The sequence below is a fragment of the Rhamphochromis longiceps genome, linkage group LG13 (genome assembly GCF_057381845.1).
Source record: "Rhamphochromis longiceps isolate RC_006_pf linkage group LG13, R_longiceps_female_GT1.1, whole genome shotgun sequence".
In the NCBI taxonomy this organism is placed as follows: Eukaryota; Metazoa; Chordata; class Actinopteri; order Cichliformes; family Cichlidae; genus Rhamphochromis; species Rhamphochromis longiceps.
Genome location: NC_140569.1, coordinates 24,506,786 through 24,627,462, shown reverse-complemented (window position 1 = coordinate 24,627,462; position 120,677 = coordinate 24,506,786). Strand labels below are relative to the sequence as shown.

General features: G+C 43.0%; 3 protein-coding genes across 9 annotated transcripts; 1 reads left to right on the top strand and 2 right to left on the bottom strand.

Moving 5' to 3' along the window:
• Positions 1-14,625: 14,625 nt before the first annotated feature.
• ntpcr (nucleoside-triphosphatase, cancer-related) lies at positions 14,626-17,581 on the bottom strand. The gene is made up of 5 exons (XM_085427593.1): positions 17,499-17,581; positions 16,933-17,095; positions 16,741-16,846; positions 15,887-16,102; positions 14,626-15,389 (listed from the first exon to the last, which is right to left on the bottom strand). The coding sequence occupies exons 1-5, from the start codon at positions 17,530-17,532 to the stop codon at positions 15,312-15,314; spliced, it is 597 nt and encodes a 198-aa protein (XP_085283719.1). The 5' UTR covers positions 17,533-17,581; the 3' UTR covers positions 14,626-15,311.
• Positions 17,582-18,755: 1,174 nt separating this feature from the next.
• On the bottom strand, positions 18,756-21,832 carry map10 (microtubule associated protein 10). Its single transcript, XM_085428629.1, has one exon. It carries the CDS (start codon positions 21,347-21,349, stop codon positions 18,875-18,877), a length of 2,475 nt encoding a protein of 824 aa, XP_085284755.1. The 5' UTR covers positions 21,350-21,832; the 3' UTR covers positions 18,756-18,874.
• Positions 21,833-21,930: 98 nt separating this feature from the next.
• sipa1l2a (signal-induced proliferation-associated 1like 2, genome duplicate a) lies at positions 21,931-103,960 on the top strand. Of its 7 annotated transcripts, none has more exons than XM_085428624.1 (22): positions 21,937-22,127; positions 41,001-41,082; positions 52,734-54,505; positions 58,777-58,910; positions 60,883-61,071; positions 65,248-65,422; positions 65,644-65,747; positions 68,189-68,346; positions 68,977-69,553; positions 74,772-75,046; positions 80,393-80,644; positions 83,422-83,568; positions 85,082-85,185; positions 85,361-85,449; positions 86,612-86,985; positions 91,005-91,274; positions 94,520-94,658; positions 97,690-97,909; positions 99,209-99,340; positions 101,524-101,641; positions 101,775-101,850; positions 102,297-103,960. In XM_085428624.1, the coding sequence occupies exons 3-22, from the start codon at positions 52,996-52,998 to the stop codon at positions 102,441-102,443; spliced, it is 5,190 nt and encodes a 1,729-aa protein (XP_085284750.1). In that variant the 5' UTR covers positions 21,937-22,127; positions 41,001-41,082; positions 52,734-52,995; the 3' UTR covers positions 102,444-103,960. The 7 variants fall into 7 exon arrangements, with proteins under 7 accessions (XP_085284753.1, XP_085284754.1, XP_085284750.1 ...); XM_085428625.1 differs by lacking the exon at positions 21,937-22,127 and adding an exon at positions 39,275-39,617; XM_085428621.1 differs by lacking the exon at positions 41,001-41,082.
• The last annotated feature ends 16,717 nt before the right edge of the window (positions 103,961-120,677 follow it).

Genomic DNA, 120,677 nt, shown 5'->3' with positions numbered 1-120,677 from the left:
ACTGTTAATTCAAGTGGAAGAGACTACCATGGCTGAACTGTTTTTGGGAGCAGTTTAAGCTGTGGAAACATTAGCTGAGCTGAGCTTGAAGTCTCTGTCCTTGATAACTTTCAACATCCACTAGTTACATGCAGACCTTCATAACATACTATGATTGTACCATTAGGCCTGCACATACACATTAAACTATATCATTTTACCCTGCAACCACTAAATAAAATTTGTGTTGAGTAACACTATCACTGACTTTAAACCCCCCCCCCCAAAACAAAACAGTTGTGAACTTTTAAGTCAGACCATGCTGCCAAAAGTCACACTGTGGTCTTGGCACATACCTATACATACACACATGCACAGAGCAGCTACAGTAGCGTGTGCAATGGAAAAAAGTTTGAACAGTTTTGCATTTGTGGTGTAAATTTGTCAGAAGCACCCAACAGAGGCATTAATCACAGCAGGTCGACAATCTGTGAATCATTATCCACACGCTGTAGAGATGAATACCTCTTGACTCGACCCTTTCAATATCCTGCAAAGCTCTCCATATATTTGTTCAGTTTATGTAACGCTGCGATAATCTATATGTCATTAGAGCACTCTGCGGTGGAGGAGTTAATGATCCACAGTGACATTCTTGATATGGCATAAAGCTGCTGCATGTACATATGGCAGCTATTTTCTTGATGTACACTGAGTAGAAACGTTTGAGGGTTTTACTCTCTCTATATATTTTTTCTCTTTTGTAAAGTTTTGGAATGACGGACACATCAGCTCAGCGGCCCTGAGGGGAGCAGTACCAGCCAATCAATGGCTCACCATAACCCAGATCATTGTGTCCTCTTTGCCCTCTGACCTTACGTATCATCCACTGACAGCTCCTGCTCCTTCCTCCACAGCTCCTAGGGGCTATTTTAACCCTCCTCTGAAGACACAGTGATGCTTCTGGAGGCTTTGAGTTTAGGATCATGTAGCGGAGCAATGGACACCAACTCACACGCATGCACCTCCGCTCTTTGTTTGATACGTTTCCTCTATCTAACCACTAGATACTGACCACAAGATATATCCAGCCCAAGGTGAAGCCAGCTGATGCAAAACTGACCATGTTCCTCTTACAGGATGTATGACTCCTCACACATGACACATTCCCACAGGAAATAGGTTAGTGGTTTCTCTTGAACAACACAGAACTGTTACATTGAAATAAATATACAGCTGTGCAACCCATTGTATGAATAGTAAAGGGGAAAATGTGCATTTCTGAGATCGTGGAAGGATTTATTTATGCCATTATTTCATGTTTTCTTTTATATTTGTCTTTCATTCTGTAAAGTGAGCTTTTGCAGGAAAGGTATGCTGGCAGCTCAGGCACAGGCTTTGAAATCCAAAACTGTCTGCCTCCAGCAGCCCCGGGGAGCCCATGAAGGTGAGGTAATGGGAAGAATGGTTTAGGAGCTATCTGCGGTGGGCAGCAGGGTGGAATAATGGTTAGGAGCCCGGATCAAACAGCATAATTTCCACTGGCTTTGGATCCTTTCTGACATTAACTGCCCACCTGTCAGGATCCGCAGACTTTTGCCATACTTATTAGCACAGTGAGGTGTGGACTGACTCAGGATTTTTTTTTTTTTTACCACTATGTGGTGTGGGGACAGTGGACTTGGATTACCCATTGTGACTTGGATTACTGCTGGGTTTAAGGCATTATACACAGACACGATAGCTTTTTGGTATTATCCATCCTGTCACAATACAAGGCTGTGGAGATGGATAGAACAGTAGCAGTAGTAGTAAAGTAGTTTCAGTGGTTAGTGTGTGTGGATTTTTACACAAATCTCTAATCAGTCTAATGATAATCCCCATGCAGCTGAGTTATAGCACCTAAGGCTCCTCACTCGTGGCAGAAGTAGAAACTAATTTTAAAGAAGTCCACTTCTGCTATCTGTGCACAGAGCCTTTCAGGTTTATTTGGGTAAACAACCGACTGAGTGAACTGCATGGCACAGATATTTGTGGAGCCTGTTTGGCCGTTGCTATGTGAATATTTGGCTTGTTAATGAGCACGCTGCCAGAAGGCTTTCTGCAAGGTGAATTAAAGCTCAGATAGCTTTCTGGGAATATATCTGAAATTGCAAAGTCTGGTTGTAATACTCTGGGGGGGCCAGGTGAAACCTAGTGGCAAAAAAACCCAGTGAAAAATATTAAAGCTCACATACCCAGGCTACACTGACAAATGACCTTGATTTAAGGGGAGTATTGCTAAGTACTTACCATGTGCAGGCTTTGGCACAGAGAAATCTGACATCACAGATGTTAAGAAGCTTTATATATATTTAACCAGCTTAAAAATATTTAACCAGCTTAAAAAACTACAGGCAGATGTTGTTTTATTACAAGAAACTCACAAACCTGTCACAGGTTTAAATGAACTTAAAACACCTGAGTTTCCTAACGTGTTTGCAGCCGGTTATAATTCTAGACAACGGGGAGTAGCAATTTTAATACATAAAAATGTTAATTTTACAGTACTCGATACAGTTATAGATCCAGAGGGTAGATTTCTAATTATTAAACTATCAATATTGAACAAAAAGCTATGTATTGTTAGTATATATGGTCCAAATGTTGATGAACCCTCATTCTTCCACGGTTTTTTTAGTGCACTCTCTGAACACCTTGATTGCACACTCATTCTTGGCGGTGACCTCAACCTTGGACTAAATGAAGAAATGGATAGGCTCAACACAACAGGAACTCAGCGTAATTGGCAGTCCACAAATATAATCAAACAGTATATGAACGACTTTGGTCTTTGCGATGCATGGCGCTCTCTTCACCCCACCAGTAAGGAATATACTTTTTTCTCGCATGTTCATCACTCTTACTCTCGTCTGGATTATTTTTTGGTCAGCAGCTCACTGCTGTGTGACATTTCAGACACTGAGATTCATCCTATAGCTGTCAGCGATCATGCTCCTGTATCTTTAACACTAATGCACAAGAATAATACTACGCCAAGTAAAAACTGGAGATTTAATATATCACTACTTAAAGATGAAGACTTTATTAAATACTTTAAAAAGGAATGGACTTCATATTTAGACTTTAATGACACTCCCGGAATATCTGCTTCTGTTCTATGGGAAGCAGGGAAAGCTGTGATGAGAGGTAAAATAATTTCTTTCTCATCACACAAAAAGAAAGAAGAAAACAAAAATATTCAGGAATTAGAAAAAAACATCAAATCACTAGAAGAAGCCTACGCGTCCCACCAAGATCAGGAAACATTGAACAAAATATGCAAAACAAAACTAGAATTAAATGAAACTATTAATAAAAAAACACAATTCCTTATACAAAGACTTCGCTTGCAGAATTTTGAACACAGTAACAAATCAGGTCGATTTCTAGCTAACCAGCTAAAAATAAATAAAGAAAAAATAACTATATGTGCTGCTAAAGATTTATCGGGGAACACAATATATGATCCTGGAAGAATAAACAACATTTTTAGGGATTTCTATGAAACTTTATACTCACCACAAATAAACCCATCTAAAAATGAAATTGATCTGTTTCTTGACAACGTAACTCTTCCAAAATTACTAGACAGTCAAGCAATGGAACTGGATTCGCCACTGACGCCAAGTGAACTCCAGGAAGCCCTGATAAGTATGCCCAATAATAAGGCTCCAGGTCCAGACGGCTTCCCTGCAGAATTCTACAAAGAATTCTGGACAATTTTGGCACCAGTATTCCACAGCATGTTGCAGGAAATCGAGGAAAAGGGCAGACTACCACCAAATATGAATTCTGCCAACATTAGTCTCCTGCTAAAACCAGGCAAAGACCCTTTATTTCCCTCAAGCTATCGTCCAATTTCTCTTTTAAATGTAGACCTTAAAATAATCTGCAAAGCTCTCTCAAAGAGATTAGAGAAAATGACCCCCCTCTTAATTCATCCTGACCAAACTGGTTTCATAAAAGGTCGGCACTCCTCAACAAACACTCGTAGATTACTTAATTTAATAGACTACTCATACGATAAAAACATCGAAACCATAATATTATCTCTAGATGCAGAAAAAGCATTTGACAGAGTTAATTGGAAATTTTTATTCGCAACTTTACACAAATTTGGTTTTGGAAACTCTTTCATAAACTGGATAAGAATATTATGCAATTCCCCAACGGCTCGTATCAGAACAAATGACCAGACATCCTCCAGCTTCTGTCTCCTGAGGGGCACCAGACAGGGATGCCCACTCTCCCCTTCACTATTTGCAATTTTTATCGAACCTCTAGCAGCAGCATTTAGACAGGCTACAACAATTAAGGGCATAAAATGTAAGAACATAGAACATAAAATCAGTCTCTATGCGGATGATGTGTTGCTTTTTCTGCAAAACACACAAACCAACCTCTCTGAGGTAACTACTTTAATAAACTGGTTTTCAAGAGTTTCAGATTATTCAATTAACTGGCCAAAATCTACAGTTCTCCCCATTAACTGCTCCTTCCATAATTCTTCCTCTGCCCCACTGCAATCCGGAAATATTAAATATTTAGGTATTAATGTCTCTCCTAAGCTTTCAGACTTAACTAAACTAAACCACATCCCACTTCTAAAGAAAGTAGAAGGCGATCTGACTAGATGGAAATCTTTACCCATATCACTCATGGGAAGGGTCGCCACTATAAAAATGATGATCTTGCCAAAAATAAATTACTTATTTTTGATGATCCCTAACAAACCATCACAAGATTGGTTCAGATCTCTGGATTCATATATTTCCAAATTCCTTTGGAAAGATAAACCCCCGCGTATTAGCTTAAAAACGCTACAAAGAACCAAGGATAGAGGAGGATTAGATCTGCCTAATTTTCACCAATACTTCTTAGCCAACAGGCTTCAGTTCATCTCAGAATGGTTAAAACATACCTTCTTAGTTGAGCCCTGGCTAGATGTTGAACAGGCACTATGCAAGGATCTAGAGATTTCAGACCTACCATTTATTAGCTCAAACATCAAAAGACATGAATGCTTTAAAAGTATCAACATCAGCTTTTCTCTAACAGCATGGTGGGAGTTTCTAAAAATAACGGAGTCTTCATTAATCCCATGCAAACGTACACCTATCTGGAATAACCCTGACATATTACAAAACAATAATATGATTAATTTCCCAGAATGGAGTTGTAAAGGAATTAAATACTTAGAACATATATTAGAGGGAACAGAATTTATTCCATTTGACAGACTAGTTGAACAATATGGGATCAACAAGACAAGGTTTTTAGAATATCAACAAATTAAATCCATAGTAAAAAAGAAATTTAACCTCAGTCAAGTTGAATTACAAACACCACTAAGTGCGGCACATTTTTTTACTCTTAAATCCCCCAAATTATTATCTAAAATATACAGAACACTTTCTAAATTAGATGAATCAATATCCCTTCCTACTGCAAAGTGGGAAGCAGATTTATCAGTCAACCTAGACCAAAACTTCTGGTCTCAGATTTGCTTAAAAACTTTCAAATTAATTAAAAATCCCAGTCTGCAATTAATACAATACAAAATACTTCATAGAGTGCACTATACAGGTCATCGGATGTTCAAGATGGGCTTTACATCTTCCAACAACTGCTCACACTGTCAAGGCAATACACCAGACAATTACATCCACGCTCTTTGGTTCTGTCCACCAGTGCAAAAGTTTTGGCGCGAGATATGTGAAGACTTATCAAAGTGTCTGAAATGTAACATTCCAACTTCCCCCTTAGTGTGTCTACTGGGCAGCTTAGATAATGTCACTTCAGAAAAGAATATAGCCCATATGATCTTCACTGCCCTATGCATAGCCAAGAAAACAGTCCTCATGAACTGGAAAAATAAAAATAATCTTAATTCTAACCAATATAGAAATTATCTATTAGATTACATTAGTCTTGACACAGCCTCTGCCACCACATCAGATCAATTGCTCTGGGCCCCTTTTATCAGCTCCATCACCTAGTGGGGGTGGGGGGTCATAGTTTGGTCCCGCCTTCACTGTTGTGATTGGTGAGGGGGTAGGGACAGGCTTAGGGCGTCGGGGGGTTCCCCGGAGGCATCTTCCTTGGGGGGCTCAAACCGGGGTAGCGGTCACGTCCGGTTGGGGGCTCTGTTGGCTCTCAGGTGACTGTTTCCTCGTGGCTGCGTGCAGCGGGGCTAGGGGAGGGTCTGTGCTGACGGACGTGGGTTACTGACCTGGCAACCTGACTGCCCCTGGGTGGGTCCGGGATGGGCGTGAGGTTCTGGGGGCGCTCCGTCTCTGGGCTGGGGCCCGGGCCGGGCCTCGGGGGCTTGGGTCCTGGTTGGTGTGTTGCCGGGGTTGTGGGCGGGTGGGTGCATGGGGGCCCGGCCCTGGAGCAGGGTGCCGCCGGTGCGTCGAGCCGCCTGGGGGGCTCTTCATCTGGTGGGGGGGATGGTCACATCTTGCAGGAGCTTTCTTCTCTTCAGGAACTCTCTGCGGGAGGGGGAGATACAGGAGAGGTGGAGGAAGATCTCAGCCTGGGCGTTTACCGTCTTATGTAGTCTGGAAGATGTGTGGATGGTGGGGTGGGTGCAGTTTTCTCTGTGGTGGGGTTGGGTGGACTGTCCAGGGCTCTGTGGAGCCGGAGGGCGCTACTGCACTGGGCCCCGGTCTGATGGGCCTGGGCCCCCCTTCCCTGGCGGGTCGCGGAGGGTGGGAGTGCCTACTGGGGTCAGCGGGGGAGCTGGCCCCAGGGAGGGGTTACCTGCCCCTCCCTTCCTTCCCTCCCCATCTCCAGCTGCCTCCCTCTTCCCGCTCCTCCACAACCACCCACACATGCAGGGCCTTGGAGTGGGGGTATGTCACCAGGGTGCAGGGGAGGCTACCCCCCCCGTCCCCTTCTGGCTGCCTCTGCCTCAATTTTATCCCACAACTTAGACATTCACATTATTCACACTCTCATTACACATACATATAGGATCTTGGGGGTGGGCACAATCACGGAGTCCAAATTACCATCAGGGTGTATACCTCACCCCTGACGTCGTTGCCCACCTCTCAATTTTAAATACACTTAGTCATTGAGGGCTAGCAGGAGGGACTATGCGCTTACCTGCTGCTCCTTGGCAGGTAGCTCCATGCCCTCCTGGGTTTTAATTGCACCTTAGAACACATATGCATCAACACTACAATGAGCGGGTGGAGGGAGGTTTGGAGTCTTCTCCCACCCCCATTCTCTGCGGCCTGCTGGAGCGGGAGGGCTAGTAGGAGGAGTTGGCCGTCCGACTGCGGTCTGGGGTGTGGGGCCTCCCTGCTGCTGCGGAGTCGGGGTGGTCTGCCTCTCCCCACCGCAGGGAAAAGGGTAACACCACCTGGGTCTGGGTGCAGTCCCCCCCTCCAGGGGCAAGGGTACCTAGACCCGGTTTGTAGAGTACGCTTGGGGAGTGTGATTGTGTGTACAGCGTCTCTTTATGTCTGTCTCCACGTTGGTTGAGTGTGGAGTGAGTGCATATGAGAGCATGAGGGTGGGAATGGATGTTTGTGTCTGTGTGTGCCTGTATGTCTGTGTCTATATGTCAGGTTGGGTATCAGACGCCACCTCTCTGGGGACACCTCAGGCCCTCCAAGGTTTGGAGGCCTATCTCCACCCACCACCACTTCCCCTGCCGGTGGCGGACTCCCTCAGGTGTCGGTGTGTTGGTGGTTCTTTGTGTCTGGGGGTGGGCGTCCGGGTACACACCGGCTCACTCCTTGGCGGCCGCTTGGCGGGGCCTGGGGCCTGGGGCTCGCTCGGGCCCCTTTGGAGGTGGGGTGCCCCCGGCCTCTCGGCCTGGGGCTCGGTCACTCAGGCGCAGCTGGGGGCCGGCGGAGCTCACGGGCGCGTCACTGCAACTCCCCCTGACTTCTGCTCCGCGGCTGCTGGGCGAGCCCTCATCTGGGACTCTCCTCAGCTCTTACTGGAACAGTGGCGCGGCTGCCCCTCTGTTGGTCTTCCATGGTCTCTTGTGTTCTGGGGGCCTCTGGATATCTGGAGTTTTGATCTCCTCCATACCCGCTTCACACCCTGGAGGACGGGGCTGTGGCCCCCCCACACTCCCTAGCAGATCATTACATGGAGAAACCTTTGGAATGCAAGCATGCTGATCCACACAGGTATGCACACATGGGTATTCACAGACGCGGACTAAAGCTTTCTTGGCTGCTGCCTCAAAGCACACTGTGCGCTGTCTATCTTGCGTGCTGCACAATATCGTTTATTATTTAGTAAATATTGATATCTATGGCTAGCTAGTTTATTGTGATGGTGCTTTGTTTTCTCTATTATTATGTTGCTCTTTGTTGTTTGCTGTCTCCTCTGTTTGTTTTTTTTGTTTGTTTGTTTTTTTTTCTCCATACAGGTGACCCAGGAGTTCTTTTTTTTTTTTTTTCTCTCTCTCTTCCCCCCCCCTTCTCACCGTCTCTTCTCCCCTTTGGTTTTCTTTCTTTCTCTCCCCCTCTTTCTCTCATTCATTCCCCCTGCCCTATTTATTAAAAAAAAAAAAAAAAAAAAAAAAATGACAAAGGATGAACTGAAGCTCTGCCATCACGTAATGTCGCATACTGCTGTTTCTGATGTCATTTAGAAAAAAAAAAAAAAAAAAAGAAGCTTTAGCCTCACATCTTACAATAAATCATAGTCATCTTGGGAAATAAATAGTGAATTTGAGATCTGTTTTTTGTTTTCTTTTTTTGGGAGAAAGTTGGACTTGTTGTTTATCTCCCACATGGTCTTTGAACAATATGTTAGATTCTTATCAGTAGTGCTTGGCCTTTTGGCCAAGGGCTTCTCGGACAATACATCATACACTCCCCGCCTCTACAGCTGTCAATGTGCCTCCTGGGCTGGTGCCACATAGTGCAATAAGTGGGGAGAAATTTCCTCATCTAAGCCCCCAGCTCCCCCACTCTCACTCACACAGCCCCAACCCTTCCCTCCAACCAGAAAGCTCCCTTTTGTCCTGGATTGTTTGTAAGCTCTTTGCATTTCTGTGCCCTCCATGTGCTGGATAAAGGGTGGAGGGTGTCACACAGACATCTGTCACAGAGATATGGTGAGAATGCATCTCTGCGATATGGATTATGGATTAGTTCACTTCATATTCATTCAAATTGTTCTACAGTGTGGGCCATTTATATGGATACACCGTAATAACATGGGAATGGTTGGTGATATTAAAGTCCTGTTTGTGGCACATTAGTATATGTGAGGGGGCAAACTCCTCAAGATGGGTGGTGACCATGGTGGCCATTTAGACGTCGGCCATCTTGGATACAACAGAGGGCCATGTGACACATCAAACTTATTGGTAATGTCACAAGAAAAACAATGGTGTGCTTGGTTTCAACATAACTTTATTCTTTCATGAGTTATTTACAAGTTTCTCTTTGTTCACAGCCATTGACATGTCGAAGAGGTTAACACGGAGCGGATCAAAATTGTGTTGATATCTGGTGAATGCAGTAACCGGGTCATTGCAGCAGATTTCAATGCAAGACACCCTACGAGACCACCCATCTCCCATGCTACAGTTAGCAAACTGCTTGCTAAGTTTTGTGAAACTGGTTCAGTGTTGGATTTGCCAAAATGTGGACGCAAGAAAACTGTCACTAACGAAGAAACATCAGTGGCTGTCCTAGCTTCATTCAGCAAGAGCCCACAGCAACGCACTCGCCGCATGACACTGGAGAGTGGCATCAGTCGAACATCCCTTCGGCGGATATTAGCTATTCACAAACGGCACCCTTACAAACTTCAGCTACTGCAGCATCTCACCGCGGACGACCCAGATCGGCGCACAGAATTTGCAGAATGGGCAAAACAAAAATTGGAACAGGACCCTCAGTTCACGCAGAAGATTTAGTTCAGTGATGAGGCAAACTTTTATGTGAAAGGTGAAGTTAACAAACAAAACCACCGCTATTGGTCTGACACTAACCCACATTGGATGGATCCCTCCAAGACTGTTGGAACAAAAAAGTAATGGTTTGGTGTGGTATATGGGGTACAACGATAGTGGGTCCATTCTTCATCATTGGAAACCTCAAGGCCACTGGATATTTGAAATTGCTACATGATGATGTGTTTCCCTCTTTATGCACTGAAGCTGGCATGTTCCCTGAGTTTTTCCAGCAAGATGGTGCACCACCACATTATGGGTGCCAGGTCCGAGCATTCCTAGATGAACAGTTTCCTGGAAAGTGGATTGGTCATCGTGGGCCAGTTGAATGGCCCCCAAGGTCTCCCGATCTCACCCCCTTAGACTTTTATCTTTGGGGTCATCTGAAGGCAATTGTCTATGGTGTGAAGATACGAGATGTGCAGCACCTGAAACTACGGATACTGGATGCCTGTGCTGGCATTTCTCCTGCGGTGTTGCTATCAGTGTGTGAAGAGTGGGAGAAGAGGGTTGCATTGACAATCCAACACAATGGGCAGCACATTGAACACATTTTATAAGTGGTCAGAAACTTGTAAATAACTCATGAAAGAATAAAGTTACGTTGAAACCAAGCACACCATTGTTTTTCTTGTGACATTACCAATAAGTTTGATGTGTCACATGGCCCTCTTCCTATTGAAAAAACAAAAGTTGTATCCAAGATGGCCGACTTCTAAATGGCCACCATGGTCACCACCCATCTTGAGGAGTTTGCCCCCTCACATATACTAATGTGCCACAAACAAGACTTTAATATCACCAACCATTCCCATGTTATTACCGTGTATCCATATAAATGGCCCACCCTGTATATTGCCTTTGATGGAACAATCCTCACAGTACACATTAATACAGTACCTTCAAGCCCCCTGGCAATATGTCTATTGTTCCAGTTGCACAGTGGTTGTATATGAACAAAATCATGGTGTTTACAGAAAACCACAATAACCATATATCATAACATTACCATAAGACTGGGAACAAAACATAGTTGGTTTGTGTGTGTGTATTTTGACACATTTTTACCCTTATACATAGTCATACATTGGAGTTACATTCACACAGAACATATTAATCCTGTTATTGGGTGATTTGCGTTCTTTATTGTCGAGTACTAAAAGGTGCGTATACATCTGTGGCTGGCCCCGCCCTCGGATCCTCGGATCACAACACGGTGCATCTTCTGCCAGTCTATAAGACTGTACTGAGAAGAGAGAAAGTGAGGAAACACCGCATAAAGGTTTGGAGTGATGATGCCTCTTTAGCCCTGCAGGGCTGCTTTGACTGTACAGACTGGTCGGTGTTTACCGAATCATGTAGAGACATTAATGAACTCACTGACGTTGTCTGCGGATATATATCCTTTTGTAGAGACATGATTATTCCCTCAAAGGTTGTGAATTCTTTCCCTAATAACAAACCATGGTCCTCTAAAGTTCTTACGAGGCTGATTTACGAAAGGAATAAAGCTTTTACGGAAGGGAATACCTTGAAAGTCAGAGAAATTAGGAAGGAGATTAGATCAGAAATTAAAAAAGCTAAAATAAAATACAAGGATAAGGTAGAGGCGGAGATGGGTAGCAATAACTTAAGGGTGGCTTGGGCTGGCATGAAACACATGACTGGTCACTGTCTCAGTGACTGTAATAAGATAAGTCTCCCTGGTTTTAGTTCAGATTTTCAGTTAGCCAATGAGCTGAACAGATTTTATTCGAGATTTAATGATAACTATATTCCAAGGAATACACTTGATTCCTTAATAGAGAGCACCAGAGGCCCCCCAGTTTTGTTCTTTGATGAAAGAAGGGTGGGAAATCTTTTTAAAATGAGTAAGACTAATAAAAGTCCAGGTCCTGATAATATATGTGGCCAGGTGCTTAGAACATGTGCTGAGCAATTATGTGGTATTTTTTATCACATCTTTCTTTTATCTCTTCAGCAACAGAAGGTTCCAGAGGTATGGAAAAAATCAATTATTTCTCCAGTTGCTAAGACCACAAAACCTACATCATTAAATGATTTTAGGCCTGTCGCTCTAACATCTTTAGTGATGAAGTCCTTCGAAAAACTTGTCAGGAAGGAGATCCTGCAGCAAGTAGAGAAGCTGATAGATCCACTACAATTTGCATACAGGCCTTGTAGAGGTGTTGATGATGCAGTGGTCACTCTGTTGAACTTCCTTTATCGCCATCTTGATGGCGCCAAAGCTCATGCTCGGCTTTTATTTATTGATTTTTCTTCTGCTTTTAATACTATCCAGCCACATCTTTTAGTGGACAAGCTTCTTAACCAATTTAAACTTAATTTTAATCTCGTTGGTTGGATCTTAGACTTCTTAACTGATAGATCACAGTGTGTGAGAATAAACGGCTGTTTTTCCAAACAGCTGAACTCTTCCACTGGCTCACCACAAGGTTGTTGTCTCTCTCCTCTTTTGTATATTTTGTACACTAATGACTGTCGCAGCACACAGGCCAATAGGCATTTCATCAAATACGCAGATGACACAGTCATTGTAAGCCTCCTTCATGGTGAAGAGGATTCCCATGGGCCTGTTGTGGAGGAGTTTGTTTCATGGTGTGATCAGTCCTTCTTAATGATTAACACCTTGAAAACCAAGGACATGGTTATAGATTTCAGGAAGTCATCCCCTCATCCTGCGCTTACAGTGGTAAATGGTGCAGCCATTGAAATGGCGGATAGTTACAAGTACTTGGGGGTTGTTCTTGATAAGACCCTGTCCTTTGAGTCACATCTTGCTGCTACAGTGAAAAAGGCCCAACAAAGACTGTACTTTTTAAGGAGGTTGAGAGGTTTTAATGTTTCATCTGAAATGATGACTCTCTTTTATAAAAGTTTTATTGAATCTGTTTTAACTTTCTGTATCATTGCTTGGTACGGTAGTATGTCCATGGATAATAAGACCAGACTTAACAATCTGGTTAAAGTGGCGGGCAAGATTTCAGGGAGGTCTCAGGTCCAGCTTGTGGACTTTTATAACAGGCAGGTGCTGAGGAAGGCAACTTCTGTCCTGTTGTGTTCAGATCATCCTCTCTTTAACGATTTTCAACTGCTTCCATCAGGTCGTCGTTATAAAATGACTGCAGTGAAGACAAAGCGACACAAATTGTCATTTGTACCAAGTGCTATTATCTTAATTAACAACACTAAATTGTAAGTGTTGTTGCCATTGCACATTGCACTTTTTTCGATGGAATATCTAGGTTGTTTTATCAGGCTTATATTATATTATAGTATTTTTTTAATGAGTGTACGTGATGTGTTGGTTGTATGTTTGTTGTTTGTTTTGACATACTGCGAATCAATTTCCCATCAGGGACAATAAAGTTACCATTGACCATTGACCATTTCAGCTCTTTCAACCATTCCATCATTATTTTAAAAAACCAACCTTACCAAACTATCTATTTTACCATTTATTCGCTGCTTTAACCGAGTTATCACTACTGTGCCTTGCATTCACTTCATTGTTTGCACTGCTTATCCATTTTTAGCTCTGTATTCATGCTCTTGTGCTCTCAGCACATGGTGTTCAGGTGTTACAGCTGAGCTTTGTTAAAGTAACCCACAGTCTTTCTGTGCTTTCCCTGCCAGCAAGTGCCCCCGGCTGGGAATCACTTCTGTCAATGATATGCCCACAACATGACAGTTTGGACAGCATGGTTGCTAATTACATCATAACGCATCGAATGCATCCACACACACCCTTGATTTGGTACAACTGGCAAGGCCTTGGCTACTGTTACATAATCCATCTGCTGTCTTGCTGCAGGGTGCTGACAATCACCTTCCAGTCAGGAGAGCCGCCTCCCTCGGCGCTACACTATGCTTTGCCTTGCCCTGCCCTGAACCGCACCGTCCACTCTGCAGCAGCTACAGCAACATCATGTTGCCATGTTTGCTGAAAGATGCGACCAGTGAAATGTTGACTTTGAAGCAGTTTCAGCGACTGCTGCTGGTGCCAGCGGATCCAGCCGTACGTCAGCGGAGCCCACAAAACAGATGCTGGCGCAGCAGCGTGTCTGACGCACATCACAGCTGGCAGCTCTTTCTGCAGCCAGCCTGACAGGTTACATCAGTTATACAAGCGTTGTTTTTATTTATTTATTTTTTTAAAGGGGGGGAAAAAAGTATTTTCACTTTGAAACGACCCAAAGATGCTTTGGTTTTGAGACAAACAGCTTTGCCAGAGGGTTTCTATTAAAAACCTTTATGCGACTGCCAGACTGTGGAGCTCACGCAGAGAGAGGGAGAGATTCCACTTGCAGCGAGCTGATGCAAACAATCAGCAAACTCGGGAACTTTGAATGTACTTGAGCTACTTCACCTCACTCATAGCCACTGGCACAGCTCACCAAATTCTTTTAATATCTGTTTACTTGTAATCAAAATATGCATTTTACCTTTGCAAGCCTTCATAAACCACTTTGAAGCTTTTTTGTGAAAGCATGCCAACATCTCAAAAACCTTAAATCCACTGATGCTGTTTATCCTTCACTTTAATCTGACTACGCACTGATATTGATGAATATCGCATGACCGAGTGTGGAATCCACGCAAAGTGCAACATATTTATTTGCGCCGGAGAACACGAAAACACTTGCCAGTAAAGAAAATGAACAATAAATACCCGAGAAAAACAAACTGTTTATTTTTAAATTATTTTCTGTTCACATTAGACGATGAATAAACCATGAAAGGATGGGCTGCATCGTTAAATATTGATCGACTTTCAATGAGAACAGCCTCAGGTTGATGAGACAAACGGAGGCTCGCATAGCAAAGAGCTAAATGAGTCAACAGGGGCACGGCTTCGTTCGCCCCTTTATTAAAAACGGCAGCACCACCTGACTTTGTGGGGAAAATAAAATGATATTTTATACTAACAGAAGAAAAATGCCTTCTGATGTCTCTATAAATCAGTTAAACAATAAAGACCTGTTTTTGAGGCTTTGACGTATTCACCCAGAAACTGAACTATTTCCCCGCTGTCTTCCATCTCTCAATCAATTATTCAGCATGCACACCAGTCTGAGGCTGTATGAGAAAGGGGGGAAAAAAATTAATTGTTAACATAAATAAATGCATGCGACACACCAACTCCCCCAGCAGCCAGGGATGCCTCTAAGCTCAGGTTGCAACCCCAGTTGCAAAGCGCGGGTAGATCCTTTTAATCGTCTCTGGCTGTTTGAACTGTTCCAGCGCTGACACTTAGAAAACTTGTAGTCAGCAAAGAGCCACACGCGAGCTGCAAGGTTTTTTCCTTTTCAGTGGCTCCATACGAAGCTCAATATTAGGCTTTCGACTTTAAACATTCCTGCAGTGTCTCTAAGATGTCTTGTAGAATAGCATTTCTGTTCTCCTTAGACACCTAAATGGGAAAAAGAAACAAGTAAACATAGAATTTAGAAAGTGTTTATAGCCTGTGTGAGCAGAATATACAGCCATGCATTAAATACAAAGATTAATATGAAATAAATATAGAATATAATGTCCAATGCCTAATCTGACCTGTTGTAATACAAGTAAAATTACCAATGGTAGGTCTTTAAGTTCATTCTGCCTCATGCAATAACTCCCCCAGCCTGAGAGGGAGTACAGTGAGTAGTTTGCATGACAAAATCCATAACTGAGTCTTCCGTGATGAATTATTTTGACATTTGAGCCCTCCCTTTGTTGTTAAATCAGTCACGCATGATTTAGAGTTAATCCTGCCGTAGAGGAGGGATAATGCAGGGCATGGCCCCTGTATGTTAGTGAACAGACTGCTTCCTAAGGCCAAGTGGATGCAGTCTAAGCAGAATCCTATAGCTATCAAAATCTGTTTTAAAATAGCAGGGGAAGCATACTAGGATTATTTATACTCACAGTGAACACCTTGACGTCCCTCCTGTTCCGCACCTCTTCGACCAGCCCCAGGGGTTTACCTTTAGGGATGGGGATGGTGCCCAGGATGGTGCAGGAAGAGCTATCTAAGGTCTGTCTCACTGCCCTGATGAAAGACTGGCTGAAGAGCTCCATTTTCCCAATCTCATCGATGACAAACACCTTCCTGCTGCTGCTGCTTCCATCCGCCGAACCAATCTGGAGATGAACGATGCAGACATTACATGGAGTAGTGGGGCTCAAGCTAACGATTACTTTGTCACCAATTGATCTTTAATTATAATGTCAGCCAATCCTTTGGTCTGTAAAACACCAGAAAAAAGAAAAGAGAAATTTCCTAGTTGCTTAAAATCAAGCACAATCCATCGGAGGAGATATCTATTCATTTAAGCACTAAAGACTATTTTGGATGCTTAGTTTGGTTAGTTAAGGGAAACATCTTTTACAGGCAGACGCTCGTCGTTTTAATATTTCACGTATGACTGACACCGAAAGCGTTTTGTGTGATGCTACACTGCAGATCTGCTGTGATTACAGAGAGAGTGAGATGAAAGTGAACCACGCGCTGCCGAGGCACAGACATCTTTCTTTACAGCGCATGTGTAGGCGTCACTCCAGGTTCACTTTACATGCCGGATTAATCACGGTCAGTGACAGCCAGACGGCACCACGAACACTAAAAATGTCACTGTGGAATTTACGTGTTTGCAAGCTTACAATTATTCCATCAGTTTTCAGAAAAAAAAATCAAAGTGGAGGGGAGAAGGGAGTCTTTCGCTTGCTGTGATCTACTGATGAGGGTGGCTTTAAAAAAAGCCCATGTGCTGCTTACTTACATTTCTGAAGAGGGGGAGAGCCAGATTTTCAAATGAAGGCAAGTCGACCACATACTGGCCAACTGTGTACTCCCGCCTGCCGTGAGGCTGGCTGTCTCTACTGTCTCTGCAAGTTAAAAAAGAAGTGAGTCAAAACAAAGTGAGAAAAAGAGAGCAGGCAGTTTGAGTGAGACTGCATGACAACACCGCTACCTGATTCTGGACAGGTGGCCCCTCGCTCCTGTCAGGGTGACCACATCAAAGCCGACTCTCCGGCCCCCTTCCCTGACCTCCTCCGTGTAAAAGCCTTCAGCTCCCACTCCTGATGACACTAAAGCCTCGCAGGCTTTCTGGACCAGGGTGGTTTTCCCCACACCTGAAGGCAAAACAGACAAACTGTCGAACAACTGAAATATCACCGTTTCAAGCGGAGGGATCCTGCCTTAAGTATTACTATGGTAAAACAATGTATTTAATCCTTACAGCTCTCAGACGATTAGGTAGCATAATATATTTATGTAAATCATCAAAAATATGGCGTCACTCCATCGTTATAATAATACTAAGAATAATAAACACAAACTAAACTAAACAAAAAAGGCTGAAACGTTAATTGGGTTTGTTACCCGAATAAGAGTAACTGGAATAAGCTAACCTTCATTCAAATCAACGTTAAGACTGACTTTTTCTTCGCTGGGACTTAAAACAGCTGACTGACCGCTTTAGATTTACAGCGACTTTAGCTTCAGCAGCTGGGTGCACTCACTGCTGACTGTTACCTGGAGGTCCTGTCAGAAATACGTGCTTGAACATTGTGGTTTCCACCGTCCAACGTGTTCCTGCAGCTCTTCCGGACACAGAGTTGACGCATGCGCAGTAAGAGGTAAAACTTAGGACGGCACATTTAACGATTTTTTTAAATGATTTTTTTAAAAACCAAATCATCTATAAAAGACAAGTTAAATGGGTATATTTATAAAAGAAAATGTTTGCCATAAACAACTTATTTTTCTTTTAAAAATAAAACTTGGGTTTTGTACAACTTTAATATAGAGTTATAGAGTAGTGGATCAACAAGTCCAACATTTCCAAGTAAAAGTTAGTGAAGTATACGGTTGAGTAAAACTAACATTTTCCGAATTATTAAGGTGCAGCTGGTTAACTCTTTTATGCAAGATGCCTTGTGAAATGCCAAGACTGCCCAAATCTTATATAAATAATATTGCTTGAAATCCATCAAAAACACAATTTAAGTAAAACGTGTATTTAAGTCTAAAATGTGATATAGATTACTATTTGTTTGAACTTGTGTTGCATTTCTTTGCCTTTGTATTCATTCCCCTATTGATAACGTTCCAATTTTTCAGTTTTATCCATTGCAAAGTTATTAGTTTAAGTATGCATTCGTGTGTTTGTGATTATCTTCAGATATGTTAGGACAGCCATTTCAATTGTGGATCTGACAACAATGGATTAATATTTAAAAATTTGACTTCACAACACACTTTGACAGCCTGCCCTCTGAACACGAAAACAGAAACACATAATGAAATGTAGAAAGAAAATATTGAAATAAACCAACTTCTAGATAGGATGACACATACAAAGAAAAATAATAGTTAAATACGTATGAACAAAGAAATTTAAACAGACATAATTGAAAGTGGTATGAGGTTGTATCATGCCTGATAATTTATCTGTATACATATAAATATTATTTCCATACAGTCTTTGTTTTCCTTGTCAAATGATATGAGGGGATAAATGGAAAGTAGCAGGTGGAATTTAAAGGAAATGCCCTGAAATCAGGAGTTGCTACAGGACTTGGAGATTTTCAGCTTGTGACTAAATCTGCTGATTTGGCGCTTTTATGCTAAATGATTTGCATAAATGGCACGCTTATAGAGATTTTTCATCCTCTTATATGTTATCTAAAGACTCATGGCCCAAAGCTTAATGCAATTATCTAGTAGCTCCAGTATTAACTGAGTGATTAAGATAAAAAATGACTACAAAATTTCCAAAAACGTCTTTATTCAAGAGCATTTGCAGACATTATGAAAAGGAATTAAATATACAAGTTGATTTCTTTGCTACATACAATACTACAATTCTTGATGTTACCATAGGGTATATTTATATGCTTTTTTCCCCTTTACATAGTGTACCCAGGGAGTTTGCTGGCCACTAGCTCAGAGATATGCTGATACTCTTTCCTGAAATCCAGAGATCCCAGTTCATCCTCCAGTTCCTCTACCTCCTGGGGTTCAACGGAGGACACAGAGTCTGCAGACAATCCTCGAATGGGGATGCTGTGGTTGGCTAACGCGCTCGTCTGACCTCTCGATGACATCAAACTCTCAGTGCAGGAAGTCATTTCCACTCTGCCACTCGCTGACATCTGCTTTCTACTTTGCAGGGAGGCTGACCTGTCTCTGTCACACTCATCAGAGGAACAGCTGAGGGCAGAGGTTTGGGTACGAGGTCGGATGATGTGTGTACCCCTCAGAGTATGCTTTGGAGAGCTGGGGGCTTTGATGGGCACAGGAAGGGGGGCTGATCTTCTCTGGACGCTGTCGGATTCCGAATCAGAGTTCCAAAAGCGAACTGGAGACTTTGGAGTCTTTGCTCTGGAGGGCTCGGGGCTGTTCAAAGGGTCAGGAGAGTAGGCATCACTGGGCTCGAGACTGTTAAAGTCATCAACATAGTCTGCTTCCTCATTTCCAGCCCAGCTGGAGTCTGAAAATGAAGACTTTGAGCTGCTGCATCTGCGGCTTCTTGAAGATTCAATTTTATCTCCGCGCCTGTCAGATTCAGACTGTGATTGATCTGATTCGCTGTGATGCTCGCTCTTGTCTTTGCTTTGGGGAACACTGTCAGTATCCACGCTGGGGATGTGAATACATTTCGAGAGTGTTTCAGAAAGAAGAGCCTTTTCTGAAGTTGTCGGAGAGCCTCTGCATTGTTTACCCTCGACTTTCACATGCTGTTTTAGTGTGACTGTTTCCTGTAGCGCAGAATCCCGGCTGATGCTCTGCATCAGCGTCTCAATATTTTCATTAAAATCAGAGCTCCTCTTTATTACCGACTTCCTTTTTCCAGACTTAATGGTTTTATGACCTAACCCAGTCTTTTCGTTTACTTGTGTTTTATTCTGTTTTAACTCCTCACATTCACAACGGTTTACTCTGAGAGGAGAAATCTGCTTCAGCCTTAGATTAAATGTTTTAGTTGTTCCACACACAAGCTTCTTCCTGGGTGATTTACATGAGCTTTTATTCTCAAGCAACATATTTTCTTTTTTGTCCTTTAGTTTTACAGAATCAGGTCTAACTATATGTGTGGAAACATTTCTGGAGGAATGAAAGCGTCTCAGATGAGGAAAAGTTTCCTGTTTGGTTTTCTTCAGGGATTTGGTTTGTGCCTTCTGTGGTGTGTTTTTAGCTGAAAGCTCTGCAGAAGCAGGCCTGTATATCCAAGCGAGACTGGGGTGAACAGTCAAGGGCTGGTTGCTATTTAGCTGTGACAGTTCAACAAGCAGAGCATTTAGCAAAGGCATCCGCTGTAAGGCTTCCCCGAGGACATTTGGAGGCATTGTGCTTGTTTCTTGGTTTCTTATTTTCGCATCGTGTCTCACTTCTGAATGCATCACTGGAGAACTTGGACTTTCCACTTCCTTTTCATCCACTTCTTCCTCTGAACATGAATCTTCAAAAACAGGAGCTTCTGAATCCAGAGTCCATGATTTGTAATCACCTTGTTCGTTTACTCCTTTTTCCTCTGCAGAATAGTAAAGATGTGGGGGACAGAATACAGTTAAATCCTCCTCAGAATCATTTTCAGCTTCGTCTTGTGGTCTGTGTTCAGTACCATCAAACACGTCATCGTCTTCCTCCTCCTTTCTATCTTTACTTAACAAAACTTCTGCATTTACCTCCCCTTTGCTTTGGGCTTTTCCGCTACACTGTGGGGTTGGTGAGCAGACATTTCCAGAGTCAGGAGGCTGCGATGTAGACTTGTTTGTCTCCTTGACATGTTCTTGTGCCTGCTGCCCTCCAGGCACTCTCTCCCTCTCTGTGATGTGTGGCAGCAGACTCGCTCCTAGACATAACAGTTTATAACTCAGGGACATTGCTCCGACTTTCTCCCCCGCGAGGTTGCATATAGAGACAACAAGCCCCCTTTCTATGTGATAGGAGGGACTAGAAACCCCCCGTTCAGTCACATCCTGCCTGATTCTGTCCATCGCTTTAGCCAGTGATATCATACAGGAGCCGACTAACTTGGGACTCTCCTCTGTAACATCCAGCACCATACCATACAGCGGGGTGTTGGACAGCTGTACGTGCAGTGAGTTTAAGTCCATTTTGAAGAAACAACACTTTCCTCTGTTAAAGGCGAACATTCCAGGTTTCTCCTTTTCATTGTGCCCGGGGTTGTTACTGCTCCCGCTGATCTGCTGGTGTTGCTGCTGTGACTGATAAATTAGCAGCGTCGGAAAGTTCAGGAGTGTGACTCCCAGAGCCAACTCGTTAAGGATTTTACAATTTTTCTCTACTCGAATGTATTCCACTAAAAGCTCCAATGAAAACAGAGTCTCTGGATTATCGCTGTTTAGTTGTCCCGACATCCCGAAAGCTGTTTGGCCACAGAGAACCAAAGGGCTAACTATCAAGACGTCAGATAATCCGCTAACAAGCGCTTTTAGCTTCCATCGGCTTCCATGGAAACAGCTGTCGCAAGGGTTTTACGTCAGAGCGCGAGATTTGTGGGAAATGATGTTTCTCTACATACGGACTTAATTAATTAGCCAGTCGACAATTTCGGGGGAGGTGGTTTTTTTGCGCGTTTTATTTATTTTTCAATAAAATAGCTATTACTTAAATTTGGAGCGCTTGTTCACAAGTTTAAATCGAGAAGCATAGAAAGCACAAAAACCGATAGACACGGAAAGAAAAGCAATATTCAGGTAGTTCGAGGGAGTAACTTTCCTGCAGTTCACCAGATGGTGCCACTGTGGGGCTTATTGGACTTATACCCTAAAATAGACTCGTGGCAAATAGCAACAAGGCCACCAGACTTAGTTTGCAGGACAGTTTCATTAGACGCCTTTAGGTTCGTGTGGGGGGTTAGGGTTTATCTGGTAGTCTTCCTTCAATATTAACCTACAAACCTATATGTATAGGTCATCACAGGGGAGCGGAGTAGCGGTGGGCGGAGCCTCGCTGCGTGTCGTCATCACGCAGAAAGGTGCTGGATGGGTATCGCTATGGTCCGTGCTACTTCAGTCTGCCGGAGACTGAAAGGGGGAGATGTGAGAGCGACTACGGCAGCTTCAGCTGGTTTTACCTTTTACGGATAACTAACGCCGTTAACAACCGGGACAGGACACCGGCTCGGATTTGAAGGTAAGGCTTGCACGCCCTTTTTCGTTCTACCTCTGAAGGTAGCAACAAAGTAAAAAAGTGAAGCTGGGGAACTAAAAGCGGGGAGCGCTGCACACGGGCAGAGTGGCAGAGGCGTACAAACTCAGCTGGCACGTCGATGGTAATGGTGAACACAAAGGATAAAGTTTATTTCAAGCACCGATGGTGGTGCAGTCCGAGCGAGGGGTGGAGGTTATGATGTTTCAGGAGTGGACTTTATGTATATATATATAACCTATATTTGTCTCTGTTCCTTATGACTTATGCTGCTGGTCAGTTTAACTGGATTCCTGTTTGTTTACTCAGGACATTGCAAGCTTTACAAATAAAGCAGTTTCAGCGTAAAACATCTTTATTTTAACATTCTTGGAGACAGAGTGCAAGCTTCTTATTTCGGTGTGATTTTGAAGGAACTGTGTGTTTGATAACGTTTACTTGTGGTAGTGGTGATGGTTTGTGATGGGGGACGTGGGGGCACAGTGGACTGGAGTATTTTTGAATGAATCTGTTTTGAGTGGCGTGCTTCCATTAAAACGGTGGGGGGCGATAAAGGCAGCTTTGTCCAACTGGCCGTGTGTAATAAAGCCTTCACTTGCTTACCAGCCCATATGCTCTCACCAACCATATTTAATATTTTCCTCCGAGAACCTGAGTGGGATATGTTTTTTTTTTTTTAATGTAAACAATTTGCTGTTGTGTTTTGTGTCCTTTTTGTGGTTTTACTTTGCAGCAGGTTGTTATTATGAGCAGACAAAAGACAGTTCCCCCCTCCAACAGTCCCGGTTGTTTGGTTTCTTCATAAATAATATCTGGCAGCCAGCTTCTACACAGCATATACAATCTTGTTTGGTTGCTGGCCGCTTCTGTGACCTATTCAACATACACTGCACTGTATACTCCACTGGGAAAGTAAGTCCAGTGTTGTTTGTCCTTAAGCACCGTATCCTTCCTGCAGGAAGTTGAGCCTCCACGGTAACTAAATCCCCAATAAAGGAAAATAAATAGGCCCAATTCTCTGCTGATGGAAGGCTACAGATACGACTAGGTGCTAGGAGTGTAAATCCTGAGTTTCTATTGCTTAATTTACAGTCCTCTGCATGCGTTTCCTTTTGTCTTTGCAGCTTACATCTGACCACATCAAGCATACATAGTTCTCTGCTCCCGGAACACTTAAAATCAATAAGGCACCATTATTTTTCACAGGGTTTTGAGTCTGGGAAAGATTAGTTTTCCAGGGGATTTGCCGAACTAAGTAGGCAGAGAAGTGTTTTAAGATGGTATGTTCATGGCCTGCTTTAATGTTTAACTTTTTTTTCTTTCCTTTTAACACTAAAAATGCTTGGCTTAACTGCAGCTGTCATAGGTCTGCATGTTGGGGAAGCAACCTGAACGGGTGCAAAGATGTCTGTAATGATGTGTGGAATATTAAGCAATATTATGCATAATAGTCAATTGTTATTATTCTTTGTACATATTGGAACCCTAATCCCTTTTATCTTCTCATTCTCGCTATCATCATGCACATATTTCTATTAGGCTACCTTTCTAGGTTGGATTAATGTCTTTTGTTAATTTCTGGCTGCTGAGTTTTACATTTGAAAGTTACGTTATAGAAGCAAATGTAGGGTTTTTTTTTTCAGATGATAAAAGATGAAAGATAATGTAGATGAGATTAAGGGTCCTGGGTACCCCATCTCACCCCCTGTCATTGGCACACTCCTGGAGCAAGACTTGCTCAGCAGCCACAATAATGACAGTGCCGTGGTAACTCCTTCAATCTTAATTTGAATAGGGATCTGTTGTGTTCTGCCATCAATAGGTTGCTGAGAGGGCCCCAAAGAAGAAATATGTGCTCATCTATTTCTAACAGCGCCTTCTGCATGACTAACCAGACAATGGGTAATTGAGCCAGATAGATATGTCTTTCAAAATAAAGTTATGTGCGCAGCTGAACAATAAGGCACCTGTCAGGTCTGGCAGAGAAACGGCTTCCTGTGACATGCCCGTGGGCCATATCCAGTTGTTATCATTGCAGAGCTGTTTAGGATGTCTTCCGGGCTACTGGGCCTGGAGTCGCCTAACTAGAATTACAGCCATTATCCTTGGGTTGTGTCACAGAAATTGTCTGTGAAGATGTTACTGTAACACATTGATTATTTAACAGTGTTGGCGGATATCAGTCTTCTCACATCAGTTGCTTGCTTGGGATGTTTCTTTTCTTTCTGTTGTTTCTGTTCCCACGGTGGTTTCCTACCAGCATGCTGACAAGTCATAATTTGGAAAACAGCAGAAGTGAAACAAAACTGCTAAAGGTCTTGTGTTTAAACCAGGGTTTGTTTGTTTTTTAATAATGATGATGCATTTCCCGCCATTGAAGGATTCTCTTGCAACCATTTCCAACCAGTCCCACACCCCTTTCATGTGATGAGGATCAGAAACCTCGTCTGGTGCGTGCCAGCTGACTGGCTGGCTGGCTAGCTAGGAGTCACAATGGGTCTCCCCAACCAAATCCTGTTGCTTCAAAACCAACCAACCAGCAGACAGGGGATCACATGCTGCCTGCTCATGTTGTGAGAGCCACTCTTTCTCTCCACCTTTTTTGCCAGCCTTTGTTTTGATTGCGGTCTGGATTTATGGAAGGGTTTAAGTCAACTCACCGCTGTCAGGACAGCATAGATGAAGTCATTAGGATAATGTTGTTGTCGTTTTTTGTGAATTTAGTCTTTGCTCCACTTGGGGTCTGTTTGTGATGGATGTGGGTGATTCACTAAGCACTGTTCATAATGTGCCCAGAGTAAACAAAAGCTTCCTTTTTAATTTGGGATTATGAAATTTGTATCGCTGATGATCGGGTAAAAGCACCAGAACTATCATCAGTACCCCTCATTTGTCTGGTAAACAATAAACCTTCCACATGGTTCTCAGAGGAGTATTGAGATATCTTGTTCTCGCTGCTGATCAGCATGGTGATTTTCCTATTGGGTTATTCATCAATTTTGTCTGCACTGTGCACAGTATGGTTTCTTAATGTGCAATCATTGTAATAGTATTAAGGTGCTAATTTTCTTGCTTAGTCACTGGTTTGTGTGGTTTGTGCCAGTATTCATCTCAGGAAATCACTGTGAGAACAGGCCTTCCTAGTTCCATATTTCCACTCCTTATGCAAGATGGGCAATTGAGACGTTATGGCTTGCGGTTTGTATCCTGGGAACATGGTAATAGCCTTGGTGTCTGGGACATGTATCCTTTGTTAATCTTTGTTGACCTTACTTTGGCATCTGATAGCGTCAGCAGGAGTGAAGGATGCTATACGATGTTTTGAAGCTCCTTGGCTCTAAGTCAGACAGTGACTAAGGAATGGCATGTTGCATTTTATATGCTTAACACATTACTGTTGCTTGTCATGAAGACCAGCTTAACCAGCGTTGACCTTACCGTTTAACATGACCCCCACATAATTTTCAAAACCAGGCTGTATCCTGTTTGCATGACAGACAGATGTGATGTTGACTACATGGCAGTGGTTTACAGACAGCAGACTGTACAACAATGCTTTGTCTGAAAGAAAATTGTTAATTGTCCACATGCCAGACAGAATTGTGAAATATGGGGCTTCTTGGTCTCGGTGAGGCTGCCTGTTTAAATAAAAGACTTAATAATTTAATATAGAAGGAATATCATTGCCATACTTATTAGCCATTCCCTCACCTCAAATCACAGGTTTATCCATACAGTCAGTATGGTGGTTTGTTAGAGTTGTGAGGGTTGTTGTTTCACCAGACTCATATTTAACATTGACTTTTTAAAAACGAAAATTAAAAAAGTCCCGTACATTATAGATTTGCAGCTGAGAAGCATGTGGGCGAATGCTTCTTCCTGCCCCAATGAGCTATGCTCACACTCACTGTGTTTGTACCATAAAGGCTGGAGAAATGCCAGTGAAAGTTATTTATGTGCTTTGTCTAAATGTTTTGTCGCTGGTCTGCAATGGAGAGGATAAGTCCTGGCTAGTCACTGACTTGATGGGAGCCAAGACCGGCAGTGACCCATAGGTTAAGTCAGTCTGTGTTTCCCCCGACAGGCCCGCACAATCGGGACAGCTGACCTCTGTTGTTGCAGCCAGCCCCCTTTGGGAGATAAGGAGGATTTGGTGCCCCTGTGCATACCTCCTCCCTAGTGGAAAAGAGCCCTGTTTAAGTAAATGGACATGACTGGGTGAGGATGATGCAGACAGAGTCCAGACAGGATGTCATTTCTGTACACTTTTCTATCTTCGTCTGTTTATTGGAACCTCAGTATATCACATGTGTCACACACAGGAAGTGGAACCGGTTACTTGTTAGGAATGTTGCTTTTACTCTGTTTGATTAAATGTGTGTCTAATTTGATTGGATCACAAATTGGTTGTAGTTTTTTCACCTGTGTCTGTCATGTGTCATTTGACTACTTCTAATAGAAAGTCAAAGGCCCCCGTAAACAGTTGCTTCTTCCACCTATCATCAGTCAAATTTGATTGGCAGAGACCAATCAACTGCAGTGATATGCAAGTAAGGCTTTTTCCAACTGTAGGAACGATGCATATGATTTTGTATTTAGTGCTGTCCACTTGGAATCTGATCTCTCTGTCTTGCATGCACGCACACCTATTGTATCAGCCCAGAGATCCAGAATCAGCGTTTCCCTGTTGTTTTCCCATATTACTCAAGATATTGTGTTTTCCCTGATACAAATGTATATAATAGTCATCATGGTATTCCTTGAAAGTACAGAAAACTGCTCCTGTAGTCTTAAAATGTGGGCCAAAGTGACACAAAGCCCCTCCCGTGCATGCATCAGTGTCCTTGACTGTCAGATCGACCTGGGATAAGCTAAGGCATTTTAAGCGTTAAAAGTGCACGACTGGTTTCTGATAGAGGATGATTGTAATTAACAACTGAAATGGAGCAGATCCGTGACAGATGTGCCATAAAGTGCTCGGGCTTTAGTGTGTGTGTGTGTGTGTGTGTGTGTGTGTGTGTGTGTGTGAGAATCACTGAGGCATTGCTGCTGGGGCCAGTATCCTTCACTTAACCTCGTGAGCACACTGCAGTGCTTCTACACTGTTGTTGAGCACAAGGTTATGACAAAAATCATTATAATCTACATTGGTAGGAGGATGGCTTCAATGAATATCGCACTGTAGAGCTTAAGCGGTAACAAAAGGCTCAAGTTTTAATATTAGAAATATAAAATGTATGTCTAGACAGCGATGCAGAATTTTAACTCCTTTTCGCTATATGATAGGATTATTTTGTTTTTCTGTGTGTTGCCCTGTTGTGCCTTGTTTGCAGAGTGGTATGTGCAGGATTTCTGTTGTGTATCAGCCTTTTTCAAAAGGAAGGAACTTTCTCCTAAACAGCCCTTTGTCAATTGTGAGAGAGTGTTGCTTTTTTTTTCCCTTTTATAGCCAGTTCCTTTCATGTTCCCAGACTAATGACATGAGACAAATTAGAAAGTCTAGTCATGGTCTGTAGCCTGTCATTGTGTTTTTAAAAGTACTGATGAGACACATTGGGAGGAGGATGTTATTCTTGTTTGTGCTTCCACTGCTCCATAAATCAGATGATAATGAGTTTAGCTACCCTGGAAATCACCAAAACTAAAACAAATGTGGCCATTTGTACTTTTATTGTCACTGCGAATTTTGAAGTGGTGTGATGCAATGCGTTATTGTGATTGTGTAATTTCTTTCGACTCAAGCGGAAAGCTATTAAAATCTTAAGTGTTGGCTCGAAGAGGTCAGAGCTGTTCTTCCAAGCTCCATTTGGTGCACATAAACATCATAGTGTCTTCAAAATCCTTTAAATATAAATATTTGGTTTCTTGGAGTTCAGTTTAGATACTTTCTCATTCATGGGAATGACATTACTGGGACATTACTGTGAAGCTTTTTTTTTTTTTTTTTTTTTTTTTTTAAAGAAAGTCATTTACAGCACAGAAATGGCTGTACGTGATGTTGCTTTTGGCCTATTCTTGTAAGTTGGTATAGTCTGAATATTTTAGACAAGCCTGAGATAATACAGGGAAACCTTTTACACAAAGTAGATGGGAAGGCTAAAGCGGAAAGAAGCTGAACAGTCAGCTTGGCCTTTCCTTGTTCTTGGGGCAGCAGCGGTATGATGTGTTTAAGGAGCACCGGCCCAGCCAAGCAGATCTAATATGCTAGAACATTATATTCCATGTCTTTTTTTCCCTTCCTATTTATTTCTTTGTCTAGCCCTGCTTCTATGGGATTTGTAGAGATTATTGATGGAGGATAATGATCTTGAGTGACAGTGCCCTGATTTTCTTTTTTCCTTTTTCTTTCTTCTGTAATCGCACTGTTTGTCACTGTGAAGGAGATCAACTGCCCCCTCCACCTCCTCTGCAGCGGAGTGTATTGAAAGCTGCTGTTGATGTTTGGAGGTTAGCCACAGGGGGTGGCAAGATGCAGAATGCAGAGCTAGAGGGAAAGCACTGAGTGCTAGTCTTTATATGGGTTTACTGCCTTTAAAAGAAGAGGAAAATAAGATTACATAACACAATCAGGACAAACAGTGTCCCAGACACTATGCTAGGACCCCGACAGGAGATTTGTGTATTTGTAATTCTTACATAGCTCCACAGCTGTGTGTTCATTCAGTGCTTACCTTCCCCAGGCCATGTTTACTGGAAGCCTTTGGAAGCTCTCTGAAATGTAAACAGGACTGTAGGGCCACAGGCAGTTCAGCGCTAAGCTGCATGAGCTCGAGCCAAAACACAACGAACCAATGAACACACAAATGCTAGATGCACAGCCAGGTGCTGTATATCTGACCGCAGGAGCAGCTGTATAATTACATTGTTCTCATCTGTCTCAAGATGATCTGTGTTTGGGAAGAAAACACAAATACCAAAGGACAGAGGTCAGAGGAAGCTGCCAACCTTTGATGGATAGTTTGTAGTGCATTTACTTCAATATCCTCACAGAAAGCTAAGCTAGCTACACGGTTAGTCATCAGGTCACACACGCAGATCTCTCAGGTGATGACATTTGACATATCCTGGGGGTCCATAACGAGAGAAATTAGTGTCAGTTAATTATTTCCTGTCATTTTGCTTAATTTCCACTGAAAGGCGGTCTGAGCCCGGGGGTCCCTGAGGAGAGGTCTTGCTTTTCCCTTTCCTCACACAGAGACGTTTTCTTGTTTAGTCAATGCTGACTTGTTTGTTATATATTTGCTGTTGTCCTGCAGAATAGACAACATGCCCATGGCAAGGTGGTGTACAGTAAGGCCTCATTCACCAAAGATTATGTGTGAAAATTGTCTGCTCTTCTTATGCATATGAGCTTGCTCTTTCTTTGTATAGGCTTCAAATTTTCACTGGAAACTCAACAGTTGTTGTTTGGGAAAGAGACTGAATGAAGGACCAAAGGGAACAAAAAAAACAACAACAAGATATTCATTTGCACAGGAGAATTTTTTTTTTTATACACACACACACACACACACACACACACACACACACACACACACACACACACACACACACACACACACACACACACACACAGTACAGGTTAGGTTACATGTGTGGGTTTTTTTCCATTATAAATTATACACATGGGAGCAAGATCAGAGATGACAGAGTAATCATTACAAATGACAAAGGTTCCATACTATCAGGCTAGTGTAATAACTGTGTAATAGCCTCTTTGTAATAACTGTGAGGGTCTTCTGTGACCTTAATCCCATGTGACTCGGCCACATCCATGGTTTTAAAGTAAAAATCCCCTGCTCTGCTACCAACCACATCCAAACAATGTAATAATGTCAGTGGTGCAAATCAGTACCTTTTTATTATTGCTTTCTCTCTTTTTGCCGTGTGTGTGTGTGTGTGTGTGTGTGTGTGTGTGTGTGTGTGTGTGTGTGTGTGTGTGTGTGTGTGTGTGTGTGTGTGTGTGTGTGTGTGTGTGTGTTCTCAGCATCTTTCTTCGGCCTGTTTCCATCTTTTAAAGGCTGCACTGGCTTTTTGAGTGCACATTCACGGGGCTCAGGTTGTTACACAGCATGGAGACCCATTCGCAGAAAGAGCCTGCTCAAATCCATTAGAAGAGCGAAATCTCAAAGGATGATGAAATGGATGTGAGGCAGCATGCGGTAAGGAACATTTAGCTGTCTTTCTTCAGTACGCTCAACATTTATTCTGACATCATATCCAATGGGTAATGTCTGTTAATTCCAGTAAAACATAAACACCACTATCCCGTATGAATGTGGTGCACGAAATATAGACGTGGGGTTTGTCATTTCAAAATCAAATGAGCTCCCCCGGTTGTACAAATTCTGTGGGAATAGGGCTATCAGTGCTGAAAAGAAGCATGATAGGATTTTGCCCCAGGAGTCTCATTGTGGGCTGTGCTTATTATTGATTTAATATTGAACCGAATAGTGTTAGTGTCTGTGGTTTCTCAGGGATGATAGTAATGCTAAGAAATCAAATATTTCAAGGTCAGATGCAAACGTTATCCAACAGACTCCAACAAAGTTCTAAAGTATGTGTATCTCTTATTAACCAGGCAGATTTGGTGTGTAGGAACAGCTTGTGGGAGTCATTCATCTTATCAGCCCTTGCTGGAAATAGTCCAGCAATCTACCAAAATAAAAGCAAGGCTTTCCTCTGTTCCACTGAGTCGGTGTAACTTATACTGATGCCAGCGCCTGGTGATTTCTCCAAATGCTGCCATCTTGGTGAAATTCTTGGGAGCCTGCTGCAGTTTAGAGATAAGGAAGTGAGGAATAGTAAAGTCTGTCCAGTGCTGTGATTAAGGACAGTCACCTTCCTGTGCGCAATCTTCATCTTGTGACTGATCTCTGCACGACTGAGGTCAAGTACATTAAAGACTCTAGCTCCGGCTCTGTGTATGTCAATCTGAAATTGCATAAATATTGATGTCAAAAGACGTGCATTCACTAGCGGAAGAGAAGCTACGGTGTGGGGTAGAATCGTACTCCTTATGACTGTTGGGATTTTATTTCCACTCTTTGTTCACTCCCTCCCTTCCTTCATAAGGGCACCTCATCAGATCGTTGGCCTCAATCTGTTCTGAAGCTCAAAGGTCACTCAATCACCAAGGACCCACACGTCAGGTCCTATCAGTAAACCAGGCTCCTGGTAGGAGGAATTAATTCATCTGTTTTCATCTCCTTGGACACTTTTCTTCATTTACCATTCAAAAAAAAAAAAAAAAAAAAAAAAAAAAAAAAAGCATACTGTGTGGAAGCCGAATAAAGCAAAAGCAATAATTTCCCAACCTCCTCTCCACACTTTTTGTTTTTAACGTTTTATAAGATATGTGAACATATAAATCCAGACAATTAGTAGAGGTTGATGATGGCTTGCAAAAACGATATGTAGATATGCGCTGGAGTGCGTTTTTCATCACTCAGACTAAAGGAAGGACTGATTAGGTTTGGTGAAAGATCAAGGTGTCTGTGACCTCATGCACATCCTTTCTTGAGAACATAATAAAGCCTGAGGGGATTTTGTGATGCTTCGCTGTTTTAAAATAAAAATGTTTTTGCCCATAAGTCAAGAGTTCATTTACTGATTGTGACAAAAGCGCTCTCACATGTCTAATAGGATAAGATGATGAAGTGATGACATTTTATAAAAGTCAGACATGCGTGGATCTGACCTGCTGGTTTCACTGGTTAGTTAACGTATACGACATCTAGGCAGTAATTGTTTACGGCAGCTGACTCCCGTCTAAATCAGTGAGATCAAGTGTGGTGCTGACGGGCGGCAGAAAAGAGCGTAACAGATTTAGAGCAAAGTAATTTCCCTCGAGTATGGTAAGGTGTGCACAGTATTAAAGACAAAAAGTGCAGAGGCATGATGCGACAAAGATGCATTTTTGCAAATTTATGCAAAGGTGTGAGCGTGTGGGTGGCTTTTTTCTGTTTGTTATTTTTTTTTTAATTTATTTTTTATTTTTTGATACACTTGTAGCCACCACACCTCCCTTAAACACACCCACCACATGCCATGCCAGCTGCAGCTGTTGTGCCTCAATGCTGGAGATGTACAAAATTCCTCTCCCTCTGCAATTAGAGCTGGAGATTGCTGAATAGCACACATTGCAATGTCCTAAAATTGCTCTTGCTCTCCTTTCTTGCTCCCGAGAACTCTGAGTAAATAGAAAGCGATGAGAGCGAATCGCGAATAAACTGGCCCCGTCTGCCTCCGAGTTGACAGATTGTGCGAGCTGCTCCTTGTGATGTGCCGTTACCCGGTTAAAGAAACCAAAGGGTGGAAAAAGGCCTCATTGATAGGGTGGGTTTCTCATGCCTGACTGGGAATGTTCGCTTTCCACAGAGTCAAGTGGTGCATTGTGATCTCAACCAAAGAAATGCAAATATATAGAACAGATGTACTACTACTTTTCTTCCTCCCCCGTTTGTCGGCAGGAGTAATCTCTCACTCTGGTGGAAATTGTGTTGGGTGCACTCTGGGTGCAAGACTAAAGTGTTAACAAGGGAAAAGCCATGTCACCCTGGCACATGTGATGGCTGCCTGCCTTTCAGGGCCTTTTCTCAATAAGGCTAGATGCTCAGGAGAGATAAATGGAGGCTTTTGTGGCCTTTGCCAGAGGGAGAACTGCACAATGCAGGACACACACAGAGCGAGGTCTTTTCCAGAGAAAATGGTTAAAAGCAGCATTTCTACAGTCCCTCCTCCTTTCCCTCGCTTTCACTCACTCCTTCACTTTTCTCATGTCTCTCGCTCTTACCCGCTCACTCTCCAAATCTTTTCCTCCTCCGTGAGAACTGAACCTTGCTCCCATAATGTTTCCATAAACGGGCTGAGGGAATGGAAATAACTCGGACCATTTCCCATCTCCTCCTTCTATCCATCCTCCCCCCACTTGCAGTCTCTTTACAGGGCTGTGGACAGTACCTAAACACACTGCTTTTAATGATACCGAGTGTTTTACACAGCTCCGAGCACTCGCAGAGTGCACCTCGTACACCCTGGTCTTTGCAGGCTTAATATAGCTGTGCTACTGCTGCTTCATCAGACATTACCAGGCCCCTCCACTAACAGGACTGCTTTGAACAGGATGGAGGTCAAATTGGTCTTCTGCCTGAGATTTGAAGTACCACTACACAGCCAGGAGACACTGACTCCTGGCTGTACAAGCTATTGTGCTCCCCTTTCACTATTACCTATCATCTTTTGTTATTAAGGGTCTCTCTGCCTTCTTTCATTCTTGCTTTTTCAAGTTATTTTTTACTTTTTGATACAGTCATTATTTCCCATGCCCACTCTGCCCATTCTTATTTGTCCTGTCTCTTTATCTTTCCCTTCCCCTTTGTGACTCTTTGCATATTATTGTCTTAACTGTCGCAATGTTGCTGTCTGGGGTTTTACATGTAGATTTGCATGTCGGTTGTTGCCTGCATCTACAGGCCATCCTGCTAGCGCAGGGCAAACTCTCATGTGGGTGGCTGTCCTGGGAACAGATGTTTTTGGTGCCACTTGTAGGGGGAAAAGCTTTGAAAGCGACTCCATAAAAGAGATGCCAGCTGCATGACAAACTAGGGCCGCCTCGTCCTCAGGAATTCTATCAGAGCCATTTCTCTCTGAGCCCTGGAAACACTGCCTGTTGAGAATAAGCAGAGTTCTCACTTAATCAGCCTGTTCCCTTTGGATAACTTCATTAATTACAGAAGGAAGTTGTTCTGCTGGAACATATGCTCCAGATGGCCACAGACTTCACTTTTATAAAAAAAAAGTTAATCTTTTATTTCTTAGTGTTGTAGTTAGATTATCTTACATGTTTCTTTCCTTCCAATCTCGTTGGTAGTAGACTTTCATTTTCAGCACCTACGACATTTCCAGCATCTGGATTCATATGATCACTTAGCTTTTGCTGTACCAGTTGTTTTGTTTGTAGCGTACACCCAACTTCTCTAGCCAGCTGTGAAGCAGGCATCTGGCATCTTCTGCGGTCCTTTAAAAACACTGGAAACCATATCGTTAACAGGGCAAAGTTGCCAGTGTCAGCTTTCCTTTGCTACTTTAATGCCTCTGCACACGTCCGTAGCGCAGCACCTCTGATTTGGCATCTGCACTCTTTCCCCTGCCAAACTTCCAATGAAAAGCAGCTCTCTGGCCAGTGATTATCATTCACCTGCTAATTTTAACCACTGCACTCGTCACAAACCCTTATTATGTCCCTTATGGATGAAGGACGTCATCTGTGCTGCACACAAAATGCACTGAACCTGAACCACTGGTGTTGGCCAATTTTTTTTACCAAACTAAAGTTAGGATGGGTGCTCGCCTCAGGAGATCCCAGTCATATGTTTATTGGTAATGATATACTGTGTGCAAAAAATGAAAACAACTTGCTCAGATAAGATATGTTCAGCAAGCCAGTGGCAATGTTGTACTGTTCAAAAATTAATCTATGGGTTTGCTCAGCAGTGTGACTATAGCAGCAGGGAATGAAGTCTTCTTCATCTGGTATAAACAGAGATACGGTTGCAAAGCAAATGATTTGGGAAATGTGGTGCTCAGATTTTAAATGAAGCATTATTTGTTGTCTCCCATGTATTGGGCTGTAAGGACTGCCTAAGAGGCTGAAAACAAAAGTTCCCTGAACAACCACTCGACCACTCAATTTACAGCTGAACTGAGCATTTCCCTCCTCATGACAACATGTAGAGGGGTGTGTTGTTGTCTGACTCATCCTTTTAAAAAGTTTAAAAGGCAAATTTAATGTTGATTATTAAAGTTGTGGCCATTTTGAGTGACGGGGAAGTCAAAGGAACGGGGGGGTTGCACAGCTAGCTGTCTGCTAGGCTAATTTGAGTCACTGAACTGGACCTTTGTCTTGCTGTTTGGAGCATTTGAATCCAGTTATCTGACAAGAAGATGGATGGCTGTGTGGCTGATCATACTAGCAGACAAAAGAAGTCTGTGTGTGTAAGTGAAGTTCTAGTTGTCCTCTTTTAACCAAGCTAGCTAGCTTGGCTAACAAGATGCATTCTACAAGCTACAAGCTAATAACCACAACTGGTAAATGGCCTGTATTTGTATAGCGCTTTGTATAGCGCTTTTCTAGTCCTTAAGGACCCCAAAGCGCTTTACACTACATTCAGTCATTCACCCACTGGCGATAGCAAGCTACATTGTAGCCACAGCTGCCGGACACAGGCGCCACCGGGCCCTCTGACCACCACCAGTAGGTGGCATGCAGCCAGGAGGCAGCTTGGGATCGAACCACCGACCTTCTGATTAGTGGCTGACCTGCTCTGCCACCTGAGCTACAACCACCCCAACTAGCACGCAATAAGTGCTAGCACTCGACCGTCTTGTTTAAATGTGGTTAAAGCCATAAGGTGAAATTCGATGCTTCAAATTGGGTCTTCACAAACCAGAGATGACGCCATGGCAACTGCGTCCATATTTTATATACAGCTTATAGTATTGACCATCTAGCGATGTATTTCAATCATTTAGACATCCAAATGGCAAAGTTGTCTAGTTATTTTGAAAAAAAAAAAATAGCGTTTTAGTGTATTTTTTATTTACCTCTTCTGTTAATCATCTTACAACTGTTTGAGAGCTTTGAAACCATCACAGCTACATTGATATTCTCTTGCACATCTGGCATCTTTTTGGTTCCCCTCTTTTTATAGACTATTGATTTTCTCTTTGTGTTTCATTTGTGTTTGTTTTGCCTCAAACTGCCTGAAGCAATAATGCGTGTTTCCCTGAATTCTCTGACTCACCGCTGATCTCTGTGCCCCTCTCTCCTCCTTTCTCCTTTCCCTCCCTCAAGTTTCCATCTTTGTTCAGAAGGGAGGTCTGCTGTCACTCAAGGCTGTCATGTGCAGAAAAAGTTGCCTAGCAACAACATAGAGGGATGCAGAGCTGCTGTTTACTCTCCACCCGCTCACCTCATGTGCCCACTACCCCCTTCTCTTTCGCTGTCTTCCCCTGTTGTATAGATGGAGTGTTATGGATGGTGGAGGCGGCAGCGCAGCCTCTGGCTCTTTGGTGAATTTGGACAACAGATACAGAATAAACTGAGAGAAGGTGGAGAGAGGGAAAGGAGAGGAGGCGGGGAGATGGTAGGGGAGTAGTGACATTCAAGAGATGATGTGTCTGACTGTTGCCTGCCAGCTGCTATTCCTGCCTTCCTCTCAGCAGGGGAAACTGGCCATTTTCCTTACAGTACCCTCTGTACATAACTAAAAGAGAAACTTGTGCTCCCACAGCCTGCTGTTATCAGCCAGACTAAAAATACTGAGAAGCAAGTGTATCACATGCCTGGCTATCGTCACACGCTCATGAAAAGAGGCTCAATCTCAGCAGATACAGGTACCTTTGATTCTCTATGGGTTATTAAATGTTCCCTGGTGGAAGCAATCAGGCAAACCCCTTTGTTAACTTGTTTACTGTAATTATATAGCAAGGCTCAATGGGTTCCTCACGGCCATGCTGAGGAAAGCTGCAAGTTGGCTGTGGAATGACATGAGTCACACTCAAGGTTGCTGAGAATCAAAAGGCTTCACAGACACAAATAATCTCAGTGTCGAATTAGTATTTTTATCCATCGAGTCGTTTTATGAACGCTCCAAAGCTTTTGACATCAATATGATGAAAAGGGTTGATATTAAGTTGTTAGTGCTGCTGCTGTATAGACAGCTTTATTTAGCCCAACCTTTTTTGTTTATTTTTAACCACGCCTAGCTTAACAAAACAAATCCTACCCTTGCTCTGCCATAGGTATGATATAGTCTGGGCTGTTTTATTTTATTTAAATTTTATTTTATTTTTTAGTTGGCTTTTATTCACTTTCTTTTATGTAAAGTGGCATACATGGTGTAGATGCCCTGTCTGAGACCAGAAGGAAACACAAGCCCAGTCTCAGGGATACACAAGCTGGTGTGTTCCAAGTGTTCGCCCTAATAAATCGGATGTTTTGTTTCAAATCAAATGTGCAGCTCCAACCACTGTGGTAACACCTGGAAAACACCTTTTTTTCTTAGCTTCTCTGGAGAAAAAGCTAGCAAAATTATTTCCTTTAAAACTTCATTAGGTGTGCAATATATTAAGTTATTAGCTACAAGTGGAAGAATGCTTCGCTTGTCTTTAAATCTACATAAAGAGTTGAAAAAGTTTATGAGATTAACTCAGGAAATCAACAGTTTCGACCAGATTGCAATTTTCTACAGGAATTAGTGTCTCTTCTGCCACTAAAACTACATTATTTCGTTATATTTCAGCTCATTCAGAATGGACCAGATGGCCACTAGCTTAGACCCCAATTTTCAGTATATTTCCTTAAATGAGTCCAAATTCTTTCTGGAGTGTTTGAAACATGAGCTTAGAAAATATGTTATTTTAGTGTTTTGTGAATGTATGCTGTTCTGCATGCGTATCCGCTTGTGTAATGACTACCTTCACTATGTAAATTACCCATCAAACGCGTCCGTCAGTGTGCAAACGAGCAGCGTTTGTGGGATTGTGCGTTTCTCCACAGGCCCTGCTTGCACATGTGTGTAGGCTGATGAATAGTTTGTCTGTTTGCTGGGATGCAGTGACAAGAACTCTTAAGTGTTACCTCCTGTGGGCTTCCCACTCTTCAAATAAAACTCTTTCCTTCCCCTCAACTCAAATCAAAGCTGAGAACCTGCCTGCAGAGGCTGGATCAAAGGAAGACTGTGGCACAAAGACTTGTACCCGCTGCCATTCATTCAACTTGATTAAAGTCTGTCATTTCCTGCTATTAACACGTTCCTACCTCCAACCATAAACTGAGCAAAGCCGTTATCAGGAAGTGGCTAGAGTTGTCACTATGTTTGGGTCCTTTCAATTAAATCCCCTGAAGCTTAATTATGTAACATTATATGCTCTTTCTGTAGCCTTCCTGTGTCTCGGGAAGGCTGACTTTTTGAGAAATAATAGTTTCAGTTACATAAACATATTTACAAATAGTCGGTTGTAGTTACTAAAAAGGCACAAGTTCAGTTTTTAAGCCACTCTTCTGCAGCAGTACTGTCCTCAGTGGTGTAGGTCACAGTTATTGCTCTCCACACCCATATTTCAGCCACTCCTTTACAGATTTCCAACCAGCCTCCTTCACTAAATCCATATTAGAGCCTTGACACAGCAAGCTGACCACGGGTGACTCTCATCAACAAACACTTAATGGCAGCCTAATGTCGAAAGTGAAAATTACAGTGCCATATGAAACTTTTTTTTAAATGGACTACCAACTTGGCAGGCACAGAGAAGTGATCATCTGTAGTGTTCACTGTGCAACTTTTATGAGATGATATGAAGCAGCACATAAGTTAATCTTTGTTGGTTGGTGTGTGTGTGTTTGTGCACGGGAGAGTGTGTAAACCTTAAAACCACAGCTGTTTGCTTCAAAACACCAGAGAGGGGTGTCCTGCAGAGTTCTGTTTTCATACATTTCTCTTCCTTTCTTGCTCTGAAGACCATCATAACCTCACCCCTCCCTGCCTCCCCTCGTGTCTGGTTGCTGCAGTCTCTGCTGCTGATGGGAAAAAGTATGCAGTGCTTAGCATATGGCATGTGGATAGAGGGATTATCATTTTTTGGGGAAAAAAAACCATGCCTCCTCCTGGGCCTTTCTCCGCTTATCTCTGTGTTTAAGGTGGTCGTGGTTGCTGCTAGCTCTGTCTGCCAGACAGACCTTTGTACCAAGCTGTAGTTCATAAGAGAGAATGGATAAGTGGATTCCTGCATCTCCCATCACTCCAAATGTCAGCCATCATGAGGAACTTGGAAGGTCACAGGCTTGATCTGGGGATCTTTTTCTGGGAACAATAGCTAACCCCCCCCCCAATTTTTCTTTTCTTCTTTTTTCCCCTCCATTCTTGTCCTTCCTGTCAGCCCGAGAAGCTCTGAATGTCACGGTCCGTTCCCTGCCCCCAACCACCAACACCAACACTCAGCATTGCTCCCCACCCCAACTCTTAGCCAACACAGCCACCTACTTTCCCTTACATATGCTAATGCTGCAGCCTCATTCAGCTGTTGGTGGCTTTGTCACAGGGGGGAGGGCTGTGTGCATTAAGGGGCAGCTGTATGCATTTCACTAAATTGACTCCAAATAGCTGCCAGACTTGTCCTGATTTTACTCTCTCCTTCTCTTCTTTATACCTTTCTCCATTTTTCTTTCCAAGCTAGCTGTTAGTAAAGGAGCAAAAGGAAGGTGCTGCAGTTTATTTTTCGAGGCTTTCTGCCGTGGAGTGTGTCGGGTTCCTCTCTTTCTTTGTGTGCTTTTGGGTGGCTTGTGCTCAACAAGTGGCTGATGGATTTAATGCACTTGGATAGCATCTCCACAGTGAGCTCATTACCACAGTAGCTCACAGGTCTCTGTTCTTAGAATTTATGGCTCTGATGAAAAAGGACTCTATTAATCAGGTAAGCATGGCAACTATTTATCTACTGTTGCTTTTTCATTTAATGGCCTCACACAGGAAAATGGTGTAAAGGCTAAATAATGCACGTTAGTTAACATGAACTTTTGTTTGAGCCGCATTTATATGCAGCATCAGCTTCATAAAAAGTGGAGTACGGCCTTTCTGTGTTTCAGACAGTTCTTGTGAGGTGACTGAGTGATTCATCTGTATATCCGTGCTTGCTCCTGTCTTTCGTTCACATCCACTGATTGACTGAACATGGTTTTGTGTCAGCAGCAGAGATTGCAGCTGCTGCCCTGAAGTCCAAATTATCTCTCTTACACCAAAATTCTGTCAGCAGCACCGGGCTGACGGTGAGGAAGAAACTTTGAAAAGGAAATAAAAAGCTGCTGCACTGAGTACAAGGAGGGAAAGACGGTCTATGGCGGCGACGCGTGCTGAGGTCGCCCTGCTGTCAGGCTGCATAAGTGCTGCTGCCCAGCTGATGCGTGTGAATGTGTTTGCGTCAGTGTGTTGACTCTGTCTTAACCGCGTCAAACACCTACTTCCCCTCTCTCGCCTGTGATAATGTGACAGCGTGGACTCTGCCTGACCTGACAGCAGAAGCACAGATCTTCTGAGAGCTTTCGAGCTGAACACTTTCCTTTTGCAAACTGAGAGTTCTCCTCTCACAGTTTTTCTTCTCCTCTCCCAGAGAGAGTATACTTTTCTGAACAGGCTGCCATTGGTATGGCTGTAGCTAAGAAAGCAGCAGGCTGCTGGGAAGTGGCGGGGTGGGGGATGATGTGTGCTGATGGAAATAGGTGGTGGTTTATTCTGGAGACTTGCTGGGCCACATCAACCCTGCATGTCCCTTTCTGTCGCCCCATAGCAGAGAGGGCCGCTGTGGTTAGGCCCAGTTTGCGGGGGACAGATGGTCCCTTTTGGAGAAGGGCCACAGCACAGAGGTCTCTGTTCGTGGGGCTCCACCAGAGCAGCCAAGAACAAACACGGTCTCCTTCTGTTGGGAACATTCAGGAGCTTCAGTCTGTGAGACCTAATGGATTCAGGAAGTGACATCTAAAACTTTGCATGCATGTTAGGAGTGTGACTGTGACGCTGATAATTTTGAATGACCTTTAAATAAGTGCTTTGTGAATGCGCTGCTAGTCAGATTTCCAATAACACTGCATTCAATTAGTCATATTAGTCAGTATTCTTTAGTATTGCAACAGAGGAGAGAACGGGGGACTCTTTGTCTTTGTCCGTAGCCAAGTTTGCAACATTGCTTTAATCTTTTAATTGGTGCATTGTGAGCTTTCTGTCACTTTCCTGCAGTTCTTGTTCTTTGTTTCCATGCGAATAAACAGGGAGAATCTGTTGTCCTGTCTATTTTAATTCTCAGATCACCCTGAAACAACTAAAGGACAATGGCAGTGTGCTGCCCGGCAGGCGCTGGGCAGACGGCCAGCTGGCAGAGCGACTGGGTAGGAGACTCCCATTTTCAAGCAGAACCAAGAGGAGGCTTGCCTCTCCTGCACTGCTTATAGCCAGCACCATGATTATTGTGCTCCTTCTATATGAGCTTTAGTCCGAGCAACTGGGGCTCTTTTCCAGAACATAGCTTTGACGCATAGCTCAGCTCCACACCTTGTCGATGTGATGCGCTTAAGCTACCCCTTGATGGATTGCTGTTAGTAATTATGTTAATCTTGGCATGTAAAGGTCATCATTCTAGTGCTGCAGTGGTAATTTTATCAATGGCTGTCATCCGTAATGCAGTACTTGGCAGTGGAATTTAAAGCCATGCAGCAAATTCATATGGGGTATTTTATACTTGCACTGGAAATATGACAAATTACTTGAGGGTTGAACTGTCAGCTTAGTTGCAACCAAGCTTCAGAGCTTTTGAAGTGCTTTAAGAGGATGTGTTTTGATGTTTAATGAGCCTACAGCATATAAAAACACTAAGTGATTGTTTTAGAGGCTCTTAACGTACATCAATTTAAAACATGCTTTATAACTTTGCAATGCAGACAGTGACTTTGAAGCCATGTTTATATGAAAGAAATCAATGCACAGTCATGGTTTGTTTTTGTTTTTTTGACTCTTGCATTGTATATTTCTGCAAACTCTCTATTGAGCCTTTTTATTTTTTTAATTTTTTAATTATTTAAACCATTCACGTCTTGATTTACTTTTACTCTCTATGTCTTTGTATTGTTCATCACCCAACCTCCCCTCAGCTTCATTTCTTTTAAAGTGAGTTACAGGTGTTTGGTTTTTAACCACGAGTAAGAGAGAAAGCCAAATTTGTAACTACCAAAACTTTTTAGCTCTTGATTCTTTGTCATCTCCTTAGAGAAGACTTATTAAAAAATTTTCAGCCAGGTTGTAAGCGGTTACTTGACGTGCTGACATTAAAAAGCTTGGGTGTTGTTAGTGTCGCTATTTTTATCTTTAATTGTGACTGAGATGAAAATCAGGCTACACTGTAAGAGTCAAATGCTGGTAATTCCAAAGTGTTAAGACTCCATTTATGTTAGCTGTAATTGTGTTGTCTTTGTATTTACCCCTTAGCCAAAGTTCACTCTACAGACTCACAATTATTTAGGCCACTTTGCTCTGGCGGAGCCTTTTTCTTTGTCTATAGTGGAGCATATGGTAGATATTACGGGATTTGAAAGTGTGCAGGAAATGAAAAGAATTCCCTTTTTTTTTGTAGTTTCTGTAAGGTAAATACTCACTGTTCCCTCAACCAAGTGAAATAGAGTCACATCGTGGTTGACCCCTGAGCCTCAGACTCAGCTGTAGCCAGCACATTCCAGATGGAGCTACAGCCAGCACAAAGCAGAGCAGGCTTCAGGGCGCGCTGGTGTAGGAAAACGGACTGCGTGTTCATGTTCATGTAAGCCGCCTCCCTGATAAGACTAAGGCTACAAATAACCACCGGCCCAAACCGCAAACTCCACAGCGAAGCAAACGGCTATCTTTTGTTTAATTGTACATTGTGAGAGCATAGCTGTTGACAGATGAGGTGTGGCTCGGTAACTGCTGGAGGACCGTCACCTCGGGTTAGAGCAGCAGCCACAGAAGCAGATTATCAGATTCGGCTCAGCTCGGAAAATGTCTCTACTGCCACTTGTATTCCAGCCGTTTTCCGTCTTGTGTCTGTGGAAAGCCGTTCAATTTTAGGATGCTGTGGAAGTATAAAAGTCTGATTCTGGTATGAAGCAACTTCCTCTTTGAAAAGCTTCCCATCTAGTCCACTTGATCCAGAAGGGAAACAGGTGAAAGGATTTTTACTTGAGTTTTATATAGATCAAAATGCAGACAGAGCATAAATAGACTTCTTTTGAAGCTGCACTTATGCCAGAGGTTAGATTCCTGCAGATACTCTGGTGGGCGCTTTCTGGTCTTTTTTCCCCCCCTTTCCAATAGCTTCTTTACTCCTAAAACCTGTGCACCTGCGGCACTGACTGGGCATTAGTAAATGTGGGCATTTCCCACAGTGCATTGTCAGGCTGGGTGAAGGGTGAGTGGGTGAGAGTATAGTTTACTCTGTGCTGTCTGACCTCCTTTTTTTTTTCTTCTTTTAAATCTTTCCTACTTGTTCGTCTTCTGTTGGTTCAACTAAGGTCTGGATGCGCTGAGATATAAAAAAGAAAACAAACCTCTAATTGTCTCTCATGCTCCTGTGGAAGTTGCTTCGCTTCAGAGCCTCTCTCTCCACAAGCACACGCCCATATGAACTCAGGCTCCACTCTTTTGTAACATTTTATGTCTTTAATCTCCGCTGCTGCTGTCATGCCAATCATCACTCTCTCATGAGGTCACTGCATGTGTTTGTGTGGTTGTGTAATTATGGGCAGTGCCAGGCATATTGGATTTTGTCAGACTTTTCAGCGGTGATGCCCTTGTTTCTGTAGATGGTTTGCACTGTAAAAAGCCCAAATTCAAAATGAATGTTTTTGTGTGTATGTGTTTTTTAGATGTATTTCTTCTAAGCTGATATGATCTAAAAGGGTAAATATCAGGTTTCCTCTACAAAAAGTTTAGTTACCAAGTGAGTCAACAATCTTGGACTGAATTCAGTCTAAATGTGGAGCTAGATCACGGAAAAATAGGAGTCCAGGGACTGTCCTTCAGAAAATCACTTCATGGATGGTGTCATTCTTTCTGGCGCATATTTAAAAAATGACACTTGCCAAAGAGAGTAGCACTCTGACATTATTGGTATAGCTGGCCTGTCAAGACAACTTCTGTGTTTGAAAACACTGGTGAAATCAACTGTAAATGTCAAGTTGAGAAAATCTGGTATAGCAGGTTGTGTATTTTCCATAGAAACAACAGCAACTGTTGGTTCCAGAAATCTTGGGGTGACACAGTGTACCAACTGTGTATATATACCCGTGCCTAGCTGATAATAGTACATTAAAGGAAATGGAAACATGTCTAAATATGTAACAAGAAAGTAAGTGGAACATTCTTTTTCACAGCGACCCAATGGGTAAAGTAATACAGTACTTTTGAGACGTATCTTGAAGTGGATACAGCGGTTGTTAGCACATCACATGGCAGTACATCATCTTTGCTTATCAAACAGAAGGTTATGAGTTGAAATCCAACCCTGCAATAAAACACCTGGGATGTTGTTGTGTTTTTTTTTTTTTTTTTTTTTTTTTTTTTTAAATTAGTATCGCAAGTGCTGCTACTCTAGATGCATGACTAAATATGAATAGTGACGTTAAATTTAACCCTCTCAGGCTCAAATTAAACTTTTTGTTACTAATGCACAACCAAGTCCTGCAGTGGTACTTCTGAGTAAAAAAAAAACAACTCATAAAATATGTATGTGGGGTAATCAGGTTGTTAGTTTTTAACTGTTGCAAATCTGCAACGCCTGCCTTGAGAGGGTTAGCAAGCTTACAATGACCCTTTGACTGAAGTTCTTAATTTGTTTTTGTTTGAGCTTTTACAGTGTCGGAGGCTGTGCACAGTACACATATGGGGACTATGACAGAAAAATGAGATGGCAGATTAGTACTAAAAGATGTTGGTGCTGATGGTACACTCATAGACAAATGTTCTCACAGTCAACAGGACAAGTTTGCGACAAATAAACTGCCCAGCGTTTGGCTTTGATTGCTACAAGTCAGAACTTGCTGAGATGTTTGCAAAATCTTGTCCACAGCAATTCTAGCTAGTTAACGGTCTCCGCTCTGTGTGTGGGGTTTTTTCCCTTCTTCTTAAAGATGTGGTCTTTGTTGTGCATGTACTTTGTGGACCATGCAACCTATTGTTTATTTAGTCACTGAGTTGACCTGCAATTACCAATGACTCATGATCCAAATTAAAACCAGAAGGACCCTAAGCTGTCTCCATTTCATATAATGAAATAAGTTACCCCAAGTTTACTTATTTGCATTCTTGAAGTATTACCTTTTTTAAGTGTTAAATGCTAAAGAGAGGTTGTTTTTAATGAATAGGCTCACTCATTTTGGCATGTCATTCAAGGGGAAGCTGGCATTCAGCAGCTCTTCTTCTCTTGATGTGTTGTTAGAAAAGCGTAATCTCTTTGTTTGGTTAAGAGAACAAACATGCCCTCTCCTCATTTGCTTATTGTTGTTGTAATGCAGAACCACATCCATTTCTTTGTGTGTGTGTGTGTGTGTGTGTGCGTGCGTGTGTGTGTGTGCCTGTGTGTGTGGGTGTTCATTTTAAGCACAACTGTCAGGATTTCTGGCCTTCATTCTGTGTGACTTGCAAATTCTGCAGACCCCCAGTTACACACCCAGAGCCTTTGAAGACATGCCAAATTTGATTTCCAAGTATACCAGAGCCTTGAGTGACAGTGACTTATGAGGAGGAAAGGATGGAGGGGAAGTAGTGGGTAAATGGAGGATGATTTTGACCGTCTGTTTGGTAAGTGACAGTCACATCCCTCTATCCTCGCTGATGGACAACACTGTGAAATTGGTCCCTGCTGAAGTAATATTTTTAATTCCGTAGCTTACTTCTTGCGTAACCCTACTTAACCTAAATATTTATGAGGTTTTTTTTTAAATATTGTTAAATTTTGTTTTATGTGTTTTCCAAACCATGTGAATATTTTAAAGGATAAGAAGGCTTGATATAGTCTGTAGTTTCATCATGTTAGGCTTGATAAGGCAGCTGGCTGGGACTCATTTTACTAGCTTCCCTACCGCCCACTGAGGGTGTGACCCTCCATTCACACTGGCCATTAAAATCTCAGCATTACTCCCTGCAGGCAATATTGGCACATCACGGTGTTCGGTAGGTGGTCTAAGCACAATAAGAGAAGGTGGAGTTTGATGATTGGGTTCTTACCGGCTCAGATACACTGCTCTATCGCCGCGTTGAGGAAGGAGTGGCTTCGGCCATTAATGGCAGGGCTTTAGCATCAGTCTTAATATGAGTGTGAGGTGGTGGGAGATTATTCCCTGTTGTGTGGTTGAATTGTGGGAGCAGCAGATGAAAAAGGAAGAAGTTGAATGGTGCATTTCGTGTTCTTTGGTCCATACTTTCATAGCTTTAGTTCATGTGATCAGTAACGCACACGCATACACACAGTCTTAACACCTCTTTACAAGTGTCCTTTTGGTTACGGAGGGCCTTGGGGAAGGTGCCATGCCTGGTTTCTCAGGCCCCAGTAATGAACTCTCAAGGATAACATTGCCCAATTAATTGGTTCTGTGGTTTTAATTGCACCGATCTCTTTGAGCTTGGTTTTGGCAAAACTCCCATTCTATTTTTTTTCCTTCTCTGCTTAACCTCTCATTCTTCTTTTTGTAACAACCCAGTTAAGGTGAAGAATCGCTCCAGTGAAGCAGGACTACAAGTTTTTTTTTTTTTTTTTGTTTTTACACCCCCCCCCCCCCCTTTTCTCCTCCATCAGATTGGAGATGTCCGTGTCTGGTTGCAGATATCTCTGCCCCAACCTTCTCTTGCTGCGAGTCTGATGAATTTAATATCTAAAACCAGCACATGCCCCCCTCCCATTCTCAGCACAAGGTTGCAAGCAGCTGCTGACAATGGAGGATTGAAATCAGAGCTCCCACGTTGTTTTAAATCAACTCCTTGGAGGGAGAAGTGCCAACACAGTATGCAGCGCTGATTTGATCGCATTTGAGTGCGGAGTGATATGGAACGCGATTTTATTGTTTTTATTTTAAGTTTATTGAGGAATCAAACGGAGGGCAGTGAAGCATGTGAAACGTCCCTTCAGGTTTGTTTGCTTTCCGCTTGGATTTTATCCCCCCTTCCTCCTTGTTAATGATGAACACAGTGAGACACATCCTAATGTCTGACTGTCTGCAGCATGTCAGTGTAAAATGGCAGAAGGCAGGTTAAAAAAAAAAAAGGTTTCAAATTCATTGAGAAGGACTTGTAAATTTCATTCACATCACAACACTGCCTCACCCGTTTTATGATGAAGTCCATGAGCTGGAAAATTGATGTAATCATCTTGGCCTCTAGTCTACATTGCACCCTAATTTGGCTGCAGGAGGAGAGGAGAGGATGACTGCATCGCAGCTTGGCCTCTGCTCCTGAGGTTGAGGCTTCTTGGGGACGAGGCCAGCTACAACTTCCTGATTGCAGAGAACAGAGGAGCATTAATGTGGCTCAATTACACAAGGCTTTATTAAAGATAATTGGCCATAATTACAGGCCTGCATTCACCCCAAAGGCGCAAGAGTGGCCAGGCAGGTTGGTCGGGACTAAGTAAACACGTCTGACTTTGACCTGAGGTGCAATAGGTTGGACACAGGAGGATTCCACATTTTATAGGAATGTGAAAATTCGATTCCTGTTTTGACGGTTATTATCTCAGTTGAAGGTGTTGTTACATATCATGCCAAATGTCTTTTCTGGGCAAAACCTGAAGGTAAATTGTGCCTGTGATCTTCAAACACATGCAAATCTTGATATTTTGCTGAAATGATTGTGACTTCTTGGTGACTTTTCAGCAATTGCAACACTCGATTTACTCAACCCGTGCGAGCGGAGCGTCTCAAGGTTAAGCAGCACATGATATTTTCAAAGATAACTCCAGGCCTAACAGCGTGCTATTATGTGGCATGTTTAGCTACTCAGGAATCAATTGCTACCTGAAATGAGCGTTGATGCCAACAAATCGGGTAAGCGAAGATGCAGTATTCCTCTCAAGAACTTTTTTTTTTTTTTTTTTTTTTTTTTTTTTTTTTAAGGGCTAATGACACGGTTCTGCTTTTTTCACGTGCACGCTATGTTCCTAATTTCCTGAAGTGCTGTCAGTGCTGAGTGGATTAGTCTTAATAATGTTGCGCTCAGAAAGTGTTTGCGACTGGCATCAAAGTGCTTCAGCGTTGATGTGTGCAGTGCTGTTTTTGTCAAACATCCTGGCACTGTGACTCTTTTTCCATAAATACCATTTGCAAAATTCCGGTTTTCTCATTAATAGCTCAAGTAGCTCAGGGTTTCACTCAGCGTGCCCTTATTAGTCCATTAGATAAATCTGTAACTATAAACATTTGCAGAGTTGGAACCAAAACCCAACAAAAGCACACTTCATGCTTTTGCTCGGAGAGCCTTCCTCTCCGTGCTCGCAGTGGCAGTTCTGCACAAGTGACTGCAGAAGTCAGTCACTCGGGTGAAATGGCCTATTAGCAAAAGAAGAGTATTAATCTCAGAGTGGTGGACAGAACACGTTCACTTTTCTGACAGCGTATTAATATCTGGCGGGCCTTTAATCAGGACACAGTGTCAGAGGATTATTTTAAGACCTGTCAGAACCGCTGGGCCACTCCTCTCTGGATGAACCAAGATGAAAGACAGACTCTCCAACATCAGACAGAAAATGAGTTCATTACTGTAATTAGGCCTCTCTCCCATCTCGCCTTCGCCATTCCTTCCTCCTGTTCACCAGGCCTTTTGTCTTAAACGCCCATAATGGCGATGCATTACTCCACTTAGCGAAAGCAGACCTCTCACCCCTTTCCATCTGCTGTTTCACTTGTGGAGACCAAAACAAAAGAAAGGAGAGAAAGAGGACAGAAAACACACACTCTCCCAGCAGGTCACACAGGAGCACGGATTCTGCTGACCAAGTCGCCTGTGGCACCCTCACTTGGTGGAGGAAGGTGGGGGTCGAGACATGGTGCGGGTCGTTAATCACTGTCAAAGGGAAATTGGCTAATAGAAGAAAGTAAAGAGAAACACAGACCACCATGTTCACTGGGTTATCCTGTCCAGGGCAGCTCACCCTGGCTTGACCCCAAGCAGCAACACAAACAAGGAGAGGCTGGACTTTATGAACTTAAATAGGCTAATCTGCTGTTTCAAGAGACTGGCTTGAAAGACAAAAACTCAGAATAGATTTTTTTTTTCCTTTAAGTGTTTAAAAATGAGGTGTTGTCCTCTTATTTTTAGCCCCTCAACATTTTTAGTTGTTCAAGTGCAGACGCGATGCTGCAAACAGCGCTAATAAACGTCAGGCTTTGATTGTTCTTTGCTCTGTCTGTGTTGACAGGATTTCTGTCTGTTTCTCTCTCAGACTACAGTGAGAAGTCAGTCATGCTGTTTTGTTGTCATGCACTGACATTACAGTATGTCAGTTTCTTTGTTCCTCCTGTCCTCAGTCATCCGTTAAAAGCGTCTATTGGAGTGTCACCACTGATAAAGCTGTTTGTGCAGGTGGCGCATTTTGCTGTCACTCGCTCTAATTGCGAGTGTGAAAAAACAGTGTTCAGTCGACGTCTGGGTGTTGGTCAGGAGACTGCTCCCTGTCATGCCTTTAAAGGAGACTTGGTATTAATTTTGGTTGACCAGGAAAAATCTAAAATGGCTGTCTTGCTGCAGGAATAGAAATATGGGTATAGCTACTTAATATTTTCTTCCCCCGAGGTTCCATGTTTGTTTTGGCTAGGGGATATCTCCCATGTTGTCTTGAGATAATGGATGTTTAGTGTTGCAAAGCAGTGGATATCTCTTAAGTATTGGCTTACAATTCACAAAGACTTTAGGGATAAAGTTAGCCTTTAAACAGACTGCTCTAGATCTACGCATGTAGGCTGCATCCAAGATTGCATGCTAACATGCTATTCAGTACACAGAGTGTGATGTAGGAGTGAAACCTAACTACAAGCAACAGTAACAGTGGTATGTGCAACGCATACCTTTTCCAGACTTTGTTATTGTCACTACACTGCAGGCAGACGTGCATTTCATTATTCATTTCCAGCAGAATATTGCAGTATGCAAGCAGACGACGCCAAATAAGAAAAAATATAAGTGAAAGGGAAATGTGGTAGTCGTATGCATAACCCTTGGTGGTGGAGAGTGCCCAAGGACATTTAATAACCCCCAGTTAAAGTGTAAAAATAAGGTTTTAGTTTGCTAGATGTAATATCCTTTTTAGCGTATATTCATTGTTACCTACTTTCCCTTAAATGAGGTTTGGGGGTTATTATAATGTCTCAAACTGACAACACAGCTCTCAGGAAGTGAGGGTTTACGTGCTGAGCAGCATGACAGCAAAGCGCATGATGCTGAGTGCAAGAGGAATATACAGGAATGACTCTTAAACTCAGAAATGACTTGCTATTTTGCACTTGGCATTGGTAAGCCTTTTGAATGAGTGTTTAGTTAAATGCCTGAAGGGGGGGAAAAGGGATGTGGTTAAGAAATGCCTTTGACACCATCACATTTTGTTCTAAAACATAAAATATGCAAGTAAAGCTTTTTACGTCTCTCGGAGATGTTTGTTTGCTAACGAGACTGCAGAAAATTGCCTGAGACATTCAGCAGCTTTGGAGGCTCAGTGATGGGGAAGATGAAGTCATTAAATTGTGATGTAGTTCATTTATAAGATAGCATTAGCATTTTACTTCTGGCAATTGCATTTGTTTCAAAAAATCATAAAAGTTGCATTAAATGGAGATTATGTTGCTGAACAAAATGCCAGTATCACAAACTTTTTATTACCCATGAGTCGCTTTTTCCCTGCAGTAATCCATAAAAGCCTATTAAGAAATCCCATTGGCTGTTTGTCAAGGAAACCAGGGTGATGCAAACTTCCGTGTTGGCCTACAGAAAAATTCCTGCAGCATCACATGGAAGTACTGCTATGCACCTTGATCTACAATGTCTTTGTCTAATTATAGCTCAGGATTTATTGTAGAAATAGTCATATTTGCTACAAGATCTGCAGCTTTGGCTCTTTGAAGACGGGCGTTGTCTGTGATTAAAAATAAGTGGCTTTGTTATTGTTCACCACACGGCAGTCAGACACATACTTCATTATTCATCATTTGCCATTTGTAACGGACAAACATATTTCCCACAGCAGTTCTCTTCACTACATTATGCATGACGCAACACAATTTCCTGCCTTCATCTTTAAGCCCCTTGTTAAATATAGTGACACGACATGCATTTTCCTGCTCCTGTTAATAAAGCCGTTCTCATAACAACCCAAGCCCCCGGTGGGAGAGGGAGGGCTGCACATAGTTTGGCTGTTGTTGTAACTGAGAAGTCGTCATTACCAGCCTGTTCCTACACATTTAGGTCATGCATGCATTAACCTGTATTCGGCCCAGGCAGAAGTGAATACTTTATTATTAAAATGTTTCCAACTTGTCCCAAGTGTATTTGGTCTAGTCTGGCTTGCAGCTAATCTTGATGTGGCCCACATTTTCTTCCTAAAATAGTTTAGCCCCCCTCCTTAGCAGTAAATGACAGAGAAATGTAAACAGTTGTCTGGAAGCTGTAGCGATCATATTAAAGGCCAAGCGGATGGAACTGAGAGAAAGACTAGGACCTTGGGCCCATATACCATCATTTATCATGTTCACAATGAAACCTTTCAAAGAAAGACGCTTTAACAGAGCTTCCCATCTTCGCTGAAGCGAATATTGGGGATTTGGTCCATGTTCTCTTTGATGGCAAGGGTTTTACTTGATAACTCAAGGTGTTTTCACATGATTGCAGTACCAGAAGAAATGAAGCACAGCACTGGCCCCAAAGAACAAGAAAAACGCATTTGGGTCAGTGTAGAAAGCCTTGCAGTTTCTACTGCAGTGTAGTGTGATCTACAATGCAGAAGTCGGTGTCAGTAAAGAGATGAATCCAGTATAACACCTCCGTCACCTACCCCCTCCTCTGGAGCTACAACACAACACATAGCATGGGATGAGATTGATGAGAGAAACTTGCTTGTTTCTTCTTGGAGTTTCATGAGTATCTTTATTACTTTGTCCCAACCCGTACCTGCTTTTAAAAGTCTGATAGTCGATGTTCTGCAGCATTATTTACAGATTAAGTGGAAGCCACGTGTTTGTGTATTTTTAACATCTGAAATACCCAGTGGCTTCACTCTCCTTCTCTCCGTCCTTGAATGTTCAGTCTGCTGAATCTGATATGAGCTTTTTCTTCCCTAACAGAATTAGCATAGGCCAAACTTTACCCTCTGAAGGTGGGTGGGTGTGTGTGTGTGTGTGTGTGTGTGTGTGTGTGTTTTACAGTTCTACTCTGCTTTTTCGTTTGTTTTCTTTTGTCACAGCCAGTTTACCTCATCAAGTCCTTGTTAATTTTCCTACTAACCAGATCAGATAAAAAGGCAAAGTGGAGCTGGTGTTGAATATGCATCAGTTCTCCAACTATCCCTCCTGTATAATTTGCCGGCTTGATGATGCTGCAAGCCGTTGGATCAGATACTGGTACATGCGACCGTTTAGTTCAACATCTGCCTCTTGTTGCTGTAATTTGCTTCACCTCCATCTGTTAGATATAGGCTAGAAGCACCATCCATGATATACATCTATCTAGTTATAAACCTATAATGGCACTCTCTCTACTCCCAAAGATGCAAATTACTCATACTCTGCGATAAGCTCGGCGTAGTTCCAAACCTGAAAGATCCCAGCGTAGCCCGTGGTGAGAGTTTATTACAAAGATAACTAGGTACAGACAATTTGGGTCAGCAGTTTTTCTTTTTAGCTTAGCTGATTGTGCCATATTTTGGAGTCCTGCTGAGAAATAAAATACTTGTTTTAAATGAAAATGTCTTTTCAAAGCCTTTCAACCTGCTCGCAGTGCGCTAAATATTTTTTCTTTCTTCTGTGTTTCTGTGCTATAGATCTACCACCTCCAGCTGTCGTTATTCATTGGCGACACGCTGTGAGAGAAGGCTCCGCTCTGCTGTGCTACGGCGCGCCCCACTCACTCGTCCTTGACGCCCAAATGCTGTTTGCCAATTGTCATGCCACCCGTCCTCTGTGAGTTATGACGGCAGCTTCATTGACTCAGGAAAAAGGCTGCTCCTTGGCTCACCAGTGAGCAAGTCGCATGATGAAGGAGGGTCCTGGAAGTCTGCTCTTCAAGGAATCTGCCAGCAGGATATGAGTATTTTGAGCCCTGTGACAGCTAACAAATCTAACCTTGTGGGAATTGTGGGAGGCCCAGAAGAATACTCCAGAGTCATGCAGTCAGAGGAGCTATTCAGCAGGAAGCTCAAAGCCTTGAGCGATAGCATGGGACCTCCAGCCTCCAGCATGCAGGGGAAACCTGATGGTGCAGGCAAAACAAATGGTACTCCGGCAATGCCTAAAATGGGTGTCAGGGCCAGGGTCACAGAATGGCCGCCAAGAAAAGACGGATGGGACGGGCGGCCTTCGCCTAACTATCAGAGTGTGATACCCGTGTTTCAGAACGGCCAGCAGGAACACACTGTGGAAATACTAGAGCAAGGTGAAGCAGTCTGTCTGGAGGTGGACTACACTGACAAATACACGCTGAGTGACTTTCTCTGCCACTCTCCGCTGAAGGGTCTGCACCCTATCCGTCAGCGGAGCAACAGTGACGTTACCATAAGTGACATCGACTCTGAAGACGTAATGGACCAGAATGCCGTCAACCCAAACACTGGAGCCTCGCTGCACCGCGAGTACGGCAGCACATCCTCCATCGACCGCCAGGGCTTGACTGGGGATGGCTTCTTCACCATGCTTAAGGGCTACCGAGTTGAAACCCTGGACCACCGCAGTATACCCCCTCTGGGTTTCCCCGAGTTGCTGCGCTGTGATGCCTCGCTGTCCCCCAGCTTGCAGACAGCAGCACAAATTGCAAGGGGTGAGATAGTCCACATTCCAGGCTATGACTACATAGACAGCTCCCTACTCTACAGCCGGGAACGGGAGAAGTCCTTCATGAGACGTCTTAAATCGGAGTCGTCAGAAACATCACTGTTCAGGAAACTTCGGCCCATAAAGAGTGAAAGTGATGCACTGCGGCTCTCAATCGAGGACGACCGGCGACCACTCAGCTTCCAAAAATGCTTCGCCCACTACGATGTGCAGAGTGTGCTTTTTAACATCAGCGAGGCGGTGGCGAGCAGAGCTAACCTGAGCCAGAGGAAAAACACTACTACCGGTGCCTCGGCCGCCTCAGCTGGAGCCGGAGCTGGTGGAGTGTCCGTAGTTGGAGGCGGTGCTGGACCTGGAGCAGGAGCCGATGGTGGAGCAGCAGGATGCAACAGTGCCAATACCCCCATGTTTGAGTCTCCACTGGGCAGCAGAGAGGACTTGAACCCAAAGGAGAACCTGGATGCAGACGAGGGGGACGGGAAGAGCAACAGCTTGGTGCTGAGTTGCCCGCACTTTCGCAATGAGATTGGTGGCGAGAGCGAGAGGAAGATCTCCCTCTCCAGAGCCAACAGTGTCAACTACAGCGGTTTGTCAGAGAGCTGCTCTTTCGAGTCATCCCTAAGTTCACACTGCACCAACGCAGGAGTTTCTGTGCTGGAGGTGCCTCGAGAAAACCAGCCAATCCACAGGGAAAAGGTCAAACGCTACATCATCGAGCACATTGACCTTGGAGCATACTACTACCACAAATTCTTCTACGGGAGAGGTAAGGAGCTAATTTCTGTTTTTACAGATAGTTAAAAGTGATGATGCAGCAGGATTTGTGTGACTCACTGTTGAGGACTATTAAACTTTCCAGGCCAGCTACATTTTTATAAAGTAAGACTTCTTCAGTCACCTGTGGGGAAGCTAGTTCCCAGATGGAACAGCCTCATCTCACAGGGTCAAATATCTCAACGTCCCAGTTGTTTTTTGTACAAGCACATGAAATGAAGTCCAGAACAATAGCAGGCTTGTGTTGGGTGCGAGGGCGTGTGTTTCACTTCCTCAGCAGAGGAGCGGTCATGTCCTCCCTCTGATATTACTCCGAACCCTGCGGAGAAACTGCGATTAGTCATGTGAAAAAGAGAGAGGTGAGTGAGAGGGTGTACTGCAGCTGTTCCCTGCAGGGACTAAGAGAGTACGAGGTCTCCTCATATGAAACTTTAGGGTCAGCAGAGCTACGCCAAGGTCCCAGTTCTCCTCATTAAAACACCTACGAGACGAATGCTGGAAATACCGTGCTGACCCCGACCCATCGCCGCATTATACATATCTGTTTTTCCCACTTCTCTGTGCAATCTGTGCTCGCTGGTCTCAGCAGATAGAGTTACCCCGTCTTAAGCCTGCCCCCACCATAGAAAACGGCTGCTTCACCTTTCACACTCCAAGATGCCTTAACCTCTTCAAAAAGACACTCTGAATAAAAATCTGTCTCTGAGAGACATGTTTATAATTGCTCAAATGCCTTGCTAATACTCACACCAAAGCTGGGTTCTGGATTTGGGTTGTGCATTTATTTAGCCTGCATTCACAGCAATGCAGGCCTGTGTATAACAGGGCATTTTCATGAAGACCTTAGTCTTTAGGGTAGGATGCCTCTTTCACAGTATGGAAATGTAGCCACTGCCTTTTTCATTTTTTTAAAATAAGGTGTTTTATTGACTAGACAGGTCTGTCATCACCTGCGCTTCACAGCAAAGACACACTCACACAAACATGACTACGTGTCACTATTTCTCAGCAGGCTTTCATCAACCTGGACTGAACATTGATCCAATTGATTGCCTAAAGCCCTGCTTCCCTTAGCAACCGGAGTGGTTTTTCCCCTAATGGACACAATGCTTCCTTCACACAAAATGGGTCAAGCTTCACTATGTACAGGTCATGGTCACATTAGGTGTTTGGGTTGACACTGAGATGTGCAGAGGGCAATGTAAACCATCTCTTACTGACATGCAAGGCTTGAAATTAAGCTTGGAGCACTAAATGTACAGAAGAAGGGGCTCACAGTGTTGGACTTTCAAAGATTTTTTTTAAGGTGTTTCTGTGGTGTGGATTAACAGCAAAACGAGAAGGGGGCATTATTTGACATGAAAAATTAAAGTCATCCAATTTGCAACCTTTGGCAAATTGTCAGCACCATGTGATGGGCACCGCTGACATGCTAAAGAAATGTGTTGACAAAAAGCTTTCCTCTAAAGTCAGCACTGTCTGACTCACTGTGCTCCTGGTATTTGGATGCCTTGAGACCTCCATTGCTACACAGCCCCCCCCACCACCACCACCATTTGACCATATGCCTTACATTTCCCTGCAGAACTCTGTCCCTGACAAGCATTCGTCAGACAGTTAACCCTACTTTCCCTCCATACAGATAATTTATTATTAATGCCGATGTGCGTTTTGCTCCACTGTTTATGCTACAGTGACAAGAACCACGCTATTTAACACAGCTTGCACTGCATGGCGTGGATGTAATATCGAAAACTTCTGCAGAAATCTCTTTGTTAATGTCACTGCTTTGTGGACCCTGCTGAGGTTTTTCTTTTAGCTGTTGAATCCAGGTCTTTCTCCTCAGCTTTAGCCTGGATTAAGGGAGTGTTTGCTCAAGGCCCTCTTATATGTGTGCCTACACACACTCATGCGCACACACACACATGCACATGTACGCACGCATGCATTGTGTGTCAACAAAGAAATTAGTACTGGTTCTTATGGTGCTTAGAGCTGAAAAGACTAAAGCCCAGCTAGTAATCCTTGTCGTGTAGTGAATTTTTCATTAAATCAGCACAATAACTGATGGAAAGAATTAACGACCGTATAAGAAATTTGGCCAAAAGACTCAACTCCTTTGGAGCGATACTATAAGGAGTAGAGCTGGCATTCTGCCCATCATTATTATTATTAATTTACTCTGAAAATTAATGTCTAGACCTCAGGGTGTCAAAGGGGAAACAACCACAGACTGTCCATAAATGAAAAAAGTATTCATCCTTCAGGGGCCATAAAGAGGGCAAGGAAAAGTAATGAGAATCTGCCCATCACATTTTGATATTTTCAGCACACTGGAGGGGTGAGGTGGTTACTGGAAACATCAGATTTACCCAAAGCCATGAAAATCCCCTGGAAATTTCCTGAAAATCTTGCCTTGGGTTTTTGAGCAAAGTAGATCGAAACATGAAATTTTGAGTGTGCACGCAATAAATGTTTTTCTGGGATTACACCAGATTTACTAGTTTTCATGCCATGATTGTTGATATAACTGATGGATATATAGACCAACATCTTCGCAGTGATTCCCCCCCCAGTCATGTGATCCAATCTCTACCAGTATTGAATGTTGGTGCGGTGTTTTTCTAACACCATTCTTACCCACGTGGTCATCTATCTAATATGCATACGAGTACATGCCATTTATAAAGTGCAAAGCTCGACTTCTGCATCATTCATTTCTAGCATGAGAACAAAGTCAAGGGTTGCTGCTGCAGTAGTAGTAGTTGTAGTAGTAGCTGTGGGAACATGACTTATGGGGCCGAACAGTCCATTAATTTAAAATGACAGAACAACAACAAGAGAAAAAAAAAGTTTGCATGTTCTGTGGGCGTCCTGAGCGTCTGCTTCATTCAGTTATGAATGTTATGCGTCATGCATGCACTTCACTTCAGAATAGAAAACTGAATTAAATTTCTTGATTATTAAGCTCATAAATGTATTGATGCAGACTTATATTAAGACATTATGTCATGTCTGTACTTCAGTCTGCATGTGTCTGCATTGTGCAAAACTCAATGCCACGTGGAGCATGTGGGTTTTATTTATTTAGTGCCGAATTGCAGCAGCAGTCTTATCAGTGCTTTATTACAAAGCAATGGCCAATGACTCTATATAAGCAAGTACTTGGTGATGCTGGGGAAGAAAAAATCCCTTTTTATCAGAAAGAGACTGCTGGCAGACTCAGGCTCAGGGACACAACAGCATCACACAGTAGCTGGAGATCCATGATGTGAACTCTGCTCTTGCTCTACTGGATTGAAATCTGGTGACTGTAAAGACAATTTGAATGAACTCAGTCATGTTCAAGAAACTAGTTTACGATGATTTGAGCTTTGTGACATGATCCATTATCCTAAAGGAAGCAGCCATCAGAAGGTGGATACGCTGTAGGGCATAAAGGGATGGACATGATCCGCAACACACTCAGGTGGCATTTAAATGATGTTCAGTTGGTACTAAGGAGTCCAAAATATGGCAAGAAAATAACCACATACCCCCAGCCTGAACCACTTGAGATAATGCAGGATGGAGTAATAGGCTGTAGCTTCAGTTTTATGTTGACTGGAGTGGCCCTCGGTGTGTTCTGCTGCTGTAGCCCATCTTCAAGGTTTAATGTGCTGTACGTTCAAAGAAACTCTGCTGCATTGCTTGGTTGTAAGAAGTGGTTGTTTGAGTTATTGTTGCCTTCCTGTCAGCTCTGAACATTCTCCTCCGACCTCTTCCATCAAGAAGGCTTTTTCACCCAGAAACTGCTGCTTGCTCGATGTTTTTCCCCCTCCTTTTCAGACCTTTCTCTGTAAACACTTGAGATGGCCATGAAAAAATCCCAGTAGATTGATAATTTGACAAATACACATCCCAGCTCTGATAATGCCACATTCAAAGTCACTTTAATCACCTTTTACCTCATCGTGGTGCTTAGTTTCAACTTCAGCAGGTCGTCTTTGCCGTGTATACATATCTAAATGCATTGAGTTACTGCTATGTGACTGGCTGATGAGATCTTTGTTGAACAGATGTAACTAATCCGCTCGTCTGTGAGTGTATATAGGTAAACAGATAATCTACTGAAACCACAGCAGTAATTTGATTACGTGTTTTATTAAAAATCTGTAATTTATTATTACTTATATTTAAGCTTTCTTTCTTTCACCAGCTAACATAATGTCTGATAACATGCATAACTCTCATTTAATTTTATATCTCTTTCTCTCCCTCCAGAGCATCAGAATTATTTCGGTGTAGACGACCATCTTGGACCCGTGGCAGTCAGCATCCGCAGGGAGAAGCTAGACGATGGAAGGGATAAGGAAGGGACGCAGTACAACTATCGGGTCACCTTTAGAACCAGTCAGGTAACGATAATACACTGATGTGCACTTTTCGCTCACTGCTTACATTATGGATGCATGATTGGAGAACCTTCATGACCTGTCAATTTATTGAAGAATTGTTTACTAGCGCGAACATGGATTTTTCATATTTCTCATATCACATTCAGTGAGACACGTTAAGGTCACTCGGCCTGCGGCTCAGTCAAGCAGTACAAGAGTCCAGGAATGCTTCAGTACCCCCGAAAACAACAGGAAACTTCTCTGCCCTCAACCCTTTAAGACCTACCATAGAACCAAGTCCGCCAGAGCTTATATTATATTTTTACATGCTGTGGAGCCATTTTTGGGAGCATTTCAAGTTGCTATACATCAATACAACCATTATAGCCCAGATTTTAATAATATGTATTCATTAAGTGCATAGTAATTACATAAATTGCAAAAAAGTGCAATAAACTACAAAAAAATTGAAAATCGTTTTTGATTTTTTAACATATATTTGTAGTTAGAGAAATTTAAGAGTCTTATCCCTCAAAACTGTAAATACAAAAAAGTTGCACAAAATAGTTTCCCACCACAGGAAATTTATTTTGAGTGTCTTCATAGTTTTATTTTTGAAATACACCAATTTTTATACACTGCAGGAAAAATGAAAATAAATATTATACTGCAAATTTGCAAAAAAGCAGCATATGCATCAAAATAAACTATTTCCAGCAGTGCAATATGAGTCCTAAGAATCCCAGAAACGACACAGAAAGTCATAAAGTCAAAGATAACTTTTAAAAAGAGCAGTATAGGCCCTGAGGCCCTGATCGCAAAAAAGACTACATTTCCGCAAAAATGACGTCACTTCCGGTTTCGGGCAGGTAATGGCGGAAATGCAAAAGTTCGCGCTGACGTCTATTCCAACGTAGGAAGTGTTTTGAACAGCTGATCAGATCGGTAAAGCGTGTTTCTGGAATATTATGTTTTTGTTCCTGCAAGCGCTTTTTATGCAGTTTTTGCAAAGCTTTATGTGGAAGGAAACCGTGACCGAGGACAAGCTGATGGCATCAGATGTAAGTACAACTCCTCCGGTTTCATATGCAAAAAAAATTTTTGCGCTAGCTTACGTGGTTGCAGTGCTACTGGGATTTAAAAATAGTTACGCATAACAGAGCGTTCCCGCTCCGATCGGCTCTAAAGGGTTAAATCTGCACTAAGGTGTCCAGTGATTCGGTGCCAGTTGTGACTCAGTTGGCCATTAATGCAAATACTGATACAGTGTATCAGAGGTGTGTAGTTGCCTGCCTTCGCTCACTTTCACACACCCCGATGAACACACAACCTGATTAATCCTAAAAAACGGAGAGGCAGAGTCCTGGTGTCCCTGGTGGGACCGTATCGTCTTGATTGATGCTGGCTTGTCTCATTCACTGAATAATTCAGGTGCAACAGATGCGTCAGGCAGGAAAATGTCACTGATATCCAGTGCCCTTCTCGGTTTAAAGCACCACTCCCACGATAAAACAATGTATCTGGGTCATGGTAGCCCTGCAAGTGGCACGCAGGCAGTGTTTTAACTCCTCGACCGCTGGAGCATCTATTTGCATGTACTCCTGTCATTTAGCCTCATTGCTCTCTCTGCGCGACCTGCCCCACATCGCTCTCTCTTCCTTCCTCTGCTATATAAGTCTACTTTTCGGAAAGCCTTTTTATTGGACCGCAGTTGACTGCTGACATGTTAACAGGCTGTGCAAATGGAAATTTGGATGTTGTTGTTTTGAAAGTGTTTACTGGCACACAAACATCTAGTATTCAGTTAGCCTGTCTCAATTATTTAGAATTTGAGTTCCCTAATGCTGTCCAGAGTCATAATGTAGTCATTACCCTTAACACCAGTCAGCATATGGAAGCATACCTGACCCAACCCTATCACACTGTACAAGTAGGAGTTTATATGACTGTTAACTTTACTGGACAAATCCTCACCATCTGTCTTTCCTGCCAGCTGACCACCCTCCGTGGTGCCATCCTGGAGGATGCCATTCCATCCACGGCGAGACACGGGACGGCCCGCGGGCTGCCGCTCAAAGAAGTACTTGAATACGTCATCCCTGAGCTGAATATCCAGTGTCTGAGGCTGGCCATGAACTCTCCCAAAGTCGCGGAACAGCTCCTCAAGCTGGATGAGCAAGGGGTGAATAATACTTTGAGATGTCCTCTTGAACCGTGTTTTGAGTGCTACCACAGATTTTTGCTGCTGCTGCTGATTTAACGGGGTAATCTGAGGTTCAGTGCCTTGATGATTAATACTTGGTGTCTTGCATTTTAAGATATGTATACATATGGTTCTTCCTTTTTCTCTTTAAGACAACCCCCCCCCCCCCCCCCCCCCCCCAAAAAAAAAGAAAAGAAAGGGAAAAAAGAAAAAAATTGCGTAAATACTACCATTTGTAGTTTTACGGACTACTACTTGTTGAGACGAAGTGACTCACTGTGGAGTCATAACTGTGAGGCTGCCAACCAGCACTCCAGGAGGTCACTGCATCTGGACAAACAATAGTGAATCACACAACCTCTTCACAAAACCTAGACAGATTACGCTAACAAGGTACAGCAGGTTAACAAACGTGCGTCTCTGTATGTGAAATCTTTCTCTGAGGAGGGAAGAAAGCCTCGTCTGTCCAGAGATTTGCCAGCTGTTTAATTTTAAAGCCACCGCAGCCACATATCAGAAACGAAAGATTGTTTTGACTGCATTAGCACATCACGCTACATATTTCAGGCGTATGTGTCTCTATTTGTGACATTTACCTCAGCTATAGAAGGAAACTGGGAGGGATTAACTTCAAATAGCAGGAATCTTTGTCCTATATACGGGCTGCTTGTTATAGATAGATAACACAGACTCCTGGGCCGAGGTGCAGACAATATCACGCTTAAATAGAATCAATAGAAGTCCTGTACTCTCTGCAGCCAGCACCATCTGTTTTTGGCACACTTGTTGTGCTGATAGGACACTTGCACACAAGTTAGAGTAACTTACTTTTGACAGCCTACTTTGCCTGAGAGCAGGAGATTTGGTATGCTGCTCAGACGGTGGAGGTTGTCATCTTGCATTATCTCTGTTTGAATAAAATTGCTAATAGTGATATGGGCTCTCTATATTCACAGCTGTCACAGATTCATTGCGTGATCGGAAGGCCTTTAATTTCTCATGTAATGAAACTGGGGAAAAAAAGATGGAATGGAGAGCGGAAGGATTAGCCAGGGGTGATACTTGTTTCACCATCAGAGAATTGTCTGCTTATTAGTTTAATTACATTCGTTAGCGTGCGCCCATCCTTCCAATTGACAGGGGAAAGGTTCTTATAATAGAAAGTGTCAGCCAAGACCCTTTTCTGTGTTAGGATTTCGTTACACACATAAACAAGAGCAATGAAGTGTCCTCTCTAAAGCAAGTTAAATGCACTCACGGTGGCATGCTCTCTGTGTCCAATTATGTCAAAGTAACTTTGTAAATAAGTGCTTTGAGGAAGTTCTTCCCACCAGATGTTACAGGGGTTTGTTCACCTGCCATGTGACTCCCCATGTCTGCAGATAAAGAGTTTGATAGATGATGAAACTGACACATGGGAGGCAAAAAAAAAAAAAGCAATAAAATAATCTCAAGAAACTGCCTTCAGAGGAGGAGAGCCCAGGCTAAGTGGGGCTTGAAGCTCTTCCAGTTGGCACTCCTCTGCGCAGACCTCAAACCAAAAGCCCAGTGGAAGCCAGTTTTATATTTGGATGTCAGTATTTTTGCACACTCCTGTTATAATCATTAATGTTATTCTTGCCGGGCAAATGTTCAATATGTCAGGCACTCCTTAATCTGCTTTTTAACCAAGCTGGACTTTGACCGCCCCTCTAATGTGTTTATGTGAGGAAGCTGATACGGGACAGGAAGAACTGCAGCCTGATGATCTGCCTGACTTTTTTCCCCCCTAAAATGCATATTTTTGAGGATTTGTGTGCGCGCGCGCAATTCTTTGGAGATGTTAGATGTTAGTCTCTTTGTTAAATGCTTCCTCTTGCTGTGAACAGAGTCAGAGAGGGTCTCCTGCATCTGCAAAAAGAATATCCCTGAAAGCGGCCTTGTAGACTGCGCCGTAACAGCCTAGGACGTAAGAAGAGAAGAGAGCATATGTGAATGTATTTTAGATCTCTTTGTAGATCACAGTGAATTGACTGTGCGCAGATGGACTGTGGAAAAGGAGTTGGCAGCTAATGAGATTTAGAGATGCGATCTTGAGTAAGAAATTTACAAATTAGGTTTTGTTTTTTTTGTAAGCCATTGATTTTTCAATGCGTATCTGCTGTTTCAATCTAAAGACTCAAATCTGGAAAATTAAAATTCTTTAGTTTATTATTATCTGTGTCAGTTAGAAAATGAAAGTTGTGAATTTACAAGCACTGGTAATACTCATAAATTTGAAAGTGAGAGGAAAATATGAGTGTGTCATGACAGTAATGACAACGTTGAGGAGGTCAGAGAACAGTTACTGACCTTTTCCTCTAAGTTATGTTTGACAGATGATATTCTCCCTAACCTAGAAAGCTAATCTCCCTGCAGTGATCGCATTCATAGCATAAACAAAGAATAAGTGCAGGAAATTTTGCAATTACAAACACTGCGTTTTTTAAAATCCCCTGGCCTTACATTGAAAGTTGGAGAAGTTTCTGTAGTGACACTTTAATGCAATAACCCCAGCAGATGTTTGTGTAGTGGTGCGTGGTGATTGTAGCCAGGTTTAAGTAGCCACATTTTGGATTTTTGCTGCATCAGGACACTGCAGCGCAGACATATGTCACACCACGCCATCCCTCAGGAGCCACTCAGAGCTCTCCGGGGGAAACACTGTCCCAATTTCTTTCTCCACTCATTATGTGTCTTTTGTTGTTTGTGCGTTCTTATTTTAGTTTCAGCTTTTGTTTAAATGAATGAGCAGGAGTTCAGTTTTCAACGCCCTGCAGCTCTGGACAGATGGAGAAAAATTGGAGATGCTTTCTTTGCTAAGATTTTTGGCAAGATCTGTTAAATGGGATACAGCTCCACCTTAACAGAAGCTAATGCCACTCCAAAAAGAGCCATCACAGACGGTGATGCAACAAGCTTCACCGAAGGAGCACTACTCATCTGTATCTTTGTTATATGTCCTGTGTGCTTGCACTTTTCAAATTCGCCCCAAAGGTTAATGTGATTACCCTCCCTATCGGTTAGGCTGTTAAGAGGAGCTGGAGGTCAAGCGAGTCCATATCACACAGGATAAAAGACAGAAGGCCACATCATTGCACATCATGCCATTTCCACGGGGCTTGATGGTATAATAGCTTTTGGTAACCGCAGGAGCTTTAGTGCAGAACAGACTGCCTGATGGGAGGAAGTCACCATGACAACAGTGTCAGGAGTACACCGGGAAATCATAACCTGTAACGGAGGAAAAAGACAATTCCAATTTGTTTCAGTATATAGACCATTTGTCAGCATTCACATTCAGAGAAACCCTTTCTTCCCGCCGTACCGACACATTGACTCTGGGTCAAGATGAAGGTGAAGCTGTGAATAAAGGGCAACAGGTGCCAAACGCAAGGGGCTGCCTCCTCATCTATTTGTTTCCACCCTTGACCCTTTTTTTCTTTCCATCTTCTGCTATCATTGGGAGGGTGTAAGCCTTAGAACTCATGTAGTGGAGAGATGCTCTCACACTAATCTCACAAGAGAATCACTCCAGATGTTTTATTTCTTCCTGTCTCTTGAGGAGATGAGTTCATATCAGACATTTCTGAATTACAGCAACGCTTGTGGTGGAAACTTGAGAGATTTGGCTCCCTTTTCTATGCCTTTAGATGGTCTTCTCAATAAACAAGACATCTGTATGTAGACACATTTGTTAAACAATCTTCCTAGTATTTCACAGCTACAAAAGTATCTCCTAAGGAAGAGGTCCATTAGAAAGTATTGAAATACTGTTGTTGGCAGATTATGCCGTTTTCTTTCATAAACCGAAACTGTTCTGCTGTATGTCTGTAATCCACTCCCTTGTCGCCCCACAGCTGCTCTTAAGTAGCAGCTAATAGCTCAGGTTGATTTATACTCTGCACAGTGCTCCTGAGAGTTCATAGCCTAGCTTCACAAAAGGGGATTTCAGCTCTCTCTCCCCCCCAAGAAGGGTTATGAAGGCCTTCACATTAGCTGTGACATGATGGAAAGTGGGAACTTGCATGCTTTGAGTGCTTAATATACAGTATGTATGAGTGTGGTGTGCGTGATACCAATCAGCAACAGGAAATGGTACTCACTGAGTGTCTATGTCTATTTTCCTCATTCCAGCTAAGCTTCCAGCACAAGGTGGGAGTACTCTACTGCAAGGCTGGCCAGAGCACAGAGGAAGAGATGTACAACAACGAGAGTGCCGGCCCAGCGCTGGATGAGTTCTTGGATCTGCTTGGTCAGAGGGTGCGCCTCAAAGGCTTCACCAAGTACAGAGCTCAGCTGGATAACAAGAGTAAGATAAAATGCACAACACACTCGCCAAGCTAAACATCCACAAATGCTAACCCACACATTTCCAGTCCTGCTGAGTGCAGATGCTCCGCTGTATGTGTTTACAGGGACTGTAGTGCATCTTCAATCTTAATTTTTGTTCTATGATATCATCAGATCAGCTAACTCGGTTACATTTTGCAATCTGGCCTGAGACCCTGACCTCCCTGTCTTCTCTTATAGCGGACTCCACAGGCACGCACTCTCTTTACACAACCTATAAAGACTACGAGCTGATGTTTCACGTGTCCACCATGCTCCCCTACACACCCAACAACCGGCAGCAGGTGAGTAAACTGTACCCTTCAGGCTCTATCTTCTGCAGCACACCACCATGCTTGCCCTTCTGTGTACTCAGTTGATGTCTAATAGCTTTAATAAATCCTTGAGCAAGTTCCTTTTAGGATATCACCTATCCTGACTACTGCCAATCTTCCCCAGAGACTCATTTCGCCACGGTAATGACCTATCAGTTGAAAGCACGAGCATTGCCATAGCGACGGTACCCCCTAGTAGGACTTTAATCAGTGCTTCCCCAGGGGCTGAAGCAGACGCGGTATTAGATGGACCTCTGTCTGTCCGTGCTAACAAGTGGAATTAGGTGGATGTAGCAGTGGACTGTTGAACGATGGCCCTCTAAAGATAAGATTACAGACATTCACTGTATTAATCTCTATGCCGATCACATGGTTGTACTTTTTGAGTCCATAATACAACCTGTGGGCACCACCCTGTAGAGATTAGAATACCTTGATGGAGGCTGGATGTACAGTCTAAAACATCAGAAACATCTAACAAGTGAGCGTAGAAACATATGATTGGTGGTGTTTTTTTCTCTTTACCTTTCATCCAATTGTATTTCATAAAGTGGGACTGTTTGATTTAATCCCTGGTGGTAATATTCCAGCAGGGCCAAGCAGAGCTTGACCTGTTCATCCCTTCATCATTTCCAAATCACCCCTGCACCCTCTAATCCTGCTTGTTTCGGGCTCTCACCGACCCTGACTGACAGGCTCACACCAACCAGAGAATGGGGGTTAATGACCTGCACAGGCCAACAATACAAGCAGTATAAATTGGGTTTGAGTGGACATGTGCCCTTCACACACAAATCCTAAATTGAGTTAGTTGATATCTCTACCACCCAAAAATCCCTTTGTCCAGTAAAGTTTCTGTATCCAAACCGGGAACAGTGATTCTGTCGAGGAGAAGGGCAAAATGTGAGAGCTTACTCAAAGGATTGATTTTTTTTTGTTTCGTGCAGGGGATGAACTGATGCCCCCCGTCCCTGCATTCAGTGTAATAAAGATGCTCAAATGTTAATCCAGGAAAATGATGCTAAACAGGTTTTGTCCCATCAGTTGTATCAAAGCTTGTTGCAACCAATGAGTCTATGATTGAAAAATTGTTTCCAAAGGAAAGGCGTGTGGGAAGGAAACATAAACGGTGACAACCTCATTTTCTCAATTACCACACCATGTCCTACTGAGAACGTGACGTACACGCCACAAGATTGTGCAGAGGCCCAATCAATGAAACAGGAATTTATCCCTCTAATGCCAAGTGTATCATATTTGATACATGAGCATTACCTGTTGAGTTCGAAAAGCCTGAACAAATTGCACATTTTTTTTAAACAATTAATAAATAAAAATTCTGGATGTAGCAAAACCTAATTTGTTTTCTTTTAATTTGTCAAAAAGTTCAATAAACATTCCAATTTCAAAAAAATGTAAATTTTCCGGCAATTATTTAATGACTAGACTACAGTTACTATAGTTTTGTATTTTCTAATTATTTTAATTATTATTATTATTTCATTTTGACCTTTTGTTTTCAAGTTCAAGTGGATTTTCTTATTTCAGTTTAGTTTTTGTTGTTTGAAAATGTTTAGTTTAGCCTTTTTTCTTTTCTTTTCTTTTTTGTTTCAGTGTTAGTTTTAGGCTTTTTTTCTTCATTATTATTGTACCAAGAGCATAAGTCACAGGTAAGATTTGGGGAAATCAGGCTGTATAATAAAAACATAACTTTTTGAAAGCAGTGATTCGTAGTGTTATAAAAATCCAGATATCCATAAACACGTCTGTCAATACCTCAAGTTTTAGTTAATATAACCACCTTGGTTCAGGCATCATAGGGTTAATTAAATAAGGAACTTTTACATAACTGGCATGTTTTTTTGGGGGTTTTGTTTTTGTTGTTTTTTTGGTTTTGTTTTAAGTCCTGTGACATGTGGTTTATGGCTGTTATCAGAGCTGTCAATCATATCTTGTTGCGTTTAAAAAAATGCTTTTGTATCATTTCCTGGTTTATAAGAGATGTCCATTCTGTCCATTAATGAGGACGTTTTTGCCACCCAAAATTCTTTGTTTTTCTTGGATATAGGCATGATACTTTAAGGTTTGCTGGGAAAATTTCTAAGTAATAAAAGGGCCAGTACATATGAGCACTTGGTGCTACACCTTAGTTTGTCTGGTATTGATCGGTGGCTTATCATGGTTAATGTTAGCAAATGTTTGCTAAGTTGAGAGAGAAGTTTTTGTGTGACTGTTGAGTCACTGCAACTGACACACGGCTGGCCTTTGTTCAGAAAAACACTCGCATGCTCTCATTCGAATTGAAATCTTAAAGCGATAATGTGTTTTCCAAACTTCTGTACTCTTAAACTAACCTGACTGTGTTCATCTTTTATCTAATTTAATTTCCATTTCTCCTTTTTCTCTTGCAGTTGCTAAGGAAGAGGCACATTGGCAATGACATTGTCACCATAGTGTTTCAGGAGCCCGGGGCGCTTCCTTTCACTCCAAAAAACATCCGCTCTCATTTCCAGCATGTGTTTGTCATTGTCAAAGTCCACAACCCGTGCACTGATAACGTCTGCTACAGGTAAATGGAACAAGCATGCATCACGCCTGCAAGGCACTCCCAAAACTGTTTTTTACTCTGGTTGGTAAAGAAAAGCGTGCAGGGTAGAAGAAAGTAGAAAAACATCTGAGTTTGGTGGCATTGAGTCAAACCACTAAATATTAGAGTGCTACACCACGGGATAAGAAGCGAAATGGTGTGCTCGAGACAGTTTAGGCGAACGTGTTGATCTTCTGATGTGTTTTTCATAGATGTCTTTGTGTCAAGTGGCTCTTCTGCGTGAACTTTTAAGAGCTCTTAATTTAAAAGGATAATAATAATAGCTTGCTCAGTGATTTCTGTGGTTTCTCTTATGACTTCATAGTAATGCGCCAGAATCACAGGGCTCTTTTCATCTGCTCAGTGATGATGCAGTTATTATCTTCAGAGACACCTTGAAATTATGACTTATGAATTACGACTCAAGAGTTTCTGAAGTCAAGACGACTCTTGCTAATAACATAGCATTTGTTGAAGGGAGAAAGATTAGTCTCAGCAGAAATAATTTTACCAAAAGGCATATAATTTCAGCGCCTGCTCATTATTCATTCATTTCAATATCTACGCTCCTCTTTTTCTTAACTGTCACTCCCGCATTTTATTTTTTTCCAGTGTGGCTGTGTCCAGATCTAAAGACGTGCCTCCATTTGGCCCCCCTATTCCCAAGTCTGTAACTTTTCCAAAGTCTGCGGTTTTCAGGGACTTCCTGCTTGCCAAGGTCATCAACGGGGAGAACGCAGCACACAAGTCGGAGAAGTTTCGGGCCATGGCGACTCGTACGCGGCAGGAGTACCTGAAGGACCTAGCCGAGAACTTCGTCAGCACGGCCACTATCGACTCAGCTGTCAAATTCAGCTTCATCAGCCTCGGAGGCAAGAAGAAGGAGAAGGTGAAACCCAGGAAGGACGCGCATCTGTTCAGCGTGGGAGCGATCACCTGGAGCGTCCGTGCCCGGGACTTTGGCCAGTCGCTGGACTTTGACTGCTTGCTTGGTATATCCAATGAGTTCATTGTGCTCATTGAGGAGGAATCAAAAAATGTGATCTTCAACTGTTCGTGCCGCGACGTCATCGGGTGGACCTCAGGGATTATGAGCATTAAGATTTTCTATGAACGGGGCGAGTGTGTCATGCTGTCTGCTCACGACAACTGCGGAGAAGACATCCGGGAGATGGTGCAGAGACTAGAGGTAAATCTCTTCGTGTCTGCATTGGAATAATCTCTGTCATCCCAAAGCTCTCAATAACTGCTGGATTAGACCACAGAAGGCCAGTGGGATGATCCTTTTTGTAGCACCTCGTCTTCGGTGTCACTAATCATACCATATGTAGAGATTTGAGAGAACAAAAGACATTAGATGAATCAGTTTCCAACACCACACCCCCCTCACAGAGCTAGTAATTCATTCTGTTTGCCCTGTCTGTTTAATTGAGGGGTTTTTGTATAAATTTGACATCCAGTTTATTTGTGAAATAATGAGCACATTACAGTAAAAACAATTACGCTGTCTACTACTAGTGCGTAACACAGTTTTAATAGCTCCGCGGAAAGGTGCAGCTGTTGGCGCTAATGCATAAACATAAAAAATTACAGTAAGATTTAAAAAATAAAAGCCAAGCATCAGCAGCACCAAAAATAATGATGATATGGCACTTATTGGGTTTTACTAGAAATAGAGACAGGTTCACATTTTCTAAACATGTTCTAAACAATGCACATAAAACACAATCAGGGCCTCTTCCCCGCCCCCGTGCATGCTACTGCACTTTCACCTGCATGTTGTTGCCTGCAAAATACATTATTTGGGCGACTGTGGTTAATCCACGTGTCTAAAAAGTGAAGTGCATGTGAAGGAAAGTTTACTTTTAATGTGGCAGTGGAGCGTTGTACTTTGGATACTTGTGGGCTCTGCGGTGAAACGGTGCATTCAGCAAATGTTGCTCTTGCAGTTGCAGCTTTAATGCTTGACCACAAACCTTTTAATTCTGTTTTTCACGGTTAGGTCAGCAAAACTGTTGCTCATTTAACCTTTATTCGTGCCGTCAATTCTCATGTGTTGCAGAGCAACAGAGATTTAATGGCCCCTTTTTTTTGGCCTCCACTCCCTCACACACATGCAGTGAAAATATCTCACTAAATTAACCCGAACCTCACTTGCTTTTCAGGCGGCTCCCTCTTTTTTCTTTTTTCTGATTGTGCATTAACGGGAATGTGAAACTGTAAAGCAGAGCCATAGAGTTCAGAGAGGATTACAGACCTCCTGTTGAAAGCTTTCTTTGGCTCATCACAGACTCGGCAGAGGTGCACAGGCGACCGTTCGGGTCACACAGTTGCAGATGTCCTGCTCTTGATCAGGATAAACCACTATGACATATCACGCAATTTTCACAAAAACTGACTAAATAAATAAAGCCGAAGCAGCTCAGTACCGCAGACAGTTCATTTAATGGATTGAAAGATTAGAGAAAATGTGATTTTTTTTTTTTTTTGGGGCGTTCTTGAAATGGGGACTGTCTGGGTGCAGGTTTACAGGGAGACTCTTTCTAGCAGGACACCAACCCAGTTTTGAAGGGGAAGGCTGGAAACGGAGGCAATTTGTTTTATTTTTTGGGGGTCTGGCAGACTAAGAATAGAGGACACGTGGCCTCATACTACTACTTTACTCCTATTGAGAGCTCCCCACTTAGTCCCAGTCCTCGCATCCCTATTTTGTAATTCTAGCTTAGCTACATTGTGTTACTGTTTGGGCTATGTGGGTCCAGGTGTCTTGAAATTTTGAAAATGGTGTACACCTGGCTACACAGCCCAGATGCTGTCCTCAGACACCTTGTTTCTGCTTCCTGTGTACCTGCAGGGTCTTGCTTTTCCTATTCTAGTTTCCATGATTTGTTAAGTGAAGCTCTAATCAGGCAGCCTTTTGTTTTCCTTAAATAACATCGTTGAATCCCAAAATCCAAACCTGAGCTGTGCCTGACCTTTTTCATGCCTGGCTGTGTGCTTTCCGGCACTTATCCTGCACAGTCCCTTTTTGGCAGTTGCATCAGCAGTCTTGAAATTTGCAGCAGACCCTAGCCAGCGAATCAGTTGTTCAGCCAACAAGTAACAACCAATTTCCTGCTAAAAACCTGAATGAGGATCAGATTCTTCTGAGGATTAAAGGAGGCTCGGATAATTTTTATTATCACCTCTTGAGACTCTCAGAAGAGCTTCTGAATGAGAATGAATAAATGTGCACCTGAGCACAAAGATTCTGCATATCCTTACCAAAAAAAAAAAAACAGCCACACCAGAACCTGAAGAAGTCTTTCCCATAATTACTCTTTAAAGGACACGGATGTCATTCAGCGTCTACACACACTCATCTTAAGGAAGGACAGAGCGGGATATATTAGCATTCGTGATTAGCCAAAGGACATCACTTCCTCATTTGCTATGCTAATTTCCCCTCACATTTTCTGTCCACTTCTCCAAGGAATTCCTGATTAATATTCCACAGCCCAGTTTTATAAAGTATTATAAAGTTAGTACGGATCGCTGTTTGTGTTGTGATACAGGCAATGGAGCAGCAAGCTGTAGGCACATTTATTTGGGTATAAGCTGACCAGGCATACTTGTTCCCAAAGGTGTCTGCATTTTCCCAAATGTCCTGGAGGTTGACTCGAATCAAATTTCATTGGTGGGATTTACAGGCTGCCCGACCTGTGATGTAATGTGAACAGATTGCCAACTGTAACACACAGAGGAGCCCAGTGTGAGAGCGCAACTAAAAGCTTTGTGATAGCGTCCTGCTCTCCGGGTTGCGGAGCTGGTTGGCCGCATGTTCAGTTTTTACGATGCATGTTCTCTTTGCTCGGGTGCCACATATGCCACTTTCTTTTGTCTGGTTGGGTTTTGTTTTGCATGTTTTGGAACTAAATAATTTGGAATAGTTTTATAATACTATATTGTGTTTATCTAGATTAAATATGTATTAAATTAGTTATAAGTTTTTAATCATTCTCCTAACTCCAAACCTTGCAATTATATTGCTTTTCTATTTGATATATGATGACATTTTAAACACTTGTAATTGTATTTGCAAACAATTTTCTGATTCCTTATCATTTATGCTGTCAGTAGTAAAATGCCATGGTAGCGTTTATGATTATTTCTTTATTCAAACAACAATCCAAAAAGCAACAAGCAATTTTACTGGCACATATAACAGAGAGAAGCAGCATGTTGATCAATAAAAGAGCTTCTTAATTAGTGCTCATTAGCACCATTTTGAGGTCATACATGTTGTTACAGACAAGTAAAAGCTTTGATAACCTCCTGCAGTCCCACAGTGCTGCTGAGCTCCGTTAAGCTAAAATATTCAGAATCCCACAAGAAGCTACATGACGTTGATGCCGATTCCTGAAGTATAAAGCGGCCACAGATTTACCAGTCCGCACTTCCAGTAGAATGACAAGGTTTTGTCATGTCTGAGAAACATGCAGACGGTGCCATCAGTGTCAGAGCAGTGTCCGACTGTCAGACCTATCACTGAGGAACAGTGCCAGTAACACTGTTTGGCAACAGTAGTTACAACAGATTTGAGGCTGATAATGTTTGTTGTAGTTTTTATGGCCGGTTATTAGTCTGTTATTGGTTTGGCCAGCAGGACGTGCACACATGTTGACTTTATGTCCCTTTTCTCATCCAAGTATCTTCATAGGCCACAAATACCTCCTGTGAGATGATGGATGCACTCTTAGAGTCAAGCGTTATGAATCTGAGCAGCTCGTAGGAGAACCTGAGCAGATTAATTTGGTGGTTGGACTGAATAAAGGGCTCTAATGAAAGCATTTAGAAAGCTATTATTTAGGCCTAATGGATTTCTGAAAAAGGGGTGTTTGATTCATGGTCCCAAACGCAGAAGCCTTCATACACAAACCATTTAGTCCAGACTTTACCCCGGAGAACTTTTATGTTTCATATTTCCAGTTCTTTTTGGAAATTTAAAATGATTGCTAAGTTTTTGGCGTCTTTTCTCTAGATTTTGAACCCGAAGTATCTTTGGCTTCTTATTTATTAGCACATAAAGCAGGGACTGTGTTTGTGTATAATTACTGGATGGGCTCCTTTGCTGAAATTTTACAGTTGTATCCTATTAAGAGGACAGTTATTGCATGATGGTTCATAATGGGGTTCTGCTGACGTGAGAATCTGGTGTGGAGTGTTGACAATCCATAGTCTGTGTTAATGTGTCCCTGAAGCTAGTTGCCACTCTGAAGCAAATGGAGGCAGTCACCCACAACTGAACCGAGACTAATCCAATGGGTGATTAAAGCTCGTTGGATGTAGCGTGAGGTTTTATTCCCCATTCATTGTCATAAACCGTGTAGTCCTAATGTGTTCTCGCAGTGTAGCTATAATGTAGTCAGTCATTTTATGTCATCAGTGTGCAAATAGGTGCTCCACTACTCCACTTACTTTGCTGTGTTTGTGTTGTGCTGAAATAAAACCATTGAAGCAAGTAGGTTGCCTGAACTTTTACTGAACTGGAGTTGCATTAAAGCGAAGGATGATGCCAAGCCGCCACTGAGCAAAGCGAGCAGCTTAATTTGCATGTAAGCACATAATTGGACAAGACCCAACTTTCATTTTCATCCAAGAGCACAACTGGACAAGCAGAGACTGTCCACCAAGAATCCTTAGGGAAAGTGTCACGTCTCTGGCAGCAGTCTGCACAATGGCGAGAGAGGGTGAAGTGAGTCATCTTTTCATGCTGGGTGTGGGGGGGGGGGGGGGGGGGGGGGGGGGAGTGCTTTAATTAACTGCCAGTTGATGCAGATTATGTATTTGTATATAAATATTACGCTCCAAACTTCTCCCTTGACACTGACTTTACCTAATAGACTCGGCTCTGTGGACATGTCCGTGTCTCAGGGGCCAATTAGATCTGCGTTCCCCGTGCAGCATGAAGAAAAGAGCTACTGTAGTTACTGTCCACAGAGACAGGTGTGTATTTGTGTGCGGCTCTTTGGCAAGACGGTTAGCCGTGCGATGTAGCCTCTTATTAACTTCAAGTTTGAAAGGTTCTTTGAATTAGCCAAACAAACATGCTGGAGGCTTGCTGCCTAAGGACTTCTGCTTCTGCTTTGGTAATGTAATAAAACCCACACACATCTTACAAATGATGCAAACCATTCGCTGTTGGAATATACTCTGTTAGCTTTGAAGGCTCTTATTAAAGAATATTAAGATCATTCATTTTTCTCTCTGTCTCATCTCCTCACTGTCATGTGTATTGCATTCTGTTTCCAGCTAAAGTATCTATTAAGTCCTTCGGTTTTTAAAGCTCAGGATCTGTGCCGTGAAATACAAATTCACCTGCCTTTTATCGTAGATTATAAAAACGGCCGTTTTCATTCTGCTTCCAGATCGCCACCAGAGGGTGCGAAACCACGGAGATGACACTTCGTCGGAATGGCCTCGGCCAGCTCGGCTTCCACGTCAATTTCGAGGGCATCGTAGCCGACGTGGAGCCCTTTGGTTTCGCCTGGAAGGCAGGACTGAGACAGGGCAGCCGACTGGTGGAGATCTGCAAGGTGGCCGTTGCTACCCTCACTCACGAGCAGATGATTGACCTGCTGCGCACCTCAGTCACCGTCAAAGTGGTTATAATTCAACCTTATGAAGATGGCACTCCCCGAAGGTAAACCCTCACTCTTTGGTCGTCTCATTTTCACCTCGGTGCAAACACTTTTGTTACAGCAATTAAGCCAAAATGACTTAAAATCAAATGCAGATTTCCTGTTGTTGTTTCCTGTTGTTTCCTGCGGTTAGCGAGACAGAAGCAGGTGCTCCCCCCAAAATTAATGAAGCCATAACAGAAAAGTAGTTTGGTTTACTTCTTTTTTCCTGGCAGGTGGTGTAAATTAGCTTGACATTTGCTCTCGTGTTTGAGGCGATTAGCATAAAGAAATGCTTACATACTGTTTGTGTTGCACCGGAGATGATGTCGTCCTCCACTGATTTCTCTGGAGATAGTCTTTCTTTGTTGCGAGAGAAATCTTCAGCAGGCCTGCGGAGCCGCAGACACGGACAGTCAGCATTTCCCACTAATGATAATGAGAAGAGGCTTTTGATTAATGGCTCAACTCTCGCTGCCTTTGTTTGACAGCTCACATTTGTAGATGGCTTTTCTCTAACCTCGCTCAACGTTCTGTTCAGCAATTAGGATGGGAGTGTGTGCCTTTTTTTAGGGACACACTCCCACGTAGAGAGTCCACCGCCCTTGAAATAAATGAGGGAGCGTGTTTCAAATGATTTTTTTTTCCTTTGTGTGTGCGTGATGGGAAGAGACGAAGGTCTGTGTAAAATGCTTGTTCTGAAAGCACATCTGCTTGTTTTGTCTGTGCGAGACAGACAGCACTGTGAAATCGTATCCTACACTCCTTCACACTCACATTTTCGACATCTTTGTTTTTCTTCGGCTTCAGGCTGACAGATTTATGTACCAGGAAAATGCTGGTTCCACTTTGTCACAGACAGCCACGACAGAATGGCTTGACAATGTGCAGAAAGAATATTTCAATACAAACCCATTTTTCTGTTTGTGTTGCTACAGGTAATGCTAATATACCAGCTAATCGTTAAAGGTAATAACACATAGATAACAGCAGTTAATGAACCACTGTGTATTTTCATTCTTTGACTGTATTTGTGTGCTTTCTAAACGCATGAAGTAAAGTGGCGATTGGTGAATATCTTGATAAATCCCTGATGGGTGAGTGTTTTGGTAAATAATGATAATGACAAGCCTTGCTTAATGTTCTGAATGAATATATGATTAAACAGCTGTGTGTATGTGTGCATCAAAATATAAAACATGCATAGTAGTTAACTTTTGCTTTCCGGTCTGGCAACAGAGGAGCAACATTTTTGCTCCCCCAGATGGCGAGCTAACGTGTGTTGTCTGTGAAGCCGACAGAGCAGCCTCTCTGGCAGAACCGGCGTCTAAGCCTCTCGCCACGATCTGTGATGATACACGACGATGCAATCATCGTCGCGGTCCGGGGACGGAAGAAGCAGATAAAACGGAACATCCTCCGAAACTGGTTTTGTCTCCACAAATGTGTCCAGCTTATCAGAGCAGTATTTACAGGATGGAGATAGAGAGAGCTTTTGGTGTGGCATCTGTGCCAGGTGAAGACTTCTGGCTTGGTTTAGCTGAAACCACTGAAGTGACTGTTTAATGGGAGCCTGGACAGCCAATAAGAAATGGGGTTAGAAATAAACATAAATGAACAGAAGCTTGTGCAGTGATTACGTCATACTAAATGTGTATAATATGTGTTGTGACGCGTTATGAACAGAGTGTGACCCATATATCGCATTTGCTAATAGAGGCATCTGGCAGATTAGTGAGCATTAGTAGCAGCAGAACGGCAAACTGGTCAGTGCTGCTGAGCCTTCCCCGTCCCCACTGAAACACAGTTCCTCAACGCCGCCCCCATGAGTACCAAACGCCTCCATCTAAGCTCCTCTGAATATTCTCCCAAGACTCCCAACAAATCAAGAGGTGAGAGGTCAGGTGAAGAATCTCGAGGGCCCTCAACACTTTTCGCTGCTGCGTCTTGGAGTTGCTAAAGTGTTGCAGTCAACAATAAGTGCTCCAGTTTCTCTGGCATTATCTCAAAGGAAAGGAATTCAGCAGGGGGCCCGAAGGCCCCAGTCAGTCCCCCGTGGCCAGAGAGATGAGGACTAATCTAGCAACAATGGACAAGAGTCTCATGACCTTCAAACAATGTACCCTGGCTCCACGCTGCTACCATGACAAGGAAAAATGTTTTCATAAGTACATGCGGTGGCTGGAAGGAGCTTCCTCTTTATTCTTTTTAAATCGCTCCAATATTGTTTAGGCTTCCTATTTTTGTGATTCGGCGAGGAGTGATGTTGTCATCTTGTTGCTAAGATTATGTCACATTAGATTGCAACAAGGAATCATTTATACAGTGTAGCATTGTTTTGTGGCAAACCTCCTAAAGCTGTTTATGCCCTAAATGGATTTACCCTGCTCTGCCTGAAGCTGTGAGATGTCTCTAATATTAGCCTTACCTAGTACTGTATTTATTTACACTGGGGGGCAGGATGTGGTTATAGCTCAGCACAGTACCAGAGGCTTTTCCATCATCACTCTGAAAAGCCTTAAACAAGTTCAGCATGTTAGCTTTGGATCAAAACTAATGAGAAAAAGATGAAAAAGATTAGCTCTTTGAAACAGGAATGCGATGTACAGAACATGGTAGAGATTGTATGTTTTGGTATGCGGTCATCAGAGATGTAAGGATAAACAGAAGGATCAGTACAATATGGACTAAAATGTATGTTCATTACAAGACATACAAATAGAAGCAGAACATCAACTGCTACGTGGCCAGTAAGGATTTTTTTCCCCTGAAATTTATTCCGGCTGAGTCCCGGCTTTTTGTTTCTCTTTTTTTAATATCATATTGTCGTTTTAGGTTTTAATTGCAAAGATTTACTTTTGAAATGGTGTCTTCAGCCTGTGTCACAGTGTTGACGATGACATTCAGATGGCCACTTGTGACCTTTCCTTTGTAGTGCCATCAGACTTGTCATTGTGGATTTTCATATGGACTGAAGCAAAGCTGGATTTCTCACTTCCCATGCCAGCACCCACCCAAGATGGAGCACCACTAAACCCAAAGAAACTAGAAACTGCATCACAAATTGTCCTACTTAATCCCCTTGCATTCTTCATAGGAGCTGGGGCGGGGGGGTTGGGGGGGGGGGGGGTTCTGCAAAGATCAGTCTGTTTTTTTTTTCATCTTTAAGTCTTCAGCACACCTCGTTTAATGAACCCTTTGACAACAGTCTGCACAGCACTGGTGGAGGTCACGACCTCTGTGACTCTTTGCCGTGACAAGGACTATGACTGTGGGAATGGATTAGCATGTCCCCCTCACTTGCTGGCCCTGTCATTGGACTGACAGCTCTCTGACTCAGGTCTAAGGTCCTGTTGTGACACTGATCTATTGTGATTCGTTAAGAGCCGAATGGCTGAAGGAGCTGAATGTTCTCCACCAATCACCCACTAACAAATTTATTTTTAGTTGTGCATTGTCTCCAGTTGTGTAGTTTTCTCTAAGCTTATGTAGGCCATTGTGGCATAATTTATAGCCACTCACATTAAACTGGGAGAGAGGCGCAGCAGTTCTTTTTGGAATCAGAGGAAAAAGACGGTTATTTTTCTCACCAGTCACTCGCTTCCTCCTCTGCTCATGCCTGGCTGGACATGTCCGACAGCTTCTCCTGCAACACCAGCTTCCAGGTAAAGTTTTCTAACTGTTGACCAAACACCAGTTTCCTGCCGTTTCCTTATGATTTATACACTCAGTCTCGGGTCGCCTTTATACAAGAGGTACATTCCTTATACATGAATATGAAGGCTGTTCCCATTAAGTCTGCAGTTGTACTGCTGATGGAGATTATTTGGATCATATGGGCAAATCACTTTGTCACTTCTTGGTCATTCTGGAGCAAAAAGCACAGCAAGAGAATAAAGCTGAGACCTTCACTGTTGACAAGCTGTTAGCTGGGGGATAGCTCTTTTCTTTGTAGAGTAATGATGTGTGGCAACCTATTATGACCACACACATGTGCTCTCTCTCTGTCACACACACAGACATATACACACACAGTTAATCAAGCTAGTGCCAACCATGTTGAAAAACAATTGACCAGCAGTCTTTTTTTATTTTTTGGGTCTTTTTTTGTGTCTGGAACAATAATTGAAAGACCTCGGCGAGCTAATTGAGTGTAAAGAGGTAATGTTCTCATCTCTAAGCTTTTTTACGCATACAACAGCTTCACTTGTGCTCAATACTCTCACTGTCCTATATACCAAACCAGTGATGCATGCAGCATGCATATTGTGAAAACAATTAAGTATGTACACCGTAAGATGTGCAGGATGTAGTTCTTCATCATGAATGAGGCCAGCTGGCGGTGACATCAACCAGATGTGAGAGGACACGGAGGAAGAAGCAAAGGATGATCTTCTAGTTATATCTTATAACACCCGCAGCTCCAGTGGGAAGTCTGGTGTAAACAGCCCAGCCACCCATGGCCCAGACTGATGAAAGGGTCCTTCTGAGAAGGATTACTACTCCCCCCTCCTTCCTTCAGTGCACCCTCCTCAAACCCTTCTATGTATACATTTATGACCACAGCAAAAGTATACAGAGCTTTCCACTCCCCAGTGGATGCTGGAAAATGGACTTTAAAGGGGGTGGGGAGGGGGGGGGGGGGTTGGCAAGTGTAATCATTAGGGTCATGCTTGATATGCCTTTGGAGAGTGAGCAGAGTGTTCACACTTTTTAACCCTGACCCACTTTTTAACCCCCATCCCTCCCCTTCTTTCCAAACATACGCACCAAGCCGCTGCCTCGGTGATTAATGTTGCATGAAATGGCATCACAGGCCTTGTCCATCCCAGAGATCTTCACTGATGTTAGCAGTAAGTGGATGGAGACGGTGCACCGAAAAGCTACCAGTGTGTAGCAATTCGGGGAATACCCATTACTGGCCGACGGGCGAGCTCAGAGTTTTAGCTTTGTGAAAATGATCGGAAATGGTGGGAAACTATTTTAAGTGATGTTAGTGCTCCGCTTACACTTGCAAATGTGTGTGAACATGTTTGTGGGTCTGTTGTTGTCAGTAGTGCAGAAATAAACACTATATAAGTCTAAAGATCTGGCTCAGGGTAAATAAAAGTATTTGTGCTTCAGCAGGGTCCTGGAGAGGCAACGTGAGAACACTTCACCCTGGTTTTCACAGATTATTATGAAATTTTCAGTTTCATGGCTGAAAAATATTAAAATATTTAACATATTGTGATGTGAGGTTATAGGTCAAATTAATAGGTTCAATCCTGCTAATTAATCATTCGCATAACTTAAAACGTCATCTCCTGTCATTTTCTGTTCATTGATGAACTTTGACCCTTGGTTCCCTCTCACCCCTCTCCTCTCAGGGGCTGCTCCGAGCTCTACCGCATACCTATGGTGGAGTACAAGGTGGACAGCGAGGGTACGCCGTGTGAGTACAAGACGCCCTTCAGGAGAAATACCACCTGGCATCGGGTGCCCACGGCTGCTGGAGCGCTATCCCGAGGCTCGCCCACTCAGGGCCCCGACCGCTTGCAGTGTCAGCAGATCCTCCAGCAGCACCAGGCAGCTATCCCGCGAAGCACCTCCTTTGATAGGAAGTTGCCAGATGGTTCCAGGTGCTCACTATTCTCCACTTCAGTTTTCTTCGGTTGTTTGCCTATGCCCAATTTGGCACTTATTAAGGGTTGAAAGCAACGCTTGAATATGGGCGATCGAATAACTGTACGGTAGAGAGGCTGCATTACAAAAGCACAATGACAAAAAACACTGTTCACTGCTTAATATTGAGTCACATACAAATAAAGGAGCTTAAATGGTTATCCACGCTGAAAGAAAATAGCTTCTCCACTCGGTCTTTATGAATGTGGTTATCCACTGATGGTTTTATCATATATTTCATGTGTAAGCATTGCACACATGCCAGGACAAATTTACATAATGTCACAGTTGTGCAAAAAGGCAAAGGAAAAAAAACATTAACTAAACAAATTAAGAAATGATCCTGTGAGACATTTTTTAATTTTTTTTTTTAACACACAAACTTTCTGCTCAAGGTTTTTCAGAAACGGAGGCTCGTCATCAAACACGACAGTGTAAAGACGGCGTCCTTTCAGATGAAATCTTTGAACTCTCAGCCTTTCTTATTTAGAAAAGAGCTGCAGTTACACTGAGCTGTTATTGTGCTCGGTTATTTGCATACATATAAATGGCGCATTTTAGTTAAATGAATTCACGGCTCCGCTTTCATCTCCCTTTGGATGATAAGGCTGCGCTCAGACTTTGTTCCCGTCCTCGGCTCTGTCTCTTTTGGACATCTCCATTGAGCCATGTAAAGCAGTGATTTGTTCACTCTAATGAAACCCCTACAGTCACAATAACCTTTCCAGTGTGTCACACTGACTCCCCGCCACCCACCCGCCCGTCCAGTATTGCCTGTTTTGACTATACTGGGATAATGGCCGCCTTCTCTGCCTGGAGTCCCTAGCAGTCGGAGCTCTCCGTTCTCACTCCCCTCCTCCTTTCTCTCACTCTCCAACTCCCCCACTCCCTCCCTTTTCCTGCACCCTGCTGAGGAGGAGGTGATGGGGACACTGACACAGCTCCGCTCATCTCATCCAATTACTGCAGAAACAAAGAGAGTGCTCTTCCCTAGACCGCGATATGAAGCGCCCCAGAGGGAGTGGGAGTAGAGAAGGAGGAGGGGAAGGGAGGAAGACGAGACTGTGTCATAAAGTCGCAGGATCTGTAGGAATAAATCAGAATGAGTTAGCCGGACATTTGTTTGTGCTGCTCAACTAATTTTATTTTTAAAAAGCACCTTTTTTAAAAATCCACATACTCTGATTGAGGTCTGAACAAAAACCAAATCACTAACCTTCCCGTTAAATTTAAATGAACAAAAATGGAGCCCGACAGGTGGTCTCACTAAATTACTCATCTCACGAGGCTTTGAGGGGGCATGGACCCATTTGTCTCGCAAGGCCGCGCGAGAATCTTTATAGCTCGGATAAAGCGCCATTTCATCACACGTATAGCTGGATTTAGACTTGCAACCATAAAATATGACGACTGCTTCACAGCCAAATGAGACCAACCCTCTGATCGCTCCCCTCAAAATTTTTTTTTTTTCCTTAACATGAGGAGAAGAAGAAAAAAGGAGAACGAAAAGCAGCCGCTTCTGTCTCAAATTGAAGTGCCTGGACTTAGCTTGACACTTGACTAACACAGCCGGAGAGAAAACAGCGATCCGGCCAGAGTGTTTGATGATGTGTGGCACAACTGAGATACTGACAGTTTATTTCCCTGTGGAGGGGAAAAAAGGAAACCGAACAAGGAAGCAGAAAGTGTTGATGTTTAATTTGGGTCGCCTTGTGAATGTTTATACTTGCATTTTTGAATCAGAGCTCTACCGGATCATTTTCAGTCGCTTATCTGCAAATTTCCAATCTTTGAATACCTGATCCAGGTGACAATCTCTCTTGGCTTTGCATTTAATAAAGATTTAGTCATTTCAGACCTGGTTCCAAACTAATGTATAAGGACAAAAGAAGCAGATATAAGGAGTATAGGCTAACTGACAAGACTTGGCTTACGCTTTAATGTGAAAGCCATACTGCCTGTGTTATTGCAGTCTTATTTCCGTCCGCTCATCTTACCTCATTTGGCGTGCTGGTTAAAGGGAAGGCAGCAGACATAAGTCACATTCAGTGTGTATTTTTCACTGTATCGTCCACAAGTTTTTCCTGGCTAGACAAAAGCAAGCAAAGCATCTTATCTCAAGGTATTAGCTCAGAGGCTGTGATGGTCAAACTAGGTGAAAGGACTAAACTTCAGTAATAAGCTAAGCATGAGGAATCGCACAGAGAATCATCATCTGGATTGCTGAATGAGGTTAATGCCATAATTAACCTCTTTCTCTGCCTTTGAAAATGAGACACCTTTACCTCCTCTAACATTATCTCACATTGTCTGTGAAGGTTCTCAGTCATCCAGGTCATCGTAGTCAAAGGAGCTTGCAAAGAAAAGCGTCTGGACTTCTTGAAGTCCAGACGCTTTTCTTTGCAAGCTCCTTTGATTATCTCACATTGAGTTTTCTTTCTTCTTCTTTTTTTTTTTTTTGAAAGCCTTTAATGATGCCCTTAAGATTCAGTCCTTCCAAATGATAATTTGATGATGATCATTTAACAATCATTTGATAATACCCCCCTCTATTTATGTCCCTATACATTGTGGACTTTTTATTTTTGTTGTTTTAAAGTGCAATTTTAGGATATTATCTGCACTTTATAAACAAATAAGCTGTTGGTATTAGAACTACAACTGTATATATATTATGGGCTATCTGTAATCATTTTTAACCACTCCTGTCTGTTGTCCCTCTTTTTTTCTGCAGAACTGTGCAGGATATGGAGAATCCCCAGGTCACCTCATGTAACAAGGGAGACCAGCACTACCGCAGTTCCCCCAGCAACCAGTCGTCCTCCAGTGATCCAGGGCCCTGTGGCAGCAGCACATGGTCCCAGCAGCCTGGATATGATGGGTACAGGACCACAGCAGTGTCAATTTTTTTTTTTTTTTTTTAGTTTTTTGGAAATAACCTTTAAGTAGTCCCTCCAGGATTATGCGGTTTTACAGTAATGAATGCAGCTCCAATCAGTCCCAGCACTATTTCTGAGAACTTGCAATTTTGCAAAATGACAGCAATTTTTCCACATGAAATGACCAAATCATCAGTGCACTTTTGGCCAGTCGTCATGCTTTTTTTTTTTTTTTTTTTTTTTTTTTTTTTTTCTCTTTCTTCTAGGAAGTAATCTAACAAAACAATAAAATTACGCCTGTCATGGTCTAATACCACATCCAGAACATAATGGAGAGAAGATGGAAGATGAGTTTTATTTAACATGCATTATTATAGCTTCCGTGAAGTCATCTCAAAGCTTTACTTTCAAGATGTCTTTCAAAGACGAACAGAAAAGCTACCTCGAATGTAAATGGGCACTTTTTAATTTGAAGCATGCGGTTAAAGGCTGTTGAAAATCCCACCTAAGTGAAGTGTTTTTCTTACTTTGGGCACGTACTTCTCATGCTATTCAGTAAATTAAAGAATGGGTGGCACTTAAATGTAATTGGAAATCATTTTTAAGGAATCTGACTGACTGACTGACGTGGCGATCTAACAAACTATGACAGAATTTTGGAGAACGATTTAATTTAAAGGGTTTAATGAATAATCAAAAGAGAGAAATTATTCAGAGTCAGAGTATTTGGCTTTGTATCATCTGTCAACTTAATTATTGCCACAACAAATTCTTTCTTGTCATCAAATTTTCCAGTTCACTTATTTTACTCAATTTTATTTTTTTTTTACAATGTTCTTTTCAACATGTTGGTCTTTATCATTTCGTCAATTATATAACGATGTCACGGAGCAGCCCAGACTGTAGACTGCGCAGGCGTAACATCTGTCAGGCTGATTCTTGTACATGAGCAGAATCCATGAGAGACCGACATCTGTCTGTAAGTGGTTACAGACCATGACAACAGGCTTAGCTCCCCACTGCTGCCTTTTCTGTCAGAGGCCTCAGATGTGCATTGAACACCCGAGGACCACTGCGCCCTGTCAGAGCTGCCCCGATGCAGAACGGCAGACATGTCGACTGATCTGCCGGGCTTTGTCGGAGATCAGGAGACAATGCGGCCTCTGTTCATCTGCTGTAAACTTTATTAGCTCTAAAAGGTTTAACTAAGACGCGCATTGAAAAAAAATTGCTGCTCTTACCCTTTTGTCAAGAGGTAAAAAGCACTCGGCAAGCTGAGTCCAATGAAAAAAGGTCTTTTGTCAGCGTTGTCTGGCAGCTTCTTTATTCTATTATGAGCTCAAGTGTTTTGACCTTAAATGATGTTGAGCTAATTGCTGTACATCTGTGGTGAATCTATTGAAGCCTTTCTCTTAATTGAATAGAGAGCACACTCTATAGAAAAACGAATTTATGGCCCATTTTCCCCCTCCTGCCCTCTTTTTCTCCTTTTTCTTTTTTTTCTCCCCCCATCAGGTGTCCCTCCCCTATCCTGCATGAGCGGGTAGGGGACATCCAGGGAGGGGATGGAGAGATCCACAGAGAGAGAGAGCCCACCCTGGAGAGGACTAGGTCTGCAGGTTAGTCTGAAGTAGTCATTGTTAACATGCATGTCTGTATAGCAAGAGTGTAACAATCCTGAAACCAAAGCAAATCTCACAAACTGTTGTCCACATATCTTGCTGCCATCTTTTACATACAGTCTGTGAATCATGCCATCTGCTTCTATAGTAACAGTAACTTCTGGCTCCACAGAGGCCAAATGGCACATCCCCTCCACCAAGATCCTGAACCCTCTGAAGCAAAGAGAAGGAGGAAAGGACTCGCCCAACAAGCTGTCCAGGGTAAATGTCTGATCCACTTTCACTTTATTGAAGCCGACCAGGTGACTTGAATATAGTTTGGAAGTCTATTTGCGACTTTTGGGAAGGTCTTCGTATACTTGGTCTGATTCAGCCTTGAAGTGTGCTGTGCTGGCATTAGAGTCTGTGTAAGACCTGCTATATCCCACAACTGTTTCAGGCTGAGCTCAGATTGCCCTTGTTTCTGGGCTTTGCTGCAATCAGTTCAATTGGGGCAGATGTTCATGTTGTCCCCTCTAGACGCTCTTTGCAGTTATCGCTTTCCCTTCATCAGCATGCTAAAGGAAATCTCATCTCATCACTGTTTCAGGTTGTTTCATGCGTTTCTAGGACACCTTTTCCTTGAAGGTTGAATATATTAAGTGTTTTAGCCCCTCGTTTCTCCTTTCTCTATATTCTCCCCACTCCCTCTGATTTATGGTTATTTTGCCCAGCACTGCCTTCCTTTTTTCTTTCTCCTCAGATGCTGGAGGCCGGCTAATGCACCTAAACAACATGTTTTGGTGTTTTCCACCACTGTTGGAAGTGGATAAAAAATTTAACCATTTTCTTGGCACTGTACATCTCTAATGTACTGAGCCTGCTTTTTCAACTGTTTTTTCTATGCTGTGACTAAAACCGCATCAATAATTTAGCAGTAAATCATAGTAAAGGTGACATCGCAGAACAAACCTTTGCAATTCATGGCTTACGTTCTAAAATAAGGCGTAGCTGTTGATCCCCATGGTTTGAAACTGATGATGCACATTGGAATAAGTTGGTGTGACCTTAAATGTATTTGAGCTTGAGGGATAAAAGAGCTAAAAAAACAAAGCTTATGATCATCTGGATTCCTCAAATAAGTATCACAATTTCAGAGTTTGCACGCAAAGTATGTGACATTCAGCATAGTCTGTTTTTATTCCTGCCTACATATTACTGTCAACTACTTGACAGTGTAATGGGCCTCAAGAAAACAAGCTGTTGCCTCAGTCAGGGACACATGACCGTGTGAGGAAGCCTGATGGGTAAACCCCCTCCTTGCCTGGTAGGGCAAGAATGTTAAAGCATCCGTAAGAATTATTTGCAGCTGCTGTTTGACCTTGTTTGATTTACTGTGTTTCTTTCTCCTTCACCCCTCTCGCTCTCTCCCTCTCTGTGCCAGGCGGGTGATAAAAACTCAAGCCACTCAAGTAGCAACACTCTTTCAAGCAACGCCTCCAGCAACAGTGACGATAAGCACTTTGGCTCTGGGGACCTGATGGACCCCGAGATGCTCGGCCTCACGTACATCAAAGGCGCATCCACTGACAGCGGCATAGACACTAATCCCTGCGTGGCCCCCGGGGCCCGAGTGTTGCTGCAGGGAAGAGTCGGGGAGCAGGGACACCCGTGGGTGTCGGAGCACCACGAGGATGGAGCGTCGGAAGAGGATCATGGGAAAATGTACCTACCGCAGGGCTATGCTTCTGCCATTTTGTCTAGCCATGTGACAGAGGGCAGTATCGGGGACCTGAGCGAGATCTCGTCCCACTCCAGGTACAGCATTTTTGTCCTCGTTTGTACAAAACAATTGACTTTGGCTGAGTGAGTTACAAATTAAAGGATAACTTTAAATGGAAGTTGTTGAGTATGCAGCGCTGAACCTTGCCTTAACTGTTATTAGATCTCAAACAAATTTAGCACTTAAGTGAGATTTTTGGATGCTTGTCTTAAAATGTGCTTTCTAAATCCATCATGAAAAACACAGAGCGTCTGATAGACTTCAAGGATTCATGCTCCGCAGCGCTGAAGTTGTTCTGGAGCATGAACACCTTCCTAGCAGGCTTTAACGCTTTCCCCCATAAAGACGACATTTGATGACCTTTTCACACCGCCGTGCATACCAATAAAGATGTGGTTTTATGACCATTAGAGTAGTTTCTGGGTTTTCCCAATAGTAGCTACATAAGCAGAGACTACCCTCAGTAACTCCTGATGCAAACAGTCATTTTGTTCTATAAGCAGGCCTGAAATATGACCTAAAACCTCTCAGTCCAGAAGCTCCTAGTAGGCTTTCAAGGGGTAAAAGGTTTACAGTCAATTACAGCACTCTGTTTTTCTTTGCTGTGGTCAAATAGTTTTTCCTGGTGTGGCTTAGTTCCATCTTTTGGGGTCATTGATTTGCCTTTGTGAACTTTCAAACACCCCCTTTTTTTAAATGGCTCTCGGCAAAATCCACTATATTCCACCACGTAGATGTTTTCAGGCCCACTATCTGTTGAACACATGCAGAGACAAACACGTGCACAAAAGGAAGGTTTCTGGCTGTTAGCTGACCTTTTCACCCAGCCGTGCCCCCTCTCTGCTGACACACAGTCTGGATCATCCAGTTGTGCTGAAAGCTCCTGGTTGGTGTTGCTGTCAGGCCGAGGCAACATCAGGAGGCTCATCACACTATCCTTTAAGTCCTCCTTACCTGACCTGGGACCATCTGGGAAAGAGAAATGGTGTCATTGAAGGTCGGCCCTGAAGCCACTCAGTCTGTCTGTATGAAGCAGCACAGGTGACCATTTGTTGATGTCATATAGGATTATGGTCCCCCAGTCTGTTGAGATCATTGACCTGTTTGGGGGTATGAAGAAGTAACCGTGCCAGGTAGAGCTGGGCGATAGAACGATAACGATATGTATCGCGATATAACTTTTACTCGATAGAGAAATTAAGCTATCGCGATAGACCTCGCCGCTCTTGTCCTCAAAAAAAAAAAAAAAAAAAAAAAAAAAAAGGTCAGCCAATCCAAATTAAGTAGCGCAGAGCCGAACCAATCACAGCCGCAGCGTCACGTCGCGTGACTTGTTACGTACAGCACAAGTGCCAAGCCGCACGTGTGTTTGTTTGGGAAACAGCCAGCGCGTAATGGAGCCAGCACGTAATGGAGGAAATGAGTGTGCCGACTAGAAAAATCAACCGAGCGTGACCGAAGAGAAAACAGATGATGGTACCAATGCCGGAGAAATTGTCGAACGGAAGAGCCATAGAAGTTCCGTAGTGTGAAGGTATTTCAGCTATTTCAAGTCTGACAAAAAACAGAGTAGCGTGCACTGTAAATGTGCCGAAAGCAAGTCTGGAAATACAATAAACTGGTGCATGCGTCACACTGTGCGCCACGTTATTGTTTCGGTGAAATGGATTCCTACAATACTGTTACTGTTAATTCTACTCTCTGCAGTGTTTAAATGCTTACATATACACACAGTTACTGTCCGTCCACACATACGACTCGGTTCTGCTTCTATGCCCCAGCTTTGTTTACTTTTTCCCACCGAGGCTTCTAGACTTCTGATTGGCCAACATTTCTGCACGGTTAGGAATCTAGCGCCACCTGCTGCTTTGGCATGTTCATAGCAGCGTTTTCCTTCATTTCTGCCTTTATGTGTGGACGGGATTATTTTTTAAAACGAAAACGGAAAATCTCCGTTTTCAAAAATACCCGTGTACGTGTGGACGTAGCCTCAGTCTCTGACTGGAAGCGCTAATTCGTCATTCGGCTTTTGTCAGACTAAAGTAACTGTTAAAACTGTTTGAAAAGCTCAGCTATACAACAAGGAGAGATTGAGAATTTCCTTTTAGTTCTCAGTTTATTTGATATTGACAAAAGTTAGTCAGTTTTGTCTGATCTTCTGTAAAACAAACTAAGATTTATTTTTAGAATTAATATTTTGTTTCTAAGTGGAATTGACAATTTAGTTTGTTTCGTTTGTTCTATTTTGAAACTTAAACGCTTTAGCGGCTGCCTTTTGTGTAGTTTGCAATATTTGCCTTTATTTATCTGAAAAAGTCTCATGTTCCTTAAGTACATCGACCCTGTTGAACTTATTATGGGAAATAAATATTTAAATAAAAACAAGCTGCTGATTATTTCACATTTTACTTGTGAGCAACGGCACATTTAAATCTTACAAATATAGTTATTTGGCTTATATCGTGATAGATATCGTTATCGCCTGAAATGAAAAAAACATATCGTGATATGAAAAAATCTCATATCGCCCAGCTCTAGTGCCAGGATATCACTCAGAAATGAGAAAAGAGCCCATGCCATCACCTTGACTGCTCTGATGCTTCCCACCTTTTATGTAATGGTCTTTGACACCCGAGTGTCATCTGAGCAAACAGTGAAGCAGCAGGAGCACATTTGCAGGGTGTGGCACAGATGGGCATGAATATGGAAAAGCAGTGTGTTGTGCCTCCAGCCAAAGCGAGCTCTCATGTCTTTAGGGTGTTTTAGAAGAATGTTTGAGTAGCAAAACCCTAACGTCTTTTATGGACCTAAATCTGAGGTCCATCTCTGCAGCTAATAGATGAATCCTAATTAGGCAAAAACAAAAAAAACAGACACACACACAAACGATTCACTTTCATATTAATTATGGAAATAATGAAGGACGCTGTAGCAGATGTGAGACTGTGTATGGAGAGGGGGAGTGCTTAAATGTGAAAGGCCAATGGAAGATAAAGGAGCAAAGAAAGCAAAGCAAGGCAGCGTTCATTACCTGATGCATGGCTCATTTTCACATCACTGCAGAGTGTGACATCGCCATCCTTTATCATCTTGCTTATTATGTGGATAGAGGCAAAGCATTTACACATTCGAGGAATCACATAAAGTAAAGTGATATAAAAACACCATTCAGTCGAGATGAATGCTGTACAGCTGTGTGTATTTGACCTTTTGATCATAACTTCAAGGGTCACCTTCCCCAGTTAACAAAAATAATAGTATTTTCCTCGTGGCATGCAGTTATTTTATTTTGTGTTTGCTCGTAAGTAAGCCTGTAAATCAGCCTAAGGCACAGCATTGTAAATAAGCAGAAAATGCCTCCATGTGATTTGAGTGCACTGACCCTTTAATGTGTTTTGTCAGTTGATATTTGACTAAATACTGAAAGGACAAAGTTCAGGGGGAATATTCACATGACAAACTGCAGCCGAATCCTCTTCCAGTGTAGGTTGAAGGGCAATTTGATGTTTTTAGATTAAAAGGGGGCTTATTGCCCTCATGAACAGCTCCATATTTTTTAGGAAACTACGCAAGTATCTTTGCGTGATTCACATGATTCAAAATATTCATAATCAGTACTTATCTTATATCGGGCCTTAGTGCCTTTTAAATTGATCCTCTGTCTGAGCTGTTTGAACTCCTCCCTCTGTAAAAGCCAAAGTCTTCCTTCCTTTCTCTGTTGCCCCACAGAAACACAGTTTGAGCCTACATGTGTTCACCCTTGTAACAGGATACAAATGACAGAGAATAAGGAAAAGCGTAGCGACCCCGGCAGCATGGAGACCATTCATAAACCATTTTCCGTTTAAAGAAGTCATCCTAATAGGTCGTTTCTTTACGTCTGACATGTTTCTAGCACCATTTCTATTGCTAATGCTTGTTTATGTTTTTGTTATGATTTTGCCTCTTTTTGTTTCTCTGTTTTTAAATTCATTCATTTTGTGGTCACTTTTGAGTTATGTTATGCCTTTTTTTTTGTTTTCTGTTTCTTTTTTTCTTTCTGCTGTTTGATCAGTGGCTCACACCACTCTGGCAGTCCCCTGGCCCGTGGTGCCAGATACTGTATGTCTGCTGACTCCTCCAAGGTGTACACCATCCCCCAGACCAGCAGCTCAGGGCCAGAGCTGGTACAGGGGTCCGGGCTTGGGCCCGGCTCAGAGGCTTGTGGACAGGCACGCACACAGTCCAGTTGCAAATTCACAGTGGGCGCGAAGGCGACTGATGATGATGATGATGATGATGCCGCCCACAGCACTGAGGAACCTCCCAACATTTCAGAGTGTGGGTGAGTGTATGTGAGGGTGAAAGCAAGAAGAGCATGTGTGAGAACATCAGCAAATGTGCAAAAAAACTACAAAAACAAAGAGGTTTCAGCTCACGTGCTTCACAGCGATTTTATCACTAGCTAGTAGGCACATTTAAATAAAACACCCTTTAATCGCGCTCTTGTCAGCACATTTTTCTCCGTCTTACTGCTGCATCTCCACCTCAAACCCAACGCCACGATCAGCCTACACAGAGTGGCCTTGATTGAAGCAGACAGCCACAAAATAAATAAGCTCAGTGAAGCTGCGGACATAATACACTTGGCACATGTCACTTACGGTTTATGATCGCTCCCGTGAAGCCGCGTCCCTGTGGATCGCCAGGCTCGACCATCTCTGCTGGGAGCCAAGCATCAAGACACACACAGGAACACGCACGCAGTCGCACATGTAGTCTGAGGACGCCCATCTGCACAATAGCCTGTATCGCACAGAAGAGGAATGTATGCAATCCTCAGTCTGTGTGAGCAGTGATGACTGACTGTATCTGTCGGGTGATTAAATGGTTTTGCTGTAGAGAACAGAGCCATTGATGGTGAAAGCGAAACAGCTTTTACGGTGTGAGTGTAGCTGTGTGTGTGTGTCTGTCTGTGTGCACTGATTTGGAGGATGTTTGCGAGCGGGGCGTGTTTTGCAAGAGAGAGTGTGAGATTTTGCCCTGGAAGGAACCCCGTGCTCCAGCTCCCAAGTAATTTCATTTAGGCTGTGAAATTTGCTACTTACGGTTGTGTGATTGATCGCATGCACTGAAGTCATCTTCTGCCGACTTATGAAAAAGCTCCGTAATTCAGTTTACCCACCCCATTGTTTGTTTATATATTCCTACCGTTTTATTTCATCTTACATAACAGCGCCTCGTGATAAATGGCCTAATATTACTCACAGATATTGTCCTAACATAATGAAGTTTCTCTTTCCCCCCAATTCTAAAAAGTTTTCTCATTTGTTCTAATGCTGTGTGTGAGGCTGGATGTGTAACGGTGCTTCTAACCGTGGGCTCTTTCTTTCTTGCTTCTGCTTCTTGTTTCAGAGGAGCGGAAAGCTTGTTAACCTTCCTTCTCACAATGCTGTCTGAGCGTTCAAGGTACACAGTTAAGAGTGAACCCTGTGGTCCTGATCTGACACCGCCTGCTTACCCCGCACACTGCCCCGCCCTCTTTGTACCCCCACTCCTCCGGTGTCAAGTGCTGGTTCTGCCTTGTGGACCATGCTCAAAGTGGACAGCAACCAGCTGTGCATGAGTGACTGTGACATTTCCACTACAGATTCATACTGCTGTGTACTGTCCATCTAATATCTTCTCAGTCTCTCTGCTTAAATCTCTATTAGAAGTTTAATTTTAATAACCACAACCAAAGCTATCATCACAATTGCTTCCCTTTGGTTATGTTTCGTCTGGGACAGAGTATTCCCAGCTTTATACATGCATATTATAGCTATGACTCCACCTCACATTATCTGAAGGCCAATAGAAACACTTTTCTATCTGCGATTAAACTATTTGCTTCTCTATGAGTGCTGTGAACCATTTCTGCTACATTTTAGCTCGGCATATTAGCCAGCTAACCTATGAGCGTGGAGAAATATTTGAGTCAGTCCAGATACTGGAAGGCATGGTGGTGTGGCGGTTAGCAGCGTCACCTCACATCAAGAATGAGGCCCTGCGTTCAAATCCAGAGCAAACTCTTAAATAGCTGTAGGTGTAAAAATTGTCATTCTCTCTGTTAGCGGAGCGACAGACTAGCGCCCTGCCCAGGTTGTGTACCCTGTGTACCCCATGACAACCTCACATTGGCATGACAGACAATGAATTGAATGGTTGGATGGCTGGTTACATTATGTGTGGGGTCCTTAAAATTTTTCTCCACTGTTAAGAGTCTTTAGCCCAAAAGAAAAACAAAGAATCTTGTGCACCACTGCATCTATGGCTTGTCCATGATAGGAGAAACGAAAGAAGGCATCACAATATTAAGCATCAAACAGCTATTAACACTTATACTTCTCTTTTGGATCTCTCTGCTGTTTCTAACTGGACTAAGTCTAAAATAATTTTATCGTCTTTTTCACAAGCTCTCAGACTTTGTATTAAAAACAGGTGGATGAAAACGTACATTCTTTCTTTTTCACTGCCCCTTGAGAAGTTAATTATATACTGTAGGCATTTAACAGATGCCAGTGCACAGCAGAGTAATATTTAACTCCAAAGATGAGGGCTTTAATGTTGTTCCAGTTTTCTCATAATTATGGCTCAATTACTTCAGGCGAAAATGGACAGGTCAAGGTAGAGTGGGAAAACAGAGGACTTTTTGCTGCAGTTTTTGGCATCAAACAACGAGTGTACAAAATTCAGTTAACTGCACTTGTTTTTCTGCCAAACACAATAGAGCAAACACGGTACATATATTTAGGAACTGTTCTCCGTGTTGCCAAAAGCTTAATACAGTGCGGCTCTCAGCAACAGTGTCTGGAGGTAGCCGTCATAACTAGGCTGTCCCATCGTCTAACCATCTAGCGAATCTCCCTGCGGCCACCTAACAGCCTGCCAACAGCACTCAGTGTGTCAAGCTCAGGCTGCTCACTTAAAGCAGAGGTCTCACAGCCACATGACTTCACCAGCCTGGTCGGGCACATCTTCCGTGCCCTGTAACCTCTCCCGTAAACTCTCCACACCCTCAGAATCATTTAAATGTTCTCAGAAAAAACCCTGCTGACAACCACACTGCTAACAAAACATGTCACCTCTTGTGGGTCCTTCTCCAGCCCTGTCTAACAGCTCTCATGTCTCCCTCTGTTGTTGTTGTTGTGAACACTCCTTTAGTTGGTGCTTTCCGCTTGTTTCTGGAAGTCATTTCTGTCCCAAACCCTTGTTTTCCCTTCTACCTCTCACAGTGCTTGGCTGGATTTTATTTGCAGCCTGTGTAATCATGGTTTTGGCACAGTGATGTGGAACAGGGTAAAATTTGGAAATAAGTTCCCTCCCTTGGTCCTTTTCCATCCCCGTTATCCTGCATTCACCTGACTAGCATGGAGCAGGGAAGCGCCTGATGTTGGCATGATAAGACGGATCCCTGTCCCTGTTCTCTAAGTAGCTGGGATTACCTCTGAACCCAAGCTGTGATGGCTCCAAGGCTGCCCCCCTTGGGATGTATTTTGTGTGACCCTAGTGATGAGCCATGCTCTTCTTTGCCCTCTGTGTCATCTACAGGCAGTTGTACGCACAAGAGGCCGCATGCCGGCTCCAGGCCACTGAGCGGGATGGAAAATCTCTGCAGAGACTCTCGAAAGAGGAATACGTTAAAATGATGCTGCCCGACAGCCCGCCAGGAGAAGACAGGAGTCGCAAGGTGAGGGCATTAATGAAACCCTAACCTCTAATTTATCATTATTATGATGTCCTGTGTAATATGCAAATAAATGTCACTTCACAATTCTGTTATTATACTGACACGATGTATCTACAAAAACCTCAGACTTCCTCCTTTTGAATAAATCCAGTGCAGAACCAGACCTGAAAATCTCTTGCTGGGAATCCAGTGAAAGCAGGACAAACATATGCTGGCACTGCTGATAGGATTCCTCCCTCTCACTCTCTCTCTGGACACAGGACCCTTTCAGTCACCACTGACTGGCACAGTGTTTGGTTAATTTAATTTCTAACAAGGGGCTGAGTTTACTCAGTCGGGATGTCATGGATTAAAGGCAGGAAGTTCCAGAGAGCACATCGATGTTTGATGTTTCTGGGTCCTGCAGTCTCTATTAATTGCATCTCGAGTTCCCTGCACCATCCCCCCCATCCATTATCTACCAGGAAGGGACTCTGGAGATGTACAAATGGGTTATTCTTGGATGCTGCTCAATTCTAATACAAATGCACTTCAGTTCCCCGGAGAAGACGGGCATGTCCTCTGTCACAGACAGGCCTCGTCCCTAACACGAAGCAGCAGTCCACTGATTCGTTTGTCTTGCCTCCAACCATCGAGCTTATGGTTTACAAAATCTGGCGCTTGCAAGACAACTAGGCAGCGTCAGCACCTGTCTCAAATGAAAGCATGCGTGTTGAGCTTGTTTGGATACACATAATATTGATGTAACTTTGCTTCCCACGAATAAAGAAAGTAGCCAGTACAAAGGTGTACTGATTGTCAGATTCACCGAGCAACAGGACCTCTGCTGTCACACTCTCCTGTCAGATTCGGTGTGATAATGTAGTGCGCGGAGCAACAATCTGGGAGGGCACGGGGCCAGGCACTCCAAAGCATATACACATATGTTCCCAATAAACACATACTGTTCTTTTCTGGGAGCAGCTTCACTGTGTTTTCAGTCATCAGCTGGCACATAAAGTCATCAAATCACAGTAATTATATGGTGCTGGAAACACGGTTGGTTTATTTCTAATTCTTATATAAAACAGTCTGAACTGATGATTTGTCAGTTAATGAAACAGATTCTATAGTAAAGGTTAACGCATGTGTCATTTCCGGTACTCGCCCGTGGCCTTTCTTTGTGTGGCTGAGCAGGTGCAGACAGATTTTCCTTGCCAGCCACAGTGTCCGCTGGGACGACCTTCTATGGACAGGCAGACCATTGTGTGGCTGACGTAAAGGAAAGGCCGTTCACAGCTTATTTGCCCACAGTGTTCCTCTTTTGAACCTCCTGTGGGAAAGAAAGAAGAACGATCTGAAAAGGTGGTTGTCCAACACATCCTCCCGAGTGGCACGTCATTGGGTCTTTGTTTGGTGCGGGCAGCGAAGGGAAAAAAAAAAAAAAAAGTCGGGAAAATCAGGAAAATCTAGGTGGATGTGCCACTGCTGCTTTGACTGATAAGAGTGTTGCTGCTCTACAAAAGAATTCAAAGCCCGTACAGCCCCGAAGCAGGCTGAGACTGTTGCCAGCTGAGGTGGATTTAGGCATACTATAATAGTCAATAATCTTGCAGGTTTTATTAATACAGTATTTTCTCCAAATGTGCACAGCAGGTACAGTTAACCAGTGCCAGGATGTGTTCAGAGAGCTTGTTTTGATGTACTAAATAGATTGCTTTATAAAGAAAAACATTAAGCCCAATTGGAATTGCTTTCATTTGCCGTGACTCCATTTATGGGTGCTCTAAATCTGCGCTCTTATGCTTTATATAGGATCAGCAAATCCTGTTTTAAAGTTGTTTTGATGAGCGAGAGCCTCGGGAGTCTAATCTTGTAAAGTTGGGTGGGAAAACTTGCAATAAGAGACAACCTTGTCAAGCTAAAGCCTCTGAGGTGGTCTTTAGAGGCAGTAGATGTGCATTGCTTTGAATTCCTGTATATATTTCTCACTTTAAAGACAGACAAGATGTTTGTTAAATTCTCACCGTGGGATTTGTCTTTGAAATGGAGATGGCTGGGTGTTGGCTTTGCGGGTTTACTAGTCTAGTGTAGATTACAGCTGGGAAGCAAGGGGAGACGTTTACCCATCTGGCCAAATGCTCCGCATATCATTTGTGGCTACTTTTGATGTCACTGCTGCTGCATTTATGTTAGCTGAACAGCAACATAACGGATGGGATCTGGCTTTGTGGTTTTCTGGGTTTAAAGAGGAGATGCTCTGTCAAAACTGTGGCCAGCTGTAACACAGTGGTGTCTTTGCAGTGATATCCCATGTAATTCTCTCTCCAAAAGACATCCCCTCAGGGTGATGCTACTTTTCAAGCCCTAACAGCTTTTATAATTGTTTATTCTGACCTCATGCTCTCTTTGATCACAGCATGCATCGTTCTGATTTGGCCCCTGCTTGTCTCTGCTATATGAGCTCTCTAATTGCACTATTATACCAAAATACTGGAAGGCAGGCAAACTTCAGATGTGCAGACAAACACAAGACAGAATATTGTTTTATACTTGCTTTTTTGTTTAAGTTAAATTACCCACAATTATCCTTGTAATTGTCCAGATGTCAGTCTCACACATGTATACGACACTGTGGTTAGTTCACCCAGTTGTCTGTATCCTCCTCACCATCTTAAAGACTTCTCGACTGCCTCCTCATGTTTTTTTCCTTTCCGTCTCGCTTTGTGAAACCTGCACTCTGCTTTAGCATTAAACTCAGCGACTACTTGTTGCCACAGTGCAGTGGCTTCTGTCACCACCTCCTCCAGCCCTGTTATTCCCCGTCTTCCAGACGTTCTCCAGCTGTGCTCAATCTAACTGCATTTTCCTGAACGCATAGACTGTAAATGATTCCTGCCACCTCTCCCCCGGATGTTCCCCGTTTAGCCCACCCAGTCGCCCAATCGTGTATGCCTCCTGTGCCGAGGAAAGGCAGAGCATGGGGAATGTGCATCTAGGATTGTTTTCTTTGTTATGAGTAATGCTTGACAAATTGTTCTGATCTTCTCAGGTATCAGCAGTGGACAGCTTGTCCCCCAGACGCTCGCTGTACCGAACGCTGTCCGACGAGAGCGTGTCCAGTAACCGGAAAGGCTCGTCGTACGCCAGCTCGCACAGCTCCATGCTGGACCAAGCCATGCCTAACGACATCCTATTCAGCACCACCCCACCTTACCACAGCACGCTGCCGCCTCGCATGATCCACAACCAGGGCGCGTCCAACCTGCGGAGTAAGTACACCAACGAAACGCTCGACGGGCCGGCTCGCTGAAAAAACACACAAACAGAAGACAGGAAGGCTAATACACACTTTTCTCAGTGACGCTGCTGGATTATCAATCCTCTTCTCTGGCACCGGATAAGAGCCAGGATATCGAGACTCGTTCAAAGAGCCACTTGAGTCCTTGCTGATATCATAAGCACAACTGGTACACACTCCAGCAGCACTCCTCAATATAGTCATCTAATTGGAAATGGGTGAGGCTGCTCACTACTTGCAAGGGACCTGCCGCTCCGTCTGCATTAAGCAGACACCTGTCACTGCTGGCTAATATTCCCTGCTCCACTGTCTCCCAGCATCCACTGAATATGTATTAGCGATGAGAGGTGTGATGTCCTGCCTGCTGCTTTAGGATCTCTGACATGAACATGCCTATTTTTCCATGAGGAATGTCACAATGCCTGTCATACATAATGTTTCATTCACTCATCAGTCCCTGCCAGCCACCCCTCTCTGTCCCTCCTGTCTCATTTTCGTACCATCCCTTTTCCATCTCCCGCTGCTGTCCTTAGATAGAAAATGGCTTTTGGAAAGATGGTTTTTTTCTCTTCGGCCTCTTCTGCCTGTCAGTCTGATGGATTCCTGATTGTTTTGAAGGGTAGTTGAGAGCACAGGCTCTCCCTTTCCCGTACTGAAGCAGCTCCAATTTGGTAAACAGTGAATTACTCAAGCTCCAAGACGCTGGGTAAATTGAAAGGAGAGTGTCAGCGTCACCTCAAGCTCTCTGTGTCTCTTCTCTGCTTCTCCACTCATGCTTTTCTAAATGCCTCTCTGCAGAGTGGGAGCTTGTTTATTGCATTCTCTGTCTTTCAGGGCTGAGGGGGGGCAGGAGGGACAGAGGGGAGGGAAAGGAGTTATTGATTGAAACATGAAGACATTCACTTAGACAAGTCGTTTATCGCCCCTAAGACAGCGACTCGCGAGTGCCACACAGAGAAGGTGGTTTTAATGTGACTCTTGCCTATCATGCTGTTACACAAATCCAGAACTTGGCTTTTCAAAAGGTTCCCAACCTGCTGGAGGATTTCGCCAGATGAGCGAATATAGATTAGGCGTTTGGCAGGAGTTAGGCTAGACAAAAGCCATCCCGCTTCAAATTGTCTCTCTGGCTTCCCCCCCCTCACGTCCCCCTCCCCATTCCTTTCCCCTAACCCCTTTTGTCTGATGCAAACTGATGGGTGACTCAACGATTAGCCCTAAACTCAGGCCAGGCCTAGACACTGATCGGCGTGCCTGCCTGTCTCTGCAGATGAGTTTTGGTTCTCTGACGGCTCCTTGGCGGACAGGTCCAAGTTCAGCGACCCGGGCCTCATGCCCCTCCCTGACACTGCCTCTGGGCTGGACTGGTCTCACCTGGTCGATGCAGCACGAGCCTTCGAAGGTAACCAGCCTGGATGAAGCTGCTGGCACCTTGTGTAATCCACTTCTACTCCCCACCCCCTCCTCCTGGCTGCTTAGCGTGTGTGACTGTGTGTTTTGTAATCTGCAAGTGCCCGCTTGCTTGAATGTGCAGATTTGTGTGAGCTATGTGTTTTCTTCTAGTTGCTCCTAAGTGCTTCCGGAGCTTACTTTTGGGAATCCTCCTGCTTTTTGCACCTCTACCCCAGGCCCCTTTGCAATTTCCTATTAAGAACAAAGCCATCATTTCTCAGCACTGACATGGAGCTAATCTTCCCACCATAAGGCCAGCAAGTCATCATTCGGGTTTTCAGAGTGTTGCTGCTTTTCTGTTATGGTTAAGGTTTCGTTTGTTAAGTTTGGGATGATTTATGCTCCCCTCTTGACCACCAGGTCCGAATGTGATCTTCTGAAAGAAACAGACTTTTCCATTTCGGGGGGTTTGTTGGTATTCAGCTCTGGGACGAGAAATTTAGATATGAAGCTTTCATGTAGACTTATAGGTTGTCTTCCTGTCAAAAACTTAAAGCTGATTATTCCCCCCCCCCAATCGTACATTTAAACCACTCATTTGCATCGTAATCTCTTTTCTAATTTAAATACCTTTTTTGGACCAGTCTCATGCCGGTGTATTTCCCATTTATCACAGACCTGCGCACATGCCATGAGTATTTTTTTTTTTTCTTTTTTTCCACCTTGACCCTGGACCAGTGAGCAGGCAACATAGCATGTAATCATTTGTTTGTCATAATTAACGAAGTCTTTTGTGGAGATTCTCCTTTGATGCATTTCTTGCCGCACGGCCCGCAGTCTTGTCATTTAACGAGAGACGAATCAGCAGAGTTGATGCACAGTCTGAGTGGCAGCGGCAAGGCAGTTGTCACGGCAGCCGCGCTGGCCCAGAAAAAACGCTGTGTAAACCAGGGGCCTTGTTGCCGAGCAGAAAGTGGCTCGGGGCTGCCATTGTGTCATGTATGTTTAACCAGCTTTGTTTAGAGCCAGTGGGGAAAGAGGCTGGCTTAGATGTAAAGCATTCACGACATTCATAACCCTTAGTCATGTGGATCCTGAGAGACGGCTCATTTTTATGATGCAAAAAGACAGTTTGGATTGGCTTGCACTATATAAAAAAAAAAAAAAACAAACTGAAAAAATTAAAACTACTGTGCTCTCTTTGACTTTTGCAAGAAGCAGCAGATGGAAGTGAAAATAGGCTTTTTTTTTTTTTTTTTTTTTTTTTTGTAGATTTGAACAACAAAGCATGTTGGTGCAGTCGCTGAATGCTTTCGCATGCAGTGTGCAGCATAGATTCTCTTCTCTGTAATCTGTCTTTCTGTCCAGTAAGTATGAACCCCGGGTCACGCAAAAACGGCAAGCTGCTTTTCTGCACTTGTCTCCGCTTTTCCTAGAAGTCTTTAATCTTTCTGATGCAGCCATCGAATATGAAGGAAGATGTTCATTCATATGCAAATGAAGACTTGCTCTCCCGTCCCTGACTCATCTGAAAAACCAACTTTGGGCTCAGCCAGCTTTTGTCTTCGAGTGGATTAGCTTTCATTTGGGGGCTAAATTAATGGAAGGGTTTCCTTAATCTTTTTCTATGAATATGCAGAACCACCCCCCACCCCCACCCCCCCACCCCATCTTTAGCCTCAGATAAGGGCTTGAGAAAGACAGGTTTCTAAAGAAACAAGCATTAGGCCTTAAAACTGAGCAGGCCCCAAGGGTAACATGCCAAGTTTGGGTTTTCCATGGAGCTTTGACAAAGCTTAAGGGCCTGATATGGTAAAACAAGCATGACTGGTGTCCTACAGCTCCCTGGGATCCAGCCCATTATGAGCCAAACAGCTGTCAGCGGAAACTTGGAGGGGTGAGGGCACTGGAGCAACACCCCAGGGACTGACTTTATCTGTAGTAGTCTAGAAATGCTCTGTTTACTACCTTGTTCCCTGCTGTCCGGTTATAGATCTCTCAGCAAGGCAGGACTGCTTTTGCAAGTGCACTAAACCAGAGCCATCCATTCATACAAGCCATGAATGAATCGTCCCATCCACTCGGGAATGCGTGTGCAAGTGTGTTTATCTGTTCTGTTTTAGTTTAACAGATTTCCTGTTTTCGATGTCAAAGGCAGATCATGACCCATTACTTCACCTGTTCTTTTCCCAGACCAGCGCGTGGCGTCCTTCTGCACCATGACTGACATGCAGCGGGTCGAGGCTCTGCAGATCTCGAGAGAGCTGACCAGACGGGTGGTGGAGGCGGAAGGAGCGGCGCTGGGAGCAGAGTAAGCTTCACTGACACACACACACACAAGAACTAAGTGAATATTGACTGTTAGCTAAACTGTCATTATTGTTTCATTTCGTGTAAATAAATGACTCTTGGCACCGTCCTCTTCTGTGTTACCCCACAAACAGCTCCCCCTCCACACTCACTGGCAAAGTCAACCAGTTAGAGGTGATCCTGAGGCAGCTGCAGCACGACCTCAGAAAGGTGAGTCCGCGTCATCCTTTTGTCGATTATGTTTTTGTCACCTTGGTGCGCTCCTTTCACACATTAGCAAACGACACATGTCGGTGTCCCACAGCTCAGATGAACAGACACTGAGTAATGCGTGCCCCGAGGTCTGTGTAATACAAACTCATCCACTTAATTCAATATCCCGCTTCCTTTTCTTATTGTGTCCCAGCCCAACGTTTCCCCACATACACTAATGTGCTTAAAATGGAGAGAGGAAATGCGCTTTTATCAGAACAGAGGAAGGGCTGCTTTGCCATGTTAATGCCTCCCATTTACACCACGCTGACGAAAGACGGATGTTCTTGTAATAGCGGGGCTTTTATCAGCCTCTTTTGTATCCATTTATTTTTTGCCTCATGTGTTTCGCGTTGATTGCGTGTGTTCACGTGTGTGTGTGTGTGTGTGTGCCCTGTTTTCAGGAGAAAGAGGATAAGGCGATGCTACAGGAAGAGGTGCAGCACCTGAGACAGGACAACATGCGACTGCAGGAGGAGAGCCAGACCGCAGCGGCGCAGCTCAGGAAGTTCACAGAGTGGTTCTTTCACACCATCGACAAGAAACCCTAAGACACAGAGCGAGGGAGGGAGAGAGAAAGCATGATGGCCTTTATTCCTCACGGGCACCCACTCTACTCCTACTTAAGACTCCCAGATGATCCACAGGCAAACAAACTATAAAACAAACCATTACCAGCTCCCAAGAGTAATCAAGACGCTTTCAAACAACCCCATGTTTTGGAGACTATCGTGCAGTCCTGGGTGAGAAACCTGAAACCCCGATCTGGACTTTTACTTTTGGGATCGTCCTCTGTCTGAAGCGCAGGGTCGTGTCTGATTTAACTGGTGAACGAGGCTCTTGGGGAAACACCACCCCCACCTCCATCTCCAGCACTAAAGAGGAATCAAGAAAGACGACCCAGGGCCCCGCCTGTCCACGGGATCTTCTTACAGTAGAGGAATGTAAAGCTCATTTACTGTAGTGAACATATAATCTACCTACCTACGTATGTCGCATCGGTCTACTGTACTGTATACTCAGCCGTACTGTATCATACTGCACACACTGTCACACAGCTGTTTCTGTGCCGGCCGTCACGGACACAGCAAAGTATAGAGGGGCGAGGCGAGAGGGAGGAGGGGAGGAATGTACTGGACATAATGAAGTGGTACTTACTGTCTGCTTGCACCAAGAGGAATCCACATGTGGCGCTCTTGAAACGTACGGCGGGGAGGGGGGGAAATGAATGTAGCTCAACTGAGATCTTTTTTCTTTCTTTCTTCTCCTGCTTTCTGGTTTCCAAAGTCGCAAAAGTTTTGAGGTTTGCTGTTTTTCAGACTTTTTGTTTCTTTGTTTTTGTTTTGTTTCTGATGAATTCCACATTTTCCTTTCCTCTGTGTTGTAATGTAGGGTCACATGGCAGTAATTTTGATGTTTTAAAGGTGCTTTTCCCTACGCACATTTGTCACTAGTTTCCCTTCACTGTCACAATGTCCTAGCAATAACAAAGTGGTAGTTACAAAACTGTGTTTTGTTTTGGTTTTTTTATTTAAATTTTTTGTTTTTTAATAAAAGAAGTTACCACAAGCGTGAAGAGTTCCTGTTGAGTCGCAGTTGTATTTGACGTGTATTTATGAAACGAGGAAGAGACTGTGCCTAAAACTCTTGGTTGTCGGTGGATTGTTTCTCTTTGCTTTTAGTCCTTTTTGTAAACACACGCCTTGTCTGTGGCTCACTGATAGGAAAAAAAAAATGTGTGTGTGTCAGAGAGAGAGAGGTTATGTGAGTGTGTGTGTGTGTGTGTGTAGTTTATCACAGGAAAATGTGTTCTTATGCAGTGGTTTCTAGAGCATTAGAGCAAGCGCCAGTGAACCACACTTACAATGCCAAATGTGTTTATTTTCTGTACATACCTGCCACAGAAGTGTCTTGTATTTAACACTATTATTTAAGCTTATTTAACCTAAAGTTGTTTATTTTATTAAAGGTATTTGTTTTGTTTTTTGTTTTTTCTCCACTAAGGAGAGATGAAGCTCTGTGTATGTTGTAAAGTGTGTAGCTTGCCGGGGCAAAAAAAAAAGAAAAACAACAACGAAACTATATATTTAAATATATAAATGATGATTTTGGAGATTCCAACATTTGGATGCTGCTAGATTAACAGTTTGCTGGTTTGTATGCTTTTAAAAACTGTCTCTCTCCATGAACTGTCTCATCCCTGGTGAGACATTGGGCGCTTTTTTTGTTTGTTTTTGTTTTTTTTAAATAAATGTAGTTGTAAAAATAAGTCTTTTGTGCTTCGTCAGTCTTTCTTCTCCCAGCCTCGGTACCAAAGCAGCGATTTGAGTTTTTTCAGTCTGGTTCACTGCTACTGCTGTTTGAAGTCTGTTTCAAAGAAATGGTTTCAGGAAATAAGAGAAACTTATTCAGCCTCTTGCCAGGGGTTAGATGAGAAGATGCATGCCACCTATTTACAGTCAAAGAAAGTTTTCACACGACTTTCTGCAGTCCTGTGAAAAGCTAAGCACACTGCATGACTCAGTAGTTTGCTGCCAAAGGTGCTTCTACAACAACGTGAAGTGCTCATTCTGTATGCTCGCCTGTATGACTGATGGAAGTCGCTTCAGTTCACTGAGGTTTACAGGCAGTCATGTATGCACAGCTCTCTTAAAGTCCCACCACAGCATTTCAGTCAGACTCTGGTTGGACTTCGACTAGGCCGTGCAACACCTTGATTATATTTTCTTTTTGTTTAGCCACTCTCCTGTACCTTTAGTGGTGTGCTTGGGATGATTGTGTAGAATAATTTGGTATACAGAGGAGTTTGTGGTCGACTCAATGATCGTAATGTGCATCAGTCCTGTAGCTGCAAAGTGAGTCCAAATCATCATCTTTCTACCACCATGCTTGACAGTTGGTATGAGGTGTTTTTACTGATTTGCTGCATTTGGTTTTTCCCAAACGTGGTGCTGTGCCGACATCTCTAGTTTGGTCTCGTCTGTCCAAAGGTCATTTTTCCAGAAAGCTTGTAACTTATTCAGATGCACTTTTGCAAACCTAAACTGTGTTGTCATGTCCTTTTTAGTTAGGAGAAGCTGTCTTTTGGAAAAACCTTCAAAACGAGCTGTACTTGTTAGGTGATTTAAAAAAAAAAAAAAAAAAAGTGTCATGAACTTTAAGATTTAACATGCTAACTGAGGCCTGTAGCGTCTGAGATGTAGCTCTTGGGTTTTTAGTTTCTTTGAGCATAGCATGGTCCTTGGGATGAATTTGACTCCCAGACTGTCATAGTGTTAACACACACTTAGTATAGTATTAAATTATGTACGAAGCTCTCTACGTGGATCTATGTTCAGATCATGAAAATCATTATTTACATGTATGCTGCATGTAAGTAATAATGGTTGTGTTGCATCACCTTTTTCAGCAACACTAAGTAAGAGTTTAGGAACTGAAGAGACACATTTTGTATGTTGAAAAGTAAAATGTTTCTGTATTTCTTGCTTGGAAAAAGGGGTTCAGCAGCTCAGGGTGTTTCCTTTTTTTTTTTTTTTCTTTCTTCTTATTTGATGTACTTTTTTCTTTCTTAATGGGCCAAATGTTTGAGGTGGCTGACAGGTCGACACCACTGACTGCTCTGGTCTGACGGCTGGATCATGTTTTGTATTTGTATTGTTCTTTACAACAGATCCAACTGTGAAATATTCCTGAGTCAGTGCAAAAAATTCTACTTAACAATTGGGTCTCATCATCATGGCCATTCACTATTGGCTATTGTGCTCGGTGTCAGAAATTCTCAGGTTTCTCTTAATCGTTTCATGTTATCATTTCTTGTAGATGATGAAATCCTGTGATTACTATTATTATTTATCTATAAGCATACATATTTATGTTAAGAACATTTATTCTCAGATTGTTCAGTTGTTTCCCATGCACTGATGAACCCCACAAGTAACTTGCATAATTTAACCAGTTGCTTAAAAAACGACGACAACAATTTTAAAAAGTGCAGCTAGATGTACGTACCTCCTTTTGTGTAGATGAGTCACTATGTTAAATCCAGTTTACCCATTGTAGCAGCTTTTGTGCTTTGTATCTTAATTCTCTCTTAATTCACTTGGTTGAACACATTTAATATAACGACTGATCTTTACTGATTTTTGTAATTTGGCATTGTTGACCAAAAGGGGGGAAAGAGAGAGAGATTAGTCACTTCTGTTTCCCCCTTACTTGATTCTTTTCTAAATGGCTGAAAGAAATTGAATAAAGTGTTTATAGCTGACGCACAAATAAGTTGGACCGTTTTCGGGGGTTTGGAGTGAGTCTGCCTCTGTGTGTGAGAGCCATCTTCATCCCTGCAGTAGCTGTTCTTCAGCAGTCGTCATGCAGCTGCTGCAAAGGGATTAGAACAAATTAGCTCCTGAATATTAGTTCATAACTGTGCCATTACCCATTCATAAGCTCTAGTTGGGTTGGGTTTTTATTTATGTTTATGTTTGTTTGTTGCACACACAAATGCTCGTTGCTGAGAGACAAGAATCCGGCACCTGCACAGGGACCTAAAGAGGCAACCTGGAGGTTACCAGTGGCTACGATAACTTGTGTTTATTTTAGCTTCTTTTTGCTTTCTAGCTGCACATCCTAACATAGCCTTGCTTTGGGATACTCTTGTTTTAAAGACTGTTTAAAATAATTAAGCATTTAATATCAAACTGTTATTTGATCTATGATGACATGAGAGTGGCCACATAGTCCACAGCCCACTGGATTAAAATTAAGGTATTTAAGGTATGTATTTATTTTTTAAACCTGTTCCCATAGTGAATCATGGTATCAGGCCCCATTGATGATGGCTTTCTTTCTCTACTCATGCACACGCTTAACTCAAGGTGAGTGTATTTAGCAGCTGATTGGACTAACTCCAATCGCCCTTTTAGGAACAGGAAACTGTTCAGATCTTTGAGTTAATCAACTCAGTTTATATTTTAAGCTCATCTTGGTGAACCTGGTTCCTGAAGTAGGGGCCCTGGTCCAGCTTTTTCAAAATACTTTTATTAAAAAGAATAAATTTAAAAAGAAAAAGAAAAGTTTTAACATTTGACCTGTTGTATTTGTGCAATTTTCAATAAAAAAAAGACAGTATTTAGAGATTGGATCTGTAAATCACTGCGTTCTGTTTCTGTTTATAGTGGTATCAGGGACCCTTAGTCCTAAAACTGTAAAAAATGTGGGTTCCTATACACAACATAAAGGGGTAACTGAGTATGACCTTACACTCTTTATATAATTACATCATGTATTCTTACAGGGTCATCTCAATATTTAACTGAACAGCATTTGTTAGAGCCAGAATAACAAGGAACAAAAGTCCTGAGAGTCAGATATTTTTAACTGAAGTTCTTAAAATTTGTCATAAGCAATGATTAAAACATTTAAACTAACAGACCCTAGATAAGAAAAAATCTTTTGTGCACCTAGTGGGAAGAGGCTACTGCATGTAGACTCAGTCACAAAAACCTGTTCTCCAGGTTTGAACAAGAGACAAAGAGCTAATTTGTTGCGGTACGTTCGTTAAGCTCCTGCAAGCTAAAAAAACCAAGGATGACAACCTTTACTATGAGACTTTTTCATGCTCTATTTTGTAAACAGCAGGTGCGCTAAGACTCTCCAATGGAAACATGAAACCATAATGTGTTTGTGACTTGATTCCCAGTGAGTTGGTGTGCTTTAAATAAATGACAGATGTTGCTTTCACTGCAGGGACGCTGAAAGACTCGCTGAATAATTAATCATAAGCCTTTTTGGGTGCTGAGCAAAAAAAACCCCAAAACAATTAAATTTGTTTGCGACTTCCTGCATAAACCTCCAGCCCAGCTGCTGGAGTGTGGCCCAATACATCATGTCCTCCAGGGGATTGGGGGGTATGCTGCTGCACTGAATTGTGGGTAGAGTTGTTCAGGCCAGATTTTTGGCTGGATACATTTCTTTCACCTCTCTAACTGCATTTACCTGTGAAGGAACTGGAGCTAGTTGTTGTTAGTGTGTTTGAAGTTTGTGTCTCAGGTTACAAAGCAATAAAAAGTGTTTAAAAAGGCAAGCCATGTAAGTCTGAAGGCTTTATGAATGAACCCGGAGCTTAGATTACAACACACTCTATTGTGACTCTCCTGGGAGGCTCTTGATCTCTGTCTGACCTCTCACCTCCGTCGGGCCACGCCACACCAGAGATACCTGGATGGTCATATGGGCGTGTTTTGGGCGAGCTCCGGGTTTGGCCGGGATCAGCATGCAGCGAGATGAGGTAGTTAATCTACACGTGCGCGTGCAATGCCAGGACAGCAGATGGGAGCTCACACTGGCACAAAGCTAAAGTGTTGCCCGTTTCAGATAGAGGAGGAGTCCGGGGCTTTTTGTGGACTTTGACCAACAACTAAGGAGAGGTGCCCAATGACTTTGGCGTCGAGCGATGTTGGTGGACAGAGGCCGGATCGGCAGCAGAGTGAAAACAAGCTGTGGCAATCCATGCGCAGGACTAGTCCTGTGATGCAGTGACATGTTGGAATTTCATTAGCCTTGAAAAATATGCTGACAAGCAGTCATGCAAACCACATTGATTTCTCAAAATGTGACTGTGTCAGCAGTTAAAGGAAGAAATGCTGGCGTTCCTCTGCCATTCAGCAGCGGCGGTCATGCGCTACACAGTTTTGCTGCTCATCACACATAATAACATGTGACTGGGACACAGTTGTCCTGCTTCCACATTCCCACAGCAGATGCTCCCTTGCTGTGAGTGCCACCCTGGTGGTGATCATGTTACCCAGAATAAGGTTCAGTATGCCCAGAGCACAGCTGGCAGAGAGCGCAGGGAGCGAGGGGGGGAGTGGGGCTTTATCGACTGCGAGCGTAGGTCAGTGTGGAGTAACTGCCTGCAGAATATCAAATATCAGCTTTAGCTATCAGCTTCTTTAAGAAAACATTGATTGGATTTTATGTTTCTGGTGGATTTATGTTTTTTTTAAAAAAAATCTCCTCCAGCATTGTGTGGAATAGTTCAGAAATATCACAATTCCTCTTGCTGCATTATTCATAATGCTTGTGTAATTCTCGGCTCAACATTTTAAAGCCAATTTTTTCCCAGTTATAACCGTAAGTTTTGTACACAGTATCGACCACCACTCGGGTGTGAAGCGCTGCGGATGGTGAAAGAGAGGGGAAAAACTGACAAAGGTTCGCCGTTGGTCTTGCCAAACAGTTACCAAATCTCACTTGTGTTGTGTGCCTGCGAGGCGTAACAACAGGATTAGCTCTCTCTCACCTGGACTGCTTATCTGTGAAGCTCATCTCTCCTTCACGGGCGCTTTGAAATTCCCTCTCACTCACCAGGGAGCTGCATCTCACACAACACAAAAGAAAGGAGAAGTGAGGGGAGTAAAAAGGAAAGCTCCTCCAAACCAGCGGGCAGTCATCTTGCTCTCCCCCCAGTCTGGCTCCCCCAGGTCCCCATGGGGCCTCACTATCTGTCAGTCAAGTCAAAGGTGACCACCCTCTTAGCTGAACCTAGTGAAGGGGAACGTCTTAGAAGCTTCTCATCTGCCCGTTTGCCTGCTATAGGAATGAGAAAGGATAAATAGAAGTCAGAGAAAATCTACAAAAAGTCAATTCTGTTAGAATAGCTTGAAATCTTGGATGACACAGACGGGGGAGCGGCACAACCTGAGCAAACCTCTCGTGCTTGAATGTGCGAAAATAAAAAAGGGAAGGCCCTTGCCTTGTGTTCGCTGCATGTGCTGTTTCACTGCCAAATTAGATAAAGAGACAGGAGCAAACAGATAAGACAGCGCTCCTAAATTATCTTCATTTGTCCTTGTCCGCTGTCCTCTTCAGTCTTGCAGCAACAGTGAGCTCTGCTATCGATTCTCAATCGGCTGCTTCAATCGCAAACAGCCCCCGACTGTGAGCAGGTATTGAAGGCGTGGGGTAGGTTGGTGAGCGGCTGGGAGAAGTTCAGGACCAGATCTCTAGGCTGACTTTTTTCCTTTAAAAAAAAAAAAAAAAATCTTAGATATTGATCATGCAAAGTTGCATTAGTGCACCTGGGCCTGTGCGGCCGAGTTAGAAGGGTTGTTATAAAGGGTCATGGGAATATTGATGTCTGGAGGGTGAATGGTAGGTGTTAAGAGTGGGGGCGTATAGCGCTGAATAACAAACAACCCCCACTGACCCATCATCAGCAGTAAAAGCTTAACTGGAGAAGCAATCGATCCTCGGTGCGGACACGGTGAAGGTCAAACACAAAATGTATTTCAGCTTTTCCTCGTCGGCGCAGTGAGTTCAGGAGAGAGTGATGCCAGAGTGCATGTTGACACGGTCTCATCACTCTGTAAAATAAAGTGCACGCTGGGTCCATGTGCGGCTAATTAGGGCAGACCTGTCATTATCTGCATGCATGGGGCTGTTGAGAGCCTGTTTCAGTTTACAAACATTCATAGTTTGAAGTCATTTGTTTTTGACTTTAAATAAGCTGCAGATCCTTTGATCTTGATGGCCGTGGAATGGGATTTCCAGCCTGTTGATTGGGACCTGGGGCTTAACAATCCAAGTGTCCTCAAGGTGCTCCCGATCAGCTTCTGATACGTTACAAATCCTGCTGGGGGAGGCTTCTCTTGTTGAGGTGTGCTTTTGTGCACACATTTTTTTCCCCACCTTACCTCCATGTGAACTTGTTTAATAACCACATCTATAAAAATCTGGGACTCTCCACCATTTGACCTTAGAACTGAAGAAGCTTCTTGGATGAGAGGTGAAACGTCTTCAAGCAACTTAAAGAAGTCCAGACGCTTTTCTTTGCAAGCTCCTTTGACAACCACGTCTATAGTTTGGATTCTGTAAAGAAAGTAATGCGGAAAAGATGCTGATAGCAAGTGGAATATTCCAATTTTCTAATATGTGCTAAACACTAGTTTTGCAGATATTTTGTCATGTCAGGGTGAAACAGTAACAACACAGGATGAAGAGACGCTGCCATCCATAAAGCCAGGCTTCCAGACCTCTGCTCTCACAACTTCATTGCATAAAAAGTTCTTGGATCAGTATTTATATCAACCTTCTCATCTTATGTCTTACTTTAATTTCCTCTGACATTCTCACAGTAAAGCTGATCGGGGATTACTCTCCTGCTTCAAATGCCAGATGGTGACATTTATGCATCTTTATTCAGCTTGTCAACAAATGCAATAAATGCTCATCTGCTAAGCTAAAATATAAAACTGGAGCGATGAAGCAAACACAGAATATTGGTCTTTTCCTGAATAGTTCATTAACCGGTTCAATAAGTACAAATTAATGTTCCTCTTCCTCTCTCGGTGACAGCTCAGTTTGTGATGCGGGTACAAAGCTCCACTATCAGACTCCTTTGTAATGAGGGATCAGTTTGACTTGGATTACTCAGCTGAATTTTCTATTAATAAAGCACGCAGTCTTAGACTTATCCTTTAGGTGTCTAATCAAAACATTTTAAAGTACAAACTTATGTTACATGAGCCTGTTCTGCTGCTGAGCATCTCCTCATCCATCCTTTAAAACTACCAAACAGCAGAGGTGTTGCACAGACTTTATAAAGTAAAAATATGAATTAAAGATTGAGATGTGACGTCACTTATTTAACATCAAGCCACTAATTTGCACAACAAGACAACTCCTGCAAAGTATTCTCCACCTTAACACACACGTCTGTCAATAGGATATTAAGCCCGCCCTCAGACGGGTCATTATTTTGTATTGATTGCTTTTTCAGTCAATTATATGCAACATGAAGAAGAAAAAAAAAAAGAAGCTTGAATGCATTTGCATAACAAAGCAATCTCAAGATGAATGACCTTTAATCTCCGGTAAACAAACTCACACCGCTCCAATTCTCACAACATATTTGTCTTTGTTCCCCTGCGCCACATAACACCTGACAAGTGCTCATCATACTGCCGCTGTAATTTATGCGCGTAATAACAAAAGTGCAAAGCTCTGGTGATCTATACGTCAAAGACGAGCCAGTCAGCTTTCAGCCTGTCGGGTCCCTGAGGTCCGACACATCCTCGCTTCTCTCTCAGTTATTTAGTTGTACAGTAAATGCATTTAACACCCACCTATATTCAGCTTCTCTGTCTTGGACTGTTTCCATAAATACGGATTATGCTGATTTATACAATGTGAATGTTGTGTAGATTTATGCTAGTACAGTTATGATTTCCATGCAGTGTTTCAAGGTGTGTTTTTATTTAACCTGAACCACTATCAAGCTGACATTTCTGCTTTTAGATAAAGTGCGTTGATGTCTTTAAGATGGGTTGTTGTGTAACCTGCAGGTATCCGTGCTTCTCAATGGACCTGGAACATAATCGTGCTAAGATTTGGGCCCACCCAAGTCAGTGATACATCCAACAAGTCAGCTAAAAGCATTCTAAGGGAGCTATTCCTGAAGGAAGTAGGCCGCACGATTTTATGACGAAATGTTTGCTCCAGCTCAGAAACAGACACAAGCCTAAACAACCTGCAACGTGTACTAGCTTTGCCCCAAGGTCTTTGGCTTGCTTTGCAACAGTATCTGGGTCCTGTTCTGTAGAAGGTATGTGGAGTGTAAAAGAGCAGGATTCTGATGACTCAGCTGGTTCAGGATCAGCATTTCTCAGCATGTAAGTATCATCTTCACCACTACAGCAAACCGACTGGTAGATTTCCTCGTTCAAGAATTGCTAAATCGACAGCCTATGGAAAGGTGGCATACCCGAGCACACCTGGTGAACACATATGGTTGCATGACCCAGAGGAGACAGCGGGGAGACATTTCAGCAAATCTAATTTTGTACTGCGAGAGTCTGGAGCTGGTAGAGGTCACTTAAAGAGTTAGGGGAGTTTTTCTGCAGAGGCTATGCTGCAACTGACAGAAGAGACCCATCCAGAATTACACAGAATACTAAGAGAATGCCTCAAGGTGACTGTGGATTAAGAGGGCGGATTTGTGGGTAGCAGCTTCTGGGCCAGAAGCCTGAGTCTTAACTGCAGCTGGTTTGACTGGTATGATGTTCAAAAGACACGATGACCCCAGGACACATCGCTGATGGTCTGACCCAGCTTAAAATCAGGGGTTCTTTGACTACATTAGCACAAACAGCACAATTGTATCTAACTGTATCTAAATATAGCACATGTTATCAAGACAAAGCAAAAAAAGACTGAAAAATCCCTGATAATCAGCTGAATTGGCTGGTAGCAACTCTGCTAGTCCTTTTTTTCCCACTAGGTACAGAAACAAAATCACAAAACCTGAGCCTTTGAAGTTTACTGGCTGTTAGTCAAACCTTTTATACAAAGATTTGAAGCAGGGAGCCTTTTCAGATGATGCAAGGATCAGAGAAGAATGGGACTGAGAGGAGTTGGGATGGAGACACAGGTTTTTTTGTTCCTCTTTTTTCCCCTCTAATTCTCAGCTTATAAAAAAAGGTACAATAAAGTATCCATTATTATTATTATTATTATTATTACAAATCTGCCTCCCTTCCACTTCTCTGCAAAAAGGTACCTCGCCATAGAAATCTGCACCAGAATATTGGGCACTCTCAAATGGAGTTGTTTTTTTTTTTTTCTTTTATCACCTGCTTTTCTCCAGCTCGTGATTACTGTAATTGTGCCCTTTCTCATGCAGTCTCTAATCATCAGCCGCTATCTGCACACCATGTGACAATGCAAATAGGCAGCGGTAGAAGAGAAAGAATAACATTAAGTGCAAGCGCAGAGCCGTGTGGCAGCTTGTGTGTCTGCCAGCAGCTGGAAGAACTCAAACAACAGCAACATCTGCAAGGAGCGAGGTCGGGTTTCTATCGCACCACCCACAATGCAGTTTAGTTACCGAGGGTAACGCCTGATACATGGCAGGCCAGTGTGGCAAGAAGCCAAAATTATATTATTAGTACTATTAAAGTTCACTGGGACCCTGATGCCTTAACTGTGGATTGCTCTCACCCCAACCGGTCGCAGCAGATGGCCGCCCCTCCCTGAGCCTGGTTCTGCCGGAGGTTTCTTCCTGTTAAAAGGGAGTTTTTCCTTCCCACTGTTGCCAAAGTGCTTGCTCATAGGGGGTCATATGATTGTTGGGTTTTTCTCTGTATCTATGAAGCGCCTTGAGGCGACTTATGTTGTGATTTGGCGCCAAATAAATAAAATTGAATTGAATTGAAAATTGAATGTAAGTTGTGTTTTTTTTAAATTTTCTTTTATTTTTGAATTTGGATATTTTATCCACTTTGGGGAACTTTTGCTGAATGTGAAGTGATTCACTTGGGCTGACAGCCAGAAATGTGTGAATTACTCATCATGTCATCAGCAATCTACCCATCAGTATTCTCTGTAAATACAGGCAGTGAATAAGCAGCCCAAACATGAATCTCATGGGTCCTTTCAATTTGGTTTTACCCCCTTTAGGGAACAGATGAAAAAAATCCCTCCTCCTGTAGTGACCGACTCTGTGATTTGCTTCATTTTTATGCCGGCTTCTCTCAGCAAAGGTGGATCTGGTTAGGATTCAGCTTCCAGGAACACTCTGTCACCACAATTTATTCTCACGTTTTTGTAAACATTTTCCCGTCGGGGGCATTGCTGTAGGCAGTCATGCTTTCCGTGTTCACTTGTTGAATCAGGGAAAACAACTTTAAAGGGCCAGGATATGTTGTATCTTATTTCACCTTCTTCTGCAGCTGAAATCAGAGGATCCTGTTCTTTCTCTTAATCTTTGGGGGCACGCCGTTGTTCATAATAGTCGTGTTCATTGCCTTGCATTTCCACACAAGCTTTCAGAGAACTGATGTGAGGAAAATAGTTCCACATGTGAGAGCTTTAACCTCAACAGACTCACAATCTCATGCTGCAACAATTCCCGTGTGTTTGCAGTTAAAACCGTGACTCACTGCTTTTTTTAAAGTCTGAAAATCGGAACTGTGCTTCATCAGACTGCTTCTGCTTATGCTGTTGGTTGTGCTGTCCCTTGTTATTGCTGTTTCAACACACACACACACACACACACACACACACACACACACACACACACACACACACACACACACACACACACACACACACACACGCATTTTCTGATGAATAAATCACAGTTACTGAAACCAGTCACTGAAAAGCCTCTGGTTTCCCTTGCTTGCAGCAAACATTTCCGTCTTCCTCAGTGCATCACAGTAAGTAGCGCTTTGTGTCGCTGAGCGGTGGAACAGTGGTTACTAGTGTTGCCTCACAACAAAAAGGTCCAGGGTTTGAGTTCACCTGTTGCCTGGGGCCTTTGTGAGTTTGCGTGTTCTTCCTGTGTTTGGAGTTGGGTTAACTTTTGAGTCTAAACTGGCCATAGGTGTGAATGTGAAATGTTGTTTAAGTCAAACCTGCTGTATTTGTTGCTTTGCACGGTTACAGTGATGTCATCACATAGCTGCATCCATTTGTACTCGCAAAGGCCAAATGTGCAAGGTTGCAAAAATTGAGATGTGCAGGAAAAGACACCAAAGCACTGCTTGCACCACTTGATCTCATGCTGCTACATAGGATTCCCTAACTCCTGTATTTTGCACAAGTAGCCTTATATCAAAGTGTATGTGCAGCATATACTGCTCGGTTGTAACTCGTTGCTGAATTGTGTGCTTCGGTATGGTCGCCATATTGTTCTGGGGCAGCCAGATCTCTTAATGCACATTTGTGAAGGTAAGAGGTCTTTCCACAATTAAAGTCATTATAACTATTGCAGCTATAATAATTTGCTAGTTTTTTTTAATTTCCCACGTGCCCCAACTGGTTTCCCCGTCTCTCTCGTGTGCCACCACATTAAAAAGAAATCCTGGAAGCGCCCCTGCAACATATAGCAATGAACAACAATGTTGTTAATGTTGGTCTGTAGCTTTCTGTTTTGTAGATTTGAATATTAGCTACTGTATATTGAAATATAACTGATCGGGTGTGTGTGCTGAAGTTGTAGTCTGTAGTAGATGCATTAAATTGGAATTTCTCCTCCCTCTTTGCATATAAAGACTTAAACACATATAGTGCTAAATTTAGCACCTACATTCCCTGTTATGTGATGTGCAGAAAGCACAAAATGGAAAGCGACGTGTCCTCCCATCACACTTCACTCTAGTAACACTTTGCTTGCCAGACGCTCTGGCACTCTGAGGAATGGGAAGAATTATATAGGGATAAAGCCAGACTTTAAGTCTGGCTGTTGACGGGAACAAACATCCGCCCTGCTCCTCCTACGCTTCACACCAAACACACAACACACAAGAACTAATGAACCACCATCTGGCGCTACAGCAGACCTGGGTGCCTGCCCTGCACGGGCATCTCACAAAAACAAGTTCTCGAGCAGCTTCCCCACTAAACTACTATTCTAAACAGCAACGTGGCTCTGGCTTTAAATGCTGGCACCATGTACAGGTTAAAAAAGATAAATTCAATATTGTCAAAATTTAAGAAGCGACATTAAGATATCTGAATGGGAACCGAAAACGTTCCGAGTTGTTTTGGTTGCTGGAAAAGTGTTTCCAATCAAGAGCTCACGTTTGTCCATGTGTCAGCAGTGTGTTAACACATTTATGGCGCTGCTAAATAATCATTTATTCCATTTGGTTGTGTAAAAGAAGGGCAGGTAATGGTAATGCGTGCTTGTGCTGCAATAAAAGAGCTGAAATAAATTTCTCTGCATGCATAAAGGCAAAGTGATGAGGGATCACGATACGGGCAGCTGAAAGTTTGCACATACAATAGGTCTAATTCAGTGCACAAAGACGGCACATTGTGCAGAGGAGATGTGAGCGATAGCAGAAATGAATAGCAATTGAAAGGTGTGAATGGCATCTCTCATTAAAAGCAAACACACAGAGAGCCAAATAATCTTCTGATCCTGACTATTCATGCTTGTTTTAGTTGGACCTTCACACTGCTTCCATGTGAGAGAGAGCTGTCAGCTGCAGAAATACTGTGGGAGGCTTTTTTCTCCTGCTTTTTTTTGTTGTAATATCAGAAGGGAAAGGGGCTCTTTTTGTCTACCTACCCTTCTGCCAGGGTGCAAACGAACTCGCTCCTCCACTGTGAGGTTTGTTGTCGCCCTCCAGGCTGAACCAGTGCTGGGTTTCCATGGTGACGGAGGCGTGAAATGTGCCCAGCAGCCAGGCTGTACAGTCTGAGTGGCCATTCTGTCTCGTTCCTTTGTCTTCTGTCCGTTCGGGGAGGCACGTCTGGCTAGCAGCACCATACAAATCAATACAGCCTGGCACACATAACGCACACACATGCATACTGTACATAGACAGGCTGCACATACTGAAAATTCCAAAAGCTGCAGCAAAGGCTCCAAAGCTCCTCGGGCCTTTTTGAGTTTTCCCAAAGTGGAGCTAGGAAAGGAAAGGTGAAGGGTCATCAGCAACAAAGACTTTAATGCAACCATTCAGAATTCAGCAGACAAATCCCACAAATTTTAGACGGTTTACTGCTATCTGTGGCACATAGAATAAAAAGCTGTCAAAGCATGTGCACAGCACCGACAAACAGGAGTGCCTTTGTGTTGACTTTGTGTTGCCTGGGTGTGTGACTGTTTTGCTTTTCAAACCACCAGCTCAGCAGTGACTCTAATGAACTGCTTATTGTCTTTGTGTAAGAGCCTGCTGCTGATTAAATGTGGTCACGGTTACATGAGTTGTCTTGACTTCTTGGTCTTTGCCAGCTGCTTTTCACTGAGTCGGAGCTCTTCCACGCAGCCCTATTAGCAAATTCTTCTGTGGGCTTAATGTCACTTCTGAGCAGTGGGTGTAGACATGATTGCTCATATCTGGGCACTTCTCCAAATACTTCAGTTAAATATTACTGTGTAAGCTATACAGCTTTCTATAATCCTGATTTAATTTTGGTTGGCTGATTAACATTAGGCTATATCTTGCTATCCTTTTGCTAGAAGTTTCTCATGGGAGCTTTGGTACATTTTAACCATGGTGAAGGTAAGAGAATTAGCCTTCATTACAGTGTAACTGATCTGATTTCAAGTGGGAATCGCTCTCGCTCTCTCTCTCAGCTCAGACCTCTAACATCAAGGCAGAAGGGGGGGGGGGGGGGGTCTATTATCAGTGCATTGCTGTGTTGTGCTTGTCACTAGAGTTTACTAAGATGAAATAAAGTTAATAAAATGATTTACAGGCAAATTTAAAGTCTTCTTGGAAGAAATAACTTTTTCTTCCTCTTCTTCTTTGAATGCTCTCCATAGGGGATCATCTGCCCCCCTCTCATCCCCTCCTTATCATTCTCCTCTGCATGTCCTCCTTCACCTCAGTGGAGATCAATTCAGAGTATTTCCAGTAATCCTCCTCTTCACATGTCCAGACCATCTCAGCCTCACCTCTTTAACTTTCTCTCCAAATCGCAAATTTCTTCAATTCTTGTATCATCTTATGAACCTTCCCCTTAACTCTTGCTGCTATCCTTCTATCACAAATCACCCCTGACACTCATCTCCACCCTGCCTGCACTCTCTTCTTCGTGTCTCAGATGATTAACCCAAGGTATTTAAACTCCATCATCCACCATCAGTTCATCTACTCATTGCATCTTCGCTTATGCCTCTCTTATTCACTCTTGCTCCTGCTAACTTCTGCTGGAGACTCTTTTCTCCCGTGCATACCTCAATCCCTCTAGGCTCTAACTCACTATGTCATCTGTGAACATCATAGTCCACCTCCTTCGGACATCCTCCACGTTTCATTAACACTCTCAAATAGGGCTGCCACAAACGATTATTTTGATAGTCGACTAGTCACCGATTATTTTTGCGATTAGTCGACTAATCAGATCATCATCCATTGGACGTAAAATGTACAGCTTATTGTACCAGCATGCATCTGCTTTTATATCATTAGCTTACAGCTTGAAGTGTTTAAGGTGCTAACTAAAAATAAAAGACAAGATGATAGTTTATTGAATTTAAATGAAATTTGCAGATTGTGTCGGTGGACTTTATTAAACTCAGGCGTCTGCTCCTTGCTATCTAAAATACAACGGGACACTGGAGTATATTCTCGAGCATCTCACACTTCTGATAATCAGCTGTCTGCTTGAGGTTTATTCAGCTGTGTGAAAACTTTAACTTTAATCTCAGCCAAACCGATTTACTCAGGAACAAATAAAACACTGAAAAAAGCCAAACAATAACATTTTTAAGTTATCTAAGTGACTTATATATCATGTTTAACCTGAGTAGCGAAAGACGGTGGTGGGTTTGAAAACGATTTGGCGGGAGTCCGGTGTTCTCACGGGCTCTAGTGAGCCTAGCCCCCGGCTAGCTATCGAGCTGGTGGGTAACAGACGTCTCCGAAAACGTCGGAGCGCTTTTGCAAATATGTGATGTCTTGATAACCTGAGCAGATATTTGAGGTTTACACAGCTACATTCTCGCCTGAAAATATGTTAAACTATGTTTATTTTGTGACCCAGAACTAACTAGCTGCCGCCATTGTTGGAAACTGAGCTGGGCTGCGCTATGAATTCTGGGACACAGCTTCTTCTTCTTCGGGGTTTAACGGCAGCTGGCCAGTGTTGCCAACTCCTCACTAAGGAAAATCGCTATTGGTTGTCCTAAAAGTCGCTAGAAGTCGCTAAATGACGTCATCGCCTAATTTGCATAATTGGTCATGCTAATCTAATTGTAACCTATGTTGTTGGAGAGAGAAATAACATCGTGGAAGAGACATAAAGTGAGTAAAAAACGTCCTAAATGCATTTAGAGTTTATTTAGAACTACAAATTAAATTTCTTTTAGCAATTATTGTTTTTTTTAATGTCACAATTCCAACCCTGCTCCTTTACCCGGGCTTGGACCGGCAAAAGTGACCCGAAATAGGCACTCTGGTGGAGTTACTTTGTGTATGTGTGTGTTTATAAGTAGTTTTAAACCTTGTGATCCACAAAACAGCATAAGAGTAAAAGAGTAAAAGAAGAACTGACTGCGTTACAGCACCCGCTGCTTGTTGAGAGTAAAAGCAATACACGCTTTCACGTCTTTTTTTAGCGACTTTTTTTTAGAAAAAAAGTCGCTAAGGGGTCTGAAAACTCGCTAAATATAAAGTTGGCAACACTGCAGCTGGCATCCTTGTACATGCAGTGCTGCCATCTTCTGTTTCAGTCCGTTATTACACTCTTAAATCCTACTACTTATTCCTGCGTCTTTTGGGATCTTACAAAGCTTCAAACGACGTATTGATTATTAAATCAGTCGTCGACGATTTTGATAGTTGACGTAATCGTGACTAGACAACTAATCGTGGCAGCCCTACTCTCAAAGCAAACATTTCATCTGTTGTGCTCTCTCTTTGCATGAAATCATACTGATACATTTTATCCTGGCTTAAAGGTATTTTCCATAACTTTATGGTATGGGTGATCAGAATTACCTTAATTCTTAGTAGCACAGATTCAGTAAGCTGCTGGAAATATTCCTGGTCACTTTCTTCTTTAGCCAAGACATGAATCTCCCGTTCCACCACTGGTGACGGTGGAGATGATCATTGTCATGCTCAAGATATGAGCCCGTGAGATGATTTGAGCTTTGTGCCTTGTTGCAATCTCCTGCTGGAAGCAGCAATAAGAAGATGAGTACACTGTGGTCATGAAGAGAAGTCACAAGAAAACAATTCAGAGATGCTCTTCTTCATACCTTGGTTGTGACTAGTTAGTGGTTATTTGAGTAGCTGATATCTTCCAATCGTCTTGAAGCAGTCTGA

Bases quoted from the DNA above. Each gene is read 5' to 3' on its own strand.
- ntpcr (XM_085427593.1), bottom strand. From the start codon at position 17,532: ATGTTCAAGCACGTATTTCTGACAGGACCTCCAG. The intron at 17,096-17,498 runs GTAACAGTCAGC...TTTTGCCTTCAG, and splicing joins ATTTCTGACAGGACCTCCAG to GTGTGGGGAAAACCACCCTG. The intron at 15,390-15,886 runs GTGAGTATAAAT...TTTCCCATTTAG, and splicing joins GGGACGTCAAGGTGTTCACT to GTGTCTAAGGAGAACAGAAA.
- map10 (XM_085428629.1), bottom strand. From the start codon at position 21,349: ATGTCGGGACAACTAAACAGCGATAATCCAGAGACTCTGTTTTCATTG.
- sipa1l2a (XM_085428621.1), top strand. From the start codon at position 52,996: ATGAGTATTTTGAGCCCTGTGACAGCTAACAAATCTAACCTTGTGGGA. The intron at 86,986-91,004 runs GTACAGCATTTT...CTGTTTGATCAG, and splicing joins GAGATCTCGTCCCACTCCAG to TGGCTCACACCACTCTGGCA. The intron at 101,851-102,296 runs GTGAGTCCGCGT...CCCTGTTTTCAG, and splicing joins TGCAGCACGACCTCAGAAAG to GAGAAAGAGGATAAGGCGAT.